Here is a 144,179-nt window from a genome sequence, read left to right as displayed (position 1 = left end):
AAGGTAGATAGATAGACAGATAGATAGATACATACATACATACATACATACATACATAGATACGTAGATAGATACATAGATAGATGGACATAAAGAATAAGTATCATAAGAGATTAATAGCTATTTATGTTCTTTTATGTCAAAAGTTAACTTTAGAGAAGAAATATTGCATTTGTATTTATATAGAATATCATTTTGTATATAGTGAAAGGTCTTTGCACATATCCCAGTGGCTGTTATAGCCTTCATATTACCTACAACCTAGAAAAGAGAGTTCTGAATTCGTAATTTTGCCTAGTTATATTCCAAAGCATTCCAGATTTTCTATAAATTCACAGATATAGCATTTTTTCATAAATTCTACAGAATTCATGTTTAGTGTTTATCAACTATAAAGTTACTTTTGAAAATAAAGGAATAGAACAAAATGGATACAAAATAAACCTATCTTATAATTAGCTTCTCTAGCCAGTTCCTTCGGAAATTGCCAATATATTATATTTTTCCTATCTGGAAAAAAAAAGATTTCTATTGTTGGTCACATTGCTTCAGTCCAGAATCTTACAGGCACATTGCTTCTTTCTTGAGTGCTGTAGTGTGAAAAATCTCTCTCTGGTCAGAAATTGATTCTCCCTATTGACTTTCCATCATGTACCATCTTCATACCAGGGTGTTGAAACACTGCACTTAGATGCTAATTGTAATGTCACCTTCTCTTCTTACTTTGTAACAGTAGAGCAGAGGCAGATTATTAGATGCTACTAGAACCATTACCCCACACACTGCCTTCTTCTTTTCCCAGATCAGGATGATGTGACAGTGTATGTATGTTCTTCACATTTGCCCAAATTTGTGTCTTTGGCCCCAGCCCAGGACAGTGCTGCAGTCATCAGCCTCATTCCTGTTCTTAGAAAGCCCTGATATGGAAGAACTGTTTCCCTCAATTGGTTCAATTTTTTTTTCTTTATTATCAAAGTGAAGTACAGAGGGGTTACAGTTTCATATGTAAGACAGGTTCAAATTTATATTGAGAAATGTTTCTACTTTTCAAATGCTAGGATTTATACCAGCCAAAGTGAGGCTTCCAAAAAGTGTTAATACCCAAATGATGGTCCCATATGTTAACTATTACTTGACTTAATCAAAATTATAAAATACTAAAAGCTATATTGGAAGTAGAGGAAAATAATAAATAGGAGTTTTCTAGATTTGAGACATAAATACAGGCTTATGAAAAATAAATACTGTATTCAAACTTTCTAAATCATATATAATGTATACACAAATGTGTATATATACTTATATATATCTGAATCACAAATTTAAAGCTTATGAACTCTTTAGATTTTCCACTTTTTAATTTATTATTATTATTATGAAGTTGATTATAGAGGGGTTGCATTTAAATAAGACAAAAAATAATTACATTTCTTTTTGGACAATGTCACCCCTTTCCATACTCTCTCCCACTTTTTCCCTCCTAACTCATCTCCTCCACAAACTCTATACTTCATTTTCAACAGAGTGCTGCATTTGTTTACTCTTTGTGTTTTCATTTCTGTGTCTGTCCTTATCCTCCCAAAGGAAGGTAAACAAGACAAAAAGTCAAAAAAAAAAAAGCAACAAAGGAAAATGAAATCTTGTTTCCATTTCCTGGAGTTCATTTCTTAGGCATCGTGTCTTTGTGTTCCTCTACTAAGAATATACTCCTTTGTCTTACTGTGTGTGGATGACAGGCTCCTGTATAATTTAACATGTTCTACTGTACTTAGCTCTAACTTCTGCTTATGTGAGAAAATAGATATCATTTGTCTCTGTGCTTGGCTTATCTCACATAACATGATTTATTCTAGGCTCATCCATTTAACTGCAAAGGACATAGTATTCTTCTTCTAATGACTATGTAAAATTTCATTGTGTATACCACGTTCTATTTTTTTAAGGTTCAGTCATTTATTGTAGGGCACCTGGGATATCTCCACAACTTGGCTCTTATGAACAGTGTGGCAATGAACATGGTTGTGCCAATGTCTTTATGGTATCCTAGCTCATGATGTACAAAGGAGACACCCAGGAATGGTGTGGCTAGGTTGTAAGGAAGATCTATGTTTAGTTTTCTGAGGAACCTCCACACTGCTGACCAGAATTGTTTAAGTAGATTACACTCACACTTTCCTCACTGCCTGGACAACATGTGTTGTTTGAATTCATGATGTTGACCAATCTAACTGGGGTAAGCTGGAATCTCAGAATTGTTTAGATTAGTATTCCCTTTAGCCAGGAGTTTTCTATATTTTAATTAATATGTTGACACTCTTTTATTTTCCTTATTTATTGTCAAAGTGAAGTACAGAGGGGTTACAGTTTCATAGGCAAGGCAGTATGTACATTTCTTATCCTAGTTGTTACCTCCTCCCTCATTTTTCCCCCTCGTGGAGGAGCCTCGCATCACCTTCCATCCATTTGACATGGATCCGGGGGAGGAAAAGCCCAGGCAAGGCACTGGGCCGAGATGGAGTCTGCTTCTCCACTTCTCGAATTGCTAAAGACATGCTTTATAATTAGTATATTTGTGATTGCAACATATTTTCTGGGGAACATTTTCTGGGAAATAAGGGCATTCCAGAAAAGAAAGTGCATGACTATGTGATTGACACAAAAATTACTTCCTCACCAGTGGGGTAAATGGCAGCTGTTAAAGCCCAGGATTGCTGCAAGGGGAAAAAAAAACCTACAAGAGAGCTATATGAGCAACTTAGAAAGAAATCTATTAGTGGTGAATAGAAAGACCCAGAGTCCGAGAAGCATCCCATGGCACTAGCTTTGAGAGCTAGAAAACCCATCTTAAATTCCAAACTTTGGACTTGGTATTGGGGCCCTACAACCCCATCCACAAAAAAGAAACCGTTAATTCCCACCATAGAGGGACCTTTTATGAGGCATATATGGGAGGAAGTAGGATTTGGAAGGCCCCTACAAGAGCAATAGTTAATTGAAACAGGTTGTTGACCACAATCGGCCTAGAAAGATTTTGGACAGGATTTTATGACCATGAGGGAGAAAGGGAAGTTAGGAATAATGGCAAAACAGTGAGATGGACAAATCTTTCTCTTTGGGAGAGAATAGGCGGTCTGGAAAACAATGGTGCACAATGAGTAAACATGAAGTAAACATGAAAAGAAAAAATGGGTAAACAGTTACAATGGTGCTCAAAGAAGGAAATGTGTGCAGGAAAATATTCACAAGGAAGGTGTACCTATGACTATTTTGAACCTGAAACTGAAGTAAAAAGATAATGGAGTCTAAAGCACTACTACAGAAAAGAGAGGCCCTTTGAGACCTCACAATTACTAACCATGTAAATATTTGGTTAACTTATTTGGCATCCAGTAGGATAAATAAAAAATAATGCAAAAACTGCAAATTTCAAGATTAAAAAGATGTCTCACACCTCTGACCAAAGCTTTTTTGTGGTTAGAAACCCAATGTGTAGTTGGACAGGATATGTTAAAATAACTAAAGACAGCTGAGCAATATGCAAACAACTGGTCAAAGCTTACTGGAAAAAAAAACAAAAAACACCTAAGAGTCATGTGTAAAAGAAGCTTGCTTTGAATAAATAGATGTTTTTATGTAACCATTTCCCTGCTTTCAAATAGTATAAATAAAGACTTCTGAGCTATTTGGGCCAAAGACTAACTCATTACTTTTGACTCCGTATCTCTTATTCCTGCACTGACTCCCACACTCCTTGGTACCCTGTCACTGCTGAAGCTGGTCTTCAGTATCCCTGCCTCCCCACTCCCCACTTCACTCCCCGCCATGATTCATATAGAGGTTTATACCATGTAGTTTTGTAAGTATTGCTGTTGCAATGGTTTGTCTTTTTATCCTTTGTCTCTCGATTTTGGTATTCTTTTTCCCTTCCCTAGTTCCAATACACATATATACAGTATCCACGATACTAAAATCAGTTACAGTGATAGCAGGAATAAAACCACAGGAAGTGAATTTGAGAAAAAACTGTAGAGTTTCACATGGCATGTTGAAAAAAAAAAACTACAATGCTGATATACCACTTGTTTCCATGACTTGCAGTTCATTTCGTTTAGCATCATCTTATGTGTTTATATGGGCATTGCTATTGAGCTATTGTGATCTGCTAGAACTATCCTAGATGTGTCCTAATTACTCCTTATGAATGAAACCATAGAGTCCATGTTTCATTTGGTCTGGCTCACTTCATTTAGTATGATTTTTCCAAGTCCTTCCATTTCCTTATGAATAGGGCAATGTCTTTCTTTCTGATAAAGACATAAAATTCAATTGTGGGGCTGGGAATAAGGACTAGTGTCAAGAGTGCTTGCCTCCTATACATGAAGCCCTGGGTTCAGTTCCCCAGCACCACAAATACAGAAAACGGCCAGAAGGGGCACTGTGGCTCAAGTGGCGGAGTGCTAGCCTTGAGCAAAAGCCAGGGACAGAGCTCAGGCCCTGAGTCCAAGGCCTGGGACTGGCAAATAAGTAAATAAATAAATAAATAAATAAATAAATAAATAAATAAATTCATTTCATTGTGTATATGTACCACATTTTCTTGATCCACTCATCCACCGAGGGGCAACTGGGTTGGTCCCATACTCTTTAGGTTTGGTTAATCAAAAGTTATTATTTAAGTGTCCTCAATTGCATTACTTAGCTTAAGAGTTAATACTGATTATTAGAGGCTACAGAGGGATTGGTTGTTAGGACAACTCCTAATATGTCTCTGACTTCGATCCTTTAAATTTCCTGTCAGGTCCTCATTGTGCATGCTTGCTACCAAGTTGGAGCCTGCTCATCAACTTGGGTCAGGTCCCAGTACTGAAGGAAGTATAAGAGCACATCCCTGCAACCAGATCATCGGCCATGGAAGCATCCTCTAGATTCCTCCCAGAATATTTGCCTTTGATGAGTGTTCAGACAATAATAAGGAACATCTGTCAAGTTGCGTCTGTTTAAAAAAAATGAATCTCACAAGTGTTATCAAGAAACCAGAGTTGGTGAAATGGCATAAGATGGTAAATAGTGTCTAAAAGTGACTCATAATTTAATCATATCTGTCTAACAAAATTGATAAAAATTTTAAAGTAACTGTCTCCAACTGGACCAAACCCACAGTTCTCTATTTTTCATCTAGGTCCAGAGCCTATTTGTATATGTTTACAAAATCTTATAAGAAAACCTTCACTTCCTAATTTATAGTTACTTTCATATCTCCTGTTTTATTATCTATATCTGCATTTTATTGGAATTATTTAACACTCTTTGATATAACATCATATTAGTGAAAACTTAGATATTGACAATTGAAAGATATTATTAATAGCAGGAACCAGTGGTTCTTGTAATTTTTACTTACTCATGTGGCTGAGATATGAAGGGTCACCATTTGAAGCCAGCCTGGACAAAATAGTTCATGAAACTCTATCTCCAAAATAACCAGCAAAAAGCTAGTGTTTAAGCAGTTGAGTGAGACCCTAAACAAACATGGCTCACACCAATTTCCCTAACTATTCAGGAAATTGAGATGTGGGACATCATAGTTCAAGGCCATCTGAGGCCAAAAAATTACTAGACTCTAAAAAAAAACCCCAAAAAACAGAAGAAAAAAAGCAAGCTAGAATTTTGGCTCAAGGGATAGAACACTCACTTAGCATCAATGAGGCCCTGAGTTCAACCCTAGTACCACTGGGAAAAAGAAAAGATCTATACGAAAACATCGTTCTATATAATCCTTATTCTAATATTATTTTTAACTAAAAATTCATTTAATTATGTTTTTATGGTTGATTCTCTTATTTACAAACATTATTAAGTCTGTCCTTTGAATATTGTTTTATATCTTATTTTTTGATAAATAAAATTGGCGTACTTTTGTTCATAGTAACATAATTGTACTTAATTGGGGATGAAAGTGGAAATTAATAGTCATAGGAAATATTAATTTATTTAAAAATAATATATATAAAAACTGATATTTTCAATGTGTTATAGTCTTTTAAGATTTGGACCAAGTAGTGAAAAGTGAAAACATTAACAATGTAGGTTTTTGAAAAACATAAAGTACTCATCAAAATTGTGTGAGTTTCTTAGCAGAAAATATATCTAGAAAAAGTTGAAATCCAGTCTCAGAATCTCACAGATGACCATAATTTTATGCTAACAACCATAAGTATTAATATTTGTGTAAAGGCTTGTAATTTGTAAAAAACAAAACTTTATATATTGGCTTAGCAATAACTCAATTACTACATTGCAACTATGGAAACCCAGAATCAGTATTTAAATCCTTTATATTCCTTCTTCCTAAAATCGTAATTAAAATAGTTTCTTCTTCAAAATTTCTTTGATATTCAAGTCAGTAAATATATGTGCAATATTTACAACAACACTTCGTTCGCACTTATCTGTAACAAAATAAATATTTGTTAGATATTCACTGGAGTTATTTTAGTTACATAGATTATGTCTTAAAACTAAACATTGAATAATAGCAAAGATATTCTAGTCAAATTCCATATGCACTGTTTTCTTTTTTTCTTTATTGTCAAAGTGTGATACAGAGGGGTTACAGATTCATAGGAAAGGCAGTGCGTACATTTCTTGTTCTACTTGTTACCTCCTCCCTCATTCCTTGCTCCCCCTTCCCCTCCTCCTCTCCCCCTCCAAGAGTTGTGCAGTTGGTTTACACCAAATGGTTTCTAAGTGTTGCTTTTTGAATGGTTTGTCTTTTTGTTCTTTGTCTCTCGATTTTGTTATTCTCTCTCCCTTCCCCAGTTCTATTACCCATATAGACAATATCCAGGGTACTTGGATGTAATACAGTGGTAGCAATGGTAGAGCCACAGGAAGGGACTACAAGAGAAACCAAACTAGACAAACCACTCAGTCAAACAAACAGACAAGGATAAAGAGAAAAAAAACGTAGCACGAGTTTACATGGCATGTTGAGAATAATTACAACAGTGATATAACTCTTGTTTCTGTAACGTGGAGTTCATTTCACTTGGCATCTTTTTATATGGTCATATGGGTGTAGCTATTGGGGTATTTTCATCTACCATGACTAGCCTATTCCTGTACGAGCTATTACCTATGAGGGACACCATAGGATTTGTGTTTCTCTGGGTCTGGGTCACTTCAAATTCTCTAATCACTACTGATTTTCAAAGGCACTTTTACTTCCTTTTCAGTGTGGTCATGATATTGGCTGGTTCCTGGAGTTAGAATTGAAATCCCAACTCTGAATTGTCGTCATATCCTACATGGATTTAGAAAGGATATATTTTTCTTTCTTTGTAAAAATGTATGTTTTTATTTATTTATTTTCAATGTGAGGTAAAAAAAGGGGTTACAGTTTCATATATTAGGCAGTTACCTCACCCTCATTTTTCTCCCACCTTCCTCCCTTCCCAATTCCTAACTCCTTGAAGTGTACAGTTGGTTTATATCATATTGTTTTGTAAGTATTGCATGGTTTGTCATTTATCTTTTGTCTCTCCATTTTGATGTTCCCCTTCTCTTCTCTAGTTCCAATAAACATATGTATAATACCCAGGGTTCCAAAATAGAAATGACAACCATGATAAATGAAATGAACAAACTTTAGAAGTCCAAAGGTGAAGTATAAGGATGGTATCAATGAAACTGAAGTCTCTTATATGGTTTATGGCCACTTTAGAAACTTGATTTTCCTTAGAGAGTGAAGCATAGGCTTACTAAATGGCCTAGACTTTTATTTACTAAAAAGAAAACAAAACTTATGTTCAGATAAAGTCCCTGAAAAATACTCACTTATCATCACCACAACAATGAAAGTGTAAGAAAAAATTTAGTCTTTCAACTTTTATACATTCATATAATACAATAATGCCCATCATTAAACATGAAATGACTAGGAAACAATATGTTTGAGCCATAAGTAAATTTTATTAAGTGAGAAAAACTCACTTTCTCACATTTCAGATATCTACAAAGTGAAATAATCCATTTGTGCGACATTTTCAAAAGGTAAAGCTTTAACAGAAAACAGGGGTTTACATGTAATTTGGGAGGACAGACAATGGCTCAAGGGGAGGGGAGATCCTAAGGAATTTTTCTGATTACCAAAATTATTTTGCTTTAATTTTGGTTTAAAGCTGCATGTGATTTAAAATAATTGTACAACAAATAAATTTTATTTTATAGATTTCAATCAATCAGAAAAACAAAAACGGGTCAAATGTCATTACTTATAAATTCATATAGGAATTATTAGCATGTTCACAGTATTTTACTAATCACTTACTCAATATTTTACTAAGAAAATGAATTGCAGACCTCAGTATTGGTGAATCAAAACAGAAAAAAAATTGACAAGGTCAATCAAAATTACCTTGCTTAAAAATAAGAGGCCACACATAATATAATACTACAGATAGCAAAATGCTAGTTTTGTTTACCAATGCTGAACTGTCAGGCTCAGGTCAGACTTTATCAAATAATTCATAATCCATTGATATATAAAAGGACATACTGTTTTGCTTTTGGTGTTTGATTTTTTTTGTGGATAGCACATTTACATATGTCAGTACTCAATGCATCAATCATTTAAATATCCTACAAATAATCTACTTGGTTCAAGGTGATTTGTAGTCAGTAGAACTATCTCCAAGATTACATTATATGAATTCACTATTAAGAAAAAAGCGTGGACCCTTATTCATTTTTCTATTAATTACACAGAAAAAGAACGTGCAAGACTGTACCTTGTCCACCTTATAACATTTATAATTGAATATTTTCCTTTTTCACACATGGTTTTAACCAGTAGAAACAATAAAAAATAGGCCTAAACCTAGGAGGGTGGGGGGTACGAGGGACGAGGTAACAAACAGTACAAGTAATGTATCCAATGCCTAACGTATGAAACTGTAACCTCTCTGTACATCAGTTTGATAATAAAGATTAGAAAAAAAAAGAGATACGAGCAGAAATAAAAAAAAACAAAGAACATAATAACTAAATATATATGAATCCAATGGGCAGCATTAGTACTGCAGCAGCATTTAATGTAAAGTAAACAAACCACTTTTTTTGTTAGTGGAGTATGGCCAACAAATTTGCTATAGTCATTCAAGAGAGAGCTTCTGAAAGCATTCACACTCTCAGTTTTTATATTTTTGTTATGATACAGAGCTATACTTTGCTGAGATTTCCTTATGAAAAAGAAAACAAAAGTATTCATATCTTTTCATATGACAGTTGCTCAAACTGCAACCTACCAAGTCCTGAAGCAAGTCTATGTGTTTCTACACTGTATCCACCATCTTTAGTATCAAATCTTATCTCTGATTGGAAAATTATGAGGTAGGAATTACAAATAAGCAGACTCCTCTAATGTTTATGTGAGAATGTCCTTGAATATACAAATAGAATGGTGATTCTCCTTTTGGACTTGAGTGAATTATTTGGATTTATACAGAATGTATTTACTCTTAGAGACCTTCTCTACTGTTCAATCTTCCCCTCTGTGCACTGGAATCTTATATTTTTAAATTTTTTATTGTCAAACTGATGTACAGAGAGGTTACAGTTTCATATGTTAGGCATTGGATACATTTCTTGTACTGTTTGTTACCTCCTCCCTCAAATTAGCATGGAAAAATCAAACTTAAGGTTTCAATTCATCTTAGTAGCACTAGTTTCTAAAAGTTATTGTAAGTGACAGAAATATATACATATATATAAAAATATATATATATAATTTTCACTGAAGACTGCTTTCTAAAGTAATTATGGTTTTTGTAAATATGGTTCTTGATTACAAAAATAATTGAATACTCTAGATAGCATAAAAAGTTGATTCTTTTAAGTACAATTGTGCTTGAATTCTATATTTTTCTTATTTATTTGTGGTAGTATTGGGTTTGAACACAAGACCTCCCTTATTGCCTGTTTGGCTGGCACTCTCTATCTCTCTGTCACATGTCACAAATCTACTTAAGATGATTAAATGGAGTTGGAATCTGATAGACTGTTCTGCCTGGCTTTTAACTGTATCATCCAGATCTCAGCCTCTTGTGGCTAGGATTACAGGTGGAAGCTACAAGGGCCAACTATAAGATTCATTTGTTACAATTTAGATATTTCTGGTGAAAGTGGAATATAATTATTTTTAACAGCCTGATATTTGTTAAATTATATCTATAATATCTCAAAATATTTTCATCTTATTCTAGTGTATTAACTTTATTTTGCCTTTTTCATTATTTAAAAATTATAATAAACATGATGTACAGAGGGATTTCTGTTACATAAGTCAGGTAATGAATACTTTTTTTTTTATTAGTGTCACCCTTCCCAGATTTTCCACCAGTTTTCTCCCAGTTTTTACCCCCTCCCCCTGCCACATTCATTTCCAACATAGTGTCTAGTGAATGTCACTGCTGAATTGGTTTACCCTTTGTCCTTTCTCATTATTTTACTTGTCTTTTCTTCCCCTTAGGAAAGTTTCTTAAATTTCCATATAGCTTTATAGCTTTTCCTCCTTTGAATCTCTGTGTCCATACTTTTATAGTAGTTATTGTTCTAAGAAATTTTTATTTGCAGTGTATATTGTTTACCTGAATTTTCATTTGGGTATTTCATATTACTTTTTTTTCTCAAATCTCATTATTTTTACTCACTCTCATTTGGCTTTTACATTAGTTTGCTCTTATCTCAGTAGATTTTTAAAAATAACTCCAGATATTTTCACCTCTTTATTGCATTATTCATTTGTTTCATGGTTTGTTAAAAAATGAAAATTCTGTTTGTTTGTTTTTTGCTCTATTTCTTAAGGTAAACAATTTTTCAAGATAGTTATTTTTTTACCTTTGAGTGGAACAAAAGAAATACAAAAGAAAAATTATAAAACTAATATTTTTCTCCCAAAGCTCCTATATTTTTTCTATGAAGAATGGAGTGTTTTCTCAGGTAAGAAATGGTCCCTTGTTTCCATGTAGATATTTCCTTTCTCAGTGATTGAGCTGATACACTTATTTATGATCATTGTCTACAGGGGATCAATCTCATGTTATCTCTTTTTCCTAGTCATACAATCTAGGAGGATGTTATGTTTATAAACATTGACATCTAAAATAGTTGTATTTGTGTATATTATTTAAATTTTTTGAAAACTTGCCCTGGGAAGAATTTGACAAGACAATTTCAAGAGTCTTTTCCCTTGAGAATATAACTTCCCTGAACAAAATTGTCATCCTTCAACATGAAATGTTTATATATAGTCAAGTGTCAAACACTAAATTAGTGCTGTCTGATAACTGTAATTCTTTTGTGTAATATCTAGAAATGATTGGATATTCACACAAACTCTGAGATTGGTATGTGTCTGAATTTATATTTTGAGATTTCCTTTTATGATCCTTATATCTTTAGAGATAGTACAGGATTTAATTTGGAAAGACTCAACCAATTACATATTTTGCACTCAGAGATAGCATTGAAATATTTCATTATACCATTCAAGCTGTGATTTATTTGAAAGCTCAAGACTGTGAGATTGGCTGAACAAAAGTAAGAATATCTGCTTATGTACTTGTCTACTATGTTTTTTGAGAGTGCAGAGTTTTGTCTGGTAGTGCTGGAATTAGAACCCAGGGCCCCAGGCATGTGGGCATACTTTAATTCCTTATAGTTGGCATAGACCTTTTGCCTTCACAGGTCATATCTTTGCTAGTATTTGTTGGAAAATAATTGCCATGACTCTCACATTTCTTTACATTTCATAAACAAAGGGGCTAACAGGCCTTGATATGGACTATCTTTTTATGAAAATGGTATTAAGCTATAATTGTACCAATTCCAGAGCTAAGGATGTTTTCTTCTATACTAAGAAGATAGACTTAGTTGCTTTTCTTTAGATCAAAGCCTTTCCCTCATTTTAAAGTACTCAGATATCCTCAACTCAGAGTTCCTCCAAGTTATCATGGCCCACTGTGTGTACAGATGCTACCTGGTCCCTTTGTGTCACCTTGAGGGATCTGAGACTTTGGCAACCAATAAAAGCAATGCTGATATGTAGGCAACTGCTCTTACTGTGAGTAACAAATTCATTTGAATGTTACCCAAGATTTTTGTTTCTTCTACCAGCCTCAATTAAATTCTGGGAAAATAATTTATTAGCTGGCAAATATAGACTTTCTAAAAAGTAGAAAGTTTAGGATATCTCCAGCGTACAAAAGGCTTGGAGTGAAGTAGATTGGTGATGAACACATTGAAAACATGTTTCATCAACTCAGTAATAAATGAAAGAAAATGGATTGGTAGGAGCAAACAATTTCTCTGTGTATTGAGAAACCCATTTCTCTTGCTTTGAAAAATCACAAATGCCATAGATTGACTAGGTTATAAACACCATTTTTTCCCTCAAAGCTAGAGACTAGAAAGTTCAAGATATTAGTTAAGAAAGGCTCCTTAGTATCTCACATGGAGAAAGGTTAAGGGAAACCTCTGACATAACTTTTATAAGAGCATTAATTCAATCACAAGGACCCCATCCCCATGAACTCATTACCTACCCAAACCTCATAACCTAATATTATCACACTGGGGGCTAAATCACATGGATTTTCAGAAGATACAGTAGTCTATACTAAAATTCACATAGATTTATTTAGAAGCTTCTCAGTTTATCAATTTTTATTTACACAGGAGAAAAATTTCTTCTTATTTTGGTGGTCATTTCAAAACCATACTTAGGTTGCAACTCCTACTATGACTCATTCTGAACACACAAAATGTCAGAGCCAGACAATTGCATGTTATGTTGAACAATGTAAAACTTTGGTGAAAATTGTGCTGGAAGAGGCAAACTTTCTTGAATAAGTAGAATATTGTCTAGCTTGGAGAGAATAGGACATGTTTTTATAGGGGAATATATATATATATTCATATATACATGTTTTTATAGGGGAATATATATATATATATATATATATATACATGATATACATGAGATTTGGGTCTGTTTAAAGTTTCTCATGTCAATGCTGATAAATTCAGAGATGACAATGAAAAATAATGGCGTGTTTTGCCGTACATTTTGACTTTGGAAGTGAGCTCTGACTCCCTAAGGAGTATTTCCTGAGACTTTCATTTCCCTAGGGAAATCACAGGTGAGGCAATGATTAGGATCCACACACAATGAAGATTAATATACTCATTTAGAGAATGAGAAATAATGTCTAAGAAATCTTGATTGGTGTTCAGTTACTTTGGAAATACTTAGGAAAACTGTGAGCCTTTATTGTATTTTGAGAATGAGAGATTACCTTATAGAATTCATTTTGGCATTGGGGAAACATGGACCTGAACTATATGGCATCCTCAAAGAAGAAAACCACTGTGTGAGTCAAGTCCACATGTATCAAAGGGAACAAATCTCATGGCCATAGCCAGGAAGATATGTGAAAAGATATACTGTGACAGTGATTGTCCAAACCTATCTGTAGTGTCAGCTAAACTGCCATTTATGTTCTGTAAGTGTCTGTAAGCGTAAGCACTCTAAGACTACTTTGTTGACCCATGGCAGCTGCCTGGCACTTAAAACCAAACATTAATGAGTAGAGTGAGTTTTTCCTTTAAACCTCCTGTTTGCTCACTACATAATCCTTGCATCAGCTTTTCAGAACAAATTTAATATATGTTAGAATCCAAAAGGGGTGTATTGTAAAACCATTTGGTAGAGGAATTTGAGGGGAGAGAATCAATGAAAGTTTTATAGCACTGTGGTACTTAAGGGTCACCATGAGAGTGAGGGAGGGATCACAGAAAAAACAAAATTCATGACCTAACTAGAAGAGAAAAGTAGACACAATCCCTTCAATGTGCATTATTCAAACTGTTGTACTATTTTATTGTTTCACAACTGAATGTGCAGTAGTAGTTCTGTACTATCTTGGCCACAAATATGAATGTAGAAAGGATTTGTCTCATTAGAATAATAATCTACATAGGCCTGCTAAAACACATGGTAATGTGAAAAAGGAGCAAAACCTTTGAAATAGAAGTCTCCATGATTCCCTGCCTGAACTCTCCAGAATAAAGGTAGACAATTTTTACTTTACAAGAGCAAAGGTTTAGAATTCATCTCTTTATCACACATTCAAACAGACACAGACATAGACACATACTCCCATATAGATACACACACATATATAAACAGAAACTTACACATACACACACACACATATATATACATAGGTGTGTGTGTGTGTGTGTGTGTGTGTGTGTGTGTGTACTATTTATGGACTAACTTAACAAGTTCCTATTAGCTTGCTGTTGGAAGCTTATGGAATCAAAATGCTTGATCTACACTGTAAAATTCCTTGGAGTGATATGTCAGTTTTACTGTAGATTATACCAATTCCTAATACACTAATAAATTCTGTTGGAAATGATACATATGAAGGAATATTCAGCCTTGTTACAGTGGTAACTTGGCTTTAATTGACAAAATAACAGTTGAGTTTAGTGTAATTGTATTCTCTACTTGGCCATCCACAGCAAAGCAAGCATCTCCACATGATCTTCAAATCAGAAAAATCCCCAGAAACACTTTATCTGGGTTGAACTATGCTTCAACAAAGTTGAAATCAGATTATCCTCTTCTTGGCCATTTCCTGTATAATAAGTAGAATGGAATGTATGAAGTTATATAGTTATTTAGAAAATCTGTAATTCCATTCTATCTTGACATGATGTTTCTGTTTGGCTATTAGCAAATCAAAGTCAACTAACTGATGATGTTTACGTGACAGCCTTTCAAAGATGATGACAGTTTTAAACTTAAATCTGTCTTCTAGTTACCTTCATAGTATTATTGGATTCATAACCCAATTTCATGAGGACAATGACTATTTGATAGAGCTTAATGCTTTAGAAGTCACACTACAATGGCTTATAGGCTCACATAGACCAAGATAGGTGATATATAATTTTCTATATATTTTATAAAAAATGACCCTCTCTCTCAAATATGTCATCCTTCTAGATAAAAGAGTCTTTCTATAAAACTATGGGTGACTAGAAAAATGGTGAAGTTGCAACTGTTGAAATGAGAAGCTCTGATTTATAGTGGGTCAGTGAAAGCAATAACACAAAGATATGGGAGAGAGGGAAGCAGTAGGGATATTAATGATGTTTAATTTCCTGAAGCATCCCTGGAGATTTCCATGTGGGAAGATGTCTTTGTGTGTAGAGGACACTAGCAACCTGTCCTATTGGCAGATACAAGTCCAACCTGGAAATCCCACTGCCAAAAGAACTTTGTGAGTCATGATTTAGACATCTGTACTATTGCCTAATTGTAGAAGCTAGACAGTAACCTACCACCTCTCAAACATATGACTTGTACTTCAGGAGTCATGACAAAAGAACAGTTTGCAGGAACCTCATCTGCAGATCCTGTAGCTCTTACCTGGTTTCAAATTGAGGCTATCCTTCTTTGCTTAGAGGGACTTTATTGGAGCTTTATACAGCCTAAATTACATATGATGTAAGTGCATTTATTTCCATAAAGAAGGGGCTCTTCTAAATTAAAAAATATTGACAAAAACGTGTTCCTGACTTCAATTAAAGAGACCATCTCTACTCTGGTATATATTCAAGATGACTTCAACTCACTGGAAAGGATAGTTTTGAATTGTAAAACCATCCTATCCTTCTACTAGTGGACTAGACAGAATCCCTCCAATCACTAGTAAACCCTCTCTAGGGTAATCTTTTGAACCAAGAAGAGGAATTCACTTATCAGTGTATGGAAAGTGATATGTATGTATGTATATATCTTTCTCACATAGATACTGCTGATTCATTAGTTCTATTTATTGCTGATGGATCTTGTTCCCTTGGGACTATTGATGAAAGCAGCACTACAAGAGTGATGTCAGTCATTTAAGTATATCTTCCTATCTGGTCATATTTACTACTATGCTGATGAAATGATACTCTCTTATGGAAGTCAAACGAAGCCAACTTGGTTAGTCATGATAGGTAGCTATGTTAAGAAAGGATTTATCCTGGGTTTCTAGTACCTCTGCATTGATTGTGAGCTGAGCCACAGACTGCTTTTGTCCTGGACTACTGTTTTGTTGGTATTTGTACAAGAAATAACCTTAAAGAATGAATGGTGTGACATTCTAGGGAAAGAAAGGGAAGATGTGCTAAAAAATTATACAGGACTCTAAACATTCACACAGTGAGACTAAAGGAAGATATTCTTAGGACAGGATCATAAAGGCTCAATAGCTATGTGCATACGATCATATAAAATGTTGTTTATCAAAATGAGCTCCAATAAATGTTTTTCTTGTTATTTTGGTTTTTTTTTCTGTTAGTTTATGTTTTTCCCCTTTGTTGCTGTTTTGGATTTCTGTATCTTTCTCTTGTATGTAAGTTTATCTGTTTAGGTAAGGTTAAGGGTTAGCACAGAAGTGGTGGGATAAAGGGTGAACAAATACAACAGTGATACTCACTAGACACTATGTTGAAAATGAGCTATAAAACTTGTGGAGGAGGAGGCTGGAAGGGCAAAACTTGGAGAAAACAAGGGAAGGGGTGACACTGTTCAAAAAGTAATGTACTCATTACCTGACTTATGTAACTATAGTCCTCTGTATATCACCTTTGCAATAACAATAAAAATGATTACAAGAAAGACCTTATTTTTAGCCAATAAACACAGAAAAAATAAAAAAGGAAGGGTGGTAGTATCTTCCTTTGGAGTAAAAGACTAACATAATTAATGCCTATAATAATAATAGCTTTTTAAAATTTGTTTAGTTATTATAATAGGGTAAGATATGGATATAACAGTAGGGTAAGAATTCCTCACCTATAATAAACCCCACTCAGTGCTCAATCAACCTTCTTTCTAATGGGAGCTAGAGTATTCAATGTTTTAGTACTATAGCTAATGTTATTCTGTGAATAATAATCTCTCCTTTTTCTTTTTCTCAAAGATTTTTATGTGTTCCATATTTATGAAAAGCTGTAAGATAAAGTGTTTTATTCCTCTAAATGGCAAAATTCAGATGCATCACAGTTATTGACATCATATACAAATAATTCCTTCAGCAGATTCGAATTGCTAGCATCATAGGCCATTTGGTTAATTCAATTACAAAACCAAATATTGTTGCTTATATTTTATAATTCCAATCCAGACAAGTTACCATATGAATGTAGTATAGGTTTAAAGTAAGGAAACTGAAAGCTGATATAGAAAAAACAATTATGTTCCAGTTTTCATACCTCTATGCTATTTCTGGTTAATGTACTTCCCAAATCTTAAAAAAATACACCTTTACTAACATGGTACAGAATAATGAAATTATAGAAAAATTAAGAAGCACAATTTTTTAAAAAGAATGCAGGTAATTGGACCTTACTTTGAACCCATATGTCGAGAAAATTAGTTTGGATAATAATGCAGCAGACATAGAATATGTTTTGTGAAATTAACTAGATTTTTCTCTATGAAGATAGTTAGCAGGAAGGTGAACAGCCAGTGAGAATCAAGAAAAGAAACAATATACCTCCTCTAAAAGGAGTTAAAGAGATACTGGTAGCTGGAGAATTTCTAATTCCTGGGACTATTACTTATTATTACTATGTCCCAGGCTCCAAAATATGAAGTATGATCTTGTAGCTTTTTGTCCACAAGAAAAAACAAAAGGCAAACCTTCACTATTGGTATGATAATATACTCTGGCATGTTATATATGTTTTCCTCTGACTTACTATTTCTCTGTTCTTCATTCTATTAGTATGAAGATCTTCATCAGTAGAGTATTGATTAAGGGACTGAAGAGTTCTCTTTTTTTTTCCTGTCAGTTGTGGGTCTTGAACTATTGGTAATGGGTACTGTCCTTGACCTATTTGGGTTCAAGGGTAGCACTCTACCTCTTTGAGCCACAGTGCCACTTCTGGTTTTCTGGTGATTGACTTCAAACTGTAATGTGCGAACCACAGACTCCTTGAAAAGCTAAAATTAGAGAGCCTCCAGCACCAAACTCATTCTTAATATTTTCATAGAGGAATATCATGGGTTTCTCTACTTTTTAAAAAAAATTAATTTTTATTGTCAAGGTGATGTACAGAGAGGTTACAGTTATGTATGTAATGAGTCCATTTCTTGTTAAACTTGTTATCTCCTCCCTCATTTTTCTCCCACTTTACCTCCTCCCCAATCCCCTCCCAAGTTGTACAGTTAGTTTACAACATATTGTCTTGTAAGTATTGCTGTTGCATTGGTTTACTTTTTACTCTTTGTCTCACTATTTTGATGTTCCCTTTCCCTTTCCTAATTCAGACAAACATATATACAATACCCAGGGTGCCAAAAATAATCATGTTCATTTAAGCATTATTTACCATAGCTAAAATATGGAACCAACCCAAAATGCCCCTCAGTAGATGAATGGATCAAGAAAATGTGGCATATATACACAATGGAATTCTATGCTTCTATCAGAAAGAATGGCATTGCCCTGTTCATAAGGAAATGGACAGTGGAAAAAAATCATAGTAAGTGAATTGAGCCAGACACAGAGAAACACAGACTCTATGGTTTCCCTTATTAATAATAATTAGTATATGTCTAGGATAGTCCTAGCAGAAGATCACAATAGCTCAATAGCTATGTACATGTGATCACATAAGATGATGCTAACTAAATGAACTCCAAGATATGGAAACAAGTGGTTTATTATTGTTGCTGTTATTTTAACTTACTATGTGAAATTATTTCCTTTTTTCTTTTGTTCATCTTCACTAGGGCTTCTCTGTTTTTAAGCTTCACTTGTTTGTCTGCCCTCCACTTTACTCCAACACTGCAGATCCTGCTCTGTGGGGAGAAAGGCTGGGGTGGTGCCTCACAAATTCTTTAAGAATTTATCACCAAGTGAGTTGAAAAGTGTTTTTTTTTTCCTGTTTTGTTTTATTTTCCCTCTGTGGGTTGGTAGAATTATTATTTGCCTCAGCTAAATTTGGTTGAGAATCTGGCTAGGAGAGAGAAGTAAAAAGTAAGTCATCAGAAATGTAAGACATATGAGTTGCAAGTTTTATGCATGTACACTAGTGCTGCCTATTGGGATTATTCAGGATGTTTTACTTCTACTTCACTTCTCTTTTATACCATTGAATTTTCAACTGGTGTTTGCTAAACAGGTATTGTATCACTGAATCATACATCCAGCCCTTGCTCAGGAAGGTTTAACCCATTTTTCTTGGGCTGTACTACTTATTATAGGCCTCCATGAAATTATATAATTAGATACTCACTTGAATGGTATTTTCTGTCATGTAAGAAAGATAAATACAATGTTCATGGCATGATTTTTATTAGTACCCTTTATGTCTGTTCCATGTATCTAATTTTTATCTGCTGTTGTGGCTTAAGCTCATGCCCTCACACTTAGTCCGCAGCTTACCTCACTGGTGCTTTACCACCTCCACTAATGTTTTTTTTCTTTTTCTTTTTTTTTTTTCTGGTTAACTGAAATTGTCTCAGGATCTTTCTTCTGAGATTGCCTTTAAATTGCAGTCCTCCAGATCTCAGTATATAGTCATTAAGTTTATAGGTGTGAAACTCCAGTACCCCAGGGTACTGGGGTACTCCAGTACCCTATTTTTGGACATTTATCTTTTACATTGGAATCATAAGGCATTAAGCTTAGTAGGGAGGGGAAAAGCAGGTGTATTTTGAAATCATTGTGTACTGTATAGAGGATCAAAATGGAGTGTTGAAAGCAGCAGCTAAAGAAGAATCAAACAGGGCCTGGGAATATGGCCTAGTGGCAAGAGTGCTTGCCTCCTATAGATGAAGCCCTGGGTTCGATTCCCCAGCACCATATATATATATATATATATATATATATATATATATATATATATATATATGGCAAGAGGTGGCGCAAGTGGCAGAGTGCTAGCCTTGAGCAAAGAGAAGCCAGGGACATTGCTCAGGCCCTGAGTCCAAGGCCCCGGACTGGCAAAAAAAAAAAAAAAAAAAAAAAAGAATCAAACAAAAAAGAAAACTAGGAAAATTTGAAGTCATCAACCATAAGCCAATAATGGTTTACACAGAGTAAACTTAATATTTTGTTAGTAATTCACAACTATTTGGGGGAATTATATTGCCAAGAATTATTAAAAATCCCTATTACAAATATATCAATTGCCTTTTCAAACAGTTGGCAAGAAATCTTAAAAAAAAATTAGATTTATAGAAAATCTCACTGAAGCTAGACTTATTTTTATTTATTTATTTTTTGCCAGTCCTGGGGCTTGAACTCATGGCCTGAGCAATGTCCCTGGCTTCTTTTTGCTCAAGGCTAGCACTCTGCCACTTGAGTCACAGTGCCACTTCTAGCTAGACTTATTTTTGTTAGTAATAAAAAGGTAGGTAATTTGTTAGTTGAACTTTACAATTTAACCATTATACATAAATCACATGATAAATGGTTGATTTGGGTAATAGTCATGGAACGCTTTCGAGGCAGAGGCAATAAACTTCAATATCAAGTTCTGAGCAGTGCAGAAGATTCAAAGGGTTCAACTATAATACATACTCCATTTTGAAGAAACAAGAAAATGTTGATAATTATTCTTTCAACAAAAAGCAGGAGAAAACAAAGCATTTTCAAGTGAGGATCAATAAAGCAAAAGTAACTAGAAAAAACAGAACGTATCTTGCAGACTTAGAGAAACAAATAAAACCAAGATGAATAGGCCATCAGGAAATAACAAGGTTATAGGGCAAAGAAAATGAAAATGGAATCATAGCAAAAAAATGAATATAATTATAAGTCAACATTTTTGTCATTGTAAAAGATACTTTTATTTCTTATTACAGAAAATTTGCTGTAATGGCATATGCAGCAAAAACTTTGTAAAATGCTAATCACACATAGATTTCTTATATACTTGTTTTAACATATTTCATTTTTAAATTATCTTTAAGTAGTTGTACAGAATTGCCATTTAACAAAGTATTTTACGAATACAGTGTATCTTGATCAATGTCACTCTTTTCAACGTTCTCACCCATCCCTCCCTTACTTACCCCTTTCCTCATTCTTCTTAATTCTGTAGTTGAATTTTTGACCACATTTCCTCCTCATCTTCTCTTCATTCATCACTATTTTTCTCCTTCTGACCTTGCCTCATCCCTGTGGAGTACCTGCTTCCTGGTGTTTATTTTATCAAAGGTTTACTTTTTCAAAGGTCCTAGAGTTCAGAGAAGAAACTGAAACTCTTTTAGAGATGAATTAATGAAGGTTTAATACTTAATGTATAGCGGTCCCCTGCATGGCTCCATTTCCACTCTATCAAGGTGAAAGAAAGTATCATGAACTAGGAAAACCTAGTCGAGCTGCAGGCACAAGTGGGAAAGAACACACCAGATAATACTAGGTGGTTCACAGAATAGCCACAGCAAATGATAGAAAAATAATTTAATTTTTAGTAAAGAAAACTTCAGTATTACTTTAACAAGATAGGGTTAAACAGTCCTCTGGCATTAAAGATGTAAGTACTCTTGTAAGTCAAGGAACATTTATCACCATTAACAAGTTGAAAGTTCAAGTATAACTTACTGGAAACAATACTTATTACTGCCCTGCTGAGAGAAGCAATAGACAGAAATACTTGCCAGTGACTAAAACCAATGTGGCACAGATGGTCAGCCAAGGGGAAGGAGGAAAGTGGGGAGGGGGGGTACGGAGAGGAAGAGGAAGAGGATGGGGAGGAGTGGAGGAAAAAAAGAAGTTGTAGAGGAAAGGAAGTTGCAGATCTTGGAAGTTGCAGATCTTTATGTCAAATTTTAGTATGACCTCTAGGGATGAGAGAGTGGAATTGACTCAATTTCTGAAGAGGATTAATATTGAAGAAATTGATGGAACTGTTGTATACTATGGCTGCCTCTTTCTACTTCTTTAAGGATCTGATAAACTCTGGATCTTGGATTTTTTTAAGTGCAAACCCTTGGGCATTGCAGTTCTTTTTTATCTTTTTTTTTTTTAAAGTTTTGTTTTGTTGTTGTTTTGCTCAAGAATCCTTTGGAACAAGTGAAACTGAGGAAGCCTGGGAGTAAAAATTAAGAAACAATATTAATAAAATAATTTGCCCATTGAAGAAACTGAATGTGTGGGCCTGGGCCCTTTCCCTGAGCTTTTCAGCTCTTCACCACATTTAGTCACAGTACCACTTCTGGTTTTCTGGTGCTTAATTGGACTTTCTTGCCTTTCCTTAGCTTCAGACCACGATCCTCAGGTCCTCAGTCTCCTGAAAGCCTGGGTTCGATTCCCCAGCACCACATATATAGAAAATGGCCAGAAGTGGCTCTGTGGCTCAAGTGGCAGGGTGCTAGCCAGGAGCAAAAAGAAGCCAGGGACAGTGCTCAGGCCCTGAGTCCAAGGCCCAGGACTGGCACACAAAAAAAAGGTAAAAAATCATTCTCTGCTTCTCAGAGAGTGTCTCAAATGAGATGAAATGCTATCTTTAAAAAGTATTAACCACCAAAAAGCTGGAAGTAGAGCAACCACCAAAAAGCTGGAAGTAGAGCTGTGGCTCAAAGTGGCAGCCTTGAGCATAAAAGCTCAGGGACAGTGCCCATGCTCTGAATTCAAGCCTCAGGACAAGCCCACACATGAAAAATTGATTCAGATGATACATCCTCCAAAGAAAGTTTGGAATTTAAAACTACTGGGTAAATATAAATTTGATTTTTTTCTGCTTTCTTACTATTAATTGGAGAAAGCAATTTAAAAAAATTAATTTGCTTTCTGTTGGTTGAAATATGGTTATTTAATTTCCATTGATTATGTGTATTGATCTCAATACGTTGGGCATAAAATATGGATTTGTGAAACAGGAACAACAAATGACTGGGGTTTTTTTGGAAATACATATTAAATTTATTATGGAATTAAAACGTACCTATGATTATCTTACAAACCAACCTAGAGAGGATCAGATTTAGTTTTTCTAATTCGTAGCTTTTTAATTTGAGGACAATAATTTATCATTTTCTTCCTTCTTCTTTATTTATATTAGTTATGTATCAAAGCTTACTGCTATCCTATGCAATAAGACTATTGTGAAATTTATTAAGGACCAACTGTGTTTAAAATGTAATCTTTCTTAAAATTTCATTTCTTCTAGATATTTGACAGTGATTCTGTTTTAAAATGTGCCATGAGAAAAGATTTTAAAAAAGAACAAATGTGACTACAGGAGTAGTGAGTTTATGGAAAAATCTGCTTTAGTGTGAATAATTCTCACATGACCTTTGACAAGGTAAAATGCTTTATTTATCCTAAACATACACATATGCAAAGTGTAAGAAACAAAGGTCATATCCAAGACATTGTTATGGAGAACATTGGAAGGTAGTTTGTGCTGGCTTCTAAATTTATAAGCAGCAGATAAGTGAGATTCAGGTATCTGAATTATATATCTTTAAGGTTCACTCAAAAAACAGATGTGTGTGTTAATGCATGAACTTTGTCAGTGGAAAAAATAAGAGCTTCATATTTATTAAAAGCCTAGAAAAGTTGAAGTCGGGAGTTTTGAGTGAATGGAAAAAATGAGATTTGTGTTGGTAACTTCAATTGATCTCAGCTGTTTATAGTTCTATGAAATCCCATCGAATATTTAGAATCCTTAGTAGAATTTCTCATTGAAACGTAGATATTTATCTCAGGTGCTATTTTGCAATTTCTCAATATTTTATGAATGATTTTAATAATTGTAATAAATTACCTATTGATGCAAGGGATAACGTTTAGCAAGAGGTAGTGTAGCCATTAATTGACATGTTGAAACAAGATACCTTTGTACAATTACTTAAAGATAATATAAGAGTACAATTACAAATTCAGAGTTCAAGTTCCAGTAAACCCCACCAAAACCAAACTTATTTTCTTGCTGTTTATATATTAACAATAATATTTATAATGTGAAGGGGAAAAATTACCTTGTCCATCTAAAAATAAATTTTGGCTGGTAAACCTCAAAGATTTCTATTCCTCTAGAAAATGGTAACTAATATCAACAGATTATACCTGAGGCTGGAGATACATGCCCATAATCCCTTCTATGTGGAAAGTGGAAGTTGAAGATCATATCTGAGGCTGGTTTGTGGCACAATCATATATATTTATATCAAAACAAACAAAAACACACAAACAAAAAATCCTCTTAACGGAAAACGGCCAGACATGTAATTCAAGCATTAGTGTGTTTGTCTAACAAGCATTGAGCTCTGAGTTTAAATTTCAGTATTGAAAAGAATCTGGAAAAAGAATAAAAATTGAATGCTGACTTTGAAAACATATAGTACCCTTTAAGGACATAATTATTGAGTAATAATGAAATAGTCACCATTTCTTTTGAAAAGTGACAGAGAGGGCCTCATGCATTTACAGTTTTAAAATAAAACATGCGAGCATTAGCTATGATACTCATGGATCCTGCTTAGTAAAGTGTGTAAAAATAAAGTGTACCTAGATTGTATTTCATTTTTATAAAGATTATGAAAGGAAATAAAAGAAATTATTAACAGAAGTTCTTGATTCAGTGAAGTGAAAGAATTAAGGTTCAATAAGTTGTTTGAAATCAATATGATGAAAGCTTTCAGTAGACAGGCTTTCATATTATTAAAATTCTTAAATTACCATTGTAAATGTGTTTCCTATTCAAACAATAGATTTTTAAATATATGATTTCCTCAACTGTGGTGATTATTTTTATGTAAATATTCAGAGATGCACACAGTAGAATACATTCTTAAAACTGAAATCAAGTCTGTGGTGTGTTTACTTAAAGTTTAGTTTGAAAAACAGCAATGTCAGAGTGTTGTTAATGTGAAGTATTCTTCTATTCCAGAATTCCTAAATACAAATTCTAGGCTGGAATTCAGGAATCAAAGTCCCAATATTGTGGCTGATATTAATGAATGCTAATCTAGAGCAAATATTTTTATATACCATTGTCCACTTTTCTTTAAGATTTGATCACTTTACATTTTCAGTCATACATCCTTATTTAATGCATGATATTATTAAAATAAGATTTTTTTTCCAATGGTAGAGCTTGAACTGAGGGCCTGGGCACTGTTCCTGAACTCTTTCATGCAATGCTAGCACTCTAATGCTTAGAGTTACAGTGCCATTTCCATTTTTTTCCTGGGGGTTAATTGGAGATAAAAGTCTTACAGACTTTCCCGCCTAGGCTGGCTTTGAACTATGATCCTCAAATCTCAGCCTCCTGAGTAACTAGGATTACAGATGTGAGCCACCGGTGTGCTCATCAAACTGAGAGTTTTACAAAATGGGAAAACAAAAAATAACAGCACAGTATCATTTTGACTTTTCCCATGTTTCCCATGTTTTAAAGGCACATCTTTCCCTATAGTTTAATAGCATAGATTTAGTTGTTCAAGATAGTTATCTTTTATATCTCACTTATTTCCATGTAGTGTTAATGAAAATCACCTATATTTTCTTCTATAGTTATAGATGTTTGATTTTCATTCATCTAAACTGGTATGCAAGCAGATACATGTCCATTTATCAGATGAATGTTTTTGGAGCTTTTTTAGCTTTTTCTATAAATGCTGTTTGTAAGTGGTCTTTCTAGTATATAATTTAAACATAAGAATTTGTTGAACTTAGACTAAAATTGCTGAGTTACTCAGAATACATTCATCCACTACTTGTAGTTACGAAATCTAATATTTCAAGGTAATTGTACAAGTATACTCTGCTTTCTTCAGTGTTTAATATTCCTTCCTTGCTCTACATTACTTGACAATATTTCGTGTGTCACCTTGTTTTAAATGTTAGTCTTTTTGTGATGTATATTTAATTGCATCTACCCTATGACTAATAAAGTTGTGCACTTATTCTTATTTATATCCTTTTGAATAGAATATTGCTTCCCTAGGGAAAGTCTAGATCTAGTAACTGGCTAATATGGAGGACATAAACACCTAGCTCTTTTACCTCAAGTTGGGAAGAACCGTAAGGGGATTTTCTACTTCTAAAACCCTCATGAAATTGCATAAGACCTACATGGCAATTATTCTTAGTTCAATTTCCATCTTTGATGAATTCCAATACTCTCAGTCTCTTTCCAATAAACTGCTAGCATGAAATTCTTATCTTGGTGTCTCTATCTTGAATAATTGGTGTAAGAAATGAACTCAGAAATCAAATATTTATTATTATTATTGCTATTATTATTTTAGATGTTGAGTTAGATGAATTTTTACTAAGCTCTCAGTAAGAATCACATCTTCTGTGCTGATAGAGTAATGACAGCATCATAATTGCTGCAGTGATAGAGTTGTTCAATCTTTTAAAAGCATTATGGTAAGATATTTAGGCAAAGATACCACTAAAGCTGTCTCTCAGAATGTTTAAGTAGTTTATGAATAAATATTAATGCTTTTGAATTGGATGTCTAATACTGGTTGTCAAGGAATGGAAGAGAATAAAAAACTAAGAGTGATAACTCAATTTGATAAGTATGAAATTTATAAATATATTAAAAACTAAAAGAACTTGAGCTGATAAGTTACAGGAGCCTAGAAGAATAAAAATCAGTTTCATTTGCTAAAAGTGGTGACAGGCTAGCTTCTTTGAATAGCTTCAAGGAATAGGCAGTTGCCAGGCTGTGTTAGCTTGTGGTGGCTTTCAGCCTTCTTTGACTTGTCGTTTTGTCACTTTAATTTCTATTTTTCTGGTCACATCATGTTTTCTTCTCTATTCCAAATTCCTTTGTTTCTGTCAAAAAAATCTTTTCATATCTTGAGATTCCACTGGATGTACTCTCCTCAACAGAGATTATTAACTTAGTCTTCCAAGTTCCATTTGACATAACATAAGACAGATTCCAAGGATTAGCACATGGTCATTTTTTTGGGATATTATTCTGCCTTGCACAGTAATCACAAAAAGAATAATGGAAATATGGGGAATGGTTTACTAATAAGATGATGAGAGAAGTTAATGTAACATAAAAATAGCAAAAACAACAACAAAAGCAATACTTGCAAAACTGTTTGGTGTAAGTGAACTGAACACCTCAAGGGGGGAAAGGGGGAGGGGGGAGGGGGGTATGAGGGACAAGGTAACAAACAGTACATGAAATGTATCCAATGCCTAACGTATGAAACTGTAACCTCTCTGTACATCAGTTTGATAATAAAAACTTAAAAAAAAATAGCAAGTACCACCAGCAGCCACTACTACTCCTAGTGCTGATTTAAAAAAAACAACAAAATGGACAAGATTACCATACATATCTGGTTGGAAAGGACACAGAGAAAACAATACATAGCAAAGACTTTTCTTGAAGTGTTGTGAAGTAGGACTTTTTGAGAATTTCACACTGAATTATTAGAAGTTTCTTCTCATAGTTAAATACCCTTGTGGTGTCATTCTCCTGCAAGCTGCCTAATATCCTGGAAGAACATGAACATTCCTGTGGCAAGCTCCTTGATCAGAAGTTAATGGTCTGGCAGATACCACAATGGTGAATATACCAGCATAAACAAAACAGATAAGAGATCACAACAATGCTGTTCTTTGGAGAGATCTCACCCCATCCCTTAAATAAAGTGGTTATCGAGCAATGTTATTTATATTTTTTACTTTTGTTTACATTGTAATTATGTATATACACACCGGTGTACACATACACATTTATTTTCCTCAATATCCATTGAATGAAACAATGATCAGAGGAGAGAGGTTGGTTATATGATCTCAGGCCAATTAAATCCTTTATAAGCAGGGGAAAACATTAAAGGCTTACTAATAACAGTCATATGGATATATTTAGAAAGTCAATTGAACCAGATGGAACTTTGAGAAGCACATACTAAAGAAAATAAATGAACTATATTGACATATTTATTTCAGGAAGACTTTGTGGAAAAGTATCAGAAATAAACGAAAATGACTTGTCAAAGGAGAGAACAAAAAGAAAAAATAACAGAAAACTTATTATTTCCATTTATCGGAGCTCACCTTGATAAATATCATTCTATATATTCATATGCAAATATCTTGAATCTTTGTGACCCTCTCCTGTTTTAGAGTTTTTGTTTCTTTTGGTTTTTGCTTTCTTTCTTTTTTTCCTGTGGCTTTTGTCTTGTATATAAGTTTATCTCTTTGAGGGAAGATAAGGGGGAACACAGAAATAGGGGGATAGAGTGAAAATGCAGCAGTGACACTATGTTGAAAATAAGTTATATAACTCAGAAAACAAGGGAAGAGGTGACACTGTCCAAAGATAATGTACTCATTACCTCTCTTATGTAGATCTAACCACTCTGTACATCATCTTTACAATGAAAAATGATTTGTCAACCAGAAAGATTAATTTCTTAATAAAACACATTAACTCAAGATAGACACTTCTTGGCTTTGTTTAAGCTCTTCACAGACTCAGACCATTTCAATCTTTCTGGTACTCCACAGTCAAGTACTAATCTTTCATGTATACTTACAGCATAAGTATGTGGGATTAAGTTTGAATAAATATGACTTTTAAATGTTACTCAAATTCTGTGTTTTTTTCTAGTTATCTTCATTTCTGATCATTTTTGAGAAATAGAGCCTCACAGTACCTATATTTTTAAACTATACTCACAAAACTCTATTTTCAATAAATCCAATAAAAAGTAATCTAATTTATTTATTTTTAGAGGACTTATTGCACTCATTTTTATTATTCATTTACTTCATTGTTATTATAGAGGTGTTAAACAGTAGGATAACAATTACGTGAGTCCCCCCTTTCCTGTGTCTCCAGTATTGGTTTCCTCTCTCATTCCCTGCAGTCCTATTTTTAAAGCTGAAATTAGAAGGGGTTAAGGAAGTAATCTAATTTAGAGTTTGGCCTTTGTCTATAAATACCTCTGTAAAGTGCATGCTGGTGGATTTTGTACTTTAATTATCACACACTTTATATTAACACTATGTGAGTCTTTATTGCCAAAGTGTGATATAGAGTGGTTACAGATGCATATGAAAGGCAGTGAGTATATTTCCTGTTCTACTTGTTGCCTCCTCCCTCATTTCCCTGCTCCCCCCATCTCCACTCCCCCCACGAGTTGTGCAGTTGGTTTACACCGAATGGTTTCTAAGTGTAGCTTTTTGAATGGTTTGTCTTTTTGTTCTTTGTCTCTCGATTTTGGTATTCCCTCTCCCTCCCCCAGTTCCATTACCCATATAGACAATATCCAGGTTACTCGGATGTAATACAGTGGTTGTGATGGTACAGCCACAGGAAGGGACTACAAGAGAAACCAGACTAGACAAACCACTCAGTAAAACAAACAGACAAGGATAAAGAGAAAAAAACATAGTACGAGTTCACATAGCATGTTGAGAATAATTACAACAGTGATATAAGTCTTGTTTCTGTAACGTGGAGTTCCTTTCACTTGGCATCTTCTTATGTGATCATACGGGTGTAGCTATTAGGGTATGTTGATCTTCTATCATGACTAGCCTATTCCTGTACTGGATATTCCCTATGAGGGACATCATAGGGTTTATGTTAAGGTGGGTCTGGCTCACTTCACTTAGGATAATTTTTTTCCAGGTGCTCCCATTTCTTTATGAATGGGGCAGTGTCATTCTTTCTGAGGGAGGCAAAGAATTCCATTGGATTTTTTTTAAAAAGCATCTTGTTTGTGGTCTTTTGGATAGATACCCATAAGTGGGGCTGCTGGGTCATAGGAGAGTTCTATATTTAGCCTTCTGAGGAATCTCCATACTGCTTGCCAGAGTGGCTGAACCAGTTTACATTCCCACCAACAATGAAGTAGGGTTCCCTTTTGGCCACATCCACTCCAACAATTGTTATTGTTGGTTTTCTTGATATATGACATTCTTACTGGGATGAGATGGAATCTCAATGTTGTTTTGATTTGCATTTCTTTTATGGCCAGTGATGTAGAGCATTTTTTCATATGTCTATTGGCCATTCTCATTTCTTCATCAGAGAAGTCTCTTTGAAAGTCTTTAGCCCACTTGATGAATGGGCTATTGGTTCTTTGCGGTTTTGTTTTGGAAGAGGGTAAGTTTTTTAGTTCTGCATATATTTTAGATATGAGGCCTTTTTCCATTGAATAGCCGGTAAAGATCTTCTCCCAGTCAGTGGGCTTTCTGTTTATCTTGCGAGCGATGTCCTTTGCAGTGCAGAAGCTCTGCAATTTGATGCAGTCCCATTTGTCCAACCTTTCTTTGATTTGTAGCCTTTCTGGGTCTTTGTTAAGGAAGTTCTGTCCTGTGCCAAGGAGCCCAAGTGTTTCTCCTACTCCTTCCTTTAGTGTTTTCAGGGTGTCTGTTTTGAATTCGAGGTCTTTAATCAATTTGGAATTGATTTTGGTGCAGGGTGATATGTAAGGATCTAGTTTTAGTTTGTTGCATGTGTTGAGCCAGTTTTGCCAGCACTATTTGTTAAAGAGGCTATCTTTCTTCCATACTATTGTTTTAGCTCCTTTATCAAAGATTAAGTAGGCGTAGTTCTATGGGTTCATTTCTGGGTCTTCAATTCTGTTCCATTGGTCTTCAGGCCTGTTCTGGTGCCAATACCAAGCTGTTTTTATTACTGTAGCTTTATAATACAGCTTGAAGTTGGGTATTGTAATTCCTCCAGCACTGTTCTTTCTGCTTAGGATTGTTTTTGCTATTCTAGGTCTTTTATTGTTCCATATGAATTTCTGGATTGCTTCCTCTATTTCATTAAAAAATGGTGTTCGGATATTAATAGGTATTGCATTGAATTTGTAGATAGCCTTTGGCAATATTACCATTTTGATTATATTAATCCTCCCAATCCAGGAACATGGGAGGTTTTTCCATTTCGTTAGTTCTGACTTAATTTCGTTTTTCAAGCTTTTAAAGTTCTCCTCAAAGAGGTCTTTCACATCTTTGGTTAAGGTTATTCCTAGGTATTTCATGTTTTGGGGGGCTATTACAAAAGGAGTTGCTTTCCTGATTTCAGCCTCGGTCTTTGGGTCATTAACATAGAGAAAGGCCGTTGATTTTTGAAGGTTTATTTTATATCCTGCAACTTTGCCAAAGTTTTGGATCAGCTCTAGTAGGTTGGGGGTAGAGTCTATGGGGTTCTTTAGGTATAGGATCATGTCATCTGCGAAGAGAGAAAGTTTAACTTCACCTTTTCCTATTTGGATCCCCTTTATATTTTCTTCTTGCCTAATTGCTCTGGCTAGGAATTCTAGTACTATGTTGAAGAGAAGGGGAGAGAGTGGACATCCCTGCCTTGTTCCTGATTTTAAAGGGAATGGCTTTAGCTTTTCCCCATTTAGTGTTATGCTTGCTGTTGGTTTGTCATAAACTGCCTTGATTATATTCAGGAATGTTCCCTGGAATCCCAGTTTTTCCAGGGCTTTAAGCATAAATGGGTGCTGGATTGTATCGAACACTTTTTCTGCATCCAGAGATAAAACCATGTGGTTCTTTACCTTGCTCCGGTTGATGTGGTGGATTACATTAATTGACTTGCGTATATTAAACCAACTTTGCATCCCTGGAATGAATCCAGTTTGATTGTGGTGTATGATTTTTATGATGACCTGTTGAAGTCGATTGGCCAGAATTTTGTTGAGAATTTTTGTGTCTATGTTCATCAGGGAAATCGGTCTGTAGTCCTTTTCCCGTGATGAGTCCCTGCCTGGTTTTGGGATGAGGGTTATACTGACTTCATAGAATGACTCTGGTAGGGAACGCTGTCTTTCAATTTCATTGAAGAGTTTGGGAAATATTGGTGTGAGTTCTGTCTTGAAGCACTTGTAGAATTCTGCAGTGAATCCGTCTGGACCTGGGTTTTTTTGGATGGGAGATCATTTATTGCCGTTTCTATTTCAATACTGAATATGGGTCTGCTTAGAAGGTTTAAATCTTCATTGTTGAGTTTGGGGATATGAATTTTTTCTAGGAAATCATCCATTTCTTCCAAGTTCTCGAATTTGTTGGCATAAAGGTTTGCAAAATAGTCCCTTATTATTTTCTGAATTTCGGTGATTCCTGTGGTGATGTTACCTGTTTCATCTCTTATCTTGTTTATTTGAGTCTGCTGCCTTCATTTCTTGGTCAGGTTTGCCAGGGGTCTGTCTATCTTGTTGATTTTTTCAAAGAACCAACTATTTGTTTTGTTGATTCTTTCGATGTTTTTTTTTGTCTCTAATTGATTTAATTCTACTTTGATTTTAATTATTTGCTTCCATCTATTGACGTGGGGTTTGGCTTGTTGTTCTCTCTCACAGAAATTAAGGTGCTTCTTTAAATTATTGAGTTGCTGTTTCTCTAGTTTGTTGAGGTATGCATTCAGAGATATAAATTTTCCTCTGAGTACTGCCTTTGCTGTGTCTCAAAGGAGCTGGTACTTTGTGTCCTCAACTTGGTTGAATTCCATAAACATTTGAATTTCCATTTTAATTTCTTCAATGACCCTCTGATGGTTCAGCAGTGTGTTGTTTAGTCTCCATGAATTGTAGTATTTTCTGTGGTGGCTGATTGAGTTGAGCTCTAATTTTATTCCATTGTGGTCTGAGAGAATGCAGGGAATGGTTTTGATACTTCTGAATTTATACAGATTTTCTTTGTGCCCTAGGATGTGATTTATTTTGGAGAATGTTCCATGTGCTGCGGAGAAGAATGTGTATTCTGTTGTTGCTGGGTGGAGTATTCTGTAGATGTCGGTTAAGTCTAGTTGGTCTATGCAATTATTTAGTTCTGTGGTTTCTTTGTTCAGTGTTTGGCGTGTTGATCTGTCCAGAGGTGATAGTGGGGTTGTAAAGTCCCCAACTATCAATGTGTTTGGGTCTATGCGTGTTTTTAGAGTCAGTAGTGTTTGTTTGATGAAGTTCGGTGCTCCTGCATTTCGGGTGTAGATATTTAGAATGGTTATATCTTCCTGTAGGAGAGATCCCTTTACTAGTATGTAGTAACCTTCTTTGTCTCTGTTTCAGGCTGGGAATTGGGCTTCCTCTGTGACGGGACCGTTTAACTGTCTCAGGAACTATTTGATCCTCCATCTGGTGTTTCCGTGCCGCTGGTAGCTACTTGCAGCTTTTGCTTTAAATTTAGAAGTTCCGGCGGGCAGGTTGAGGCACCTCTGGCTAAGCCTTGGCCCAGGACACGCCTCCCGCCTGGGCAGGGGGCATTCTCCTGGGCGGAGCTGGCTCTCACTGTTCCATCCCTCTTGCCCTTTACAAAGATGGCTACTTTGACCTCGCTTTCCCCAGGCCCGCTTTAGTTCCAATCTGGTCTGACCCTATGCCAGTGGCAAAGATGGCGCTTTCCTCTGGCGGTAGGGGAAGTGCTGCCTTCCCGAAGGTGCTCTGTGAGCGTGAGTGAGAATATCTTTCGTGGGGTACTCACGCTTTCTCTGTGATTTCAGGTCGTCCGTGCTCAGCCGCAGTCTGGAGGATTTCTCCCTGGTCTCCGCTGTGTGCTTTAGCTGCATGGAGTGCGGGTTGCTGTGCAGGGCGCTGTGCTGGTGCTGGCACTGGCGTGGCGGTGGGATGCTGCCCAGAGTTCAAATCTGTATTTTCAGACGAGCAAAGTCGATTTTTCCTTCCTGTCCATAATCCCTGTATTGTTACAACTTACTCTGGCTGTCTTTCTAGTAGTAGAAGTTTCTATGGGGTGAGAAAACTGCGATGTCAGAGGGAGCTCAGCTAGTGCACTGCAGCTCCTCCCTTGTCTTCCTGGAAGTCCAAACATAACTTTCTTAATGATAGACACCAAGAAATTTGTAACCCTATCTGAGTGAATGGATGCTTGTTATCTACATTCTTTGGCTTCAGTGATGTTTTTCACAAAAGTACATCAATGTTCGCCACAGCAAGAATTATTAGTTTCATTTCTGACTTCCAACTTGCACTAGGAACAAATATACAAATCCATGTGTATGAACACACTCCTGTACATGTGCATGAAAACAGCATGATGAACGTGTATGGGAATAATGTATGAAAGCTGATCTTTCAGTTCCTTTTCCTTGTGAATATTTGTAAAAGTTATTTAACTAGTTTATATATTGTGCACTCCCTACTAGATGCCAGAACAAAGGAAGGACTCTAATCAGGAGGATACAAACACACACACACACACACACACACACACACACACACACACACACACACCTGGAGATTAGTCTCTACTTATCTACTAATTTTGATTTATTCCTGATGATCTAAAATTCGTGTCCATAGTTCTGAATTAAAGTAAGCACAGTGAGAAATATTCACAACACAATGATAAATCAGGGTGTGTACTGTGAATGCGAATGAACACCCAAAGGACCATGTGTGCTCTTGATGACTGAAAGAGTTAAAGTTCTCAAAATTGGTACCTGAACTTTAATTCCAGAACTATTTTTTAAAGCAGGAATCAGGACAAGGGTAGAGATGATAAAGTTTAAATTGATCAAATAAAGTCCCATGCCTAATAAAAAGAAGCAGGTGAGTTCTATGTTGAAAATAAATAAGTGTACAATAAGATACTGAAAATTTACCTGCATCATTATTTCTCATAAGAGATAGAACTAAGTACTAAGTCTAGAAGCAATACCACATTTTACATTAATTAAACATAATTCATTTATATCAGCCTTTATAAAATCTTCTGATGAATAATTCACTTTGAATTTTTTACCTGAACATGCAGTTAACATTTATAACTTTCTCCCTTTTAACTTTTGAACCATTCAGTAAAATTTGAACAAGTTGTGGGTGGCTCAGCACCTCTCCTCCCAATCAAGTACTGTAATGGTGTCCATCTGACCTTTAAAATGTAATACTCAGTGGCTGCGAAAGGCCAGTGCTGTGTTTCACTGCGCAATGCACTTTCACAAGAAGCACTCAAGCACTGACATTTACAAAGGCGCTGGTGCACTCTGCTGATATCTGATATCTCCTGTGTTACATGACTCTGTCTCTAACATAATAATGGATACGAGTGTGTGCAGCATAATACTGAAATCTTTGTAGGAAAATAGACTTTTTCTCACTTAGTGACTTAATGTTTTTGAACAAAGATCATTTCCTAAAGTTACTATTTGCTGTAAATATACAGATTCCTATGCATTGTGCTCATTTAGTTTAGTCAGTGAAAAAACTGCATACGAAAATGCTAAAGAACTGTGAATTTTTAGAAAAACAAGGAAATTATGTAAAATGATTTTTAAATAATAGCTTTTAGCTAAACATTTTTAGAAAATATTTGTACTTTTTAAGTGAAAAATCATACAATAATATATTTTACACCATATTTTGAAGTGCATATGTATACATATCTATATATGTATGCATGTATATGCATAGTTAATGTAAAATGTATATGTGTCATATATGTATATATGCATATATGTGAACTTGAAGGAAATATATTAGATAAAATAAGTCACGTACTGAAAGACAAATAATACATAATTTTACTCTTACATGAAGTGTAAAAATGTTAATCTCATGGAAGTTGAGAATTAGATGGGGTTTACTAGCGGGCAGGGAGAAACAGGATGATGGGACATAAGGAGATTTTGTTCAGTCACACAGGAAGAGTAAGTTTCAGAACTTTATTATACAGCGTTGATATTTCAAGTAGTTGAAAAGAGGATTTCTAAGGCTGTCAAAATTAAAACAATGTCAAATTTATATGCCAATTACTCACAGCTATAATAATCATATTAGGTTGGGCTCTGGAGCTGGAGGTTTAGAGCCACTCTAGGCAGGAAAATCCCTGAGAGTAACAAGTTTATTAGAGAAAAGCTACAAGTTGAGACATGGCTCAAGAAGTAGAGTGCCAACCACAGTAAAACCATGTTAGAGCATAATGTCCTACAATAAAAACCCTGGTATCGGCAGTGACGTGTGTGAACACAAACACACACACACACACACACACACATGCACGCACTGTAATGTGATCAATACAAAATGTGTAAATGTATCAAAATGTCACATAACTTTGTACAGTTATGAGCTAACATTATGTTACATTTTTGTGTGTGCCAGTCCTAGAAATTCATCTCATGGTTAGGCACTGTATCTGAGGTCAAGGATAATATTGTACCACTTGATCCACAGTTCCATTTTGTGCTTTTTGGGTATTTAGAGATAAGAGTTTTATGGACTTTTCTGCTGGGGCTGGCTTCAGGTGGCAATCCTCATTTCTTAGCCCCTGAGGAGCTAGATATACAGGTGTTAGACAGAGATACCACTCTCTGTGTTGTGATTTTAACATTGATGCTTGTATGACCAATCATGACGGTATATATACGGAAGGCATTAACACTAAAAGTCTCACATCACTTGTTCAACAATTGTGGACATATTGAACCAAAACATGGGACAGAAAAAACATGGGATGTGAAAAACCTTCCTGTAAGTCTCATTTAAGATGTATTGTTTTGGTTTTTGTTTTTATTTAGGATTCCACTGATTTTCATCATTCAAGATTTCTCTTGTCTGTGACTGTTTCTTAGGTATGTTTTTTGGATGATCTTAATTGCTTGAGCAGTCATAGTTAGTTATTTGTAGAATGTCATTAAACCAGGATTTGTTTTTCTGATGACCATATTAAAATAATGAGTTAGGAGTGGAAGCACTGTTTAAATTAGAACATATAAGAATTGCAAAAATGAAAAGATTTTTGTATTTATTAGAGTTTTGCTAACTGAGTCCACTGTTGAAATTTATTGACAACAGATTATAAAACAGAAAGCATTCCAACTTTTTATTTGTATATCAGAAGCATTAAAAATGAAACATCTAGCCTAAAGATCTGCATGTTAATTTAACTTTCTTTCATGGTAGAAGGATGTAAAGGAAAAACACTTTTTTAGGAGAAATGTATGGATTCAAACAGACAGTATCTGTACTGGAACAAAATTCATCTGGAATCTGGCTGGGGTATTAACGCTAGACATCTTTCTTGTGAGTTTAATCTTCTTTGACTGATGAGGTGGCTGGGAGAGGGCTCATGATAATTTCACTTATTATCAAAGTACATTTTTAGTGAGATAAAGGAGCTCCACAAAATGTCCCTTCTTCTGCTTTAAAATACATTAGCTGAAGGGTAGAAAGCAGGGATGGAGGGGTAGGAGCAATCCCGGTTCTGAGGTAGCTTCTCTAGTTTACAGTACATGATATGTCAAAGTACCATATTTTATTTTATCCTATTTAATCCTCAACTGAGTATCTTCCATCAACATCACTAATCACTGCCCATGTCATTAATCTTATTTATCTGGCTGAGAAACTGTTAAGTTTCTTTACTGTAGAGTTAGTTTGCTTTCATCCTCACTTTCTATACCACATTTTTTAAATGCCCAGTGTACATTTCATACACTGAGAAAGAATAAGTAAACTCCATTCATTATTTATTTGTTAGCTTCTCTTATATTCTGCACTACCATCCCATATCTTGATATTACTTTATAACTCAGTGTAATATATGAGGAGTTCTTTCCTTGTGTCATTTCAATAGAACGTGGTGACAGGCAACAATGAGGTTGTTCATCAGGGAGTAACAGCTTAACATCACATAGGAAGTTCTAGTATGCTACTGGCAGATCATTGATTGTAGGTTATATTAATGTACCATATGTTTTGAAAAGGTAGACGAAAGTACATTTTGGTGGTTATAAAGGTATTATAAATGCTTGAAATATGTTTATTGAAAATTTGTGTATTTGTATGCTTAAATTTAAAAATTATATGATGTAGATAGGTATTAAATACACATCACTTCTTACAGTGTTTATATTTTAACATAGCCATTAATATGTAAGCACCTTACAGAAAAGAAAAGCTTAGTACTATTTTTAGCTTTTTCTAAATGTGAGGAAGTACCTTTAATTTCCACAACTATTAAATATGCCACTTATTGTCAGGCCCTATGATGGTTTTATAACAATACTGGTCACATCAATGAGGCATCATGGAATTACAACTCAATAGCATTATCACTTGCAACTACATGGGCAAGTGACCTTAAACAAATGACCCTCTGACTTTGCTAGTGAATTCCATCCTAGAAAAAGAAGCAATCATTATGGAGTTATTGATCAGAACTGAGGTAATTCTAAATTTGGATTCAACAACCTTCATAGGGCAAGGAGCTGTGTACCTCTTACCCAAAAGAAACTGGTAGAGACCCAAATATGTAACAAAGCTAATGGAATCTTTTGATTATAACATGATAATGTCGACTCCTTTCCTCTGAATTTCTAGGTGTCTACAGTAGCTACTACTTTTTCTATACACATATCTCTTTACCTTGATTGTCCTCATATTAATATGACGTAAAATATTTACATTGTATTTATGGGGACCTGATTCTTGTCTGTACACAGAAAGCTTGATTCTTAAAATTACAAGTCTCAAATCCTGACTTGTGCCAGCTCAAAAAACGGTCACACTTTTCTATTCACTTGACTTATGTACAATAGAGTTTCATTTTTATGTGAAATCATGAGGAGTATTTCCACAGGAGGTAATAATAGAAACCAAAAACATTAAAAGGAAATGTCTATTAACTCTGACAATATTTATTAATGGTACTATGTCTGTCCTAGATGCAAAACAGGATATATATGTATATCTTTGGGAGGGTTGAGGAGGGACAGAATTTGAGGCAAAAGGGTGAAAAAGTGCAGCAGTGACACTCACTGTACACTGATGAGAGTGAACTATACGACTCAGGAGTGGATAGGGGTGGGAGGAAGTGATAGTGCCCATGGTGTCATGTAGAAGCTAGACAATGTCTATGGAAAAATCTACATGGCTGCCAAAGCTTGGACCACATAGCCCATGTATTTTGATCTCTGGACTTCACTTGGAAAACCTGGTTTTCTCACTCCAAAGCAACCATGGGAGGTATCAATTAATGAAGTTTATAGACACAGTGGTTATTGTTTACTTTTGTCCCACTTTATCCACAATCTCAAATACTTCTAGTCATCTCTCTTGTCCGATAATTTCCTTGATTATTAACAACTAAAAGATGAAGAAGAGTTTTTCATATTATTGCAACTGATATGGACACAAATAAAGTGTTTAACACCTGACTTTCTTGCCATTCTTAATCTACTCTCTGTAATATCCTAACCTGAGAGGACCATGAAGACTCACTAAACATATAAACAATAGCAAATACACACCTTACAATTAAGACATTAGAGATAAGACTCAGAAATTTCATAGTAAAGGAAGACAAACCTGAATGGCCAGGAATTTGTTTCTTGATGTATTTTTATTGTTATTATAAAGCTGATGTACAAAGAGGTTATATAAATCAGGTAAAGTGTACATTTCTATTTTGGACAATGTCACCCCTTCCCTTGCTCCCTCCCAGTTTTTCCTTCCTGTCTCCACATACAAGTTGTATAACTCATTTTAAACACAGTGTCTAGTGAGTACCACTGCTACATTTGTTTACTCTTTACCTTACCAAATATGTGTTCCAAACCCTTCCAAAGACCAATAAACAAACAAACAAGACAAAGAGAAAAAATTGGAACTAAGAGCAAAAACAATCTTGTTACCAGTTCCTGAAGTTCATTTTGATAAATATTATTTTATATGATCAGATACATCAGACAATGGCCTTAAACCTACCATATACTTACAGCTCCAAAAATTAACCTCCTCTCCAAAATAAACCACAAAAGAAACAATAACCCCAATTAATAGACTTATGGATTTAAAGAAAGACTTTTCAGAAGTAAGAATGTAAGAAGGAAGAAGAAGAAATAAAAGCTCAATATTTCTGGCCATAAAAAACGCAAATCAAAACAACATTGAAATCCCACCTTACCCCGGTTAGAATGGTCATTATCAAGAAAACAAACAATAACATACAATGGCAGGGATAAGGTCAAAAGTGAATGATACTACACGGTTGTTGGGAATGTAAAGTTGTTCAATCACTCTGGAAAGCAGTATGGATGTTCCTTAAAAGACTAAACATAGAGCATCCCTATGACCCAGCAATTTTAATCATGGGAATTTATCCAATTGACCACAATCCAGACTGAACTAAAGTTTCCAGCATAACCATGTTCATTGCAGCATTGCTTACCATAGCTAAGATATGGAATCAACCCAGATACCCCTCTGAAAATGAATGGTTCAAGAAAATGTGGTATATATACACAATGGAATTCTTCTCACCCATCAGAAAAAAATAATTTTATACAATTCATAAGTAAATTGAAAGTCTTGGAATTCAGCCAGAGAATGAGGTTCCCTATCCCCTCTCCCTCAGAGATGCTGTAGCAGAGACAAAAGTAATAGAGTTGTACCAGTGCGTTCCAAATCCTATTACATCAGTGGAAGTGTGACAAAAGTTGTAGAGAGACAGCCTTGAGTGGAATAAGCCAAATAAGAGGGTGAAGCCCTTAGTTTATAGTCTGGCACAGACACATAGAAAACCAAAAAAGAACGTAGTTTCCAGAGCCAGATTGGCCATTATTTTTCTCATTCCATTTTCTTCCCAACATCAGTCCAGGGTTAGATATAAGAGCCTGGATATCGGAACACTATCATTTCCTGGATCTTGATGTGCTGTTGGAGAAGTCCCACATTCTGCACTGATTTTAATCCTGGAGCTCCAGTTAAGTTCTATCAGATAAAATGAAAACACATGGAAACTTACTACTTTCTTCTGAAATTAATTATATGACTGTAACATAAAATATAATGCTAGCATAATTTAAATTTTAGTAGAAGCAATGATTAATTTTAGGATTTACTGTTTGTGTAAGAGAAAAATATGGTAACTTTTATTGTCATTTCTGAAAGAAAATACTTTTACTGTAACAATTTTTAAGGTTATCCATTTGAAAGTGATTCTATCTGAAAACATTTTTAACCATTTTTCCATATAATATAAGAGAAATCATCAGGATTAAATGGAATTTAGAGTATATTTTGTCTCAAGTTTTATAAATTTTCTAATCACTGATAAATATTAACCAAAATATTTTCAAAAATTATGAACTATTCTATTATTCTATACTTCCCTATTACTTTACAAATAAAGGAAAGAAATGTATAAATGTATAAAATGTTAGTTTTGTTTTTCATATAAGGTTTCACTTATTTCTGTAAAGAGGTTTTAAATATGCTATAGAAGAGATAATTTTGAACAGAATCCAATGATATGTATGCAAACATGACAGTAATTTAGAAAAGAGTTTGTTTATAGTTTGTCAGACCAGCACTGCTGAGAAATCAAGGTTCTAAGAAAATAATTTGTCAATTCTCCATGTATGAAGAAATCAGTTAACTTGAAAAAGAACTTTGAAGTAAAAGAATAAATTACTAATTCATATGTCAAGTTTAAATAGCATTCTTATGTGGAGAATTTGATCAAAGTATGTTATGTACAAATGGAAAAATGCTAAAATTATTTATACAATTAATTTATGCTACTTTATGAAATTATTTTATCTTATCATTTTCACTAATTCCAGCACTGATAACATTGAATTATTTTCACTCCATAATTCAATAGCATAAATTGTCATAACAAAGATTTTAACAATGACATTGCTTGAGACATCTTACCTACATAGTTTACCTACATAGTTTCAGACTATTTTCCTCAGATTAAAAATTACCTGCTGTTCTCACTCCATTCTCATATAATCAAGTAAACTGAAAAGACAAATTTTACTTATTTTTCAAGTTCAAGCAACCTAGATTTTTATCACAGAGAGAATAAGTAGGTAACTTATCAATTTACTGAGAGAACGATGTATAATATATATCCATAAAATAATGATTTGTATATTTCAAAATAAATTAATTGTCTTTCTTTAAGGAAAACAAAAAATAATTCTTAATTATTGTTAAACATAAATAATGAAAGTATTTTGTGAGGAAATAGTGCTCACACTGGTGCTTGAGTACAATCACAATCTAAACAGAGATTCATAGGGAAATTTCTAAAGCAGGAGTAGATATTTAAGAGTGTTTAACTTTTTGTCAAATCTAGAAGATTCATACCATTGAATTTCATTAGTTCAATTCAGCCGCTATAGAACACCTTAACTCAATTCCATTTCGGTGTAATGTAAATACCCTAGAGAGAGTGATATTATCAGCTATCATTCTCCACCTTATTATCATTATGTATTACAATATCAGGATATTTGTATTGTTAACTTGTCTTATATTACCACACATTTTCTTTGGCGAATCTTGCCACGTTCCTGATGCTTTGCAAGTTTTTCTGGAAAGCCTAGTTTGTGTTTTATCATGTGGATTCACTGAACTATGTAATTGATCAGCCCCCAGAGGCTAAATTGTTTTGACTAAAAGCACTGGACCTCAGTGCATGCAGGATGTGCTTAAACCTCACTCAGCCTTACTTACCTGACTTCCCACTTCTTATCCCAATTTAAATTTATTTCAGCATAAAGCTCTCCATATAATAAATCACACTTTTGAATAAAGCAAGAAAACATTAAAAATTAAAAACAATGTAGAAAAGATGGATAGGGCTGGTAGTTTATCTACATTATTAAGTAACTGCAAAAGCCATCTCCACTGTGGACACATTTGATGTTGATGCTATCAGACATCAATTATGGTTTTTTTTTGGTAAACATTGTAAAGACTGTAGGTCAGACCCTGTTGGTATTTTCCCATTATAGCAATCCTTTGGTTGTCATGTATGTCTTTCATTAAGTTCTGCTGTTACTTATTAATCTACCATGGGATTTAAATACAACTGTGTTCCGGGTATAATTGACCACTTTTTTCCATCTTCACAGCAATCATACTTATGGTCTTCATTAGATAGAACATGAATGCAGTGAAGGTGTAGGCTGTGGGAAAAAGCAGTCAATTATACCCAGAACATGTGAAATTCTGCCCTTTTTCCTTTGTCTTTCTTGCCCTTGGCTTTACCTCTGTTATCACTGTAACTGATTTTAGTAACCTGGATAATTTATATATGTGTATTGGAACTAGGGAAGGGAAAGAGAATACCAAAATAGAGAGACAAAGGATAAAAAGACAAACCAATGCAACAGCAATACTTACAAAACTATATGGTGGAAACCAACTGTATAGCTCATGGGGCTAAGAGGGAAGTGGGAAGGGGGAGGCAGGGGAAAAGGGAGGGAGGAGGTAACAAGTTGGATAAGATATACTCAGTGCCTTACGTATGAAACTTTAACTCCTCTGTAATTCACTTTAACCATTAAGAAATGAATAAAAAAGAAATGTGATGGAGAGGTAATGAGAATAGCATAAGAAACTATCAAATTCTAAACTGATAACATTAAGAATACATATATTCCTTGATAGATTCCAGGACCTCCCCTTTGGTTATATCTCTTTTCCATATTGGAAATGCAGACATGCTTAAGTAAAAACTCAGTGATCCTTGATGGCCTTGCTTTGCTTTACAATCTATGTTACTTTTATGTACTCATCCTCACATTCTTCTTCATCTCTGTACTCTGGGTTATCCATGATATACAAGAATGTGTTTGCTTTAGAAACAGAACCTTCAAAATAAAAGTGTGGGAAGGAAAGTAGGAATAGACAAAACTCCTATCCTATAGAGGTTATTTAGAAATAGAAAATATATTCAAGAATGTTCCCTGGATTCCTTGTTTATTGAAAGCCAATAGATAGATGAAGAGTTCTTCAACATCTCTGGCCATGAAAGAAATGTAAATCAAAACAACATTGATGTTCTACCCCACCCCAGTAGCAATGGTCATTACCAAGGAAACTAACAAAAACAGATGCTAGATGGGATGTGGCCCAAAGGGAACATTACCACACTGTTATTGGGAGTGTAAACTTTTACAACCACTCTGGAAAGCAGTGTGGAGGTTCGTCAAAAAGCTAAACATTGAGTTACTCTATAATCCCCCAACCTCTCCTTTGGACATTTACCCAAGGGATTACAAGCAAGATCACACAAAAGATACCAGCACTAGTATGCTTATCACAGCACAATTTACCATAGCTAAAATATGGAACCAACCCAGATGTCCCTCAGTAGATGAATGAATTAAGAAAATGTGGTACATACACAGTGGAATTCTATGTTTCAATTAGAAAGCATGATTTGGCTCCATTCCTGAGGAAATGGAAAGGTGGAAAAAATCAAGTGAGCCAGACCCAAAGAAACATAAACTTTATGGTTTCACTCATTGGGAACAATTAGTGCTTGTCTAGGGGAGTCCTAGCAGAGGAGCACAGTAGCTCAATAGCAATGTACATATGATCACATAAGATGATCCTAAGCTAAATGAACTACAAGACTTGGAAATAAGTGGCTTGTATTTGTTGTTATAATTTCCAGTGTACCCTATGAAATTATGTCTTTTACTTTTGTCTTTCTTCCAAATGGTTTTACCCCTGATGTCACTGTAACTGACTTTGGTACACTGGGATTTGTATGCACATTTATTAGACCTAGGGAAGGGGAACACAAAATGGAGAGACAAAGGGTAAAATGTGAACCAATGCAACAGCAATACTTACATGACAATATGATGTAAACCAACTGTACACCTGGCGAGGGTGGGGAGGGAGGAAGTAGAGAGAAAAATGAAAGAGGAGGTAACAAGTTTGATAAGAAATGGACTCACTGCCTCGTGTATGAAACTTTATCTGCTATGGTCATTAATTTGACAATAAATAAATAAATTTCTTTAAAAATAGAAAATATTTTACTTAAAATACTCTTAAAACTGGGTTTTCTTAAGTACATTGTGCCCAACCTGTCATCTCAAACAACAGTAAATGGCACAGTCTTGTTGCTGAACTTTTGCAGCTGTGTAAGGTGTTCTACAAAGGAGGGACTGTGGCCATTCATTATTTCATGCTACTCTCTGAAGGACAGACACAGCCTCATTGATGTGCACAATGTATTTAGGAATACCTCATGGTCACTATATGGGTTTTGCTGTGTTCACTCAAAGGAAAGAGGAATAATAATTAATGTTATTACAGTAGAAGACATAAGGTTCAAAGAAGCCAAAGTACTTAGGGACCTTAGAATGCATGCAGCCAGAAAGGAATTGAGTAAATCCTTTAGTTTACATGAAATGACTTATTTCTACAAATCAAAATTAAGTACATGATAAAATTGACAAGACTTCAAAGTTTTTCTCTAAAGAAAAATTGAGTATTTTTTCAAATGAAGAAATCATCAACATTATGTTCATGAAAAAATACAAGTAATAAGTTGAATAAGGAGTCCAGTCCTAGTCAAAAGCTTGTAAGTGGATTTTCAGTCCTGATCATAAGCATGAGGAGGGTGCTAGGCTTGCTGGAATACATCTGTCATTCTACCAACCAAGGAGATAAAAGTACATATTTGAGACTAGATGCAGGAGAAAAAATAACAAGAGATTTAGGTTAAGTGACAAACACTTTTCCTGAAAGCTTACGCTATGTTGTTTTTTAAATTTATTTATTGTCAAAGTGATGTACAGATGGGTTACAATTTCATATGTAAGGCAGTGAATACATTTCTTATCCACCTTGTTACCTCCTCCCTCATTTTTCCTCCATCTTCCCCCCTCCCCATTCCTAACCCCCATTATACATTTATACAGTTGGTTTATGGTATATAGTTTTGTAAGTATTGCTGTTGCATTTGTTCATCTTTTATCCTTTGTCTCTCCATTTTGATGTTCCCCTTCCCTTCCCTAGTTCCAATAAAAGTTTAAACAATATTCATGGTGCTATGATTAGTAACAGTGACATCAGGGGTAAAAATCTGGGGAAGAAAGACAAAAGAAAATGGCAGAATTTCACATGGTATGGGAAAATGACAATGAAAAACCACTTATTTCCATAACTTGGACTTCAGAAAGGTTGGACACGTGGATACTGCATCAAACTTCAGAGCTTCTGCATGGCAAAGGACATAGCTTGGAAGATAAACAGAAAGCCCACAGATTGAAAGAAGATCTTCACTGGCCATACAAGAGACAAAGTCCTCATATCTAAAATATACGCACAACTGAGAAAATTAAATCCCCTCAAAACAAATCCTCAAAGAACCAACTTCCCCCTTAATAAATGGCTAAAGACCTAAAAAGAGACTTCTCTGAAGAGGAAATGAGAATGTCCAAGACACATGAAGTATCCTCAACATCACTGACCATAAAAGAAATGCAAATCAAAACAACATTGAAATTCCACCTGACACCAGTAAGAATGTTCATTATCAGGAAAACTAACATAAAAAAATTATGGAAGGGATGTGGCCAAAGGGGAACACTACTACACTTTTGGTGGGAGTGTAAACTCATTCAACCACTCTGGAAAGCAGTGTGAGGTTTCCTCAAAAAGCAAAACATAGAACTCCCCTATGACCCAGCAGCCCCCCTTTGGGCATCTACCCAAAAGATTACAAGAAAGACCACACTAAAGCCACCAGCACAACTATGTTCTTCACAGCACAATTTGTGATCACTAAAATATGGAACCCACCCAGATGCCCCTCAGTACATGAGTGGATCCAGAAAATGTGGTACAAATCATACTAGGCTATGCTTTTTTAAAAAACTATTTTCATTAATTAAATTTTGCTGACAAGGTGTTGTGCAAAACGGGTACAGTTACATAATAGGACAGTGAGTACATATCTTGTGATATCTTACACCCTCATTTTTCTTTCCCTTCCCTGGATTAGGTAGGCATATATACAATACCCAGTGTACCAAAATCATATACAGTAGCCACGTGGTGTAGCCCAAAGGAAATCCACCTAGAATTTTAAATATAACGTCAACAATAGAGTTTGCTTATCCTTGTCTTGTATAATCATATGTACCTAGCTGCAGAGCTATTGTGATCCACTGATAGGTCTATTCTAGTCCTCTTTATGTTTAGTAGTTGTTTGGTTTAGATACGTAATGTAAGGTCTCTGACCCAAACCTGTGGAAATACCATTTGACAAGAAGTTTTTTGTTTCACAGACCTGGTTTCTACTGCCCCCCCACCCCTCGACTCTAACAGTCATATATCAAGGAGACCATACCCCTTTGTTCTCTGTGTTCTACGCTTGTCTCGCGCAACATTATTTGTTCAAGTTCTGACCATTTCCCTGAGAATAGCAATATTTTTTCATTTCTAATCGCTATGTAGTATTCCACCTTTTTTGGACCCATTCACCTGTAGTGGGGCATCTGGGTTGTTTCCATATTTTGGCTATTGTGAATTGTACAGTGATAAACATGGATGTGCAGATGTCTTTTTGATATCCTGAGACCTGTTGTTCAGGATAGATGCCTTGGAGTGGTATGGCTGGGTCATAGGGTATGTCTATGCTGAGTTTTTTTAGGAACCCCCATACTGTTCTCCAAAGTGGTTGTACTAATTTGCACTCCCACCAACAGTGGAGAAGGGTTCTTCTTTCTCTGCATCCCTTACAGCATTTGTTGTTGCCTGAGTTCAGAGTATAGGCCATTCTAACTGGAGTGAAGTGGTATCTCAGGATTGATATTATTTGCATTTTTTACTGCCAGGAATGTTGAACATTTCCTCATATGTTTCTTTGCCATTTTTATCTGTTCTCCTGTGAAATCTCTCTTTAACTCCTTTGCCCATTTAATAATTGGTTTACTGGGTTTGGAGGGGTTAGTTTTTTGAGTTCTCTGTATATGACGGCTATAGGCCTTTGTCTGTTGCTGTGCTGGTGAAGATCGTTTCCCATATGGTTGGCTGTCTTTCTAGTTTTGTGGCTACGTCTTTAGCTGTGCAGAAACTTTTTATTTTGTAGTAGTCCCATTTGTCGAGTCTCTCCCCTATCTGTTGTGTAGGCTATGCTTTTTTAAATCCCAGAAAATAAAAAAAAATATTTTTCTTATTTCAAAGGTAGAAGGTTGCCTTATCACATTAAAATTGATGTAGAGTTAGTCTCTTAAAAGTCCCTCAGTAAAGGACTGATAGTTTCCCTTGATGGGCTGTCCTTGTGTGTGTCTACCTACCTGGTCCAGTGATCATTATTGAAAAGTCTCTCTGTGACCTTACCAAAAGCTTTTTTCAGGTGATTATTAGTGACAGAGGGGAAGAGGTAGAAATCTTGGGTCAGTATTCAGTAAACTTCACCCTCGCTAATCCCAAAGTTTCTGACTTTTGGTTCCCAGTTCCTAACAGGCAAGGGAACTTTTTGTTCCATGTTTCTTCTGTAGTGAGATGAACCTCTACCCCCCTTGTCTGTACTGGTACACTTTCCTCCCAGCTGGATATCCCATGCCATGGGGAAGGGAGATAATGGAATTCCAGACCTAGAGCTTCTTCTGGTTGAGCCTTTTGCTTACAGTGATATAATAAATGAAGGTTTCCTGAAATTTTCAATTTTTGATTTGTTGCTTTCGTTATTCCTATACAAATACTTCAGTCTTAACCACTTGCCAAGGCTCTGAGAGTGAGAATAGAAATGGTGAAAATCACTTCTAAAATTTGATGTTGTGTAATTAACTGAACTATATTAACATACAATTCTGAAATTTGATTCTGATTTATTAAATTAGAAGATACCTAGAAAACTATACATATTTGGAGAAGACATCTTTTTTTTTGGGGGGGGGGCAGTCCTGGGGCTTGGACTCAGGGCCTGAGCACTGTCCCTGGCTTCTTCTTGCTGAAGGCTAGCACTCTGCCACTTGAGCCACAGCGCCACTTCTGGCCATTTTCTGTATATGTGGTGCTGGGGAATCGAACCCAGGGCCTCATGTATATGAGGCAAGCACTCTTGCCACTAGGCCATATCCCCAGCCCCTGGAGAAGACATCTATGAGTTTTTATATAAGATTTTTCAAAACATCAAAAACTAGACTAGATTTAGGCATTTGTTAAGAGAATCACTAAGCAATCTGTAATATATTTTATAAGATATTACTCACATAAAATGGAAAGAGGCATTCATACACAAAACACAGAACAATCTCAGAAACACTACTCTGTAACAGAAGGAAACTGAATTTAAAAGTACAAGCTAGGTATCTGTGTTTACAGGCAGTTTAAAAACAATAAAACTATTCTCTGAAAATATTGTTTTATCAGTTTTCTATGAGTTGAAGATTGCTGAAGTGAGGCATAAAAGGCAACATCTAAGGTGGGTTTGTATCTTGATTATATTTGGGTTTGTATTCATATGGTAGATATATCTATATTTTCCTAGATTTCACAGCTCATATATAATAAAAGAACTACTAGAATTCTTTTCAGCTTTACTTTCTCAAGTCCTCGGGAAATTCTTTTTCTTTTTGTTTCAAGTCCTCCATTTTAACACTTCAGTTATTTTTTCTATACTTAAGCACTGATAGTCCTTTTTCTTTATGTGAATATAAACTCCCTATATGTCCCATGAGAAGCTGTTGTCCATTACGAATATTGCTGAGGATGTGCCTCTCTCTACAGTCCCTACTATGTAGAACATATGCAAAGGTGCAAGTTCACTGAAAGACAATCACTTACTGTTTTCAGAGGACAGATACATATTAAAAATAAAATTTAGTACTATTTTTAGAAAATAATAACTTATATAGTTAGTTTTTATAATAAGCGTTCTGTTTCTCTGTTCTATGTAATTTGCTTTTGCTGTTTTTGCTGTTTTTTTTTGTGTGTGTGTTCAAGCCTCGTATTCTACCACTGAGTCACAGTTCTACTTGCATCATTTATTTTCTGAGTAATTGATTTGAGATAGGAGTCTTGTAGACTTTCCTTTACAGGCTGGATGCAATTGTGCGAGCCTCACATTTTTGCTTCCCAGCTCTATGTAATGTTTCTTTCTAGACATGGACAACAAGTTTCTTCATGAAGCTAATAGTGTCTTTAATAAGATAGACATTAAAATGTATTACAAGTGTGCTGAAGTTTATTTGAAAATAAAAATATAGCAAAATATAGTTCATTGGAAAGAATATTCTTTTAAGTAGAAAATATTCCTGGAGTAATTCCTTAATTTTCACTGAGCTACTGAATGAATACCACAGAATAGTAAAGAAAGCTGTTTCCTGATATTTAGTGCTTTATAGTCTGTAGTTTCTTCTTAAAATTGATAAAGCTGTATTGTATTCATAAACTGACATTTTGAATTGAAACTCCTTTGGACAACTTCTTAAAAATAACAAAAATAAAATTAACATAAAGTAACAGATTTAAAATATAATAATGTTGTATAATTACTATAAGTAAGCCATGATAATTACAGAAGCTATTTAAAGGTCACTTACTAGGTAGTTGGCATTACTTAAATATTTTGTACAATGAACTCAATTATTTTTCAAAATATTATTCTTTGAGGTGGGTACTATCACTTTCCCTTCTTTAAAATGAAATTGTAACTTTTATACTTAGTTTTAAGATTGAAAAGGATAAGTATTGACTCTATAATATTATTTTTAATATCTTAAATTTTTTCACAAATTATTTTGATGTATATAATTTATTTCATTCTTTAGAACTTCAAAATCTTGTACAAGAGTATAAACTTTTAACATATTTATTTAAGTGTCCAGTGCTTCTTTTAAAAATATTATATTATTGTTTAGTAGCTATATGAAGTGCTTGCCATTTAAGAAAGCAGTTAATGAATACAATATATTGTATTCAATATGTTGAATACAATTGATGAATGTTACTCCTTTCTGCATTCTCACCAACTCCTTCCCTCACTTTTTATAATATTGTAGGATATATATTGATTTTTTGCCATTTAACAAATAAGTTTATGAATACAATACAGATCAGTTACCCATCATTCTTTCCCATCTTTTCTGTTCTCCCCAACCAAAACATTTCCCATTTCCTACTTTCTTACCACACATGTACATTGACTATTTTTACTATATTTGTCCTGTTCTCTTTCTTATGCATCCACATCCCTTACTATCTCCCTTTACAATCTCACTTCAAATTCCTAGTATTCATTTTTTCAAAATATTTGTTAATTGTTCAAAATGTTTTAAAAATATATTTTATCTGACTAGTTTTTCTAATAAATATGGATTTGAAATTTGTTAAAATACAGGTACCGGGACTATGAAATAGGAAAAGCAAAAACATGACTGTGGTGAATATTGTTTCTATATTATGAAAAAAAAAAGAAATCTGCTTTTGGAATTAAAAGTTTTGAGGAATTTCCTTTTCTACCTTTAGTTATCACAATAAAACAGTCATTCTAAACACATTACAGTTTTTAGTGTCATTCATTCAAAATAGGTTAATTTACCTTATGCTGTATTTGTTGCACTTTATTAACTCACAATTGTGCAAGTAAAGACTTCATTATATTTCTATATATGCAAATAATGTACATTAATGATTTTCACCCCCTCTATTATAGTTACTTACTGTCAACCTCTTCCCTTGCCCCTTCTAAGTATTTGCATTTTGTTTTCCTGACTACATTACCCCCTTGCCCCAGCTTCAACATAGGAAAGAAAATATACAATACTTATGTTTGTGAATTTTGTATTTTACTTAACATAATGTTATATAGTTCCATCTACTTCCCAGCACATGGCATGATATTATTCTTTTTGTTGGGTAATAAAGCTGCTATCTATATATAATGCATAATGTATGTATGTATACACATGCTATATATACATATTCATATACATATCCATGAGAGAAACAGATGAATATATGTCACATATATGCCACATTAATTTTTATAGCTATATGCATGCCACATTTATCTATCCATTCATTGTAGCATATATGCATGTATGTATGTATGTACGACATTTTTCTATCCATTAATTGATAAACACTGACTGCTTGCATAGTTTGGCTGTTGGAGATGGTGGGAATGAAAATTATATTGAGATTCTACTTAACAGTTTGAAGGTCTATCCCAAAGTAAACCAAATCGGGCTGGGGATGTGGCCTAGTGGCAAGAGCACTTGCCTCGTATACATGCCTCGGTTCGATTCCCCAGCACCACATATACAGAAAATGGCCAGAAGTGGTGTTGCGGCTCAAGTGGCAGAGTGCTAGCCTTGAGCAAAAAGAAGCCAGGGACAGTGCTCAGGCCCTGAGTCCAAGGCCCAGGACTGGCAAAAAAAAAACCCAAAAAACCAAAAATACTAGATAGGGTACAGGGTAAATAAATTCTTATTCACTGTTTTGGAATATTATTATGTTATTATTACATTATATGTTACATTATGAAAATCCATATGTATAATCTTCAAAATTAAAAATATGACTTCCATATAATCCAGCCATACCACTTTAGATATAAAACTAAAAGAAAATCAATTAGCTTTGGATATCATGAGAGGACTAATGAGCACATTATTTCTGCAGAATAATATTTCTTTGAGATATACCATTTGAAGAAACATTAAAGTATAATTCTGTTACTCAATTTAAGCTAATCAGTCATCAAAATTACTTAAGTACATACCCATTTATATTTAATTTACATATAAAGATGATGATGTCAGTTATTTCTTTAAATGAGAAAATGGAAGCTGAACCAAATCTGAAATTGCAACAGAAATCTTGTTTGAATGGATAATAAATGTGAGCCAAATTCTCCAATTTAAGTAGTTAAATTCCTGGGTGAATGCACAAACATAAGACAAATAGATATGGTAACCTTATGAATTACAATAATGATATTAATCTTTTCTGAGTAGAATGAGAAATTATTCATTTAATTCTATGGGATATACTTGATTGAAGTTTTATTTTAAATTGTGTCTCTTTAAAAGGATTAAAAACAGCTTATATAACAAGTTCAATTAGCACTTCTACTCCATGCTGCCGCCACACATGTCATTTGTGAAACCTTCTTTGGGAATAATCTCATCTTAAGGTGGATCAAATTCTGTTTAATATGAAGATCTCAATTAAGACTTATTAAAATTTCTTGTGATGAGGCAAATTAAGGAATTGTTGATATTAGCAAATGACATGTATTAATTTACTTTGCATGGCACATGCTTGCTTTTAGCAGTAGGGGACTGTTATTTAAGGAGCTAAATTGCTCTGCAGGGTGTAGATGAAGCCAGGCAATGAATGGTTCCAATCAAGCCACCCACATCCTTGCTGGATGTTTGTGACTATAGCATTATCAATGTTATTACCTCAAATATGAAGCTAATTATAATCTGTGCTCTGAATCCAGGAGAATGTAAATGATATCTTACTGGAAAAGGCTTAAACTATAATTTAACCACATCAAGGGTACTCTTCAGTCATATAAAATGAATACAGTGAGACAGTGAACTCTATTACATACGGATGTTCACACCTACCAGCACAAACATAGGATACATGTGAATGACATACTAGTGCATCTTAGTGATCTGAATGAGCACTAGGCCCTTTGTACAGGGCTAAAGATCAATATAACTTTGAGGGAAGTTCCCAATCAAAGTAGATTTAAGCTATTCCTGAATCCTTTGTCATGATTGGACATGGTAATTCATTACAGAGAATATTTTTGTCACACTAATCAGTCCCGAAATTGGGATTTCGATATTTATGATGGTCTGAGAACATGAAAATGCTATCAATGATTCAAGAATTAAGTTATTTGTTACTATACTTGGAGAATCATCCAATGAAACCCAAGACATAGAAAGGTATTACTATTTCTCTGCTTGCTCTTGAGCTCTCGCAGAATATCCAATACTGCCTGCATGGAAATTATCTACACAGGAGAATGATCATACAGATCGAAGAGTGGAGGGGACCATGCACCCTTGGTGAGCAGTACTAAGCTGATACTCAGTGAAGAAGAACAATGACTATGTTTTTGTGTTATAGAACTTCAACCACACTTAGGAGGAAAAGTAAAGTAATGAATATTGTGAAGACCTATTGGGATTGGGCATATACATCCCCAAAATTACTGACATGCTTTGAGAAAACTTCTTGAGGGCCAATGTGCTGCCCTTTACAGGTAATCTCAAGCCCCTGAAAAATTCACATCATTTATGTCCCAGAGAAGTAATTATCAAAGAACTTCAGTACACACAAAACTTTGTACACGCAAAATTCCTTTAGTAAAGTAGCTATTAATAAAATAAATGGGAAAATAAGCAGACCTTAGTATTATTTCATGTAGCTATTATTGAATGACTTCATACGAGATTGCTGCATACATTAATTATATTTGAAGTGCGAATAAAGTATGTTTGGTCCTTTTAAGCTTTTTGTTCTTCTCCCTCCCTCCCCTGCTCGCTCACTCTCTCTCATATATATATATGAAGACATATATATATATATGTCATGACATGTGACTAGCTGAAGTGATGCCAACATAGATGTAACAAAACATTTATTAGGATGAAAATAGTCAATTAATTCATATTTTACCAATTTGAAATTTTTGTTACAGCTATTTCTATATATACATGTCTTTTTTTCTTTTTCTTTTTCTTTTTTTTGCCAGTCTTGGGACTTGAAGTCATGGCTTCTTTTTGCTCAAGGCTAGTACATCTTCCACTTAAGTCACAGTGCCAATTCTGGCCTTTTCTATATATGTGGTGTTGAGGAATCGAACCCAGGGCTTCACGTATTTGAGGCAAGCACTCTACCACTAGGCCATATTTCCAGCCTATTATACATGTCTTTTAAGACCACATCACACCCAGTGACTGATGCCTTTAGAAGTGCAATAATTATAACCCAAGTATCACCTTACAATTTTCCCTGTATTAATTATCTCTTTTATAGATATCTCTAATTGATTGATAATTGATTCAGGGATAGAAGTATTCCCCATGATTAAATTGCTTGTCCATCAGGGGTGAGGCCCTGTGTTTAATCTCCATTACTGCAAAAAATAGATTCACCTAAGAATTAAAAGAATTACAGTAAAATAAAATATATTTGATGCTTTAAAAATGTTTGAAAAATGATGGTCATGTAAACAAGATGTGAGTGGCTCAAGCCTATAATCCTAGCTACTCAGGAGCCAGAGATATAAGGATTGCCATTTGAGATGAGGCAGGAAAGGCTGTGAAACTCCAAGTAAGCACCATAGGAACAAAGGAACAAAGAACAAACTCAGAAGAGCTGTGGCTCAAGTAACAGAGCACTACCCATGAACATAACATTTAGGGATTGTGCCAGTTCCCGATTTCAAGCCCCAGTACTAGCATCAAAAAATAAAATAAAAATAAAAAGTAAATGATCACATATATATTCTTTCTTTTTTTTTTTTGCCAGTCCTGGGCCTTGGACTCAGGGCCTGAGCACTGTCCCTGGCTTCTTTTTGCTCAAGGCTAGCACTCTGCCACTTGAGCCACAGCGCCGCTTCTGGCCGTTTTCTGTATATGTGGTGCTGGGGAATCGAACCTAGGACCTCGTGTATCCGAGGCAGGCACTCTTGCCACTAGGCTGTATCCCCAGTCCACATATATATTCTTGGTAAAAATAATTCCTGCAGCTTTCTTTTGTTCCTGAAAAACTTCTGTAAACTAGCATTTGGTTCGATCACAAGTACAGTCAATCAAAATCCCCACATATATTTTAAATGTATTTTGGCATTCTGGATTTCATTTCACTAGAGTTTTGATATGAGGAAGTCCTTTCAACTTTCCTTTCTTCTTTTTTTCCTTCCTTCTTCCTCCTCATAGTCCCTTTCCTTCTTTCCTTTAGTCATCATGTTAAGTAAAGTACATGAACTTCAAGATGACAAGTATCATGTCCTGTTTATATGTGCAATCTGTGATACGAAAACTAAAAGGGAACTACCAGTGATACGGAAGGGGGAAACCATGGAGGGCAAGGGGAATCAGAAAAGAACAATGGGATGAATTTGTTTAACAAAAATAATATACATAGATGGAAATATAATGAAATTAATTATAGCATTAATATATACTAGAAACTTGAAATATCTTGAAAGAGATACTGAAAAGATATTGATTTAATACAGACATTGTTAGCTGAAACAATTTTGATAAATACTAAGTAAGGTTTTGCAAATGTAAGCAAATTATCCATCTCACTGCATTTTGTTGTCATACACTGAAGATTACATATAAACAAATTCAGAAATAGAAATATAATTTTTGAACTGTTGAGAAATTTTATAATTTCAATAACTGCTGAACTTTAGTCTTCATCATTAATATACAGAATAATAAAAGTAGTTATTCTGTAAGCTGTATTTATAATTTAAAGTATGATAAAGATTTGTTCACTGAAATATAGACTAATTGTGTAGACTTGTGTGGTTCACAACAAACCTGTTTAAATGAATCCGCTTTAATTCATTTTGGACCCTGTACTGTATGTGGTTTTTAGGTATGCAATTTATATTAAAGTGCTACTCTGATTTTTTTTTTATGGTCAAAGTGATGTACAGAGAGGTTACAGTTTCATACATTAGGCATTGGATACATTTCTTGTACTGTTTGTTACCTCCTCCCTGATTCCCCCCTCCCCCCTCCCCCTTTCCCTCTCCCCCCGTGAAGTGTTCAGTTGCTTTACACCAAACAGTTTTGCAAGTATTGTTTTTGTAGTAGTTTGTCTTTTTATCCTGTGTCTCTCAATTTTGGTATTCCCTTTCACTTTCCTAGTTCTAATACCAGTATACAATGTACTCAGATAAGATACAGTGATAGTACAGGTACAACCACAGGAAGGGGATACAAGAGGATTATCAACAATAGAGGCTACGGTTTCACATGGCATGTTGAAAGTAATTACAACTCTGATATTTTTGAAAGTAGGAAATATATTATAGCATATTTCCTTTGTGTGTTTAAAATTCCACAAGATAAATTAAAGCAAATTTTCAATTTTAAATCCCAATTAAAATTCTGATTCTTCTAAGCTATAATAGAAAAACAAATATACTTTAAAGTCATTGTTCTAGTGTTAAATTTGAAAAATAAGCAAAAACCTTTTCTTTTCTTTCTCTTATATTTAATGTGGAAGCTAGATTTAGCATATAAACTTGAAAGTAAATATGTTGGATGTTATTCAAGTGTTTATAAATGTATTAAGTGAAATATAGTAGACTGAAGGGAGAAGTCAAATAGTGTTGTTCCTTAGAAAGACAAGTTGAAGTTCAACAAAATAAGCACCAGGTAAGTACTTAAAAGTGTTGACATGGGGTCAAAGGGAAATGGGGAAAGGAATGAACAAAAGACAGGGAGACTTCAATCAAGAATTAAAGGTGTATCTTATACAATTAAGAGGAGTGAGGGACAACCTGGGTGGGGGTGGGATGGGCGAGAAAACTGAAAAGGGGTGACTGATCAACATATATTTTATTCACAAATTGTTTTGTGAAATGGTAATTCCTTTGTACCACTACTTAAAGAGAGTTTTTAATTGTTTAAAGCACTGTACAATAGTGTGTTCAGTATATGTTCCCCCAACAGTATCAGTAGGTCTCAATGTGGCAGGAAAAGGGTAGAAAATTAACATGTAGTACAGATGAGAAGGCTAGTGAGATAAAACTAAGTAATAAACCTTGAGAAATTTTACTTACTGACATATGTACTTTACAGTTAAGAAACATTAAATTAATGCCAGAAATTTCATCTAAATACTGTTTTAAAAATCCAAAAATAATTATAATGAAAGAGAGAGGGTAACAATGAAGGAATGAAAAGATACTTCCTGTTAAATACTATACTAAAGATAAATACCTGCCAGGCACAGATGGCGCCCATCTCTAATCCTAGCTACCATGGAGGCTGAGATCTGAGGATTCTGGTTCAAGGCCAGCCTAGATAGGAAAGTCTGAGACTCTTATCTCCAATTAACTACTAGAAATCCATAAGTGGTGCTGTTTCTCAAGTGGCAGAGCCTTGAGCAAAAGGATCTCAGTGACTACGCCTAGGCAAAGAGTTCAAATCTCAGGACTGGCACAAACCAAAAACTCCAAAAACTGAACATCAAACTAACCAGGCTTTAAAATAGGCACATGCACATGAAACAAAATAGATTACTACAGACCAAAGGAGGAATTAACTATGAAAGGAGACAAGTTTGCTACCCATGCTGCACAACAGTAGTCAAATTTTACATCATGTTCCACTTCTAGGAAATGCATTTTTATGTGTTTTCCTTTAGAATGTTTGATACTGAGACCATGTGGTCCTTTGTTTTTACCCAATGTATTGTCTATCTATTTCTTTCACTTATTTTTTTAAATTTGTCATTTTTCTCTATTGCATTGTGAATCAGAATTACTACATTTAATATATCACTTGGTTCTTTCTCTTCTGGAACTCATGTGCTGAGAATTGCTCTGTTGAACACTTGAGGAAGACATTTTGCTGATTTCCACATCTCAGTGGCTCTGAAACTTTATTTTTTTATGAACTATTCTGCTGTATTGTAACTGGCACATTATAATTAGTTCTTGAAATGGCAACACTACTTCTGTGATTCAGAATAAAGAATGCTCTTCATTGTTTTTCATACACCCACATCTCCCCAACCCGTTGACCCTGCCCTATCACTGTACGGTGCTCCATGACCTGAAGCTCAGCATTCAAAGTTTCTGTTCCTTTGTATTTTATATCTTAGTGTTCAGTTATGGTAGGTAAGTATTAAATTTCCACCATTATTTCATATTGGCTGTCAGTGAAGATCCTGCTACACATGGAAGGTTACTTTTATGGGGTCCTTGCTATTTTGGGCAGACTAGATGATTTTGCTTGAGTTATTTCCATAAGATTTTTTAAAAGTTGATTTTTTTTCTCATTGGAAAAAACCTGTGCATAGTCCTATTATGTCAACAGACCATATCTTGTATTATGTAATCTGGTTAAAGAGATAAGATGTAAATATCATACCTAAGGAAAAATTACCATAAATCTTGCTGAATTCTCTTGTACAACATTATGTTTTAGCTTTATAACATTATTTTATACATATGTATGAAGGGGTTTCATAATATCTATTTACTGAGGAAATAAATCTCTTAGTATTTTAACTGTCTAGATTGACTTTTTGATAACAGGCATATAAATATTTCAGTGCAAGTGTAGGTTCTACTTACCTACTTATAAGCATACATTTTATGTTTACATGTTTCTTATAAAAATAAACTTGTTAGATATTAATGGGTCTCAGAGGATGAATATGGATGGTATGTGAATAAATCACTTATATACTAATATTCAAAAGATTTAAATAATGTCTACTACTTATAATTTTTGAGATATTTCCAAATTTTCAAATGCATGTCAGAAATGTTATACTTAGTTTGGCATTTATATATTTATGAAATAAAAACCTCATTCTTCTATTGCAAAAGAAATACCTTGTCAAATCATCAGCTAAATTATATACTTTAAGTTTCTTCTTCATAAAAATCTATGTCTTCTGAAGTGACTTCTGGAATCTGACTTATAATTCAAAATTTTCATGAGTATATCAGGTATTTTTGTAACTATACTATATATTTTATTTATTTACTACTTTTAAGAAATTGTAAAAAAAAGGATTTCAGTTCAAGATGTCAGTTATGAATACAATACATCTTGATGAATGTCACCCTTTTCCTAATTCCCCCATCTCTCCCAAACCCACTTTAAACTGTTAATTTTTAGATGCAGATTTTACACAATGTTGTTTTAAGTTTTATATTTAACTCTACAGCTTCTATCTTACAAAAATGTAATGTTTTTCTAGAATTACTTTTTTTGTGAATTTTTTCTTTACTGTCAAAGTCAAGTGCAGAAGGGTTTCAGTTTCATATGTAAGTGCATTACTTATCCAACTGGTTACCTCCTCCCTCATTTTCCCCTATCTCTCCCTCTCCACGTCCCTCCCCAGTCATGAGTTGTACAGTTTGTTTACATCAGTTGGTTTTGTTTTGCTTTTGCAATGGTTTGTGTTTTTCTCCTTTGTCTCTCATCAAAATCCAGGTAATTACCCACTTACTCACTGTCATAGAAGATTTTATTTTCACTATAATTCCTATCACCAGGCTTCATATAGTTGTCGTTACATGCTGAAATTATGACACTGTATGCTTTTTACCATAGAGTATGTTATATTCTGGAGGGAAGACATTTCTGAGTCATCTAGAGGATATTTTTGCTGTTTCCTTGGACCATAAAAAGCTACTTTTGACACCTGGTGTATATTACTCACCTCTAGTACCTGACTCCACATCAGGAAAGAGACATCAAAGAGATATTAAAGGCACAGCACTAGTAAAGCTATTTAAGGTTATTTATCTCAGGAGTGTGAATATGTAAAAAAAAAAAGAGCAAACATTCTTGAATAAAATATATCATGGTTAGAATTGAACAAATCTCCTCCCATTGTTTTCTCAGTTTTATTTATCCTAAAATGAGTGTAAAATGCTATTAAATTGATATAATGTTAAATTGTGCCATGACAGGTCTACAGTGGTATCCTAAGGAAACTCATCTATGGAACTTTGTGGCTTGTGAAAGGGCCTTTTGTGGAACTACTGCTATTGTTTTAGCCTTCATAAAGTTTTCACCCATAAAATGTAAAATTGAACTCAAATAACATGAAGCATCAATCAACTCTGATGCGAATATCCATTATGAAAACAAGCAAAAAAGCAGACATCGAAATAACCAAAAATGACAAATGTCAGTAAAGACTTAGAGAAGATGGAATTCATGAATGTTGCTGATAGGCATATTAAATGGTTCAATCACTGTCCACACACACACACACACACACACACACACACACACACACATACACACACACACGGCATAAGTCATCCATCATACACAACCACTGGTTGAAATGGAGTCGGTTGAAATTTCTTTTTTGAGGTTAGCCTCAAACCATGTTTTCCTCATTTGTTCCTCCAAAGCCAACGGAATTACAGACTGGAGCCAATGTACTAAGCCCACAGTAACATATTTTACTTGTTTGTTAGTGTTAAAATTATATACGATATATAACATAAAATAATATATACATACTTAATATGAGATAATATACGTATATTTACATTATAGCCTGCACACACTGGTGGTTATACATTATGCTACTAAAGTATGTACTTACTAATAGTCCAATGATAAATTTCATAGCATATGTGTTTACTGTAGCAATAATAGTACTAGTAAAATAACATTTTATAACAATATCCTCATTGAGATTTCTAGAGTTATTGCATATACTTATTATAATGTAGAAACTCTAGGAAATGTATCAGATAATATTGTCTCTAAGGTATAAATTTTAAACTCTTCTCAGATGTAACTGTTTAATGAAAGTACAAGGACCCATGCTGAGCAATTCATGCCCTGAAATAATGTTTGCATTATTGAACAGCTAAGGTAAATTTACATAATAAACCATTTTCCACATCAAATATTGAAAACAATATTTTATGACTCCATTGTCATTTCTATGACTAGACCTTCATTGGAGAAGTGCCTTTGGCAAAGGGGAAGAATTTAAAAGTGAAATTCTCTTATAAAACTGCACCAAAATGTACCCAAGTTGGTGATACAAAAAGCAGTAGTTTATAATCGTTGATGCCATATTTATTGAGAAAAATTTTCTTGATAGTGTAGTGCACAGGGCAAGATAAGATACTATAGCATTACTCTGAAGACTTGCAGCATGTATTTCTAAAGACACTGATTTACAAGCATTGCCAAGTTTGGACAGATCTTGTATATCCTTTCTCTGACACAGCAGAATCCACCACTCTATTACAGTAGGAAAAATCACACAGTTTTACCCAGGGATATCTGAGGACACATGAGCATTTGTTCAGCTGAGTGCAGAATTTTATACAGAAAGGGATTAACATTGTAATGGTTGTAGACAATGGGACAAAGAGGTGCAAAAAAGAAACAATGTTATGAAATTTGGCAGAGCTGTTTGGATGTTTTTACAGATAAAAATCTAGATGTAGGTATTTCAATTATATGTAGGCATAATATAATGATGTACAAGTATTTACAATGTGGTAGAATCAAACAGGTTCAGAAATGTGGGAGTCATTCTTGATTATAAAATAGTATTAGTTTTGGAAAAAAAGATAAGATTATTTCCATATTAATCATTATCTTTTAGGGCATATGTGACTGATGTACTTTCTTGACAACATCATGAACTATTTTTCAGTGCTAGTAATCTGATCATTTTCTTTCTCTAATAGAAATGTTACCCAGAGTCAGGCTGTTTTTATCAAGAAATTTTCTTCTTTAGAGTGATACACCAGAAAGGTTAGTTACTAGTTTATTTTTCCAGGAAAATTGGCCCTTCTTCCTTGTTTCTCCATTCTCCTGTGTCTTTTCCTTATTCCCATATACATGGTATGGGAATAATTACTGAAAATATCAGACTTACAAATCATTACATCTTTTTACATAGGACTTCCTCAAACAGAAGGCTGGAAGATATTACTTATTAAATAATTAGAAGGTCAACAGTGGGATTCTTTCAAATGGTATCTTAGTCTTCTGACAGAGCTATTCTCTGTTTCCATGATTGCAACCATAAGATACAAAAAAAACAAAGTCACAAAAATACACTGGGAAATTTCTGGACATAAAATATCTGCTGTTGTCATTGTTAAAATATCTGAGTAAAGGATATCAACTTGAAATAAAATAGTAGGGAGGGAGAAAGGTTATTTGGTTTTGTTAGAAGTTGAAGAACTGTTATAACTTTATCACAAACCATACCAGGATTAAGATTATTTTTCTAAAACACCATCTGTGTCTGCTTAAAGCACAGCTTCATAGAACCCCAACCTAATATTGTTCAGATGTGAGAGAGTAAGGATGTACTTAATAGTGCATCCTTTCTTTAATTCTACATGTAATTTTAGAAAACTGAGGAAACAAAAAGTGTTTAGAAGCATGGGGTAACTCACAGGTTTATATTTACATACATGTATTGGAATTAGGGAAGGTAAGGGGACTATCAAAATGGAGAGACAAAGGATAAAAAACAACTCAATGTCTCAGCAATACTTACAAAACTATATGGTGTAAGCCAACTGTACAACCCATGGGGATGAGGGAAATGGGGAGGGGGGAAGGCAGGAGAAAAATGAGGGAGGAGGTAACAAGTTGGATAAGAAATATACGCACTGCCTTACATAGGAAACTGGAATCCCTCTGGTACATCACTTTTACAGTAAATAAATAAATACATTTTTTAAAAATATAGTTGAAAATAGCTGCTTCTAGTGGCTAAGTATACATCTGTGGTAATTCCTTTGAACTCTACTTACAGTTACAAGGAAGCAAGTAATAATAAACATACTATGGCTTTATTTAATATCTTTAGTATATATTTTTATTAAAATTTGAACAGAATAAGAATTTATAATTAAAATCTTGTGAAGAAACTTTTTACTCTAATGATTGGGATACCTAAAGAACCCCATAGACTCTACTCCTAAGCTATTAAAGCTGATCCAAAACTTTGGAAAAGTTGAAGGATATAAAATAAACCCTCAAAAATCAATGGCCTTTCTCTATGCTAACGACCCGCAGACTGAAGCTGAAATCAGGAAAGCAACTCCTTTTTCAATAGCCTCAAAAAACATGAAATACCTAGGAATAACCTCAACCAAAGAAATGAAAGACTTCTATGATGGGAACTTTAAAAACATGAAAAATGAAATTAAGGCAGAACTAAGGAAATGGAAAAATCACCCATGCTCCTGAATTAAGAGGATTAATATAGTCAAAATGGCAATAATGCCAAGGCTATCTACAAATTTAATGCAATATCCATTAATATCCCAACACCATTTTTTAATGAAATAGAGGAAGCAATCTAGAAATTCATATGGAACAATAAAAGACCCAGAATAGCAAAAACAATCCTAAGCAGAAAGAACAGTGCTGGAGGAATGACAATACCCAACTTCAAGGTGTATTATAAAGCTATAGTAATAAAAACAGCTTGGTATTGGCACCAGAACAGGCCTGAAGACCAATGGAACAGAATTGAAGACCCAGAAATGAACCCACAGAACTATGTCCACTTAAACTTTGATAAAGGAGCTAAAAAAATAGGATGGAAGAAAGACAGCCTCTTTAACAAATAGTGCTGGCAAAACTGGCCTCAACACCTGCAACAAACTAAAACTAGATCCTTATATATCACCCTGCACCAAAATCAATTCCAAATGGAACAAAGACCTCAAAATTAAAACAGATACCTTGAAAACACTAAAGGAAGGAGTAGGAGAAACACTTGGGCTCCTTGGCACAGGACGGAACTTCCTTAACAAAGACCCAGAAAGGCTACAAATCAAAGAAAGGTTGGACAAATGGGACTGCATTAAACTGCAGAGCTTCTGCAGGGCAAAGGACATAGCTCGCAAGATAAACAGAAAGCCCACAGATTGGGAAAAGACCTTTTTTTAAAAAATTCACAAAGAATTTAGCTTTGCATTAATGACTAACCTCAGTACAAAATTGATGTGAAGGAAACACTCAAAGAATATCCTCATTTAGTTAGCTGTGGAAAATGCAATTTATTCTTTCCAAAATAAACTAGACAATAATATTACTTTAAATTACCATATGAAAAGTTTCATCACCAGGCTAAAAGAATGAATGATTTTCTAATTGTTTTGATTATGTGAGAAAATATTTATATTTTGTTATGAGCTGCTTTTCATGAAGAAATATCAAGGAAAAATACTTGGTTATATGTCTATTTTGTTCCATTTCTTTATTGTTCTTTTCTTATGTCAAATCTAACCTCTTCACATTTACTGAATCTAGGGGAGGGAAGAGAACAGCAAAATGGAGTGAAAAAGGACACAAGATGAACCAATGCAACATCATTATAACTTTTTGACATATAGAACTATTAAGCTTCATTGCCATCATAATTTGTAGAGTTTTTCATTCCTAAAATTGTTCATCTCTTTCTGGTTTCCTTAAAGCAATAGGCATTCTCTTGTATTTCTGGTGGTACACATGTGAAAATCAAAGTGCCCATGGCTTCTCTTTGGCCTCTTGCAGCTCCTGGCATCTGCTTGTTTGGTGGCTGCCTCTCTTCATCTCTGCATGTGTCTTCATGTGAAGGAGTTTTGTTCTCTTCTCCTTTCTTCTGTCAATGCCAAACCTTTCTTTCTCTTCTGAGAACAATGGGCACTTCAGTCACTTCAACAGAAAAATTGCCTAAGACTTTTATTTGGTGTATGAGCAACTTGGGTAACATTGTCATTTTTTTCTGTTATTGAGTTTGCAAAAACCATAATAATTGTGTAATCCTCCATTGTCCTTCTATGCTTAATTTTTTGGTAGTAGTATTGCTCTTATGGTTTGTGGACATCAGACACATTCTTTTGCAGGAGCAATTGTGAAAGAGTTCATGTCTATAACTTTTCAAATTAACATAAAACTTATAGAAATATCATGTAAATAGCGAGAGATAAGGTTATTATCAATGGCCACTTGCTCTGAAAGTGAAGAAATGTATTCTACATCACTGTACAAGTCATACATTACTTACTTTCTTTTTTCTTTTCTTCTTTTTTTTTCCTTTTTTGTGCCAGTACTGAGGTTTGAACTCTTCTCATTCACACTTGACTTTTTTTGCTCAAGGCTGGCTTGAGGGGCTGGGAATATGGCCTAGTGGCAAGAGTGCTTGCCTCATATACATGAAGCCATGGGTTCGATTCCCCAGTACCACATATATAGAAAATGACCAGAAGTGGTCATATGGTTCAAGTGGTAGAGTGCTAGCCTTGAGCAAAAAGAAGCCAGGGACAGTGCTCAGGCTCTGAGTCCAAGGCCCAGGACTGGCAAAAATAAATAAATAAATAAAAGAACTTAAAAAAAAAAAAAGGCTAGCTTGAGCCACTCTAATCCCAGCTGTTTGCAGTTTAATAGGAGATAAGACTCTCACAGACTTTCCTTCTCAGGCTGGTGTTGAACTACAATCCTCAGATCTCATTCTCCTGAATAGTTAGGATTATAGTCATGAGCCAATGGTGCCCAGCCATACATTACTTTTATTGTCAATGTTACACTTGAGAATTACAGATAGTGAATAATTACACTAAACACTTTTACGCTCCATCCTGGGGAGTTTTAGGAAACAGACACTGGTTGACTGATTTTTCTAGCTCTCGTCGTTTGTAACCCCCTTTCCCCCCACCTTGGAAGAAGCTATACTTGGAAGGAAGAGGCCTGCTCATGAAGTTTTATTTACTTCGTCCTTATTTACTCTTCAAACTATTGCTATTTTTTAAATATTCCATTAAAATTCTTTTGACTAATCTGTTCATTTTCTTGAAATAAACAGGTTACAAGGTATCACATTTGTTATTGTATGATTTTCAAATGTGAAAACTTCCCTTTGTAGACGTCAGGGGTTACACATATGGTTGGACCCTTTCTGTTACCCTTATGGTTCCTACCTGCTGCATGGACCCTCCAGGGCCTAGAGAAAGAAATCCCTGTGGTCAAGATTGAGCAACACAGAAACTCATGGGAATCATGATTGATTGGCCCAGACCTGTCTCCACTGATCTTGAGTTGTGAAATGAGATGATCTCCTGGGAATCTGAGCACAGATCGTACACTTTATTATTTCCCATGAAGTGTTTGTGAGTGAAGCACTTAACGAGCCCCTTGATACTGGGCTGAGCATGCAGTTTGCTTTGATGGTATACTGGCCGCACGTGGATTCAATTGTAGCTTTTAGCCTTCTTTCCATGGCTGGATTTGGCTCTTGTGCTCTGCATTTTTGGTACTGGGTATCAAACCCAGGATGTTGCACTTGCATGGCAAGCACTTTGCCACTGAGATACCTCCCAGTCCCCCATTGTTCTTTTTTATTTACTTAGTTTTATTGTTTTTTGTAGTTGATATACAGAGTAGTTAGTTACATGAATCAGATACCATCAGTATAATTCTTTTTGAACAATTTTGCCCCTTCTGTCATTCCCTCCCAATATTTTTCTCCCATTCCCAACTATGCTAGGAATCTATAGAAAATCTCTCAATATAATAAAGACTGTATATGATAAACCTACAGCCAGCATTATACGCAATAGGGAACAGTTAAAAACCGTTCACTGTAAAATAAGGAATAAGACAAGGATGTCCACTCTCTCCACTTCTTTTTAACATAGTGTTGGAATTACTAGCAAGAGCAATAAGGTAAGAGAAACACATAAAGGAGACTCACATAGGGAAAGAAGAAGTTAAGCTATCTCTCTTTGCTTATGATATGATCCTATATTTAAAGAACTCTATGGATTACTCACCCAAGCAACTTGATGTGATTTGAAACTTTGGCAAAGTAGCAGGTTATAAAATCAGCCAACAAAAATCAGTAGCCTTGCTAGTATGCAAACCATGAGAAGAGTGTTGTTGAAATCATGAAACTCCATTTGTAATAACCTAAAAAATAAACCTTAGGAATTAACCAAATATGCAAAGGACCAATTTTGTGACAACTTTAACTCTTAAAAAAATTGAAGCAGACCTAAGGAAATGCCAAAATATCCCATGCTCCAGGTTGTGAAGAATTAACAGAGCAAAAGTTTTAATTCTGCTCAGAGCAATGTAAAAATTCAATGCAATACCCATTAACTCCCAACAACTTTCTTCAAAGAAATAGAGAAATCAATCCAAAAATTCAAATGGAATAATAGAAGACCCAGGATAGTAAATATACACCTTAACAGGAACAACAGTGCTACAGGAATATTGATACCAAAATTCTATTATTATTAAAAAGTCATAGTACTAAGACTTGGCAAACATTATATTAAACAAAGTAAGCCAGAACCAAAGAAACATAGGTTGCTTGGTTTCCCTCAATTGTAGTAACTAGAATGTGCCTATAGTTTTACAAGTAAACACACTAAATAACAAAAACAAATAAATAAACCTGGGACATGATAAATGATCTACAATCCTAGTCATTAATGTACAGCAGCTAAAGGAGGCTAAGCTTAGGAGTAGTAGGCTAAGGCTAAATAGCTATTGACAGATGATAAGATAAAATAATATACTGTTAAATAATCTCTAAAATAAAGGAAACAATAGACAATCTTCAATTGCCTGTTTTTGTTCTTTTTTACTTTTGTATTATTTATTTTTTTGTATTTGGTAGGGTAAGGGAAGGTGCATAAAAGGTGGAACACTGATGAACCAATACAACTGTGATACTAACTAGACACTATGCAGAAAATGAGTCAATTTCTAATTGGTAAAGGTGAATACTAAAATACTTTTACTGATACTAACTAGACACTATGCAGAAAATGAGTCAATTTCTAATTGGTAAAGGTGAATACTAAAATACTTTTACTTAGTATGATTTTTCCCCAAGTCTTTCCATTTCCTTACAAATGGAGCAATATCCTTCTTTCTAATACCAGCATAGAATTCCATTGTGTATATATACCACATTTTCTTGATCCATTCATCTACTGAGGGGGATCTGGGTTGGGTGCAATGAATATGGTTGTCCTGTTAGCTTTAGTGTGGCCTTGTCTGTGAGGTGAGCCAGACTCAAAGAAACATATACTCTATGTTTTACCTTATTGGTAATAATGAATATATATATAGGATAGTCCAAACAAAGGATCACAATAGCTCAATGCCTATGAACACATGATCATATAAGAAGTAGCTAAGTGATATTAACTCAAAGATATGGAAACAAGTGGTTTTTCCTTGTTATTTTTAATGACTATTTGAATTTTTTTCTTGCACCCCACCATGGTTTAGCCCCTGTTGTCACTGTATTAGATTTGGGTACCCTGGGTACTGTATACATATTTATCTGAAATATAGAAGGGAAGGGGAACATCAAAATGGTGAGACAAAGGATAAAGTGTGAAACAATGTAACAGCAATAATCACAAAGCAATATGTTGGAAATTAACTGTAAAACTCAAAGGGGGGATTGGGGTGAAGGAAGGTGGGAGAAAAATAAGGGGTGGGGTAACAGGTTTGACAAGAAATGTACTTACTACCTTATGTATGTATTTGTAATCCCTCTGTATATCACTTTGACAATAAAATTAAATTTAAAAATTAAATATTTTTAACTGTGTGCTGATGGATTTGTAAAAAAAAACAACAAAAAAACTTTTAGGCACATATGGTATTAGAAAGCCAGGATAATCTAGTTCCTAGTTTATTTTCTCACTGATACACTATCATCATATTATTACAGATTATAAACTAGAAATAAATTAGAGTATGGACAGTTAGAAATTCTTTCTCTGTGAGTCTCTGCCTCTCTATTTTCCTCCTTTCTTTTCTCTCCTTATCAATAGTTCCATCTCCATTCTTATACATATATGTGTATGCAGGAGGTGTGAATAAATAGATCAACCAATGATATAATTTGGAGCCTAGAATTTTTTATTCCAGCTATATTATTCTTGGAAACAGAGCTTATGAATAAAGCAGTCTTTACATGTTGATATTTTGTTAGAGATGTTATATGTGAGAATACATTTTCATTATTATACAACTGAAACAAAGTTGTATATTCTCAGATATAACTCACCTATCCCAAATGTCTATTCTTTATATGCTAATTTAACATTGAAATAACTGAGTAATTAGTTTTCCATTTCCCTGGGTGATTTGTATTCATAATACAGTAGTTTCTATATCTGCATATAAACTCATATATATATATATATATATATATATATAATATGTATATTATTTCTCTTGGTTTCAATTATCTTTGTCCCCCAGCCGGAAATACCTAATGGAATTTTTTTTAAATAAGCAATCCGTTGGTTTTAATTTGTGCTCAGTTCTGTGTAGCTTGATATAATCTCCCTTTGTCATATCTCACCTAAGACATACATCACCTCTTTTTCCTGGGGGTGGACTCAGGGCCTGAGCACTGTTTCTGCCTTTTTTCTTTCGGTTTTCTTTTTTTGTTCGAGGCTAGCACTCTACCACTTGAGCCACAGCACCACTTCTGGCTTTCTCTGTATAAGAAGTGCTGAGGAATCGAACCAATGGCTTTATATATATGAGGCTAGCACTCTACCATTAGGCCATATCCCCAACTCACATCACTCCTTTATCCAGTGTGTCCATGTGAATGTGCTATCTTCTCTTTAGTCAGTTAGTTCAGTCTCAGATACACAGTGTTTTTGTTCAAGTGTGCTTATTTCATTTATAAAATGGCAGTATAATGATGCTGGCACTTAAGATATGAGAGACATAGAATAAAATGCAATATTTACATGAAATTTATGACAGTATATTTTTGGAAATATATCCATACTATTTATTGTCTAATTTATAAGTACTATAAATGAGTATTAGTATTAGTATTTATAAGTATTATAAATTAGTATAATAAGTATTATATTGTCTAATGTATAAGTTGATCTCTGTCTTGGGTACTTATATATAGGAAAAACAGAATTGCATATATACATTTAAATACTATTGTGTTATCAGATATAAACTGGTGATTTTGTTACTAATCGGAGACTACTGTGCTACAATCAGCAAATTTAAATCTGAATTTGGATTGATTTAAATAGCATACAACTGGCTTATATTTGTAGCCATTTTTATTTTCAGATTCATTTGTTACTGGGCATTAGTTCCTGGAGTTGGCTTTATTTCAAGTCACTTTCCTTATGGTTTATTTATGTTTTCCCTGGAGACATTTCCTTAATGGAGATTTGAGAAGTCGATAAGAAAACTGCAGAGGTTATTGAATTTAATAGTCAATCATCTGATGGAACTTGATCACTATAACCTTCTCACCTCAATATTCTTCTTTCTAAAGAAGACAATCTGTGATGCTTATCTTCTCTATAGAGACACCCAAGAATTTATCTGATTCACTTTTTCTCACCTATAGTGTATTGCTCTGATCTGAGTTCAATGTTGTGTGAAATGATTTTTCTCTCAGAAGTACTAGTCTGTTCAAATATTTGTCCCTTTTATTTGCTAAATGAATCAGATGGCTTGGAATTTCCTTGGTTCTTACACTGTTATGCTCTGCTACATTATTTTAAAAATTAAATAATATGGTACAATTTATAGAGTACTTGGACATACCAATGATGATTTCATTCAACACACTATAAAATAAACAGTACTGATGTACATTTAGACTTATTATAAAACTATTATATGTCATTAAAATACTACATATTATTAAACATTTACAAATAAACATAGGAATAATTATTTTCTTACTGCTACCTAATTTCAATTTTAAAAGGCATTTGTCTTAGCAAATTAGTAGTTATTCAATGAATTTTAGAAAAAAATGAAGGAAGTTTTTCCTATATCTAAAATCTAAAAACCATCACATTGCTAGTATCCTTTCACAGTGATGTAATTTGGAATGATCATGATGGAGAGAACAGAGAGTCTGTGATCCATGTTTAAGCAGCATTCATGGGAAGACTTTGGGAAAATATTACTTATAAAAAACACAGAAGAAGCTGGGGGCCAATGGCTCACCCCTGAATTCCTAAATATTCTTCAGGGGAAACCTGGATGTTTGAGGTTTAAAGCCAACTCACTAGAAAGCACTGTAAATTGTATGGCCAACTAATCAGTAAAATATGGACTCGAGGTTGGGCTCAAGTGGTTGAATGGCAGTTATGAGCAAGCAAATTGAGCTTCTTCAAGTTCAAGCCCAAGTTAGAACAAAGTTTTATTAATATGCCATTTATTTCCCAGAATGGAGTCCTTTTTATCTGTCATGTTTCATTTGGTGTAATGTTTTAGATAATATATTTGTAGAAAAATCTGAAAAGTAAGCACTTTATCATCACAGCATTGATTTAATATGATAAAGTTTTAATTCTTTTATAATAAAAATTCTTATTATTAGGAATCGAACAGAATAATTTGAAAAAATAAAACTTCAAAATCTACAAATACAAAAATCATTGAAATGTTTTCCAGTATACTTTGAAAAGTAACTATATTTGATTTAAAAATATGTTCTATCCAAACTTATCTTAAAAGTAATGAAAGATCTATGGAGGCATGAAACATAAATTAAATGTATTGATTAGAAAGGAAGCAGTAACGTTTGACCTGAGTTTGGAGTAGAAAAAGCTAAGTAATCTACAATAAAATTACAACTAAAATTAATAAGTTCAAGAAGCCACAATAAAATTCAAAATATGTCAAGAGAACCTGATGAGTAAAGAGATCAAGTAAGATTTCAGTACTATATCTCACTCCATACACAAAAATGACTCTTAATGGATGTTATACTGATTGCGGAACTAAAAATATAGTACTTTTCCAAGAAGCACAGATAATTCTTGACCTTGAATTTGGCAAGGATTTCTCAGATATAACAGTAACAATATACCACATAAGAAGTAATAAATGAGATACTGTCAAAATTTGGAAAATACTTATATTGTACCATTATGAAAACTAAGGAAGTGATAATACTCAAGAAAATTATTACAAGTCATTTATCTGAAAAAGGAACTCTTATTTTAGTAACTTAATAAATGTTACAATTTATTCAAAACTGTAAAAAATTGGTAGTGAAATAAAATACTCACAAATACCTTATTAGATGTATGTATTGTTTTCACTATATATAAAGGTATTCTACATAAGACATGAAGATAGTAAGAATAAAAAAGTCAATATATTATTCTGGCAAAGATGTGCAGGAATTTTTCTTCTGTAAGGTTATTTTTCCTCTCTTAACCTGTCTTTCTTAATGTTAATTTCTAGTCAACCAATGATTTGGTTAAAATAATGATCTTGTTAAAATAATGTTCATTCGTTATACTTCTGATGGCCATTAATTTTTTTAAAAACCTATGAGTTACTACACATACTTATGCTCATTCATTTCTCAACTTTCCACTGACTTTTATTTTCTACAGCGTCTATATAAGGACAGATGTCTCAGTAATGTGTACTATCCCATTCCTTGGTAAAGATGAAAAAAAAACTGTTCTCTGGTTTTTAATTTTTAGGACTTCTTTGACTTCTGGATAATGACTCATCAGAAATAAACAAATTTTATTAATTTCTGCAAAGCCTGGTATGTTAAGAGGAAATGGAAGAAATTTACCTATCTAATGAAATTAAGTTAATTCTCCTATCAGGGCAAATGTAAAGAATTTTGCCCACTGCAGAAGCTGTTGTTATCATTGATTGAACTGTAAGACCCTTGAAGCTCTAGGAAAGGTCTTAGTCACCTGCTGTCTGTAATTTGTGTTCTCATGTTATTCAAGAATAAAGACATCAAACTCTCTCTACATTTCACTGATTACAGGGCTTTAGAATTATCGCTTTCTTGACAATGCTGCCTGGTTTTCACTTTTTTATGAGTAGGAGTTTTTTAAACACTTCCAACTAACATGAGCACTCATTATCTGTTAAGAACTATAGACTTTATAGACTTCAGAGATGTTACATAATAATAGTTCCCCATATGCATAAGTTAAGTGGTCTTTGGAAGAAAAATCAGTGTATAACTGAAGGGAGTTAATTTTGGCAAAATTAAACTATATTAAACAACAGTAATCTCTATTGTATTTACTATTATGAGATGTTTGGCTTTTGTAATTAACAGACTAATTTGGGAAAAAATGGCTACTTAATGTTTTTGGGACAAAGATCTGGATGTAAATATCTAGATAGGTCTTCCCTCACCCCTTTAGGCAGTGCTGTTTCAAATATTCCCTTTAAAAATTTTGTTCAGATCATCCAGCCTTACATGCATGGATTTTACATTGAACACACAATCTCAGTGCTAGCTTTCTCTTTGATAACTACTAGCCATCAACAAAACAAGTAAAATGAATGTTCTACTAACAAGGGATGAGCACTCTCAATGTACACATAGGTAAGACACAGGGAGGGTTGGGGCAGCACTTTCATTTTAACATAAATCATGAGAGAAATCATGAACATGAAAATGAATTCTGAGCAAAGGCTGGAAGTATATTAGCAAGCAAATCACAAAGTTGTATTGAAGGGTGTTCACAGTAGAAGACAAAGCTATAACCATTATAGCTATAAGAGAAACTTTCCATGCATAGCAAGATTAAAATATAAGAGAAAAAATAGTAGAAAAACTGTGAAGGAGGGATATAGTGTTCAGGCAGTGTTGATTATTTATGCAAGGCAGGTGTTTTTGCCAAGTTATCTCTACCCCACATAGTTTCTATACATATTATTACCATACATTATAATAAAACAATTTGTTTTAAATTAATGAAATGATAACCAGAGAGAGAAATCAGGATAACAACTTGTTTTGCCATAACTTCAAAAAATTCTGGGAACAAACCTAACCATCTTTCCTCACTGGACACTACGTTGAAAATAAACTATATACCTGGTATGTGGGATGGGAGGGAAAAACTGGGAGAGAGTGAGGGAAAGGTTAACATTGTTCAAAAGGAAATGCACTCTTTGTCTGGCTTATGTAATGGTTAATCATTTGCATTTAGCATTTCCAACTAAAATTTTACAAAATATCATAAAATTATCTTTGCCAAAAACAAACAGACTAAAGCTAAAAATTGTTATACCTTATGACCCAGTTATACTACTGCTGTGTATCTACTTAGAACATCACTACTCAGGATAGCATAATGACACTTCCAAATCCATGTTCATTGATGCACTATTCGTAATTGTCAAATTATAGGAAGAGCCCCAGTGTCCTACAATAGATGAGTGGTTTCAAAAGAATGTTGTGCATATATATAATGGAATTTTACCTAGGATTTAGAAAGAATAATATGTCATTTTCTGTGAAATCGATAGACCTAGAACAAATCATGTTAATCATGCATTATTTGTTAGCCAAACTCAGACAAATAATGCGTATTTTCTCTCATATGCAGAAGCTAGACCTAAAATGCATGACAAATTATGCAGAACTTTAGGCATTCACACATAGATACATTTTGGTGTAGCTCACAGGGTGCAATGTCTTTGTTCCTCTGATCATACAAAATCATATATATCTAAATAAACTCCAGGAAATAGAAATGAGATTTTTTTCTCTTTTATTTCCTTTTCTTTTTTTTGTCTTGTTTGCTCATTTTTCTGTCTTTGAGGAAGTGATAAGGAGGCGCAAAAAAGTGGAGAGCATAGAGTGAGTAAATGCAGCAGTAGTATTGAGTAGAAATGATGTTGAAAATGAACCATACACATTATAGGTAGGCATCAGAATGAAAAACTGTGAGAGAGTGAAGTAAGAAGTGATATTGTTCACAAAGAAATGTACACTTTACCTGTCTTATCAAATGGTAATTCTTCTGTACAGCACCTTGTAATAACCATTTAAAATGTAAAAAGTTTAAAATAAAAAATTTAAAAAATGGTGATAGTAGATGATTAACTGAATATAACCATTTTTTTTTCTCATGTTTAGGTTGGGTGTGTCAATGTTTGGAGGAAGGTCACACAAGTAATCTTCATTTTCTAGTCATATTGAGGGTATATTATAGATTCTCTATTATTTCCATTCTGTTTAAGATCCTACATCCTACATAATTTCATAGGATAGTCCATTCTGTGCATATTAGGTAACATAATGAGTTCTACTGAATACTCAACAAAAATATTATCTCTAAAGTAAACATAATTGTCTGCCTACTGAAAAAATAGTCAATTTGTTTAATGAAATTAACAGCCAGATAAAATTAGAAATCAGACTACTCAGGAAATTTTTAATTTGTCATTGAAATCAGTTATTTTAGAATATGTCTCTTTCAAAACTGTTACATTTGATTTTAGATAATCAATCTCTTGTTTAATGTGTACTTAAAATAAAGGTAATCTTAATGGCAAAAAAAAAAAAAAAGAAATGAAGCCCCCTCATCAAGTGGGCTAAAGACTTACAAAGAAACTTCTCTGATGAGGAAATGAGAATGGCCAATAGACATATGAAAAAATGCTCTACATCACTGGCCATAAAGGAAATGCAAATCAAAACAACATCGAGATTCCATCTCACCCCAGTAAGAATGTCATATATCAAGAAAACTAATAATAACAATTGTTGGAGGGGATGTGGCCAAAAGGGAACCCTACTCCATTGTTGGTGGGAATGTAAACTGGTTCAGCCACTCTGGCAAGCAGTATGGAGATTCCTCAGAAGGCTCAATATAGAACTCCCCTATGACCCAGCAGCCTCACTGTTGGGTATCTATCCAAAAGCCCACAAACAAAATCACAGTAATGCCACCAGCACAACAATGTTCATCGCAGCACAATTTGTCATAGCGAGAAGCTGGAACCAACCCAGATGCCCCTCCATAGATGAATGGATCAGGAAAATGTGGTACATTTACACAATGGAATTTTATGCCTCTATCAGAAAGAATGACATTGTTCCATTTGTAAGGAAACGGAAGGACTTGGAAAAAGTTATACTAAGTGAAGTGAGCCAGACCCAAAGAAACATGGACTCTATGGCCTCCCTTATTGGGAATAATTAGTACAGGTTTAGGCAAGCCATAGCAGAGCATCACAAGGCCCAATAGCTATACCCTTAGGAACACATAAGATGATGCTAAGTGAAATGAACTCCACGTTATGGAAAAAAGTGATATATCACAGTTGTAACTACTTTCAACGTCCTATGTGTATGTGTAGTTTCTATTATTGATGATGTTCTTGTATCACCTTCCTATGGTTGTACCTACACTATCTCTGTAATCTTATCTGAGTATATTGGAAACCGTGTTTACTGGTATTGGAAGTAGGAAATTCAAAGGGAATACCAAATTTGAGAGACACAGGGTAAAAAAAGAGAAATAACTACAAAAGCAATACTTGCAAAACTGTTTGGTGTAAGTGAACTGAACACCTGGGTGGGGGAGGGAAAGGGGGGGAGGGAGGGGGGCATGAGAGACAAGGAAACAAACAGTACAAGAAATGTATCCAATGCCCAACGTATGATACTGTAACCTCTCTGTACATCAGTTTGATAATAAAAATTTGAGAAAAAAAAAGAAAGAAATGATAAAATAATGGCATTCACAGGGAAATGGTAAGATCTTGAACGAATAATATTGAGCTAGACAAGCCTAGAGCACAGAGGACAAAGGTGCATGTTCTCTCTGATATGTGGTTGTTGGAGGGGGAGGGGAGAACAGCAGAGATCATGTCTGTAAAGCAACAAATTTCTTTTCAAATGGTATTTCTACATATTTTGGTCAGCGACTTTACATCATCTCTCTAAAACCAAACAATTACTAAATAAACATAAAAAGGTCTCAACAGCTACATACATATGATTATGTAAGATAAGGCTAAGCAAAATGAATTCCAAGAGATGGAAACAGGAGGATTTTACTGTTGTCAATGTTTAATGTACTAGGAATTTCCTTTGACGTACCCCTGGTGGTCACTGTATATGATTCTGGTACACTGGATATTGTATATATGCTTATCTGAATTGGGGAAGGGAAAGAAAAATGAAGGAGGGTGTAACAAATATGACAAGAAATGTACTCACTACCTTATTATATAACTATACCCTCTCTGCACATCACCTGATCAATAAAATTTAATAATAATAAAAAAGATCCTTCTTGCTATACTGCTGTCACTGGAAAGAAATAATTATGCATTGCATACTTGTGGAGGGGGAAATATTTAGAATAACTTGTATAATATTTGTCTTTTTCAGTCATCTAATTCATTGAATCATTTATAATTGTATGAACTATAGGTATATAAAGGAGGTTGTTTTGTTTTTTTTTTGGCCAGTCCTGGGCCTTGGACTCAGGGCCTGAGCACTGTCCCTGGCTTCTTTCCGCTCAAGGCTAGCACTCTGCCACTTGAGCCACAGCGCCGCTTCTGGCCGTTTTCTGTATATGTGGTGCTGGGGAATCGAACCTAGGGCCTCTTGTATCCAAGGCAGGCACTCTTGCCACTAGGCTATATCCCCAGCCGTAAAGGAGGTTTTAACAATGTGAAAACAGACTTAGAAACTAGAAAGGCTAACTTCCATAAAATAGGTGTTGTAGAAAGTCGAATTTTCCTGTTTTATACAATTCCATGGTTCCCATATGAGAATCAACTAGTGTATCTCAAAGTTCAATTCAGAAAGTGTGGGAAGGAAAGACAGTATTCTAGAATTTTGAGATTTTTAAAAATTTCATTTACTTTTGAGAAAATGCACCGTATTGTTTTGCATTTTGTGGGATAAAATAAGCTTATTAAAAAGCAACACCAAAATCTCAAAATACCCACCTTTCCAATTACATCTTCTTTCTCAAAGTGTTTACAATACACACATTTATTGTATATTGCTAGCCTGAACTCTTTCCACAGTTTCCAGATACTGACACTAAATTAACAGGTAGATTTTTATTCTGTAATTTAAATTCAAATAGTCTCTCCAACAAAGCAACTGAAATTAGTAACATCTAGTTTTAGATTGTGGGTAATTATGTTTTCCAAGGAAGAAATGAAATTGAACATGAGAAGATAAACAATTTTCTTTAGGGAAGTAAATGTGCAAGCAAAACAAAAACAATCTGCTAATGCAGAAGAAAATCATGTCTTTATATTTATGAAGGTCATGTAATGTGATGTAGGATAAATAACAATACATTTATACAGGACCTTATATATCAAATAACTTACTTTGAGTTTTGCCATAGGTTGTAAGTTGAGAAAGATATAGATGATAGGGACAGAAATGGTGGTGAATGCCTGGAATCATAGCTTGTCAAGAGGAGGAGAAAGGAAGATGGATGTTTGAAGCTGAGTGGAAAAATCTACTTAAAACTCAATCTAAAAATTTAAAGGATGACATGAATGACATTTAATTCCAATACCATGAAATAAAGAAGACAAACTTTTATTCTTTATATATGCGTTCTTGTATTTTCAGCAACTAATTATTGATTTCATAGGAATATTTAGCACTCTCTAAATACATCCAGTGTCAATTTTAGACAAGAAAGTTATTTATTATACTCAAATAAAGGATTAAGATATTGACTAACATGATATTAAAATAGTTAAATTCATAAGTCTCAATTTTAGTTACATTATTTGGAATTTACATTACAAGCTAGGAAATATTAGAGCATCCAAAAATGTGGGATTTACATAATCTTAATGGAATATCATGAGATAATTTGTGTGTTTATTTCAATAATAGCTTATCTCAAACAGAAGTGAAGAAGGAAAAGCTATAATAATGTACGTTAAAAAAAGAGAGAAGAAACAGAATTTATCAAAACCTGTGCTATGTGAAAGTCATTCTCTCTATGGTGTAATGGGTTATGTGTTAGGTTTTGTTTTTTATTTAGCATATTTTTGAGACAATCAGACCTGCTAATATATTTTGAACCAATGTAAAGGTTTGTTTGTTTTCAATTTATTATTTCAGCTTCTCCAGGCACTGCATTTTACTAGCAATGATTGTGAGAGATTTTCATTCAAAGGAGAAAAATGTATGGAAAATAGAGCATTGTGTTGTCATTTCTTATATCCTATTTCATCTATAATGACTAAGTGCTGAAACATATGGAATTACTCTTGTACAAAAAAAATCAATACTAACAGTCTTCCTACTAGAATTGAGAGGGCTCTAAGGATATGTGAAGCATGAGAGCCTGTCAATTATTTTATGTTATTTTTTAGAATGATGTATGTTGAATGAAATGAAATGTCACTGGGTAGGAAATGACCATTCTGTAAGTAGTACAATTTCCTTCACCTTTTATTTTTTAGAAATAGTTGAACTTGCTTTTCCCTGAGACCAATCCTTCTTTTGAAGTAAAGATTAAAATATTATTCTATTGTTCACCTGCTTGAAAGTGGTTGTCATGCACATTTATAGCAAGTGGCTGAAAGGAAATGGAATATTTTAGTATGACAGAGAGCCTTACATTCTGCAGACAGCTATCAACCATTACATTAGGTGAACAGTTCTTTATTCCTTGAAAATCTATTTGAAATGATGTTATATTACTTTATTTTATCACTATATTGTCATTGTAACTTATATTTGTTCTAACCTAGTTTCTATGATGAACCCTAAATTGACTTATTTTTCAAGTATTGTATAATAGGAGAAATCATAACACTTAAAGGAAATCCAAATTCATATGTCAACCATTATAACATATAAAGCTAAGTAAGTATAAGTTCATATATAATAAGTATGTTCTAATTTGTCATTTGAAAAAGATTTACTTATCAATTACTTTGAAATACATAGGTGTGGATGCCTGAATCTGGAAATATTGAAGTAAAATTCCATAAGAAGGCAACTTATATTATATATAATATATGCATATATAGTATATTGCATAACATAATGAAAATAAAAGCAAAATGGTCTATTGGCCCTGGAAACCCAATACTCTAACTTATTTTTACCCACCAAATTGTTCACATGCTCATCATTTTATAGTTATTTGTAAATATTTCCTCAGTTTACACTACTGCACATATCCATACTATATTTGATATTACAAATATATGATTATGAGCTACATAGAATATTGCTCCAACAATTTGGTTTTGATTTTAATATTATACACTACAAATAGCCTTAATGTGTGTGTGCATGTGCATGTGTAAGTGCATGTGTATTTTATATATTGAGCACTTCAATGTCTTTTTTGAAGAAAGTTCAGTGAGAATGCAAGGCTTTGAGTTCAAGCCTTGGGAAAGCAGAAGAGAAGAAAGAAAAAGAGTAAGGGAGGAAGGAAGGAAAGAACAAGGGAGAAAGGGAGGGAAGGAGGGAGAGAGGGAGGAAGGGAGGAAAAGAAAGATCATAGATCTTTAATGTTTAAACATTACGACTCACCAGAGAACTCCTATTTTTCTCAGCATAATGTTTTCTTGTCTAATTGGTATAGCATAAATGTTTGTAGTAATAAGAGTTTAGGACACTTGTTTCATGACTTAGGGTCTAAGTTCAAATAATAAATAATTTATTTTCTTAGATCAAGTAATTTAATTTCTTAGAACTGTGTCTAACAGGAAAGCTGGGAATTAAATAGTAAGATGTCTTTTATGTAAAAATGTAAGTACAGTTATATGTAGATAAATATAGTATCTATTGTCTACTAATATTTTCTTTTAGAAAATAATACATCTCAAGTTTTCAAGACTGTTTATATCTATTTTCTACTAACTTTATATACATTTTGTTTATCAAATTGATACAAATTATGTATATATTAACTATACAATTAATGAAAAACAAATTGTATGTTTTTAATGTTTATTTAGAACCATAATCTAAATTTCTTTCTTTACTACTGTTATGTAAAATGAAAGATTTACATAATATTGAAAAGGTGAAAGACTAATTATAAACTATATTAAAATGAAGCATGTCAAGTAAAGCATTTGATTCAGAATAAGACAAATAAAATTTCAGTATTTGTTCTGTCTCTTCCAAAAATATGAACTGGTTGAAGTCAGAACTACATTTTTCCATGCTTACCTTTTAATTCCTACCAAGTAATGGTGCTAACTTCTAGATTTTCAATAAATCTCAGAGCTGAGTCAGAGGGTATTTTCATTACTTAGATATGGACATAGGTATCAAAAGGAGAGTAAGCACCATCCTTGGTGCACACACTCACACTGCAGATTAAGCCCATAATTTATGAGTCATTACAAGACACATTCAAATTACACCTGAATTCTAGAAGAGCACAGCAACTAATTAGAGGAGATAGCCACCATTGGCTCAAGCCTGTAAAGCTAGCTCTTCAGAAAGCTGAGACCTATAGTAAAAAGTGAGCCCAGGCAGAAAAGCTTTCAAGAACATCAAATGTTCTTACTGCCATTTTAAATGTTGACATTCATACTTTTTAGTCTCTACCTAATCATCATTAACATTTCTTCAGTAAGTTGGAAAAGTTGCACATACCTGTTTTGCTTGATAAGGTGCATGGTATTCATTATAACAATTGATTTACTTCTCCTTAGTTTCTCTTCTCCTCAATCACTTCTTCCTTGTCCTCCACCACCTCCTCTTCCTCCTCCTCTTTCTTTTTCCTTTTCTTTCTCTTTCTCCTCGTATTCCTCTTCGCATTTTTACCTTTATTTCATCTTCCCCCCTCACCCCTTCCCCTTCTCTCTCTCTCTCCTCCTCCTTATCCTACTTCTCCATTCCCTTCCTTCCCCCTTCCCCCTTCCCTCCTCTTTTAAATTCTGTTTTCTTAGTTTCCTGGCTCATAACTGGGCCTCTACTACTTGAACCACATCTCCACTTTCTGGTTTTTTTGTTGTTGTTGTTGTTTAGCCATATAAATTGGAAAAAAAAATTGTCTCTTTGATTTTTTTTTGCCCTATCTGATTTCTCAATTCTATGATCTCAGCATTTTCAGTAGTTACGAGTAGAGATTTCCCATCTCTACATCAGCCTCTGTCTAGGTTTCTTTCAAGCCCTCATGTTTCCCTTGGAATGCCAGCATTACAAATCTGTGTGGAAAATACTGAACAAGGGGATGTAATCACACTGAGCTTTAGAAGTGGAAAGATGAAGGGAAGGTATTCCAAGCACTGTGATTCAGGCAACATGAGAACACTGCTGACTGTCCAATTTTCACTTGTGGATAATTCCTACTCATGGAAGAGACATTTTCTTTAATTTTTATTTATCAGTAAATTTCATTGCTTTTATTATACTCTGGTAATGTAGAAGAAATAGGATGGAGAAAGAAATATCTAAAAATAGCTGGTGATCTATTATTCCTGGACATTTTTACAATCCATTTCTCACTTCAGGAAGAATGTGACACATATACCCTATTGCTCCAGAAGATAATTGGCCATTGCCTGTGTTTTGGGATTGTTGTTTTGGTGCCCAGTGTGAATACAAATATTTTTACACTGTTATCATCATCATCATCATCATCATCAAGATCAATTTCCCCTTAGTTCTGTATGTATTCTTCATTTAATTTGCATGCCATTACTACTTCCTGCCAGGAACAGGAAACTTTATTAGTTCTCATTTGAACATACTACTGCCTCCTTCCTGTAATACTACAACATGTACCAACTCACAAATACATTATTCCCAATTCCTGCTCATTTGGGAAAGGGAAAGGAATCTTGAAGCATTGATCCCTTTCCATTGGATGAATTCTCTGGAGATTATTTCCAGGACACTTATCCATTTTACCTATTTACCTGAATTAAACTGTAGCATATGATCAAATTTTGGGGTACACAATGAAGGAACAACTCAGAGTAAATTAATCTGCTGAAGACAAATGGATGACTCTAAAACTTAAGACAATATTAAAAACTATTTCATTCAGCCAAAATGAAGGAGGGGGCTTTGTTTAAGGGAATGAGTGTCTCTCATCGTTACAGTCAAAAGTGAGTAAGTTTGAAAAGAAATGTACTCATTATGTATGTAACTATAATCCCTCTCTATGTCATCTTGACAATAAAATTAAACTAAAAGATAAAAAAGTGATTTCATTTGGATATTGATTTTGACATATGAAGTTGAATAACTTACAAAAATAGTGTAAGTACTATTTATAAAACAAATATGAAAAACTGTTTCAGATACTATATTTCATTTATTTCTTTTACTAATTTCAAATTAGATAGAGTCTACAAAATTATGGAGGAAATTTCTTCTTGATTTTTATCAAGTACATATTTCTACAGTGTGTGAAACATATGCAAAGGATTGATACTGTAATCACTTCTTTAAAAGATGTATGTTTATCATCAAGGGCTGTTTCACAAATATCATAAATTCAGGGGTAATTCTCCATACCTGTACACAATATTAAATAAAATATTCACAGATTCTGACACATTTTTTATAGAATGGTAATTGTACATCCAGGAAAAATTGATGAAAAGGATATTTTTCTTTTCCTTAAGATAACAAAAATCTAACTTTTTAAAACTGATGTACAAAAGCACAAACATTGTTCTTATTAAGGGATATCAGGCTCTATTTGGATACATGTTGCATCACATCATGTTATAATGATATGAATTAAATGTATCTACTTGAATATTTAACATTTTTCTATGGTGAAAACATTCAAAATCTATTCTTCTATCTGTTTCACTCTACTGTGAAATAGCACACATCTTATCTCAGAATAACTTAGTGTCTGTTGATGTGGACATAAATATTTTACTGATTGCTGACCTGAATATGAAACTTGGAATGCTTGAAAAATAAAAGTTTGAAAATAGGTTGGATTTAAACTTTCTCATGTTTGCTTGTCTATATCCTTGGAAAATCTGTTCAAAAATCTCTTAACCTCAGCAGAGACAATCATACACAAGTACGGTTATATTTTTATATTTCCTGATGAAGTCTTTACTATTTCAATGTTCTATATCCAAGTTGTACTTTGATGATAATTATCACTGATGTGTAAACAAAATTTGTCTGAGAAGTAAAAGATGAAATATTTAAACCTGTATATATTAGTTACATTAGAAATTAGTGACAGAGCACATTAAAGACAAAGCACTTTTAAGAAGTTGATTTATTTGGAAAAGATAGTATGAGCCAAATGGAAGTTTATATTACATATCAAATATTTTAATTAGAGAATTATGCATGTTTCTCTGAAATACTTTATGAATATGAAATAAATTTTTATGAAAAAAAAGATGACAGGCAAAGAAAGTCGTTTTGAAAACAACAAAACTACAACCCAAAGGGTTATGTCAGGAACCAATGACTATTAATAGTTCTAATTAATTAACATAGTTTTAATTGCATGTTAAAATAAGATCCTTGGAAAGAGCATGACAGCTTATAAAAAACAGTTCTGGATAGGATGATAAGGGGCCAATCTGACATCAGTCAGTTATGGAAAAGAATATTCAACAAGAATAGTTGGCAGATTATTGACTTTCTCCATCATGATAGAGGAACTGAGGATGAGGAAATATTTAAAAAGTTATTAGCATATCCATTAATAAAAGATCAAGTTTGGTGTAATTGATAAAGGATGGTCAGAAACCTGTTGGACATATGTTTCACCAAACTGTCATCTGAATTTAAAGGAACTGTTGAATGGACATAGTAACTTTAGAGTTCTCACTAAGGAAATGCAGTTTAATGCTTATCACTCTAATAAACTCATTTATGGAGGATAGGAATATAGCTTGACACCTGGAGACAAAAATCCCATACATCGAAGTTGTGGAAGGTCTGAATAGCCAGAACATATCTACCAAAGGGGCAGAGAGGTAGACATACAGAAGTCCTGACAGGAAGAAGAAAGCAGACAAAATATTGTTTTAAAAATAGAGGTGGTCAGATGCATATCTCAAAGTACAGGAAAATAAAGACTCAATCTGTTTGTATAATGCACAGTTCATAAGTCACATTTAAATTTCTTTTTATATATTTTGATGAGTTCACAATTTGATGTAAGTTTTCTGAAAATGCGTAGTGGAAACACAAACTGCATCCATGTTTGAAAAGGAAAGTTATTTGCAATTGAGATTTGTACATTATGATGCATGTTTTCAATCTATTCACTTTCATAGCCAAATAATTAATTAGATTACCAGATAAGAAATGATTTTTTAAGAATGGAAGTATAAATTCAGATAATCATTCTTACACGGTTGTCCAAAGGCAAAAATAAACTTATTTTTGCAAATCATAATAAAATGCATATTACCATTTTAGTTTTGTGACTTTCTCAAAATATTATCAAGTTAGAATCATTTATGGTTGTTGTTTTAACTCTTGTCACAATCAGAATAGGCTTGGTAGACAATATTAAAAATTTTCAACCTAACTTGAACATTAGATAGCCATAAGTACATTCTATCATAGTAATTCTGAGTCCAATATTTTGGACATGCTTATAAGGAGAAAGTATTCATTGTGTATCACAAATTTAAATTTATCTGAGCATTTTCTATCTTTATTTGTTAAGCATAGGCTCCATTCTTTCCTCCATTTGTAAAAATTAACAGATGTCTAGAATAGTCCTTGCACAATAACTCAATCGATACATACATATGACCATATAAAATGTTGCTAATCAAAATGATACCCAAGATCTGGCAACAAGAGGGTTTTTGTTCTTGTCGTTGTTGCTCATCCCCTGCTGTCATTGTTTTGGATTTTTGGCACCCTGTATCTTGTATATACACTTATCTGATTTGGGGAAGGGATTGGGAATAACAAAATAATGAGACAAAGAACAAAGGGTGAATCAATGCAACAGTAATACTCACTAGACATTATGTTGGAAATGAACTTTGCCACTTGGCAGGAGGGGTGAAAACAAGGGAATGTACTCATTACCATACATATATATATATATAAATGTATATTCATATATATATATATATTTCTGTAACCCCTCAGCACATCATCCTTACAATAAAAGAAGAACAAAATATGTAAATTGCTCTTGTCCTCAAAAAGACAATCTAAACAAATACATTTAAAACTCTGAACTGTTCCTAATCTGTTTACATACTTATCTCAATTATAGCACAAACAAAAGAACTTTTTTCACAACCATCCAAATGAATTCTAAACTTCTTTGAATGACAGTATAAGTAAATAGGAATGTTTTAATAAAAGAGCGCAGCAGTGGTACGCTAGACCCTATGTGGAAAATATACTATACAACTTGTGAGTAAGGATGGGAGGAGAAAACTGGGAGAGAGGAAAGGGATGACATTGTCCAAAAAGAAATGTATTCCTTACCTGACTCATGTAACTGTATCCCTTCTGTATATCATCTCTGCAGTAACAATAAAATATATTTTTAAAAAGAAAGAAAATCTATCATAAGAAGAAATATACAAGCAGCAGATTGGGTGTTAAATATCTTACCATGTATTAATAAGCAAAATATCCAAATATATTCACTATTTCCATAAAAGAAACAAGTCAGTCAAAAAATTGCCAACATTTTTGGAGAAGCATTTTACAATGTAGGTTTCGATTGTGGCCTATAAAAACAAGAAAAGATGCTCAACCTTGTATATGGTTGTGGAAATTCACTAGAGTTGCCCATTCTATACCTATAAACTTGAAAAAATTAATAGGTCTCACAATGCCAAATAATAACAACATAATTAAAACTGCTAATGAGAGCATAAATTGTACTATCATTTTTAAGTCCATTTAAAGCTATTGCTAAATAAATTATGTGTCCTATTTGGTGCAATAACATTTTCTTCTGATTTATTCCAATACTAATCCTTATGTATGTTTGAGAATAGATTTAGAACAAGGTTTATTGTCGTATTTTTTGATAGCAATAAAAACTATTGATGCAATATAAACAGTAAAATAGAAAAAAAATTTGGAGTGTTCAGAAATTATATGACAGTGAAAGTGAATGTACTAGCATACATTTTTCATAATGTACAAATCACAAAAGTAGGTTTATAAAAAGATATTGTAAAATGTTTCAGACAATGCAATAGGCCTTATTTAAAGTCTATTTTACAGGTACTTTCTTACTTTGTCATAGTACAAAAACATTTTTGAAGTGGCAAATACCATACTCACAGGTTTAAGACATAAACAAAATAATGTCAAATACTAATATTTAAGACATATAAATTAGGCAGCTGTTTTCAAATCCTAATTAGGATACTTGGTGTGTGGTTTTAAGCAATTACTTAAAGTCCTTTTTTTTTTTTTTTTTTTTTTTTGGCCATTCCTCTGGGGCTTGAATTTGGGGCCTAGGTGCTGCCCCTCACCTTCTTTTTGCTCAAGCCTAACATTCTACCACTTGAGCCACAGCACCACTCCTGGCTTTTTCTGTGATTAACAGGACTTTCCTGCCCCAGCTAGCTTCCAACCATGATACTCAGATCATCGCCTCCTTAGTATCTAGTATTACAGACATAAGTCACTGGTGCCCATCTTAAAGTCTTTGAGTAGCTGTATTTGACAAATTACTCATTTACAAGTAACAATGATTATAAGATTTCAATGTTAAAAACAACTGTGAGAGTTAATATTAGCAAACTACTTAGGATATAACAACTACATTCCTGCTAAGAAGTAGGTAAAATCTATGGAAAGCATGTATTTTTTTTGTTAACTAAATGATTTTTTATAAACTATTTTTATTCTTACAACAGCAGCTTTTATTTTTCTTACCTTGCTTGTTTGTTTTGAGACAGGATCTTACTCTCTAGCCCTTTCTGCTCTCACATTTGTAATGAAATCCACTCTGGCCTTGAACTAATGATCCTCCTGCATTACCTGGTATTCAAGCATGCACCAGCCCCCTTGCATCCCGATGCAGTTTTATAGATTTGTGGTAAAAACAAAATGATGAGAGAGGATCTGAGAAACTGAAGTTCCTCCCTACACTTCGGGACCTGGTTCAATGCTGAACACATGACAGTTCCATTTTCAACATAGACGAGGAACACTTCCCAGGTAAAAATCCAATAGGAAATAGACAATACTATTAATTCTTGCCAGGGCGCTGTCCCTGAGCTCTTCAGCTGAAGGCTAGCATTCTACAACTCGAGCCACAGCGCCACTTCCGGTTTTCTGGAGGTTAATTGGAGATAATAGTCTCATGTACATTCCTCCCGAGGGGCTGATTTTGAACCAGGATCCTCAGATCTTAGACTCCTGAATAGTTAGGATTACCGGCGTGACCCACCAGTATCTGACAATGCTGTGAATTCTGCAAATAAATCTGACAGAATTCTCAACTGAGCACGTCTGTGTGCCAGGGAGGGTGGACATGTGATTAGTTTCTGAGTTCCATGAAGACAAGATTTTTGTTTACTAATTAATTTTAGAAGAACATAGCATTGAAATGTACTTTAAAAGCAATTGATGAAACAATCTGTGTGTTTAGAGGGGTAGTGTATGTGGGAAAGAGAGCTCCTGCTTATCAGATCTATGGCTCCAGTTAAGACTGAATTCATTGTGAAGGTTTTGAACTTGTCTAGATTTCAGTTACAATTAGTAAAAAGGACACAGTGATAGAAATTTCTCCTTACTCTGGGTTGTTATAAGAATTAAATCCCAAGGAAACCAACAGTAGTAATAGCTGTTACTATTGCTCTTCAGTATTATATTCATATTCTAGTGGCATTGGGGTTTGAACTCATGCTTTGTTCTTGTGCGATAGGTTCTCTACCACTTGAATCATGCTTCCAGACCTGACCAATCAAATCCTGAATCTACACCTAATGGTCATTTTTTTCTATGAAAAATATTTATTTTACTATGGTTTCAGCAGCTATAAATTTTAAATAGTATAAGCTAAAATTAAGCATATTGTTTTTTTAATTTTTAAACATATTGTTTAAGATAATATTTAAGCTAATGGTTTCTTGTGGTAAGTGAATGAGATTTCTCATAATTGAAATTAAATAATATAGAAAATCTTGGTGTACAGGCATGTATGTGCATAATTTTGCATCTTTACATATTTCATGTCTGCAAATTCTTCCTCTATCATTTTCTTCACAGTAGTTTTCTATTAGTAGAACCATTTGGAAGGTATATTTTGAATGCCTTGGAACATTATTCTTTATATCTCATAATTTGTAAACATTCTTCTGATTTTTAATTTAATAGGAACCATTTTTTTTTTATCAATCCTGGGGTTTGAATTCTGGGCTTGGACAAGGTCCCTGAGTTCTTCAGCTCAAGGCTAGTGTTCTACCACTTGAGCCACAACACCACTTGCATTTTTCTGATGGTTAACTAGAGATAGGAGTGTCATAGACTTTCCTGCCCAGGCTGGCTTTACACTGTGATCCTCAGATCTGAACCTCCTGAGTAGCTAGGATTATAGGCATGACCTACCAGCACCTGGCTCCTTATATTCTTTCTAATGACTGTGTAAAATTCCATTATGTATAGGTATCACTTTTTTATCCTATTATCTGATGTGAGGCATCTGAGCTGCTTCCATAACTTGGCTATTGTAAAGTCATAAAGGAAAGGCAAGCCATTGGCTCATGCCTATAATCAGAGCTACTCAGGAGGCTGAGATCTGAGGGTCACAGTTTGAAGCTAACCTAGACAGGAATTTCCATGAGACTTTCCTCTCCTATTAGCCACCCAGAAGTTGTAAGTGGAGTTGTGGCTCAAATGGAAGAGTATCAGCCTTGAGGAAAAAGTTCAAGGACAGTGCCCTGGTCCTGAGTTCAAGTCCTAGGATTGGCTCACAGGAAAAAAAAAAAAAGAAAAGAAAAGGAAGGGAGGAAGGGAGGAAGAAAAGAAGAGAGGGAAGGAGAGAGGGAGGGAGGGCAAGAAGAAAGAAAAGAAAAAAAGAAAGAAGAAAGAACCAATCAAGATTCATTATACTTACAAATTGATTGAATTGAAACCTTCCTGTTCAAGTATTTAAAGACAATTCAATTTTAATTGAAATTTTATTGAAAATCTGCAAGCCCCAGTCAGCACTTGATGACAGTGTGGACTGTAATAAAGTGCTCATTATCCTTTTGGGTACAAAAAGTATAACTGGGCAGAGGACCTAGCCTGGTACTAGATATTGAAGTAAGCACTTAGCTACTAATACATGCTAGTCATAGTCAAACAGTAGAGTAAAAACTTGATAAAGCTTAATGAAGCTAAGATATTGCAAAGGGTTTGATCAACAATAAGAAAATGAACGAAATGTTACTTTAAAAAAAGATATTTTCTGTAATCAGTCCACCTTAAAAAGGACCAATCTGAATTAGAAAAATTGTATTCTTTTGATAGAAACTACAATGATTATTTTTGTTTGGTGAGTGACCAATTTAATCATTATTACTAATACAACCTGGAGCTATGTGGCCACTGCAATTTCTACTGGAGTTTCTTGTAGAAAAAGATCAGACTACTATTTAGCACAGCACATCTTTGTTAAATAAATTTGTATTTCTTTCTGTTTCAAATAATTTTAGTGATATTTTGTGCGTGTGTGTGTGCACATGCACGTGCGCACAAGCACAAGCACTTAAACAAGGGTTTCATGCTTCCTTAGTTGGCCTACTGCCTCACAGCTGATACCCTACAGCTTGAACCATGCCTCCAGTCTGGCTTTTGCTGACTATTTGAAGATCATGCTTGCAGACATTTTCCGCCTGGGCTAACCTGGAGCCAGGATCTTTTGATCTCTCTCAGCCTACTGAGAAGGTAGGATTATAGGAATGAGCCACCAGTATGACTGACTTGTCATTGTTATAATCTTATTTTGGTTACCCATTTCCTAACTGTGATCTTTATAATTTTTTATTAATTTAAAAAATAATAATTGAAATCTTTGGAGTCTGTTTGGAGCCCGCTTAAATGGTTTCATACTTATCTTCACAACAAGCTTATAGGTGGCCTTATACCACCTTACCACACATAAGAAAGTGAAGTTAGTCCTCAAATAGAGAAAAATAATATCACCGCCTGATTTGAATATTTCACATTCAATGCTTTGTATTTCAGTATTTTTCACTTTACAGAAAGTACAAACAAATGGAGCTAAAATATGTGACATTTGATTCTAAAGCAGACCATTTGCACATTTCCCCTAAATATTACATCTCACACATGCTGTGAAATGTGCCTTCCTCCCAGAATCATATGCCACAAGGTTCCTCACAGCTTTTGCCAAATATTTTCAGAAATAAATTCACCATTTGTTTCTCAAAACAAAACTGTGGCTTATAAAATTATTTCAAGTTTGTGAAAAAATTCAGAAATAGTTTTAACATACCCTAGGCTCAAGATGAAATATGTATTCAGTATTTGAACTTAGCACATATGATTTCATGGCCAATTAGATTTCTACAACTATCAGTTTTCTAACAATATCAAATAGATGTTGGGAATTTGGGAAGTGCCATTGATATATTATGAATGGATACATCTATGTTAATAATCTAACTTCTCTATTGCTCAGATATCAAAGTGATGATCATCTGAGTCTATTTTTTATTTATTTGAGATTATTTTAGCTTTGCCCTTTACTGGAAAAAAGAAAACCATAATAACTTGTTATATAAGGATGCTTTCTCACTGGAACCCAATGCAAGTTGGCAATCAAACTTTGACTCAATACTGCCTTCTATAAAGCTGAAATGCCCAAACATATTCTTTGATTAGGAAGAGAATTTATAAGGATTGAGCATACTTTTGCTCACAGGAAACTCACCGTACAGTCTCAGTTTTGCATTCCCCCCCCCCACATGTTCTAATGCATCATCAGGCACTACTTCATTTTACTTCTATGAACCTGGAACAGTTCTCCTCTTAAGTTATGCTTATCAAATAGAATTAGTATTTTAGCTGCATAGAGAAGCAGAATTTTGTTCAGAGGACAAGTATGTTTTTTTTTATGAATCAAACATTTTGATAGCTAAAAGGGAAAACAATGTAACAAAATACTTTAGTAACGGTAAGTCTTTTTGTTAATATGTTCTCATCCCCAGTCACTAAAAGAAAATAATTTCACTCATAGAAAGCAGTAACATGTGTAATTGTTAAAAAAAAATCACACAGAGGTCAGATCACTTTTTCATACCATCCACTTTTATGGGTAACCATGTGCTTTAATATATAAATAGTAATATATCAAGTGTGTTCTCAATCTTCACTTAATATTTAGTTTTTCTTGCTTTCCTGTCATTATTTTATTCACTAGACCAATCTATCTAAGTGTCCTGTTTGCTTTTGTGCTAAATTGACAATTCCTTGAACATAAAGATAGGTGTTTATAATAGGGTAAAAGGTATTAGAGACTATTCTGTTCTAACTCAAGTATGTTATACTTATTGCTAAAATGATTGAAAGCATATATATATATATATATATATATATATTTTTTTTTTTTTTTTTGCCAGTCCTGGGCCTTGGACTCAGGGCCTGAGCACTGTCCCTGGCTTCTTCCCGCTCAAGGCTAGCACTCTGCCACTTGAGCCACAGCCCCGCTTCTGGTGTTTTCTGTATATGTGGTGCTGGGGAATCGAACCTAGGGCCTCGTGTATCCGAGGCAGGCACTCTTGCCACTAGGCTATATCCCCAGCCCTGAAAGCATATTTTTAATATTAATAAAATAATTAAAGAAAAATTATGATGATTTTCTATGTTCACTTACAGGAAAATTTTCTAAGTAGCCAATAACTCTATGAAATTTCATTTTTTATTTTAATAAACATGCAAAAGAGTTAAAACTTTGAGTGATTCACACACAATGCAAAATAATTTTAGAATAATGCCATCATTTACTTTATTTCTTCACCTACATATTATTAACATCTAATAATTGAACAGTATCTTGCTTACGAGGAAAGTCTTGAATCCTGAAGTGGTCCCATTACAAAACATATATGTATATGTATTTGAATACTTGACCGCATGACAACCAAAAATGCTTAGTCATAAATTAAATGAGAAATTATATCATCCAAAAATAGATTCAAATTAAAGAGAAACATCAGTGTCACATTGATGAATGAGTCACTATTCTTTTCCTTTAGAGTTTCTCCTTATGGATATGAGTATTTTCATTTGAGGGTATCTTTTTTGTTTCTTCATTTATAATTGTGTGTTGAAGAACAGATAAAAATGGAAAACTTGGACATGGATGGCTCTAGCAAGTCTTTCCATTTCAACCTTGTTCTTATTCTTTTCGAGAATCTCTCCAGTGTCAGGTGCTGGAAGACTATAAAGTAAATGTACAAGGTACTTTTTGTCAACACATTTGCAGGATGAGTTTCAGCATTCCCAAGCATATGTGGTATTGGAAGTGGTAGATAAGCAGATTATAGCTCTAGTATCATCAGCCAGGAACCGTGGTTTTGGGCACATGGCTCTAGTAAGATATTAATCTTCCTTTTAACCACACATTCCTGAATTTTAGGCAGCCCTGGTAGAAGCCCCAGAAAATCCCTGGTCTGAGATCTCAAGCAAGTATCATTTTTAGCTTCACTCCCATATCCTGTTTAGCAGTTTGTAAGTATTCAAGATATTTGATAGTTTTCTTTGGGTTTTCTCCCAAAGAAAACCCAAAAACACATACACTCAGGAAGTGAATGAGTTGGATTATGAATCTGGTGGTCAAGTTCTGAGAGGATGCTGGTGTTTTGCTTGAGGCAAGTTGTCTCCTGTACCTGACATCCATCCCTTCCACATGCAGACTTCTCAGCCCCAACAGGATTTCTTTACTGAACACTGAAAAACTGCCCATAAAATTACCTTGTCTTTGAGAAGCTCCTTTGCTGGTGTCCAATTTTATACACTGTCCAGCAAATAGGACTACGTGTTAGGAAGACAGAAACACATTTCAGGTACTACTTGTACTGGGCTGCTTTTCCAGCCTAAATAATAACTCACAACTTTTCTAAACAATAACTCATGACTTTTCTAGTCTTGTTCTTGATAGGAGAGGTACAGAAGTTTTCCCCCAAAGCAACAAATGATAAAACTGTTGCTGGTATTTTTCTTCTTCACCAAGTGACTCCTTATCTCCTGAATTTCTGTCAGGTTTTCACTTCTTCCTGATTTCCCAGGTGCTTGACCAGCCTTACCTGCATTTTGGAACTTAGCTGGTTTTTAACCCTGCTGCCAAAACATTCACTAATGATTAGCTGAGATACCTTCCAAAGAGAATATTCTTTTACAGGAATTAAAAATTGCAAGCTGGGTAAACACAAGTTAAATCATTTCATTGAGTTGCTTATTGGATGCTTTATGGGGAGTAAATCTACTCTCTTCTACTCTAAACACAAATGTGCTTTTTATTTTCATATTTTGTTTTTTATAATTATGTGTCTAATGTGGTAACTATTGATTGAAGTGTTACCAGTATTGTATGTTAAATGTTCATATTTCTATGCATAATTATGATAGGATTGGATAAATTTAATCTGACCCTTCTTTTCTCTCCTTATATATGTGTTATGTTGCTTGAATTAACTCTGAAAAATCAAATCATACTGTCCACAGATCTTATATGTTTGGGGATTTCAACATTATAAGCATTTGGGTAAAAGCCCATGGTTTTAAAACTTGACCTTGGGTCAGATCCCTAAGCAATCATTACAACCATTTGTTGAAGATGTCCTGGGTTTTCTGACGCAGTGGGTCTGGATATTTGAACTATTAAAGTTCTCAATGCAGATGCTGCTTCTGGAACCACAGTCTGAGAATCAATTCAAAACAACTGGGCACTAGTAGTTGACCCCTGTATTCCTCATTCCTCAGTAGGCTAAGATCTAAGGATTGCAGTTCCCTGGCTAGCTCAGGTTAGAAAGTCCACAAGACTCTTATCTCCATCTAACTATTAAAAAGCTTGGATGGAGCTGTGACTCAAGTAGGACAGTACTAGCCTGGAGCATAAAATCTCAAGGGCAGTCAGTGCTCAGGCTCTAAATTTAAGCCTCAGAACTGGTGCACGCACACACAGACACACACACACACACACACACACACACACACACAGAGTGAGTGAGAGAGAAAGAGAGATAAACCAGGTGTATGATTTTATATCTTTCATCTTATGTTATATAACCCTGAAATATAAAAGGTGAGGGACAAATGGCCCCCATAGCTCAGAGCTCTGCTCTACAATTTGCACTGTCAAGTTAGTTATATGATCAGTTATTTAAATATTGATGAGACTTTTTTTTCTTATTGCTGTTCTCAGCTAAGCCTGGTTGGAACTGCAAGCAAATCATTTTGTCAGTCAATGTGTAATGTATGTTACTTTCTTTTTCTCTCCCTCCCAGTATCTTCTTCCAATCATTTCCTGTAAAACTTACAGCTTACCTCTACTGAGAATACCAGCTGCTCAGTTCAGGTCATCCATCAAAGCAGCACTCTGTGTCAGCAGCTCCTCACATGATATAAGGTGATTCTTATATGGCATAACCATCAGAAACTCACAAAGAGGAAGTCACACTTGTCAACTTGGGTCGTAAACCACAAGAAATCTCAATGAGCCTTTCACAACCTGCCAAGGCTAGTTGTATTAAAGAGACAGGAGGATGGAAAGGTAGCTTGGCTACACCTGGCAGGTAAATGTGTCTTTTAATATTAAAAGGCACACAATGCAACAATCCACACTATAGCCACCTTGTTTAGCAATTGTGTTGCTTGCCCATGTCATCATTTCCTCATGTAGGATTTATATCAGGCATTGTACACTTAGGAATAGTTCACATGTGGAAAATCCATTTTTGGAATCACAAGTACTGAGGCATAAAAGTTTCTCTCTTGAGGAAAATATGGTTGCTTGAGACTTGTTTCTTCCTTCCTTTTTTTGATTTCTCAGTTCAGTGCATTGTAATAGTCAAGAGAATTTTATATAATTATCATTTAATGATTTAAAGAAAATAAGATTTTATTTTCTTCTTTTTTCTTTACACACACTCCCACCTAACCACATACACACATATCATTGTTGCACATGAGTTGACATATGTATATTTACACAATTAAACACATCTATGCACACATACACACAAAAGATAGCCATCATTTCAAATTAGAGGAGGCCAGTGAAAATAATAATAAAGCTTTTAATTCTATGGTATGTTTGTTCATCTTTTTCATACCTTAGGGAATATGGAAAAATGTTCTAAAGACTATTTGTACTGTTCTAGTAGCCAAGTAATGAAAACAACCTTGACAGCATTCTGGTCTGAATTTGGACCAGACATTTGTCACATGAGAACCCCATGACTTGAGCCATGAGCTGAGGCTTTTTGCATCATCCATTACTTTTTCATATTTGGTATTACATATCCCTTGGAACTTAAAATTATGTGCACTTCCTGCCTTTCCTGGGATGATAGTGGGATTACAAATATGCCATACCACACCAGTTTTTCCTTTGAGATAGTCTTGTTGGCATCTTTTGCCTAGGCTGATCTCAAATATGGATCCTCATATCTCTGCTTTCTGAATATCAGAGATGATAAGTCTGAGTTGCCATGCCAGCCTTAAAATAAATGTTCAAAAGGGAAATAGTCATGCCAATAGTAGTGCTGAAAAAATGTGAATCATTGAAGTTTCTGAAGATCTATTAGATTAAAAACAATTTTAGTTTAATATGTACTCTGCATCAGATTTTTCTCATAATATTATAAGGATCAAATATATATTGGACCTTCTTGTCTCTTAAACTTTCTCTCATGTTTTTATTTTATTTTCTGAGTTAATACCTCCCATAAGATGATCCAAACTTATTTCTAAGGTTCATAATGATTAATTTGGGGGTAGTAGTGACCATAGTTTTAACATTCAAGAATTATTTCATACTCTTCTTGTCTTTTCCTTAGCATCATTTTAATTATCTAAATAAATAACTCAAGTTTATCTTAGTATATTAATGAGTAATTTTTAATTGTATACTATTTCCTTCATTCTTTACAACTCTTATTAATTCACTTATGTTTTTATCATTTCTGAACTTCTCTTTTAATAATTCTTCCTTTTTCAATATTTAAAAAAATTATTGGGCTGGGGATATAGCCTAGTGGCAAGAGTGCCTGCCTCGGATACACGAGGCCCTAGGTTCGATTCCCCAGCACCACATATACAGAAAACGGCCAGAAGCGGCGCTGTGGCTCAAGTGGCAGAGTGCTAGCCTTGAGCGGGAAGAAGCCAGGGACAGTGCTCAGGCCCTGAGTCCAAGGCCCACGACTGGCCAAAAAAAAAAAAAAAAAAAAAAAAAAAAAAAAAATTATTGTCAAAGTAATGTACAGTACAGTAATTTCTTTTATAGTGTGCATTTTTTTTGTATACCTAGAATCCAAGTCTTTCATGGTTCTGTGGCATGCAAGTGTTTTTTCTGGCTTGTTTTTTCATTCTTTTACAATTGTCTTACATATTCCAGAAGTTTCCATTTGATAATGTTAATTTTACCAAGGTTTTTTATGGAGTTTTCTTTTTATTCTTTCTATTTTTTGTTTTATCTGATACTGCTCCAAAAGCCAAAGACATAAGAGCCATGTCTCCCATATTGCCTTCTAAAATTTAATGTTTTATATTTGCATTGAAGTCTAACCTATAAATTCAAATAATTTGTGTATATGGTTTAAAGATTATCAATTTTCTATTTTATTATTTTAGTTTTCAGTATTCTTTGTTCTAGTCCTAGCAGTTAAATTCAGGACCTGGGCACTGGTCCCTCAACGTTTTTACTCAAGACTAGCATTCTACCACTCCATTTCAAGCTTTGTGTGCATGTGTGTGTATGATTAATTGAGATTAGCATCTTATAGACTATCTACCCATGCTGTCTTGAACTGCAGTTCTCAGATCTCTGGATTATAGGCATGGGGCACGAGTAACAGACCACTTGAAAAAATTAAATATACAGCCATTTTTGTCTTGCACTATTTCTTGAAGGCTGATCCTTCTTCATTGAATTATCTTTGTTTCTTCGTGAAAATCAAATGAGTATATGTCGATATGTTGTTCATATATTAGCACATTGTCTATATATTTCAACTTTACCTCTTGAAGTCTATCTTTGTGAGGTTTTTAGTTGTCCTACTTTACTGTTATGTTGGCCATTCTAAATGTTTGGTCCTTTTATTATACACTTCAGAATTGGTTTGTAAATATCTATAAGATAGATCACTGAGATTTGACTGATAATAAATTCAGTGTATGAATGAAATTGAACAGTGCAATTTCCTCCAATGCAAGTGCATATATAATTCTCAGTTAATTTAGAATTCTGGGAATTTCATTTGTGTCTTACATATGACCGCACATATCTTGGTTTATCTTGCCTTAAAATATTTATGCTTTACAATTTTATTTGGAGTATGTTATTTAATGATGTTTACAAGTTCAACCACTTGATACTGCTTGCATTCCAATACTTACATTGAGTTTATACACATTATAGTTTATTATTTTCATAGATTGACTATGCAGTGTGACTTCTTTTAATTAATTGCAATGCTTATTTTATTTATTTATTTATTTATTTATTTATTTATTTTTTTGCCAGTCCTGGGCCTTGGACTCAGGGCCTGAGCACTGTCCCTGGCTTCTTCCCGCTCAAGGATAGCACTCTGCCACCTGAGCCACAGCGCCCCTTCTGGCCGTTTTCCATATATGTGGTGCTGGGGAATCAAATGGAGAGCTTCATGTGTAGGAGGCAAGCACTCTTGCCGCTAGGCCATATTCCCAGCCCCGTTTATTTTATTTGAATTAACACATAACCTGTAAAATTAAATAGAAGCATACACTTTCCTGTACCCATTTGTATTCCTTCTAGAACTCCTGGAATCTTCTTGATTAGGAAGTTTCTGAAATCTATTTCTGATTTTAGAAATTTACTGTTTTCTTTGACTTAAAGTCATGATGGTGGTTGTATGGTTTTGGAATAAGTCCTTTTCCACAATGAGGATATTCATCATGATACAATGAACATGCAAAATGATTAAAATGATGCTGCATATGAACCTTCTTTCTGTTAGTACTGTATTTAACCTGGTGATACATTTTAACCTGTTGATGCTCTGGATTTCATATACTGAATTTTGAATATTAATACATTTTTATTACTATTGAGCTAGGTCTTATTTTGACTACAGTATCTAATATTTTATATAGATTCTTTTTGGATTCACTTTGCTCCATAGATCATAGGTCCAATATTCTGTATTTGCTGACAGCTCTAGTCTTTGGGTGGCAGTTTTCCCTGCAATGTAAGTTCTTATATGGGTCTAAAAAGTATTAATAGGGCTGGGAATATGGCCTAGTGGCAAGAGTGCTTGCCTCCTACACATGAAGCTCTCCATTCGATTCCCCAGCACCACATATATGGAAAACGGCCAGAAGGGGCGCTGTGGCTCGCTAGCCTTGAGCGGGAAGAAGCCAGAGACAGTCTGTGCTCAGGCCCTGAGTCCAAGGCCCAGGACTGGCCAAATAAATAAATAAGTAAACAAACAAACAAATAAATAAATAAATAAATAAAAGTATTGATATTTTAGTTTTACTAGTCTTGTTGTTTCCGAGAAAATGAAGGTGACAACTTTCAAGTTCGTCACACATTGAAGTTACAAACAGAAGTCAACCAAAAAATGTATCATGGTCTTTACAAATTACATATAGTGCAAGGTATTATGACATCATTATACAAAGTGTGGCTACTATAATATTATTACACCTTAATTATGAGATTGCTTTCTTACAATCATTCCATTATTTCAAGATTTAAATGATAATTTTACTTATTTTTGTTTTTTACTCTAGCTTATTTATCAAATGAAGTCACTCATACTTTTTGTCTGGGGCCAACATCAAAATGGGATTTCTGCCTTTACCTTCCACATAGCTGAGATTATAGGCATGCACTTCTAGCTTGTTCTTTTTTAGTGGAATAATATCTTGCTAATTTTTTGCCATATGTGGTTACAAACAAGATTCTAATGATATTATTCTTTCTGCAAAGATAGAGTTACAAGCAGGTCCCCTCATATCAGGCCTGGCTTTATTGTGTTAAAAATGTTCATATTTCTTATTTTTTAATTCTCTTAATTCAAGATACCTTAGAAAAAATCAGTTAACCATGATCAAGAAAAGTAAACAGCAATGCTACCAGAATTAATAATCTACTATTTTCAACCACAGAGAAATCTCTAGCACAGAATTTTCTCCTGAATCCATGCTGAATTATGTCATTAATTCCTTGAATAAGTAGGAGACACAAATTATCATGCAAGTCATATTGCAAATGTCAGTGAAAGATGGTTTCAGGATACCTGTGTCACCCCAGTGTCACAAAGCTTCTAGATGCAATGAGTCTGTTATGACAAAAATTAATTTTAACTGGAATGCCCAACAGTGTTTTCACTCCAGGTGACAGCTATTAAAACTGCAAGGAAACAATCAAATTTAATATCAGTCAACAAGCTATCAAAGCCTCTTCAGTTACAGCAGGATGTCCTCAGCAAATATCACTCAATGGCATCCATGACCCATATGAGACACAGACGCATAAATATTGTTTTTCATTAGGAGGAAGCTGAAGACTCATGAGGTTAGTTCTACCCTCCCAGATCAAGCAGTATTTTACCCACTATGTACAAATAAATGTAAAAAGGTATGTAACATGATTTAAACATTATAATATATATCCACATATCTCACAGTATTCTGTAAATGTGTATGTTCATGTTTTAATGCATGAATCAGTTTAATTTACATTAAAATAAATTGTTTTATGCCATACATACAGGAAACAGGCATTGTTATTCACTACTGTGATTGTGTGTGTGTGTGTGTGTTTACTAGGGCTTGCATTTATGACCTTCTGTACTCACTTGGTATTTTTACTTAAGGCTGGGGCTCTATAACTTGGGCCACATTTCCATTTCTGACTTTTTTTAACTTATTAATTGGGGATGCAAGTGTTACAGATTTCCTGCCCATAGTTGGCTTCAAACCCAAATCTTCAAATCTAAGCATGCAAGGGAGCTAGAATTACAGGTGTGAGTTATTTGTTCCTATATTACCACTGTGATTTTTGATTTTTCATGTCATTTGTATGATTTTGAGGTGCTCAGAAATGTGTAATAGACTGAGTACAAACTTGGAAAATTAAGAGTAGATTGGTAATAAATGAATTGAATAGAAATTGACTTCAATCTGTGAGAAACAAATACCATTGGAAGAGTATCAGTGATTTAGTGAGTGGTAGATACTTGATTTTTTCCCATTTCATGTTAACAAAAATAAAGAATAGAAATGGAGGAGCTAGTGTTTTCTCTGAAACTCATTGACCTGTAGGCAAGCTACAGGTGAACATGACTGGCCTCGCATGCTTCCAGATTCTTGTGGGCTTCCTGGAAGGGCAGCTCTGATCTCTGCCATCTCTCCTAACATTAATATCTCCTGTTGTTAAGTATATTTTATGTGTGTTGACAAATGAGCAAAATATATTCTATTTATAAAACATAAAAATTTCCTTCTCTCTGTAATAGTTCTTTGTGCAGAGTATTCTTTATTTGGCAAAAGTTTCCATCTGTCTAGCAAATGGACTATACTATTTCAGTGTGAAGAAAATTGTCTGAGACATTAGATTTGAAACATCAGTGTCAAATAAGAGATGAAATATTGGTTACTAATTTTTCAGCAATATAGTTATGTTGTATCTATTTTTAAGAGAGAAAAAATATTCCTTAAATATATGTAGCATATAAAATAGAAGACCAATTTTTTTTCCAACATAAGAATAAATCCAAAGGGTCAGAGTAAACCACTAAGTTCATGGCCCTGTGTTCCATCCTCAGAATTGAAGAATAAAACAAATTGAATTTGAGCCTACCATCTGCTGGTGAATCTGTGAATGTGGTGAACCTGTTTGGCTTGTTGGGAGATAGGTCAAGGAAAACTATGATGGTCCTGTTTCCTTTTATAAATACTCAGAGAAAACTGTGAATAAGGAAGGTTTACACTGCTGTGGAAGGGATTCAGCTGGGAATGGGACTGTATTAGAAAGGATAGATGGGGGATCAAGTTGAACAATCTCAAATCTTAGTACTTTTGCTCATGTTGTACAAGCACATCTGACTACTACTTTTCTTTTCTTTTTTCTTATTTATTGTCAAACTGATGTACAGAGAGGTTACCGTTTCATACATTAGGCCTTGGGTACATTTCTTATACTGTTTGTTACTTCCTCTCTCATTCTGCCCTCCTCCATCTCCCTTTCCCTCTCCCCATGCGTTGTTCAGTTGGTTTACACCAAATGGTTTGGAAAGTATTGGTTTGGGAGTCGTTTGTCTTTTTATCCTTTGTCTTTCGATTTTGATAATCCCCTTCACATCCCTAGTTCTAATTCAAGTATACACAGTATCCAGTGGACTCAGATAATGTGCATACCACCACAGGAAGGGGATACAAGAGGATCATCAACAATAGAAGCTACGGTTTCACATTGCATGTTGAAAGTAATTACAACAGTGATATAACAGTCGTTTCCATAACATGGAGTTCATTTCACTTAGCATCATCTTATGCATTCATAAGGGCATAGCTACTAGGCTCTTGTGATTCTCTGCTGTGACTTGCCTAAACCTGTACTAATTATTCCCTATGTGGGAGACCATAGAGTCCATGTTTCTTTGGGTCTGGCTCACTTCACTTAGTATAATTTTTTCCAAGTCCTTCCATTTCCTTACGAATGAGGCAATGCCATTCTTTCTGATAGAGGCATAAAATTCCATTGTGTACATGTACCACATTTTCCTGATTCATTCGTCTATTGAGGGGCATCTGGGTTGGTTCCATATTTTAGCTATGACAAATTGCGCTGTGATGAACATTGTTGTGCTGGTTGCTTTAGAGTGTTCTTGTTTGTGGTCTTTTGGGTAGATGCCCAAAAGTGGAGCTGCTGGGTCATAGTGGAGCTCTATCTTTAGCCTTCTAAGGAATCTTCATACTGCTTTCCAGAGTGGCTGAACCAGTTTACATCCCCACCAACAATGAAGTAGGGTTCCCTTTTGGCTACATCCCCTCTCACCTCCAACATTTATTATTGTTAGTTTTCTTTCTTTTTTTTTTTTTTTTTTTTTTTTTTTTTTTGGCCAGTCCTGGGGCTTGGACTCAGGGCCTGAGCACTGTCCCTGGCTTCTTTTTGCTCAAGGCTAGCACACTGCCGCTTGAGCCACAGTGCCACTTCTGGCCATTTTCTGTATTTGTGGTGCTGGGGAATCGAACCCAGGGCATCATGTATATGAGGCAGGCACTCTTGCCACTAGGCCATATCCCCAGCCCCGTTAGTTTTCTTGATAAAGGACATTCTTATTGGGGTGAGGTGGAATCTCAATGTTGTTTTGATTTGCATTTCTTTTATGGCCAGTAATGTAGTGCACTTTTTCATATATCTCTTGGCCATTCCCATTTCCTCATCAGAGAAGTCTCTTTTTTAGGTCGTTAATATATTTGTTAAGAGGGCTGTTGTTTGTTTTGGAGGAATTTAATCGTTTTACTTCAGCCTACATTTTAGATATGAGGCCTTTTTCCTTTGTATAGCTGATAAAGATCTTTTCCCAATCTGTGGGCTTTCTGTTTATCTTGTGAGCTATGTCCTTTGCCTTGCAGAAGCTCTGCAGTTTGATGCAGTCCCATTTGCCCATCCTTTGTTTGATTTGTAGCATTTCTGGGTCTTTGTTGTGGAAATTCCGTCCTGTGCCAAGGAGCCCAAGTGTTTCTCTTAGTCCTTCTTTTTGTGTTTTCAGGATATCCGTTTTTATTTTGAGGTCTTCGATCCTTTTGGAATTGATTTTGGTGCAGGGTGATATATATAGTTTTAGTTTATTGCAGGTGTTGAACCAGTTTTGCCAGCACCATTTGTTAAAGAGGTTATCTTTCTTCCATACTATTTTTTTAGCTCCTTTATCAAAGACTAAGTAGACATAGTTCCGTGGGTTCATTTCTGGGTCTTCAATTCTGTTCCGTTGGTCTTCAGGCCTGTTCTGGTGCCAATAACAAGCTGTTTTTATTACTATAGCTTTATAACACAGCTTGAAGTTGGGTATTGTAATTCCTCCAGCACTGTTCTTTCTGCTTAGGATTGTTTTTGCTATTCTGGGTCTTTCATTGTTCGATATGTATTTCTGGATTGCTTCCTCTATTTCCTTAAAAAATGGTGTTGGAATATTAATGGGTATTGCATTGAATTTGTAGATAGCCTTTGCCAATATTGCCATTTTGATTATATTAATCCTCCCAATTCAGGAGCATGGGAGGAGAAGAAAACATAAAGGTGATCCAAATAGGAAAAGATGAAGTTAAAAGTTCTCTCTTTGCAGATGACAGGATCTTACATCTAAAGAACCCCATAGACTCTACTTCCAAGGTACTAGAGCTGATCCAAAACTTTGGCAAGGTAGGAGGATATAAAATAAACCCTCAAAAATCAACGGCCTTTCTATGTGCTAATGACCCAAAGACTGAGGGCAAAATCAGAAAAGTAACTCCTTTTGAAATAGTCTCAAAAAACATTAAACACCTAGGAATAACCTTAATGAAAGAAGTGAAAGACCTCTATCATGAGAACTTTAAAAACATGAAAAACGAAATTATGGCTACTAAACTTCTTCTGCATTTTCAAAAGGAAGCCTGATTGAAAGAAGCAGATGTCCTGTAACATTTCTTTCAAACTAAACAGAAAGTGAGTTGACCAAGTAGCTGAGCAAGAAGCACAAGTATCTTAGACCAAGACCTCCAGAGAGAGTTTGAACTGGACTATAAGAAATTGAGGAGAAAAGATAAAGACCTAAGATATTGCAGCTTAAGATGTTACCAATGGAAACTGGGCCCTAAGTAATACAGGCAAATATGCAGATCAATAGCTGAACTAACCTAATATTTAGACAGTCATCACCAACATTTCATCAGTCCAAGTCTCATCCTGCCTCAGGAGAAAGCATCACAATTGGTCACTTCATAGGTCTTTAAAGAAGAGAGGGCAAAGAATCAGTGTGTAGATAGATGCTTTTCATCTCTGGTTTCACATTACAAAGAATTTAGACTCTCCTCATGCAGGGGTACATGAAAGCTAACACAAATATCAACAAATGTAGTTTTCTGAGATAAGTTATCCAATAAGAAATGATAATATTATTTTAGAAATCAGTAACAATAACTGAAAGATATAAAATTTTAAAAAGGAAAACAGGGAAACAAATGCTTTCATATTACTTACTTAGTAGATTACATGGATTAGCTCCAATTTTAAGATTAACATGTTTGTGTTTTCCGTAAGCATACCTCTACCAATAGTCCTCTTATAATTTGGAATGTATACATTTCAGTATCTATAGTCTTCCTATGCAACTTTGTATCCATAATGTCCCTGATATGTGTCACCCTAAATAGCAACTAACTGTGTTGGTCATTCTTTCCATCTTTCCTTCTTTCATTTATACTTTTCCTATTTTTCAAATATATTCACATATACACACATATGAAATAGGTAATATCCCTTGTTAGTGTCTGGTATCAATTTTTTATTTATCTAAAAAATAAAAAGTAAAAACAATAAAATAACTCTAAGCACAGACCTATACTTTGGACCACTATGTATTACCTTTTTATGAATATTGATGCTGCTACATGCACATTTTGTTACACATTAACGTTACATGTTTCAATCTCCTCATATATCTTTTATTTCTTCATAGTGAAAACCTTTAACACATCCTTTCTTCCAGCACTTTGCAATGCACAATTCAGCTTTAGAATCTAGAATGAATGTCCTCTTAAAAAGCACACAAGGCTTTTTCATGCCTATCTAAGTGAAACTCCTTACTCATTTTTCAGAGCTTACCCATTCCTCCTCCACCAGCATCATGTGCTGCCTGTCTTACATTCTACTAACATGATGAAGTATTTTGAATTCCACAAATAATTTAAATCAATTATTACTTTTCCTATACCTGCATTGTTTTGCTTGACATAATGATGTCTAGTTCAATCCATATTGTTCCTAGTGGCAGAATTTTTTCATTTTATTTCATTATCAATTTCATAATAATAGTTTTCTATTGGATGTATGTTCTACATTTTATTTATTTATTTGTTTACCAGTTGATGGGCATTTAGTTGGTTTCTAGTCCTTGACTATTATAAATAGTGCTATAAATATAAAGTTGTGCATATATCTCTTTGACATACATACTTTCATATGTGTATATGTATACACATATAATTACATATATAAATACATATGTACATATGAAAGTAAGTATTTTTAAATTATAGAATGTGCAGTCCTCTGATGTAGACAATAGAGGACATCAAGAGCTTGCTTAATCTTTCCTAGATAAATGAGTTCTTACTGCAAAAAACAGAAAGAATGGTCATTCTCTCCATATTTTGAGGAGATATTTAACTCTTCTTCTTGTCATCCTTCTTTGTGAAAGTTCATAATCATAACCAGTGTATAATTAAAATCAGCTCTCTTCCCTCATAAGTGAGAATCAGGTTGATTAAATGAATAAGACTTTGAAGTTAAACATGAAAACTCCTGGTGAAACTTGCAGTCTTTTAATTTTCTATTCGGAATTTTAAAACCTCTAATAGTGGATTCCATGCTATTTAAAACTTGTCAGAACTGCAGTTATTCTGATGAAATTACAATAAATGTCAGGGAAGGAGAATCTTAATAAGTAAAATCATTTTTTGAGTTAAGCATATTTTCATCGCCTCCAGAATTCACCACCTGCTCAAGGAGCACATTTCTCTCTCAGAATAGAGCACATTCACATTTCTCCAAAGGTAACAATCAAGCTAGCTTAATAATAGAATTGTTTAAAGCATCAAGTTAACATTTACCTAAGGTCACAAAGTTAAACTTAATCAAAATAGTACCAAACAGTGGCTCAGACACCCTAGAAATACGCTGCCCATATTAATATTAAGTTTTTGATTGAAGAGTGATCAGTAACAGATCCATATAGTCACTTGGTTAAATCCATCACCACATAAAACAAATACATAAACTAATACTTGAATACAAAGAGTTAATAATGGGTAAAAAGTACTTATAATCTTAGTACACAAATTATATCACATTAACAATTTCCGCTTTTTTGTCCAGTTACCACTACTGTTTAAAATGAAGGTTTCTGTTTTGGTACTTATTCCCATACACTAAATCAATCTGAAGACAGCATCTTAAACAACCCCTCATTTGCTGTTTCTCCATTTCTGAAGATCGGGTATGAGCAACTGATTAAGCTGAGTGATCCTAGTTCAGGATGTTTTCTGTAGTTACTGGTGAGTTGTTGACTGAGATTCAATGAACTCAGCTGGTTAGTTTGAGCCAATATCACTAATCTCATGGTTTTCACCAACAGATATTAAAGGGAAGTCTGATTTCTCAATGGCCAGTGAAAATGATGTTTTCATATATTATGAAGTTCTCCAAAAAGTTTCTTGAATGTCTTCATGATTTCCTCCAATGTGAATGATTTCTCAGTGACTAAATGCCTTTGATTTCATAGATTCTGAATTACAACTTGTCATTTCTCAAGTGTGGGTTACACAGATCAGCCCTATTTGATGTAGGAAGGAATTGTGTTGGGAAATGAATGATGGGAGGTAAGGTCACCATGGTTCATAACTACATGCAACATGTACTTTTAAAATAATTCAAGAAAGACTGACATGTTTTGAAATATTTCTATTTCATGGCTATTTCCTTTCTGAAAAGCAACACTACTGGAAAGCTGCTAAAACTGGCTTTCTGAAGGATTCTAAAAGTAACATCAAATAGGTTAATTCTATTTTTTTTTTCTAACAAAAGGGTTTATCCAGGTCCAAACAGTGAATTCCCTTGCTTTACTCCACATAAATGTCTAAACTGTTTCTCCAAGTCTTACTCTTTCTAGCACCCTTCTAGATCTATTCATCTTACTTATTCCAAACTCTTAACTTACTACACCAATTTGGACCACAGAGTTGTTTATATAATATACTTATTTTCACTAGCAAATTGCTAGTGAATTTTGTAAGGTACTTTTTCGCAAGAAAAATATAGTCCTGAATTGATAACCGTTTATATTCCTTTTTCATTTTTCTACAATCTGGAAGGAAAATCTTGAACACAATATAAACACAAAATAATACTTATATAACTGAACCATGCATTCAAAGTTTACTGTTTACATTTTATACTGTTCTCTGTCAGAATGCATGTGTCCTTCAATGAAAGAGATCTTTGCACTAGTGATACCATGAGGGCTAGTAAATATCTTAATTTATAGCATCTTGTTCTGTTACTTCACATTAACTATTGATGATTTCTTTACAAACTTGATTTTCTGTTTATCATAATATATTAGAACACTGAAGTTTCAGAGCACATTCAAAATTGTTCTCCTTTCAGTTTTACTTTCTTTTTATAAGGTTTCTTTAAAATTTGAGCTGTTATTTGGAAAAAATCTTCCTGGGGATTTTGTCATAACTCAATTAGAGCTGACAGCACATTTCAAACTCTACTTTTACTTTAACAAATTACTGTACCAACTTCCTCCAGGCTGCACTTTGATTATTAATTAGCACACATATCATGTAGCTAAAGGAAGATAGGCTTTTTATGGCAAGAGTTCTTACTCTCAATTAAGTGTAACAGCTTATTCATTTTCAATGACTTTGAGGTTAACTTTTAAAACTTATTATTAACTCAAAGGATATAAACATGCGATTTCAATGTTTTGTGGCTGAGTATTCAATTTACAGTGTCTTATAGTAGGTAGAACTTTTTTGCATTATGAAATGATAGACAAATCTTTTAGCAATTTTTAAGAGATAGGTGTAATTCATTCAATATATACCATAGGACCTTAGAATATTTCTATTTGATTTTCAGTAATGGATATATTCTACTTTACCAAATTGATATATGTTATACCTACATATATATACATATATATAATCTGTCTACTTATCTGTCTATCATCTATATATCTCCCATTTATCTATCTACCTATTATGTGTGTATCTATCTCTCTATCTATCTATCACCTATCTCTATCTACCAATCATCTACTACCTCAGTCTATTATCTACTTCATGATATGAATCTACCTTTCTACCTACCTATCAATCATCTTTATATCTAAAGTACAGGTAAATATATAGATAGGTAGGTAAATACAAATGAGTAGATAAACATAAAGATACTAGGTAGGTGGACAGATAATATGTCTATATAGTTTTCTCAATCTCGATATCATCTATTAACTTTGGTAATAATATCTAAACTTCCCCTCCCCATCTATGAAAATTTACAAAGGCAATGGATTGTGATTGCTGTTGTATAAATTATTGAAGTTTGCTCCCAAGTTTATGACTAGAAAAAAAATACTGTGAATGCTTATCACAAGCACGATCTTACATGTACAAAAAACTGAAAACAAATTTCCATTTACCCATAACATATTATGAAAAATTACAAAAATTTCATATAGAATCTGACCTGAACACATCTACTTGATTGCAGTGTGAGTATAAATTCCCAGCAAACATTTTTACATCACCATATTGACCACACTGTACACATGATTAGTTGCTTCTCAGGCCCACAAAGTTATATGAATAATGTTATGTATATCAATTTTATCTACTTGCTCTTTTAAAAGTTGTGTGCCACTGAATGATACATATTTCAGAAGATAGGAAATACGGTCTGTTCTTGCCTGATATTAAGACATTTTTGTGTCCCCAAATACTTGTCCTACTCATCCACAGTAACCATGCATGTGAGTGAGTTCTTCATGCAGAGAAAAAAAATCCCCCTTAATGAAGATACTTGGGACATATTTGAAAATATTCATATTCATAAAGATTTGCAATATTATGAATGCATATGTGTATATACATTTATATTTATGTAGGTTGTTCTGAATGTTCTTAAAGACTGTAGGTATGAATTGAAAGTGTTTATTATAATACAACCACCAAAGAGATTATTTGAGAGAACAGATAAGAGTTATTTTCCCTGTTGTGTATTGATGGCATCCTGTTTGATACAAATACTGTATTTATTGACAGAAATAAAAATAATGACAATGAAGGCACTTACATAACTATGTTTTAAAAGGTAAATTTAATGTATTATGGTGTTTCTAAAGTTTGAAATAGGATAACTTTTAATCTTTCTCCTCACATAAATGGTAAAATATTAAACCATATCCCTATAAGAACAAATTACAGTGCAGTTTAGCTCTGTTGTTATTAGTTTATCTTCCCATATTTTTGCTGTGAATTCATTGACACACAGAAAACTGTTACTTTTGCTATCATGGATTTCGGATCATTTTGCTCCAGGGGGTTGCTCACTGATGCCATTTTCAATTTGCAATCTAGAGTCAAGCTTAATGCACCACTTGAAATACAGCAGATTTTCATCTCAGTTTATCTCCTGTAGAACAAAATCTAAAACCCTGTTGCTGGCTCCCAGGCATCATAAGCAAACACCCATTCTGATTTATTTCAACATTTAAGCAACATGTATAAAATGTATAATCATATCTCCTAATGTGAGAATGCCACATACCTATACTTTTTATGAACCAAACTTTTACACTTGAAATAACAAATTTAAAAACTACTGAAGTCTTGATATATACAATATCTGATTAGCCTTTGGAGATGAATTTTAATATAGTCATAAGGTTACATTTAATGAGATGACATAACTATGACAAAAAGTTGGCCAGCTATGTCACATAAGGTAAAATAGATTATAAGAGTTATTACAGTTATTATAAAGGTAACAAACAGTACAAGTAATGTATCCAATGCCTAATGTATGAAACTGTAACCTCTCTGTACATCAGTTTGATAACAAAAATTTGAAAAAACAATAAAATAAAGTATTTACTGCTAACATGGGAAACTAATTGAGTAAAGTGGTGGATATATAATCTTATAATATTGTGGGCATGTTTTAAGTAAAGCACTTCAAATAAGTCATTGATTATAAATCTTTTAAATGTTTAAGTAAAATTTAGAGTATGTAAAGCTTAATGTTACTAATCTGTTCTGATTTATTTGTAGTAATGATTTCTTACCTTGCTTCCTAATGTACTTTCCTCTAATAAGTGGTTGATTAAGGGACATTCTCTTTAGGGGGCAATGTGGAAATAAAATTCATGGACAAATGATTCCAAAAGCAATACTTACAAAACCATGTGGTGTGAATCAACTGTACAATTCATGGGAGGAGATGGAAAAGGGAAAGAGGGAAAGAGGTGAAAATGAGGGAGGAGGTAACAAATTGAACAAGCAATGTAATCACTGCCTTACATATGAAATTGTAACCCCTCTGTACTTCACTTTGATAATAAAGGAAAAAAAAGAGAACACACACACACACACACACACACACACACACACACACAAGACCTAGCATTCAAGCAAAAAAAACAAAAAACAAAAAAACACGCTGATAATGGTTAACAAATTCTCCTTGGTAAACATGAATTTAGGGATGAAATGTAAAGTAATGCCAATTTCATTTCTTTCTTTAAGTCAAAAGTATTAATTTTATGCTATCATTTTGAATTATTTGTCATGGCTTAATGAGTTGTTAGTATTGTCAATTGAACAAATAAATTAATTGGTCAGGTTTCTGATATATCTAAATATCTTATGTAATGAGCTTATAAAAAGAGGTTGGTTTTGTGTCACAGTTTGGGAGATTTCTGTCCATAATCATTTGGTCCTGCTTTGCTTTGGGTCTGCTGTAAGATATTACAGCAGGATAGAAGCAAGAGACACAAGAAGCTCATTCATGGTTCATGCTGGGAATAAAAATGGAGAAAAATAGGGTTAAGGGTTTTCTGTTCTAATCTGTTCATTTATGTGTTTGTTTTCTATTACAACCTTGCTGTTTTTGTTATATGGCTCTGTGACACAATTGGAAGTAGGTAATATGATTTCCATTATAACTTATCTTTTTCTTCTTGCAAATATAACTATTAGGATGTCTCTGAGCAAGACTTTCTATGGTCATTTTTGAGAATTTTCTTGGATGGTAATGTATAAGAAAATGTGTGACTCAAAGCTTTTCAAAGTAGATGTACAATTCTATCAGTAATTTATGAGAGTTTCATTTCCTTTATAAACTTTGTCAGACTTTGAAAATTACAGTTCCAGATAAGAGTCTTATAACGTTGTGGTTTCCAGTTTATTTTCACAACTAATGAAGTTGATTTATTTTCATATACTTACTGGATATTTGATCATCTTTCTGTGGAAAAGTCTTTCTCCAAGACATACTTCTGTAAATATGATCATTAATATAATGTTAAAAGAGAAAACTGGAAAAAGATCAGGAAAAAGAAAACAAAATAAAATTCCTCTCAGTATATAGACTATATCCAGATCTGCCGTTTATACTTTTGAATTTAAATGGTCTGTGGAAAGAATTTGTGGCCAATTTTATAAATATTGTACCTCATTGAAGAGTTACATGACTGAATGATAGAAACCATATAGCCATGTTACATTCTGATTGCCATATAAACCAAATCATGATGTAAGAGATATTATGCCCCTCATAAATAATAAATATTTACCTTCTGTTTATACACATTTTCATACATATAAATAAAATATATTTATATATAATTAACTTAATATAAATAACATCAGTAGGAAAATACTTTTCAAATAAGGAAGACAAATGCATAGTATTCAAAATGATCAAAAAAGATTTATGATTAAAAGTAACAAGTTGGGGCTGAAAATATGGCCTAGTGGTAAAGTGCTCGCCTTGTATACATGAAGCCCTGGGTTCAATTCCTCAGCACCACATATATAGAAAAAGCTGGAAGTGATATTGTGGCTCAAGTGGTAGAGTGCTGGCCTTGAGCAAAGAAAAGCCAAGGCTCAGTGCTCAGGCCCTCAGTTCAAGCCCAAGGGCTGGCAAAAAACAAAACAAACAAATAAACAAAAGTAACAAGTTTAAGTAAAAACGTGGAGAAAATCACCATGTAAATAGTGATATGATAAAGTTTAAGAAACTATGTTAATATCAGCAAAAGTAAACTTCTTTCCTGGACCCTTTGTCCTGTATATAAGATTATCTGATTTGGGGAAGGGAAAGGGAATCACAGAAATGATGAAACAAAGGGTGAACCAATGTAACATCGATGCTCCCTAGATACTTCTGGAAATAAACTTTACAACTTGTGGCAGGGGAGTCAGGGGAGAGGGAAAGCAAGAGAAAACAAGGGGAGTAATACAGGTTGAAAAAAAAATGTACTCATTACCAGACTTATGTAACTGTAACCCCTCTGTACATCACTTTTACACTAAAATAAATAAGAAAATAAATAATGTTTTACTAAGACAAAATAGGCTCATTTCATAGTGATAAAAGGTCAAGCTATGAGGAATTGGACAGTCCATCAAAGTACAATTTTACTTAACAAAAACACCTTACTATGAATGAAGAAAAAAATGACTGAGCATAGAGTACTTGATAATCATATCATAATAGCAATACAGACACAGTTGAAGATTTTAATGCCCCACTTTATAAAACCAAAGGCAAACTTACATGGAAATTCAACAATTAAATATTTGGTCATTTAATATACACGTCGGGAATCTGTTTTACTCTCACAACTCCATGTTGCTACTGTGGCTCACTGATCACCCTTCCCCAGGAATTCTCCTGAAAATTTACTCAGAGCATTTCACTTAAAGATGATAAATAGAAAATAAGAATCATTTTAGGACCTAAATAAGAAAAAAAATAAGAAGGATGCCAAATTACAGGTGGCTCATGCCTGTATTTCCAGTTACTAGGCAAGCGGTAATCTGTAGTAAGCTATTCAGTTTATCCTATGTTATTGAATTAAATGTATTTGAATTCATAAATTTGCTGATCCACAGGAGGATGGATCATTAGAAAAGATTCAACATTCCATGTGAAATCGTAGCTTTTTTTCTTGATGATACTCTTGTTTCCCCTGCCTGTGGTTGTTTCGGTGCTATTACTGTGTCTCCTCTGAGTACCCTGGGTACTGTATATACTTGTGTTAGAACTAGGGAAGGGAAAGGGAATATCAAAATCGAGAGACAAAGAATAAAAAGACAAATGACTCCAAAAGCAATACTTACAAAATTATTTGGTGTAAACCAACTGAAGAACTCAGGGGGAGAGGGAAAACGGGAGTGGGGGGGGAAATGAGGGAGGAGGTAATAAGTTGTACAAGAAATGTACCCACTGCCTTACGTATGAAACTGTAACGCCTCTGTACATCACTTTGACAATAAGTAAGTTATTATTTAGAAAAAAATTAGAAAGGCATTCTTTAGGTGGGATCATTCTAATATAAATTCTTTTTATTCCAAAACTCCAATCTTCTCTTAGTGGGCCTTCATATCCTCTATGGAAATCTTTTACTATATCACCCAAAACCATGACTTTGGAATTGGGCATCAATCCTTTTTCTTACATCACTCATGCTACCTTATACCCTGTAGTTCAACAAGCAGATGCTGATCTTAATTTGTCTCAGAGAAGATAAATATGTGATTAAGATATATACATACCAAATATTATGTTAGTGTTATCATTCAGATTATTAAAATACTGAAAAATTGATGTTCCAGAAAAGGAAAAACAACATATTAGAACAACCTGATCACTATGACTGTAGTTACTTGAATTTCTGAAAGGAATGGGCTATCCACAGAAGACAAGTACAATCCTACCAATTGTTCTATAAAAATCTAGTCTTATAGTTAAAGGTTGCCCCAGTAAATGAGTATGATGTCAGATATTTTTTTGGCAAATTTGGGAGATATAACTGGCTACCAGATTTGATTCCATGTTTTTCTCTGGGGATTCATAAAGCCCCTGTATTCTACCACTGGAAGAACTTAATAAAGTTATATGGTCTTGGCATGAACCATTTTCACAGTGGTTTCAGTGTTTAGGTAAAGAATTATATCTAAACTGGACACCTGTGGCTCATGCTGTAATCCTAGATACTCACAAGGTTGAGATCTGAGAATGTTGTTCGAATCTAGCCCAGACAGGAAACTGGGAGACTCTTATCTTCAATTAACCTCCAGGAAAAAAAATGCAAGTGGTACAGCTCTAGCTTTGAGCATAAAAGCTAAGGGAAAGCACCTGAGCTCTGAGTTCAAGCCTCAAGACCACCACCAAAAAACAAAACAAAACAAAACAAAACAAAACAAACAACCAAAAAAAAACCCAACAACATATCATTAATAACTGCCTCTTCCTATCAAAAGAAAATTCCAAATCAAGTCTTCATTTGTATGGAAAGTCCTCAATAGGGGATGCATATTCCTGTCACATTTTCTTCTGATGTGTCTGTTTTGCCTGTGCAGATGAAACATGGCAGGAATGGGAACCAAAAACATAAAATCTGATGAAGGCTCCAATTGCCGTTCCAGATGCACTCTCTTTATAGGAGCAATTAGCATCGCCCTTGGCACCTATTATACAGCTATCAAACTGCCAAAAGATTTTGCTCTACACCAATAAGTAGAAAACAGCAGCAGCGATTGGGTTTCAACTAGTAATGACAGGAGTAAACCTCTATTGTCTCCTTTCCCATTACAGTTTTCTGTCATAATTGAGTCTGTCATATTCTAGTCTAACTCAGTAGTTCAACAGACATTACACTGGGCCACAACACTAATGTCTACTTGCTGATGGGATGGGCAGAGGCAGATGTGGTCAATACCTCCAAGCATCTAGATAGCAACATGGTTTCTTGCAGGAAACAAATCCTATGGAAGGCGAGTTTTCCATTTCAATCATGACTGTTGGTATAACTGTGGGGGTAGGGTTCTATTAAGATTCCTCTTTAAAGTGAAAGGCAACTTTTATGCCTATTCTATTCTCTAGGAATAAGAAAAGAACCCAGCATTCATTTGGCATCTTTTATTTCAAGGATAACAAATGACAACTGCATGTGTCTCTTTGAAAAGTACAAGATTTTAAACTGAAGGTTCACAACTCATATTGCCTTTAAAAGCTGTTCTAACCTGTTGTGAATAAATCTCTGCTGTACACAGCTTGGCAGAATTGATGACACTCAACTTTCTGTAGCATATGAAGGTGTGAAAGGAGTCTGTTGCTAGTGTGCTCTAAAAAGGAACTCTGTTGTGGGCCATAAGGTTTGGAGAAAATTCCATGAGGGATCATGTAAACCAGGCTAAATGGGCATTGTTTAATGCATCAAGCTAGGAAAGTGTGGGCAACATTCCTCAATCACCAAGTGACAATTATGTAGAAGGAATGGCCTCTAATCCATCCTGGAAGCACATTTGTGAAGACCCCACAGTAGCAAGAGCTGCTAAATTATCCTTCTTCCAAGGCTGCTGTTATGGTTGAGTGGGAAGTTTGCTATGCCATTAACTAAGAAAAACAACACTTTAGCCTGGTTTATAGATGGTTCTTTATAACACATTGATACCAGCTGAAGTTAGGTCATTATAACATTGCAATTGTATTTGTGAGAATTAAGGACTGGTAGGACAAATGTAGTTTTTTTTCTACTGTTTCTCCGTACTGGATACCAGTAGGTTATACTTGTCTATAATGATATAATGACCATTTGAATAATTATTTTACCAACATATACGTATAATGGAGATAATGCATGTCCTATCTTTACTAACCAATCTGAAGACACATTTATCCTTTTATACTTTTCCACCGACATGCACATGTGTGGTCTAAGGGGAATATATTCCCAGGTCTTTTGGATTACATTTGTCCTTACTTGGCCTTCTATTTCATATACTTAAACCACAGCATCCAATATAATGATATTTAGAAATGAAGCATTTGAGAGATAATTAAGCTTAATAAGAGTAGAGTTATTTTGTATTTAAAAGAAATAGTTACAGGATTAAAGTATGTGCTAGAAGAAAACATAACACAGCCCATATGTAGAACTAAATGTCAACCTTAATGATGCATTAGAAAGGAAATGTGGAACAGATAAAATTACTCTAATACTCCTTCATTTGCTAGAGTGAATGCCCTAATTTTTTGGAGAAAAGTGAATATTATTTTATATTTAGTTCTTCTTTGGAATTGTAAAGCCCTGATACTCTGTGTATATGGGGACACAATCAACTAATAGCATATAAATCTGAAAGCTGTGTAAACAATCAGCTGATTGAGTTGTCAAAACCCATGGAGCTAAACTTAATTCATTTTACTCAAGGAGGATCCCTAAGCACTGCTGCAAAATATCTCCATTACTAATTTACACATCATTAAGGTTCCTAGGTGGCATTCTTCTAAGCCAAAATCTGACTGTATCCAAAAACTCAAGCTGCTAAGAACTAGCTTTGCACATTTTATGACAGCAGTTAAAATAGAGCTGAAAATGTGCTGAATGCATAAGCCCAGTCACAGGAACATACAGGAAGAAAACAACCAGGGTCCATTTACTTTGTGAAAAACAAGGTTATCTAAGAGAAGTTTCATTGGAAAAATAGATGACTGAATTGTCTACTTGTCAATTATTTTTTTATGTTGGGCAATCTTATACGAGATAAGAAGTAAAAACTTGGGCTGGGATATGGCCTAGTGGCAAGAGTGCTTGCCTCATATACATGAAGCCCTGGGTTCAATTCCCCAGCACCACATATACAGAAAATGGCCAGAAGTGGCGCTGTGGCTCAAATGGCAGAGTGTTAGCCTTGAGCAAAAAGAAGCCAGGGACAGTGCTCAGGCCCTGAGTCCAAGCCCCAGGACTGGCAAAAAAAAAAAAAAAAGTAAAAACTAGAAAACATTCTTTTTAGGATCTTTTGTATGAGTGGCCTGCATCTAGCTTTCAGTCATTGTGGTACTGACTATCTCTGAGGGTGGAATGGTCTTCTGTGCTAAAGTTTATATTACATGAAAAGTGGTTGTCTAATTGGGAGAACCTGGTAAAAGATTATTTTTGTATCAAACACAAAAATGGTATTTTTTTTAAAACGGGAACACAAATACTGCACAAAGCTAATCAGAATTAGGAACAGAATTGTGCATGCTATTTATTATTTAAGATATCTTCTGTATTTTCTGCATATTTTTTATATATTTGTAACATGGTAGTTATAATACAAGCCTAACTCACTTAAAATGAACACAAATGCCCCTTTCTATTTCATAGATAAATAGGAACAATGCAATAAAAGACGTTTTCTTGATCGATACCTTGAATGTTTTATAGTATATACAGAATAAAAATAATCAAAACAGGAAAAGGGAAAAATACATTATATAAAGGAGCCAGAAGCTGCATACTTTGTTGATGAGGGCTTTACTGGGGCTAACACACTGTAAAATTGCTTATCAGTATTAAGTATATCTGGATGATGATGATGATGATGATGATGATGATGTGTGTGTGTGTGTGAGAGAGAGAGAAAGAGAGTGCCAACTACATATTGAACAGTACATTTAATGTTTGAACAGTTTCTTTCTCCTGGAACTCTTTCTAACAGATACAATTTTAAAATGGCAAAACTTTAACAAGTAATACGTGTGTATAGATAGATAGACAGCTAGAATAGCAAATACACACATACTACATTTTTCTATTTGGCTCCCTATCTGTCTGTCTACGTACAAATATGTAACTGTAAGAATAAACAAATCCTAACACCACACAATATCATTGATAGCTCATAAACATAATGATAATGGGAGAAAGTCTATTCTGAAAGAATATATTTTATGCAGTTACATTTATCTAAAATTCAAAAAGGAACAGATTGTTCTACTAACACAGTCTTCATTTGGGTTTGTTGATAGAAAGTGAAAGCAGAATCATTTTTCAAGTGAGGGTTATTTTCTCTTGCATGCTCAATGTAAATAACAGGATGAGATTAATTTTGAATATTGTTCTATAAGTATTGCAATGTACTAGTTAAACTAGGAAAATACTTTTTAAAATATTTTAATTCCAAAAACAAGAACAAGCAGTTGAACAAATAAATGAATCACGTCGGAGACATTAACCAGAAACACTTGCCATTACATAAAATTGATTCCTTAGTGATATCAGACACAAATATTACTGAATGGATCATAAAACTTAATATAAAAACTAAAATGATAAAGCCAATGCTGTAATTATGAAAGTGGTTGATTTAGCAATGGGTCATAAATAAATCAGTATTTTTTTAACATATTTGATACCACTGAATTGGAATGAAGACATTCTACTTAAGGAATACATAACAAGAGTATTTAGCCAGAAAAGAAGATGAAATTCTAATAATGTGGCAACATACATTAAATGAAGTGAAACATGCAGGCACAGAGGTGTGTCCTGTGAAGTCTCACTTACATGTGACTCTAAATACATTTTCTCATAGAGTTTTAGAGTCCAAAGGTTTTTACTGGAATTGTGAGCTAGTAGGAGAGGAAGGAATAGGGACAGGTTTAGCACTGAGTACTAAGATAGAACTAAATAAAATATGGTAGATATAAATAACAATAACATACTTCTATTTCAAGAAGTTACAGCAAAGCAATCTGTAAGTTCTCACCATAAATAAACCGTGAAAGCACAAGGCTCCATTAGAATTTGTGATGCAGATTATGGCTCCAGTGAAATACACTGTATTTTTTTTCATTTTGCATAAGCTGAAGTCACTATTCTTCATAACATTAAGCATATATATCAAAACATTACATGATATCCCATATATGTGTGAATTTTAAGTTTCCATGTATCCACATAAATATCTTTAACAAGTATAGAAAAGATTAGACCTGATAAGACACCAGGGACTCCACACTGGAGAGAGACCTTACCAATGTCCCCACTGTGACAAAGCCTTTAAACATATATCAACATCTAGGCAACAGCAGAGGTCCCACACCGGGTAGAGACCTTATGAGTGCAAACTGTGTGGCAAGACCTTCCGGTTTGTCTCCAACCTGAAAAAACATGGGAGGACACACATGGGAGAGAAACCCTACACATGTGAACAAATCCTTCAAACACAGCTCCACCCTCAGAGCTCACCAGAGAAGTCACACGGGGAACAGACCCTACAAATGCTATTCATGTGGCAAATCATTTATAGAGAGCTCACATTTGAGGAGACAAGGGAAAATCCACAACCCAGTAGAACCCTAATGTTCAGCAAATGAGGGATGGTCTCTCCATAGTACTGAAGCTGGAATAAACACAGAGGAAGAAACAGTGAATGAAAACCTACCAACACTGAGAATTCAGAAAAGCCTCCTCCCACAGCCCAGGTATTAGAATCCAGTACACACACTATGGAGGAGAGAAGACAGAAAGGAAGGAGATGGATGACATTGCTTGACTACTGCTCCAGTTGGGTAAAACACAATAATACTTACACATAGCTCAAGTATAGACAGTAAGATTAGACAGTAAGATTGACAGACATGAGATTCTGAGTTAGAATGCCAAGAAAGCAAGAGAAGAGGGGAATTCAGATTTGTGTGGGCATTTCTTCAGTGGTAGTATGCTTGCCTAGCAAATTTGAGTCTTTAGATCAAAAGCAACCCTATGAAAAGAATGGACTTGGCCAGGCCCTGATGGCTCATGCTTGGAATCCCAGCTGGTTAGGAAGCTGAGGTCTGAGGCTCCAGGAATGAAGACAGGCAGGGCAGGAAGTTCCATGAGACTCTTATCTCCAATTAATCATGAATAAAAGAAACCAGAAGTACAATAATGGCTCAAGTGGTAGAATTCCATCCTTGAGCAAAAGAAGTTCAACGATAGTGCCAAGGCTTTGAGATGAAGAAGTGAAGGAAATGGCCAATGTTAACTAAGGAGAAAAACTAGCCTAAACATGAACAACTTGATGCCTCTTTCAAGTAGGAAAAGTTAGAATATTCAAAAATATTTGTTGTGGGATAATAAATACTTTCAGTTACCAGTAAACAGTGAAAAAATTCTATTTCTAAGACTAAATGTATCTCAAAACTACAGTTGCTAGTGTAAATCTGGGGGCACTGAATTTTAAGGTCAAGGGGGTAAAAAGGCTTTATTAACATGTTTCATCAGATATAATTGGTAGGAATTTTGTGAATGTAGAATCTGTGTTTTAATGAGGTATCACATAACAGGTATACAGATGCTTGATTTGCTCTGATTAATTTTATTACTTAATTCGTTTTACTAGAGAGTGGCTTTTAAAGTTTGAATTCTGAATGTCAATAAATTAATTGTGAAACTAAAAGAAAAAGAAAAGAAAAAACTAAAACTTTAAGGTAACATTGTAAGAAAAATATGGTTACCTAGAGAAGTCAACCAGAGAACACAATGATTGTAATCCATTAAAGTTGGAGAGATACTTCATAAAGCACATATTGGGATCTGAATATTCATGAGTATATGAGTGGAGACTCCTTGTTTTAAACTAGATTTTATTTGAGGTCAGAAATCTTCTTTTTCAATCTAAGCCCAGGAGTTGAGCAAATTTCTTTGGCCTTGCATACCACACAGAGCCTGAAAAATAATACTTACATTCAACATAGAAAATAGTCAATCCAGACTTATGAGAAAATATTTCTTCTACAACAAAACTAAGATTTCTTTGGCATAAAAGTATCCCTCTAACCTGATAATATTATTCTTTCCTTCAGAGGTTTATATAGGATATCTTTATGGTTGTCTTTTACTCAATTTTTTTTCTTTCAAAAAGTGAAGGAACAATTATTTTGGCACCTTACCTAACCTTTCTTCTTAGTGCTATAAGTCTTGACTTAATATTATGTTCATCAAAGTTGGTAGAGTATTGGTTTCCAAAACTAGTTGCTTTATTGTACAGTCTTTGATATTTGAAAATGATTGACTGAGTCCCATCTTTTTGCTTGTTTGTTCTCTCTTTTCATTCCAGCAAATCTCATCCTAACCTTTTTCTTTAAAAAATACTTTTATTAACTTCGGGGAAGACAGCAGAGGAGCAGCAGAGCCCTAGCTGAACTCCCTCTGACATCGCAGTTTTCTCACCCCATAGACACTTTTACTCCTAGAAAGACAGCCAGATTAAGTTCTAACAGTACAGGGATTCTGGCCAGAAAGGAAAAATTGACTTTGCTCATCTGAAAACACAGATTTGAGCTCCAGGCGGCATCCCACCGCCGCACCAGTGCCGGCGCCGGCACAGTGCCCAGCACAGTGACCCACACTCCACGCAGCTAAAGCACACAGCATAGACCAGGAAGAAATCCTCCAGACAGTGGCTGAGCACGGACGGGCTGAAATTGCAGAGAAAGTGTGAGTACCCCACGAAAGACATTCTCACTCGTGCCCACAAAGCAGCTTCTGGAAGGTAGCCCTTCCCCAACTGCCAGAGCAAAGCACCATCTTTGACACTGGCATAGGGTCAGACCAGATTGGAACTAAAGTGGACCTGAGGCAAGCGAGGACAAGGAAGCAATCTTTGAAAAGGGCAAAAGGACTGACCAGTGAGAGCCAGCTCCGCCCAGGAGAATGCCCCCTGCCCAGGCAGGAGGCTGGTCCTGGGCTGTGGGTTAGCCAGAGGTGCTCCGCCCTGCCCGCTGGAATTTCTAAATTTGAAGCGAAAGCAGCAAGCAGCTACTGGCGGCAAGGAAACACCAGATGGGGGAACAAACAGTTTCTGAGACAGTTAAAAGGTCCCGTCACAGAGGAAGCCCAATTCCCAGCCCAAAACAGCTGAATTCTATAGCCAGCTTGGCCAGGCGGCCACCCAGTCCAGGAGGGAAGAACCGCCCCCAGGCAAGCAACTCTCAGCCAGGTAAACCAGGCCAGAGGTGCCCCGCCCTGCAAAGTCCAGCCTATTCAAAGTCAGGCGTTAAAGGCCGCAGCCCCACAGCAGACAGAGGAGCCACGGTTCCCGAGACTGCACATGTCTACAGAGGATGCCCAAGGCCTACCTACAAGCTGTGCAAACCACAGAGACCCAGGATTGCACCAACAGGGGAGAGGGTCAGAACAGATCCACCTTCTGCAATCTGAAAGCAAGACAAGCCAGTCCTAAAAGAACTTAATATAAGAACAAGAATTGTTCGTAGGGTTGTAACAGTAAATAAGTAACTACTGAATACAGGGCCCAGGATCGGTTGTTATATTGAAATTATATTCTTTAGGAACACCGAATCTAATTTTATAGACAGGTATACAAGGTATCCGTATATAATTGTGAACTTATAAGATTTACACAACAGTGCTTGGTAAGGGCTGCTTTGGGTCTTAAGTGGTGCTCACAGGTGCTTCTAGATTAGCATTCCCAATCCAAATAGGCAGAAGAAACACAAGAAAGATGGCAAACAATGGAGTCTTTTCTCCCACTCAAAACAAGCAGGAAACAGCAGTCAATCAAAGACATAGAAGAGAACCCTCAAAATGCTCTACAATGTCTACTGATAAACATGTTAAATGAAAAGTTTGAATCAATACAACAATCCTTCATTAAGTAATAGATGATTTCATGGACTCAACAAATGGAAAGATAAATAAAATTCAAGAGTCAAATGAAAAGATAGCTACCCAGGTAAAAGATTTGAGAGACCGCACTCAAAACCAAAGTAATGAAGTAAAGAAGTCCATGCAAGACCTAAGATATGACATAGAAATCATCAGGAAAGACCAGTCAGAAGGAAAAAAGATTCAAAATCAAGTAGCTAGCCTACAGTCCCAACTATCTGAAGTAGAGGATTGAATCTCAGGAGCTGAAGATCCCCTAGAATCTATGGAGAAAGATAAAAAATCAATACAAATCCAGTCCAATCAACAAAACAGATCGCTACGGGAGATTCAAGACACGATCAGGAAGCCCAATTTAAGGATAATAGGTATTGAGGAAAACTTGGAGAAAGAAGTTAATGGGATAGACAACCTATTTAACAGAATATTAGTTGAGACCTTCCCAAATATCCAGAAGGATAGGCCTATATAGAAACAAAAAGTATTTAGAACCCCAACCGACCAGCCAGAATAGGACATCCCACCGACACATTGTGATCAAAACAGGATCAGTAGAGTACAAGGAAAGAATCCTTAAAGCTGTTAGGGAGAAGAAAAAAATCACATATAAAGGAAAAGCAATCAGAATTACCCCAGACTTCTCAGCAGAGACCATGAAAGCAAGGAGAGCCTGGAATGAGGTATACCATACACTAAATAAAAATAACTACCAACCAAGAATACTGTACCCAGCCAAACTCTCATTCATGGCCGAAGGTCAAATAAAAGTCTTCCACAGTAAGGAAAAGCTAAATCAATATATCTCCACCAAACCAGCTTTACAAAAAATCCTCAAAGATGTACTATACGGGGAAAATAATCAAGATCGAAATACAGACAGAGAAATGAACCCTAAAGAGTAAACATCAGATCAAGAAATGGGAAGACACAGCTTTTAAAAAGATTGTGATAATGAAAGGAAGAAACAATCATCTCTCGATCCTAACTCTCAACATTAATGGAATTAATTTTCCAATCAAATGACATAGGCTCATAAGTTGGATCAAAAATCAAGATCCATCTTTCTGCTGCCTCCAAGAGACACATCTATCCAGCAAAAGTAAACATCTTGTAAAAGTGAAAGGCTGGAATCAATCTATCAAGCATATGGCCCCCATAAGCAGGCTGGAGTTGCAATCCTAGTATCAGACAAAATTGACTTAAATTAAAAAAGGTAAAAAGAGACAAAGAAGTTTACTACATACTAATAAAGGGATCTCTTCTACAGGAAGATATAACCATTCTAAATATCTACACACCAAATGCAGGAGCACCCAACTTCATCAAACAAACAATACTGAATCTCAAAACACTCATAGACCCAAACACATTGATAGCTGGGGAGTTTTACACTCCACTATCACCTCTGGACAGATCAACATGCCAAAAACTGAACAAAGAAATCACAGAACTAAATAATTGCATAGACCAACTAGACTTAATCGACATCTACAGAATATTCCACCAGGAACAACAGAATACACATTCTCCTCCGCAACACATGGAGCATTCTCCAAAATAGATCACATCTTAGGGCACAAAGAAAATCTGTACAAATTAAGAAGTATCAAAACCATTACCTGCATTCTCTCAGACCACAATGGAATAAAATTAGAGCTCAACTCAATCAGCCACCAAAGAAAATCCTACAATTCCTGGAGCCTAAACAACACACTGCTGAATCATCAGTGGGTCATTGAAGAAATTAAATCAGAAATTCAAATATTTATAGAATTCAACCACAGCACAAAGTACCAGCTCCCTTGGGACACAGCAAAGGCAGTACTCAGAGGAAAATTTATATCTCTGAGTGCATACACCAACAAACTGGAGAAACAGCAACTCAATAATTTAAAGAAACACCTTAATTTTCTTGAAAGAGAACAAGAAGCCAAACCCCAAGTCAATAGATGGGAGCAAATAATTAAAATCAATTCAGAATTAAGTCAATTAGAGATGTAAAAACCATCAAAAGAATTAAGAAAACAAAGAGTTGGTTCTTTGAAAAAATCAACAAGATAGACAGACCCCTGGCAAACCTGACCAAAAAACGAAGGCAGCACACTCAAATAAACAAGATAAGAGATGAAACAGGTAACATCACCACAGAAAAAACTGAAATTCAGAAAATAATAAGGGACTATTTTGCAAACCTTTATGCCAACAAATTGGAGAAGTTGGAAGAAATGGATGATTTCCTAGAAAAAATTCATATCCCCAAACTCAACCATGAAGATTTAAACCTTCTAAACAGACTCATATGCAGCATTGAAATAGAAACAGCAATAAATGATCTCCCATCCAAGAAAAGCCCAGGTTCAGACGATTTCACTGCAGAATTCTACAAGGCCTTCAAAACAGAACTCACTCCAATATTTCTCAAACTCTTCAATGAAATTGAAAGAGAACGTTCACTACCAGACACATTCTATGAAGCCAGTATAACCCTCATCCCAAAACCAGGCAGGGACTCATCACAGAAAGAGGACTATAGACCGATCTCCCTGATGAACATAGACGCAAAAATTCTCAGCAAAATTCTGGCCAATCGACTTCAACAGGTCATCAAAAAAATCATACACCATGATCAAACTGGATTCATCCCAGGGATGCAAAGTTGGTTTAATATCGCAAGTCAATTAACGTAATCCACCACATCAAGCTGAGCAAGGTAAAGAACCACATGGTTTTATCTATGGATACAGAAAAAGCGTTCGATAAAATCCAGTACCCATTTATGCTAAAAGCCCTGGAAAAACTGGGATTTCAGGGAACATTCTTGAATATAATCAAGGCAGTTTATGACAAACCAACAGCAAGCATAACTCTAAATGGTGAAAAACTAAAGCCATTCCCTTTAAAATCAGGAACAAGGCAGGGATGTCCACTCTCTCCCCTTCTCTTCAACATAGTACTGGAATTCCTAGCCAAAGCAATTAGGCAAGAAGAAAATATAAAGGGGATCCAAGTAGGAAAAGATGAAGTTAAACTTTCTCTCTTTGCAGATGACATGATCCTATACCTAAAGAACCCCATAGACTCTACCCCCAAGCTACTAGAGCTGATCCAAAACTTTGGAAAAGTTGCAGGATATAAAATAACAAAAATCAACGGCCTTTCTCTATCCTAACGACCCGAAGACCGAGACTGAAATCAGGAAAGCAACTCCTTTTGGAATAGCCCCCAAAACATAAATTACCTAGGAATAACCTTAACCAATGAAGTGAAAGACCTCTTTGATGAGAACTTTGAAAGTATTAATAATGAAATTAAGTCAGAACTAAGGAAATGGAAAAGCCTTCCATGCTCCTGGATTGGGAGGATTAATATAATCAAAATCGCAATATAGCCAAAAGCTATCTACAAATTCAATGCAATACCCATTTATATCCCAACACCATTTTTTAATGAAATATAGGAAGCAATCCAGAAATTCATATGGAACAATAAAAGACCTAGAATAGCAAAAACAATCCTAAGCAGAAAGAACAGTGCTGGAGGAATGACAATTCCCAACATCAAGCTGTATTATAAAGCTATAGTAATGAAAACAGCTTGGTATTGGCACTGGAACAGGCCTGAAGACCAATGGAACAGAATTGAAGACCCAGAAATGAACCCACAGAACTATGCCTACTTAATCTTTGATAAAGGAGCTAAAACAGTAGTTTGGAAAAAAGATAGCCTCTTTAACAAATGGTGCTGACAAAACTGGTTCAACACCTGCAATAAACTAAAGTAGATCCTTATATATCACCCTGCACCAAAATCAATTCCAAATGGATTAAAGACCTCGAAATCAAAACAGATAGCCTGAAAACACTAAAGGAAGAAGTAGGAGAAACACTTGGGCTCCTTGGCACAGGACGGAACTTCCTTAACAACGACCCAGAAAAGCTACAAATCAAAGAAAGGTTGGACAAATGGGACTGCATTAAACTGCAGAGCTTCTGCACGGCAAAGGACATAGCTCGCAAGATAAACAGAAAGCCCACAGACTGGGAGAAAATCTTTACCTGCCATTCAATGGACAAGGCCTCATATCTAAAATATATGCAGAACTTAAAAAATTATCTTCTTCCAAAACAAAACTACAAAAACCAATAGCCCCTCATCAAGTGGGCTAAAGACTTACAAAGAATCTTCTCTGATGAGGAAATGAGAATGGCCAAGAGACATATGAAAAAGTGCTCTACATCACTGACCATAAAAGAAATGCTATTCAAAACAACATTGAGATTCCATCTCACCCCTGTAAGAATGTCATATATCAAGAAAACTAACAATAACAATTGTTGGAGGGGATGTAGCCAAAAGGGAACCCTACTTCATTGTTGGTGGGAATGTAACCTGGTTCATCCACTCTGGCAAGCAGTGTGGAGATTCCTCAGAAGGCTAAATATAGAACTCCCCTATGAACTAGCAACCCCACTTTTGGGTATCTATCCAAAAAACCACAAACAAAATCACACTAAACTCACCAGCACAACAATGTTCATAGCAGCACTATTTGTCATAGCGAGAATCTGGAACCAACCCATATGCCCCTCAGTAGACGAATGGATCAGGAAAATGTGGTACATATATACAATGGAATTTTATGCCTCTATCAGAAAGAAGGACATTGCCTCTGTTATAAGGAAATGGAAGGACTTGGAAAAAATTATACTAAGTGAAGTGAGCCAGACCCAAAGAAACATGGACTCTATGGTCTCCCTTATAGGGAATAATTAGCACAGGTTTAGGCAATTCACAGCAGAGGATCAGAAGAGCCCAATAACTATACCCTTATGATCACGTAAGATGATGCTGAGTGAAATGAACTCCATGTTATTGAAACGATTGTTATATCACAGTTGTAACTACTGTCAACCTCCCATGTGTATCTGTAGGTTCTACTATTGATGATGTTCTTGTATCACCTTCTTGTGGTTGTACCTACACTATCTCTGTAATCTTATCTGAGTATATTGGAAACCGTCTATACTGGTATTAGAACTAGGAAATTGAAAGGGAATACCAAAATTGAGAGACACAGGGTAAAAAAAGACAAACAACTACAAAAGCAATACTTGCAAATCTGTTTAGTTTAAGTGAACTGAACACCTCATGGGGGGAAAGGGAAACCGGGAGGAGGGAGGGAAGAATGAGGGACAAGGTAACAAACAGTACAAGAAATGTATCCAGGGGCTGGGGATGTGGCCTAATGGCAAGAGTGCTTGGCTGGTATACATGAGGCCCTGGGTTCAATTCCCCAGCACCACATATACAGAAAATGGCCAGAAGCAGCACTGTGGCTCAAGTGGCAGAGTCTAGCCTTGAGCAAAAATAAGCCAGAGACAGTGCTCAGGCCCTGAGTCCAAGCCCCAGGACTGGCCAAAATAAATAAAATAAAATAAATAAATAATAAATAAATAAAACTGCATCATTATTTTTAAAAAAATGTATGCAATGCCTAATGTATGAAACTGTAACCTCTCTGTACATCAGTTTGATAATAAAAATTTGAAAATAAAATAAAATATAATAACCCCCCCATAAAAAGAAAAAAATATTTTTATTTCTTTATTGTCAAAGTGATGTATAGAGGGGTTACAGTTTCATACGTAATGCAGTGTGTACTTTTCTTATGCAACTTGTTACCTCCTCCCTCATTTTCCCCTGGCTTCTGCCCTCCCCATTTTCCTCTGTGCTCCTCGCCCCCATGAGTTGTATATTTGGTTTATACCATATAGTTTTGTAAGTATTGCTGTTGCATTGGTTTGTTTTTTTATCCTTTGTCTCTTGATTTTGATATTCCCCTTCCTTTCCCTAGTTCCAATAAACATATATACAATATCTAGAGTACCAAAATCAGTTATAATGACATTAGGGGTAAAACCATGGAAAAGAAAGACAAAAGAATAACGGCATGATTTCACTTGGTATGTTGAAATTAACAACAATGGTAAACCATTTGTATCCATAACTTGGAGTTAATTTTGCTTAGCATCATCTTATCTGTTCATATATACATAGCTATTGGGCTATTGTGATCTTCTGCTAGGATCATCCTCGAAAAGTACTATATTTTAAAGTATTTGACTTTACTGTCTCTTTTATCTCTTTGCCCATTCAGATACTATTAAAATATACCATCCTTTTAGTTTGCTGTCAATTTTAATGCCTTAAAACAATCATATATTATGCCAAAATTTTAAGTGTGCACCATATAGACTCACAGTAGTATTTCCTGTTTATCTGTGGATAGAATTATTAAGTTATACAGCATTTGTTTGGTACTAAGGGGATGGTTTTGAGGCATAGGAAAAGGTATGAACTCCACATAACTGAAAATAGCAAATCAACACCAAGATAAATGCACTAGATTCCAACAGTGCACAATTGTTTAAGCTGATGATTTTGGTCAATTTCTTAGTTTTTTTCACCATGTAAGCTACGTAAGTTATTATTTATTCTATGTATAGCTATAAGGTAATTAAACTATTATGCAGAAATATTGAAAGTATTGAAAATGGCCTAAAACTATCAAAAAAGTTATTAGTCAAAATGTAAAGTTAGGGCTGGGAATATGGCCTAGTGACAATAGTGCTTACCTCGTATACATGAAGCCCTGGGTTCATTTCCCCAGCACCCCATATATAGAAAACGGCCCAAAATGGCACTGTGGCTCAAGTGGCAGAGGGCTAGCCTTGAGCAAAAAGAAGCCAGGGACAGTGCTCAGGCCCTGAGTTCAAGGCCCAGGACTGGCAAAAAAAAAAAAGTAAACTTAGATATAAATGGTTTTAGGTACTCGTTAATTAATTGGCTGAAATGGGTTGGAAATTGATAGTCAGGGCATCATACTGATAATTCACCTTCTAGAAGCCATATAACCAAGATAAGAAAGTCAGAACTTGAAGAGACAAATTAGGATTTTGATGGAATTGATTTGCTTCAAATGTAGGAAATGAGTAATGAGAAATCAGTTATAGTACTCATGTATCTTAATAATATGTCCAAATAGTCAGAGTGATACACAGTGTGGTTAAAAAAATCTTAAAATAAACTTAGTTAATAAAAGCATGACTTTGAGCCACGTTCTGTTGAGAATTCCTAGTAAATTACAAGAAAGATATCTATTATATTTTGTTCTAAGTAACAAAATAAGCAGAATAAAATCCATACTAAAATATTTTTACTTAGAAATGACTGCACATTTGGTTACAATTTAGCATGCCCTTTTATGTGTAGCGTGAATCCTGACTAGAGTCTCGGTTCCATCACTCTCTTGCCTCCTACCTATCAAGTTTCTTAGTTCTTTGTCACATATGTGCACTGATTATTGTAATTGTACTCAGTTACTATTTCTTTATACATTCATCCACCCACCTCTAAAGTCCCTCTTTCAAACTTATACTTCAGCTTCCTGATACTCATTTTGTTAAATTGTTAAGTTCTCAGGAGGATCACACCATAGAGCTTCATTCATGCACATAAAATACTTTTTACATCTGTATATATGCATATGTCCTTGTCTAGATTCACATGAAAGATTGTATTTTGTGTATAATAACTTTGTATGAAGCAAAACTTTTGCCTTTTGTTTCTCTGGGCCTGAGCAACTTCACTCAATATGTCTTTATTTCAGTCCCATTACTGCAAATGGCTTTTTACCCTTCCTGATGAGTGTAGTTTTGTGAATATATATATATATATATATATTCTATTTTTAAATGAAAATTGGCTGTATTAATCATATCAGTGGGTGATCCTGTTTGACAAATATAAATATGTCTAAACTTCATAGCGATTACCACATTCAATTTAAATATAAGGAAACCACATCATCATAATTCGTTCACAATCACAGAGTATGGCCAGTGTACAGATCTAGGTTTTTAGTTCCAGTCCTTGATCTCAGAAATTCTGAACATTTTCTCTCAGACCTACCCATGTCCTGTCCTGGCTGTGGGGTGAGCGGTTTTGAGTGTTTCCTGTCGGGCCCAGTGCATGTCTTGTCTGCTGCTGAGTGATTCTGAGTCTTTTCTCCAAGCCCCTGCATATCCTGCTCCTCCCCCCATGATCAGTTCCCGTATATGTCCAACACCCAGGTGAGTTCTGAATCTTTTCTCCAATTCCATTCGTGTTTTCTCTCCTGGTGGGCTATGTGAGTATGTTGCTCAGGCCCACGTGTTTCCTGTCCCCCGATGAGCGGTTCTGAATTTTTTCTCCAGGCCCACAGGTGTACTGTCGCCTGGTGAGAGTTCACATGTTTGTCATTTCCCTTGGTCAGCAGTTCTCAAGTGTGTCGTCCCCTCACGGGAGACCCTGAATCATTTCTCCATTAATGAGTCCAGTAAGTAATGCTATCTCATCAAGGAAAATAAAGAATGAAATTCTTAAGCTTAGAAAATTCAAGTCCTACAAGTTTTTTCACCATGAAGATCCATTAGTTAAGGGCACTACTATGTTTTATTTTAGTACTTCTTAATGAGTGAGTAGTTACATTACAACAAATGCTCTGAACACAACAGGTAGTGGAGAATCGATCAAATTTTGCTTGTGGAGTTGCATTTCTAAGTGAGAGTACATGACCACAGCAAATGTCAAAATTATAGTTGTAGCAAATAGTATAAAGATTAAATTATCACAAATGGTTACTAATTACAAAATATAATAAGACCTGATTTAAATCTATTCAAATGGAGGGATTTCTTCAACATATGTTATTGGAAAACCCAAGGATACATTTGGTAGACTAAAAAGAGAAGCATCCATCAAGAAAAAAATTCAGAGCAGCTATTTTAATGTATAATTATAAAATTTAAATGATCAAAAGTAGGAAAAATTTCAAAACATTTGAAAGAAAAAACAAGTGAGTAAATAGGAGATTTAATATGAAAACAAACAAGAAAATTTAAGATTTCCAAAACTTTACAGATAATTTAAAGACATTACACTACATTAAATTGGTTTAGAATTTATCATGTAGTATTATTTCCAGTTTTGATAGGCACACAGAATTCTTGATAATTCAGTCAGAAAATGATACGGGATATGGACATTAAGAAGTTAAGTCCTTTAAGTTGAAACAAAACTCATAAAAACATTCACAATGATAAAATCCATAGTTCCATTGTGTGAAACATAAAAACAAGGAGCAACTTTGATCAAGCCCTAATTTCTCAAAACATGATTCATCTACATTTTCATCTTTTCTGTTATTCATTTTTTTCCTGTCTGGATTATCTTTTTGCTTTTCATTACATGTTACTATTCTTATAAATTTAAATATATGAAAATGAATTTCTTTTACTTCTGGGAAAATTATTTTCAAGCCATCTCTTATGAAGCCAAATGGGAATTTATATCTTCAAAACCAATCACAAGTAATTAAAATAAATTTTGACTACTATGTAGACCCAGATTATTATGTAATATAACAAAAGTACTATTTAGCTCACAAAAAAATTATAAGCAAGTATATGAATTATACTATTTCATGGACTTATGACGCCTCATATATAGTATATTTCCAAAAGCAATTACAAGCATACATTAAAATGAGAATGCTTATGCATAGGTCTTTAGTAATGATAATGACCTAACTCATTAAAGATTCATTAAATTCTACCTGAAATTAATTAGTCTGAAACATCTTCATCGTTTTATAAGACTTAATTTATTTTGTGCTTTTCCCATTGCGTCAAGACTGATCAGAAAATGGCCTCAACAACCCTTCTATAAACTCTTAAGCAGCAGAGTCACTGTGCAGACTGATTCTGAGAATGTCCACTCTGCTATATTTGTGCTCAGTGTCATCTGTGCCTCATTTGGCTAGGCACTAAGATCTTTCTCAGGGCTTTCTTATTTAAATTGACAGATTAATCTCCCCTGGGATTAGAAGCATCTTATTATCTCTAACTACATGTGATTTTCCCATCCTGTGTTCACTCACATTGATTCAAGATAATTCCAAAAGAGGTTTTATTCCTAAGGGAATAGAAAATAACAAAAGGACTATTTTTTCTTGTACAAAACAGAACCAGTCTCACTTTAATTTACATATAGCTTTAATTTCAATTCAGAGAACGAGACTCTTCCAATCTGAAGTGTTATATAAAAGTAATGCAATTATACTTTAATGAAATTAAGAAGAATTTAGATATTATCATCTTAGATACTGGGATTTATTATATACTTAAAAAGGTCTCTATGAACAATTATGAACTTTTTCCTGGAACAACGTGATAGCTTTTTTAAATGAGGCTATTCTGAATAGAAATCAATACTATAACTTATTAGAATAAAATAAAGATAGAAAATCGATCAAGTAAAGTTTTGCCTTTCAAATGAAACTTACAAGAAAAAAAATAAACCTGACTTAAGAAATTGAAAGTAATTTATCAGTTTTTCTGAAACAATTTGTATATGAATATATACATGTATATATGCATACACATATATGTATACATATATATGAACTGTGAAATTAATACATGACAATAAAGTTCAGTTAAGTCTTCTAACATAAAGATATACATTTCTAACATAAAGATATACATACATAAAGATATACATTATATACATTTCACTTAAAGTTTTAAAAAAATAAAATAAGAATTGAGGATAAATTATCAAATGGGAAATCTAGTTCAGAGTTTTAGGTAAATTTATATTGTTTTCTCTCTCCTTTACTCCTGACATTCATCATCAATTCCCTTTCTACTTCCAAATAGTTCCTCTGCATTTCACATATATGTGATTAATTCCTTAACCTATAGAATGGTAGCTTCTATTCAATTCCCATCATTTTTACGATAACATCTTCCATGTTGTAAGTATTCCAAATTCATATGATGTATTTTATGTGTAAAGAAGGTCAAAATTTGTGATTAATACCTGCCTTATAAGTAAATTTTTATTAGCCCTCCTTATAACAACAATCTCTGGAACATATTTTTATCTAACTCTTTGTCTCCTAAAATAATCCTGGTGATTACACTGAGACCTTTCAGAGAATTAAGAATCCACTCAACAGGTCAGTTTCATCTAACTGAAATCTTAACTGAAACTAAGACCTAGTTGCTCATTTCAATATAGCCTAATGTATCCAAAGTTCCCAGAAATAGGTAAGATATTGGTATCTTAGAAGGCCAATATATGTCTACTTCAGGTCATATAAGCTCTAAATTATCATCAGATGATTTCAAATGTTTGTATTTTCTAACATTATTCTTCAACTGTTTTAAACTTTTAGACATTTTATCACATATAGGTAATGTGTGCGTGTGTGTGTGTGTGTGTGTAAACATGCTTTCTTTTTTTCTCCATTTTTTTCCTTTATTGTCAAAGTGGAGAGGGGTTACAGTTTCATATGTAAGGCAGTGAGTACAATCCTTGTTCAACTTGTTACCTCCTCCCTAAATTTAAAAGGCTATATAGTCTTTGCACTGCTTGATTTCAAAGTTCACTTAATAAGAAAAAAAATGTTCTCTGAATTTATGTCAACTTCTCATCTCCAATTTATACATAAGTGACAAGAGAAGTCACTGATGAGTTTTGGTTTTGCAAAATTTCCCTGAATGAAGGACAACTGTTTTTAGAAATCTAGATGAAAGTCCGGCAGTGGTGGTCCATGCCTGTAATCCTAGGTACTCAGGAGGCTGAGATATGAGGATTGCAGCTTAAAGTCAGCCTGGGAAAAAAAGTTGGTAAGACTCTTATTGACAATAAACCACCAGAAAACCTGAGTGGCTCTGTTGCTCAAGTGGTAGAGCACCAGTCTTGAGTTGAAGAGTACAGGGACAGTGCCCAGGCCCAGAATTCAAGACCCATGACCAACAAAAAAAAGGAAAGAAAGAAAGAACGAATGAAAGAAAGGAAGAAAGAAAAAAAGAAAGAAAGAAAGGCAGGAAGGAAGGAACGAAGGAAGGAATGAAGGAAGGAAAAAGAAAGAAAGAGAGAAAAAATGTAGGTGACATTAACAAACTAGATATGCTATTGGCATAAAAGAACAAAAAATGAGGGGGAAAATGAAAGAACAGGTAACAAACTGGATAAGAAATGTACTCACTGCCTTACATATGAAACTGCATCCCCTCTGTACTTCACTTTGACAATAAAGAAGAAAAAAAAGAACAAAAATGACAACTGTACCTTGGTATAGACTATTTTTTTGTTTTTAACCTATTTATTTAATAATATAAAGAGGTGTAAATTTCAAGAGAATTCACCATGACATTTTGTATACAATTGTTACATAAACATGGCTAATTAATAAGGTTAGTGATATAGCATTCTTTCTTTTCTTTTCTTTTTTTTTTTTTTTTTTGGGCCAGTCCTGGGGCTTGGACTCAGGGCCTGAGCACTGTCCCTGGCTTCTTTTTACTCAAGGCTAGCACTCTGCCACTTGAGTCACAGCGCCACTTCTGGCCATTTTCTATATATGTGGTGCTGGGGAATCGAACCCAGGGCCTCATGTATACGGGGCAAGCACTCTTGCCACTAGGCCATATCCCCAGCCCCTATAGCATTATTTCTATTGATAGTTTTTTGTTTTTGTTTTCAATTTATTCAAGTATTCAACTACTGATTAGGCTGTCTTTAGTATTTTAAGTACAAAGCAGGCCTCATTTAATAAAGCAATATATGACTACAATGAATCTTGATCTGTGTTACATCCTTTAGCAAATAGCTTTCAGAGTTCTCTGAAGAAGACAGACAAATGACCATCAGTTTTATGAACAGATTCTCAAAGCCATTAGTCATCATCAGTTTTGAAACTCTTTGCTTTGTGTTTTCATAGGCACAAATATCTTGACTACATTCACATTTCTTCATTTTTCTTCTTGGTCCACTCTCTCTACTAGTAACCATCTATGGACAGAGCCTCTCTCATCTCCCTTCAGTTTTTTTTTATGTACTTCGAATATATTACAAATTTTTCACTCTCTATGTTTTATTTTCTCTTCACCTTCACTTTTTCCTTTTAGTTTAATTCATGCTCTATGCTTATCTATAAACAATTTCATGTATGGTTATGTACCCATATGTCCATGCCCACAGATAGATATGTCTTTTTAGTCTAGATTCCATATGTGAGTTAAAACATACTACACTTTGCTTCTGAGTTTGGTTTTTCTCACTCAACATGATGTCATTTAAATATGGGATCATGACATCTGCAACAAGGGAGAGTTTTACCTTTTCTTTCCCTACTTGGGTCCCTTTTGTGTTTGCCTCTTGCCTTATTGCTCTAGCTAGGAATTCTAATATTATAGTATAGCATTTTATTGTGTTATATTCTAATATTGTATTATACAGTTACATACATGTAACTGTAACCCCTCTGTACCTCACCTTGACAGTAAATTTCTCTTTTAAAAATACCAGGATGTCCTTTAAGGCCTATCTTTGTTTTTTATCAATTTTGAAAAGAAATTCAATGTATCAATTTCAGTTGAAAACAACCACAGTTCTGGGTGAATTCTTCCTCTTAGAATAATTTGTTCTACTTTTGACAAACAGTTTTTCTACAGGCAGGACAGACTCACAGCTTTGCTTTATTTCTTCTGAAGGTAGTATCTTGTTCTTCTTTGCTTCTGGGATGCAACACCTAGTGTTCCTTGTAGAGGCTTGGCTACGAATTAGATCCTAATCCTTGAAGTCCAGTAAGTTTCATTACACCCCCTCCAGTCTTTTTTAAATGTGTGTGCCTCTCAGCCTTTACATTGACACTTCTACTTCAGAAGTCAGAGTTGCTTCAAGGAAGGAAGCAGGCTCAGTTATTGGGTCAGCTGTCTTGGTTCATTTCTTCTCATTCTAGGGAAGCTCAATGACTTGCTATTTCTCCAGTGCCTTTGGACTAACTGCACTTTTTCTTTCTTCCAGATTTTCAAGCAGTACTCAGTGGGAAAAATAGATCCACGTAACACAAGCAATCATTGTCTGAAATAAAGTCAGTGGTTATTGTTGATCTAATAGAAGAAATGTATATTTATTGAAGATTTCTTTCAAAATAGAGGTTAATGAAAATAACAAAGGAAATAAAAATTAAATAAAAGTATACACATGAAATTAAATCACACAGATCTAATCAGTATAAAAATATATCAATTTTATTATCATACTGTGAAACACCATGTCTTCTCTACCTGTTTGTTTTGAGAGTTCACATCATCAAGGTATTGACTTGAAATTCCTCTTCTCCATAGGCAAGAGTCTTGCTAAGTTATTAAGTGATGCCAACTTAATCTAAGCTGAGCAATCTTCCACCAATAGTCGGGAAAGAAAACCCAAAAGAGACTTTACCTGTAGTCAAAGAATGTTAATGGGCATTCTGGTTCATTTCTCCAAATTTGGAGAGGCTGTCAGATTGATCTGCTATGATTGATCTAATTTCTTATTCGTGTTGGTCTTTGGTTGATAATATACACTTCCGTTCTTCAGCTTTAGGGTCTTGGACATCTTTGTGTTTTTGTACACTTGCTTTTGCCAAATATCTTTAGCTCCTAAGATTAAAAAAGAGAGGCTTGAATATCTTTTCATACAAGGTGTTAGCTGTTTTGTTTTTCAATTTCTTCACATTATATCCATTTATATTTTTGCAAATGTGTTAGTCTTTTCCAGAGCTATTCTCACTATCCCAGCAAATAAGGTCAATAAGAGATAATATGCATTCATTTCATATAAAGATGCAACATCTTCTTCAAACTAGTGGCTAGAGTGCTCTTTTAAAATTATATGTATAAATATGTTCTGAAGTTCATATTGGAACCTATTCATTTTGTTCCATTGTTTTGTTGTAGTCATCACTTTAATTTCTGAACATTATTTACATCTGCAATAAATAACCACTGGTAATTACACATTTGAAGCCACAAACAGAAAAAGAGGAATTCCTATTATTCTCCACTGCCTTCTGTCCAACTACCACTTCAAATTGTTTATAAAGGGGTTTATTTGGCTATCCTCTTTCATTGAAATCTAAAATGAGTCCGATTATTATTCATGCACTTTCTGATTATAAAATAAATAAATAAATGGATAGTACATTCTCAGGTTAGTTGACTGCTCTAAATATCTTAGGGCATTTATTCATATGAGGATTCCTGTGAAATACTAAAGGCTCTTATTTTTTTTTAAAGATTCCATCTTTCTCAGCCTAGAATTAGGCCAGGCTGTGTCCCATCTGTGCCATTCTTTTTGTTTTGTTTTGTTTTTAATTTCTTGATTCTTGGGCTAGCATTTTCACAACTTTATTCGTTCATTCCATTCACTAGACTGCTCCTAGTCTTTCAGATTTTGCAGCAAAATAAAGATATAGGAATTCTCTACTCCCCCCTCCTCCCAAAGAGAGAAACAACCAGTACTATTTATTTGGAAGTCTATGTTATAGTAGATACAAGCTATCTTCTCTGTTCTGGGGGTCCAAAACCAAACAAAAATGAAAAAAACAAAAGAGACAAATGATTAAAAAAAAAAAGACATACGAAGGAAACAGCAATACTTACAAATCTATATGCTATAAACCACTGTACAACTCACGCGGGGGGGTGGGGGGGCGAAGGGGAAGAATATGAGGGCGGAAGACCAGGAAAATCTAGGTATGAGGTTACAAGTTGGATAAGAAATATACGTATGAAACTGTAACACCCCTCTGCACATCATTTTGACAAAAAAGAAATGAAATTTTTTCCTTTTTTTTTTTTTTTTTTGGCCAGTCCTAGGCCATGAACTCAGGGCCTGAGCACTGTCCCTGACTTCTTTTTTGCTCAAGGCTAACACTCTGCCACTTGAGCCACAGCGCCACTTCTGGCCATTTTCTGCATATGTGGTGCTGAGGAATCAAACCCAGGGCCTCATGTATATGAGGCAAGCACTCTTGCCACTAGGCCATATTCCCAGCACAAGAAATGAAATTTTTTTAAACCCCAAATTTCAAAAGAAAAAAAGCAGCAGGGAGGATGCTTAGGAAGTCTTACAGAACACACTGATAGAACTGGGCGATGAACATGGCAGTTCTGACTTTAATGCACATCCAACTCTGCTGTCTGCTGTGTGGTTTCCATCTACCCAAATACTGATGGGACAGGAATTTAGGAATGAATGGCAGAGCCACTCAGTCATTTCCCGGGCTCTACAATACTTCCCTGTCCCTTCACAAACTCCTCTTGTATTGAAGTCTGTTTCTTCTAGAAGGAAATACTGACAGCCAGGGGGAAAAGTGTGACCCAGAATTTCCAGAAGGGATCTTGCGTCCCTGGAAGCCTTGCTGTTTGCAGGACACACAGCGAGCTGGTAGACAGGAGGGAAGGCAACCTGACACAACTATGGTAAAAAAAAAAGAGGAGGAAAACAAAACAAAAACAAACCCAACCCTAAACCCCAACCCATCTCAGGTTTTATTGTCATCCTTTGCAGATATCTGAGAATGTCTTTCTCTTTAGGTAGGTTTTCAGAGTTTTCAGAAGAATCCTTTCTTCACTGAGATTTGCAAACCAGCTCCATCTGCCTCTATTGCTGACCCCTCTGCAAATCCCATTTACCTATGTCTTCTTTATTGTTATTGCCATCACTCTTTAGGAAACCCAATTATCTCTTTTGTAGACTTTTGGTTAACTTTCACATTAACTGTTGGACCATTCCTGGTTTGAGGGGAGTAATGTTAACCCTAACCCATAAGCCATTATAAAACAGTTCTCTAAAACTCTAGGGAGAAAGTGGTAAGTCAGTTACATATTTCTCTCCCTGTTGGATAGTTTATAAGTGTTATTCAATCTCTTGTTTCTTCAAAAGGAAATACTGGAAATTTCAATCATTTCTCTGCACACTTTGGGTTTTAAAGAACCTTCTCTGATCTTTTTCAATGAGGACTAGTTTGATAGAACAATAAATCTGAAATAAGTCTCCATCATGCAATTATCAGTGACCACAAGCTAATGCCAATACTAGTTTTAGAGGTTCTCATTAGCATAGAAATTGTACAGTCATTTGGCAAAGTTCTGTATGATTTTCCTGTTTCAGTAGTTCAAGTCAAGTATATTGAACATATCTTCCACAAATAAGCCTGACATATATCTCTATAGATATATATAGAGAAATATATGTATATATACACATATATTCATCACTTAAATATTCATACATATATCATGATCTATTACATATTATTATACTTAATCTTGTATTTTAGATTGTTATTTTATTGTTTATATTTGATTTATTTTTACCCTCTTTAAATAGTATTTCAAAGACATTTGAGTTCAAGTTTATGAGTACAATGTATTGTGACCAATGTCACTCCTTTAATCAGTTATGACAAAGAAAAGGAAAATATCAAATATTCTTTTCACATTTATGTTTTAAATTAAGATATATTTCATTTTTTGAATTTGATATGAGCTAAATGATTTTGTTATTCAAAACATGGAATTCTAATTATCTTCATTTTTCTGTATTTTGACAGGTATAGGAGTATAGAGATTTGCACCTCTAATTACTAATGTCATCACTGAAATATAATTACTATTAATATATACATGGATTAGTTTGTGGGTCTTTATTAGCTTATACAGTTGTTTTTCCTTGTAAATAAATGGAGCATGTATATTTACTGTGCTTTCTCATAGCTGCTATTAATAATGGTTTCCCTGATTCATTGAAAAGCATTGTTTTAGTTCTTGGATATTCAGAATTTCATATGATTCTTTCATTCTTTTAGTAATAATCTAAAAATATAGTGTGGATCACAAATGTTAACATTTCTCTTATTTAAAAAATATGTATGTCATGGATTCTTCTTTCTAATTAGCTTTTGATTTCTAATTTTATAATGGTACAGTTAGCAAAAATATATCCTGTATCAACATGATTGGCAACAGGTGCTTTTCTTTCATCTAGATTCTGGAATACTTACATATTTTAAGAATGGGACCCAACTTTAAATCCAAATTATGTTTTCATTTTATACAATCATATTTACATATGTATATATTATATATGTATATACAATCAGTGGCTCTCTATGTAGTCATAATTCATAACTATGCAGGAGGCTCGGAATTTAGAATTATTGTTCAAAGATAGCCCCATCAGGAAAGTCCATGAGGTTCTGATCTCTAATAAACTATTCAAAAATGTCATCAATAGAGCTGTGGCTCAAAGTGGTAGAGCACTATCTTTGAGCAAATGAAGCACAAAGATAATGTCCAGGCACTTTGTTCAAGCCCTAAAACCAGCACACACACACACACACACACACACACACATCTCAGACATAAAAGTTTGTTATTTTAAAGTAATTTTGTATGAAACACACCTTGTGTACGAAGATTATCTAAAAGAGAAAGGGTTCCTATCCTGCCACTTCTGTGGACAATTTGTACTTAATTTGCATGCCCATCATTCTTTCTTTACTTTTGTTACATATTATTTGTACAAAGGTGTTTTATTATGACATTTATGTAGATGCATACAATGTACATTAATCAGCTTTACCTTTTGTATTACTCTTTTAAAACAAACTTCTTTCCCTTCTTTTATAGTTTTCAGTGGGTTTCACCATACTTTTTTCATGAATTTATATATACTTGGTCTATTATCTTCTCCTTTCCTCTATTTTCATCCATTTGTTTTCCAAATACATTTTCTTAATCCACTTATCAGTTGTTGGGAACTTAGTTTGACTACATAGCATCCCTTTTGTGAATAGTGTGTAATACACATCTATGCTACCTCTATTATACATTCAGTTGTGTTTTACATGCTACATTCGTAAATGTGGTAGAGTAACATTATTTGAGAGTCCAATTTTCAGTCATTTGAGATATCTCCATATTAATTTCCATAGTGGCTGCGTTAACTATATTTCTGCCAACAGCACTTTTACTTCATCGAAATGTATGTGTACATGTATGTATGCATGTATGTATATATGTATGTATGTATGTGTTTCTTGATTACAGTCATTTTTATTGGATAAGACAAAATCTGAATGTCATTTTGAAATATTGAACATTTTGTCATGTATCTCTTTGCTGTATTCATTTCTTTGACAACTGTCTATTCAACTCATTTGTTCATTTACTATTTACACTTTTGATCTTTAGTAGTTTATTTTTTGGATCACTTAGTATATTCTGTAGGTAGATAGATGATAGTTAGATAGATACATGGATAGATATAGTGTGTGTATGTGCATGTGCTTATGTGCATGTGTATGTGCATGCGCTTTGGTCCTGAGGCTAGATCTCAGGGCCTTGGTGCTACCCTTCAGCCTTTATGTTCAAGGCTAGCATTCTACTACTTTAGGCACAAGTCCACTTCCAGCTTTTTGTTACTGAATTGGAGATAAGAGTCTCCCAGACTTTTCTGTTCAGAGTTGGCTGTGATCTGCAATCCTAAAAATCTCAACTTCCTGAGTACCTAAGATTATGATGTGAGGCCCTGGTATATATTCTGTATATTATTCAGAAGTTTTCTCCCACTATGTGAGTTGTTCTTTTATCCTGGTGATTATGGTAATTGTTTCCTATGATGTAAATTTTTCTTTAACGTTGTGCAATCTCATTTGTCAATTCTTTCTGATTTTTTAAACTTAGAGCATTGTACTTTCTTGGGTAGACTCTACCACTTGACACTCCCTCAGCAGAGGTTTTTTGCTGGTTATTTTGAAGATGATGTCTTAAGGACTGTGCTACCTGGTCAGCCTTTGAACCACCATTCTGGTACTTTAGCTTTCTGAGTAATGATTATGTTCACCGAATGTTAACACCAGGCTCAGCCTATACCTCGAATTGTTTTCCCACAGTCTTTTCAAAGTTTTAGAAAAGAATGAAAGTCTTAATCTATTTTGAATTAGTATTTGATAGGGTAAAAAACAGAGCTCTAGCTTTAGCTGTATGCCTGTGGCTATCCAGTTTTCTTATACCATTTACATGAACGTTGTCTTTTCTTGCCTGCTCCATACAAAGTCAGAAAATTGCAGGCATGTGGATTTATCAGTGGATGGGTACTCTGGAGGGTCCTGTGGAGGATGGCAACAATTCTATGTAGTGATGTTAGTCTGGAAGTGGTGCTACTATGGACCTCTGCATTAGTTTTTGTTATTGTTGTTGTTTTGTTTTGTTTTTTTAAATGGAGAGGCTACTTTATGTATGTGCTGCAGCGACTAGGGTGGATGTTCTCCAAGTGGTACAACTGGCTCAAGACTGCTTCAATCC

The sequence above is a fragment of the Perognathus longimembris genome, chromosome 14 (assembly GCF_023159225.1).
Source record: "Perognathus longimembris pacificus isolate PPM17 chromosome 14, ASM2315922v1, whole genome shotgun sequence".
NCBI lineage: Eukaryota > Metazoa > Chordata > Mammalia > Rodentia > Heteromyidae > Perognathus > Perognathus longimembris.
The sequence above is the reverse complement of the archived record's forward strand: the minus strand, read 5'-3'. Positions refer to the sequence as shown.